The 106,545-nt window shown below is 38.3% G+C and overlaps 5 protein-coding genes across 5 annotated transcripts; 4 read left to right on the top strand and 1 right to left on the bottom strand.

Moving 5' to 3' along the window:
• The first annotated feature begins 1,076 nt into the window (after positions 1-1,076).
• Positions 1,077-20,932, top strand: LOC129100346 (ankyrin repeat domain-containing protein SOWAHB). Its single transcript, XM_054609952.1, has 12 exons — positions 1,077-1,369; positions 4,714-4,775; positions 5,424-5,630; positions 6,355-6,477; positions 10,579-10,635; positions 11,052-11,153; positions 12,648-12,659; positions 13,993-13,995; positions 16,180-16,272; positions 17,884-17,956; positions 18,341-18,436; positions 18,972-20,932. The coding sequence occupies exons 1-12, from the start codon at positions 1,237-1,239 to the stop codon at positions 19,142-19,144; spliced, it is 1,134 nt and encodes a 377-aa protein (XP_054465927.1). The 5' UTR covers positions 1,077-1,236; the 3' UTR covers positions 19,145-20,932.
• A 6,279-nt stretch (positions 20,933-27,211) lies between these two features.
• On the top strand, positions 27,212-28,842 carry irx7 (iroquois homeobox 7). The gene is given in 3 exon segments (XM_054608727.1): positions 27,212-27,457; positions 27,897-27,958; positions 27,960-28,842. Coding segments are annotated over 3 exon segments (1,017 nt in total). The 3' UTR covers positions 28,669-28,842.
• Positions 28,843-30,765: 1,923 nt separating this feature from the next.
• Positions 30,766-37,260, bottom strand: cd40 (CD40 molecule, TNF receptor superfamily member 5). Its single transcript, XM_054609166.1, has 9 exons — positions 37,112-37,260; positions 36,482-36,563; positions 34,270-34,395; positions 34,022-34,168; positions 33,838-33,931; positions 32,860-32,918; positions 32,316-32,414; positions 32,196-32,224; positions 30,766-31,406 (listed from the first exon to the last, which is right to left on the bottom strand). The coding sequence occupies exons 1-9, from the start codon at positions 37,181-37,183 to the stop codon at positions 31,089-31,091; spliced, it is 1,026 nt and encodes a 341-aa protein (XP_054465141.1). The 5' UTR covers positions 37,184-37,260; the 3' UTR covers positions 30,766-31,088.
• A 2,875-nt stretch (positions 37,261-40,135) lies between these two features.
• On the top strand, positions 40,136-66,656 carry LOC129099788 (uncharacterized). The gene is made up of 17 exons (XM_054609165.1): positions 40,136-40,231; positions 40,889-41,017; positions 41,637-41,711; positions 42,218-42,391; positions 42,778-42,923; positions 43,749-43,937; positions 44,415-45,069; positions 45,394-45,556; positions 49,680-49,791; positions 51,643-51,733; positions 54,027-54,113; positions 58,047-58,199; positions 60,009-60,138; positions 60,274-60,306; positions 60,620-60,711; positions 61,470-61,553; positions 65,292-66,656. The coding sequence occupies exons 1-17, from the start codon at positions 40,157-40,159 to the stop codon at positions 65,391-65,393; spliced, it is 2,490 nt and encodes an 829-aa protein (XP_054465140.1). The 5' UTR covers positions 40,136-40,156; the 3' UTR covers positions 65,394-66,656.
• Positions 66,657-78,354: 11,698 nt separating this feature from the next.
• cbln4 (cerebellin 4 precursor) lies at positions 78,355-81,456 on the top strand. The gene is made up of 3 exons (XM_054609828.1): positions 78,355-78,621; positions 79,918-80,034; positions 81,259-81,456. The coding sequence occupies exons 1-3, from the start codon at positions 78,355-78,357 to the stop codon at positions 81,454-81,456; spliced, it is 582 nt and encodes a 193-aa protein (XP_054465803.1).
• The last annotated feature ends 25,089 nt before the right edge of the window (positions 81,457-106,545 follow it).

The following is a 106,545-nucleotide window of genomic DNA, read 5'->3' on the forward strand; positions in this document are numbered from 1 at the left end:
AAGACACTTAAGAGGATGGAACTGTTAGTGTTTGCCATTTTTGCTTCAAATGATTTGAATGGTTAATCAGATAGGAAAACTGTTGCTTTGTGTTACAAGGTATTCTCCCAAGAAGGTGTAAATGGACGGCAATTTTCAGATGACGCCACGTTAAAACTATTCAAAAGCAACATTGATCTGTAATGTCAAATTTTTTTACACAGTCGTAAATTCTTGGTCTTACAAATATTTTTCTCCACATATAAAACCTGTGACATCTAGAAAGTATAAGCACTGGAGGGAACTATACACACACATCGATACAAAGAAATGGTGTAAATGTCATATCACAAACTACATTTAGTCAACGGCTGTGCTTAGTTAAATACAGTACAAGTACATTCAATTTGTACTTGAGCATTTCCATGTAATGCCCCTTTATACTTTTTACTGCATTACACTTATTTGATTACCTTTAACATCATCTTATCTTTTATTTATGATGACAGTATATAAAGTAAATAAACAAACTCTGACCTAACCAGCTGCAACAATACAGTAAAATACACATTAATGCATCATTAATTATACCCAAGTTATAAATTGGGCCTACACATTATTCAGATATGGGCCATTCTGCATAATGAGTACTTTCACTTTAAGTATATTTTGATGTTAATGCTTATGTAACTTCACCCTCAACATACACCTTTTTGAATGCAATACTTTTACTTGTAAAAGAGTATTTCTACACCGTGTTAATAGTATTTTACTTTGGTATTAGTACTTTTACTTAGTGAAAGTAAAATATTTGAGCACTTGCTCCCCCAATGAATACATTTTGAGTAGAAAACTATATAAATAGGTATTTTCTACCATGAAATTGCTCTTTTTAAGAACTACAAGAAAATGAGACGTTCACGATCACTTTCAATAATGAGTACAACGCGCACACGCTCTTAGATATACATTCTTTATCATAGCAGCTCGACGTTACATCCTAACACTGACGTTTAAGTGTAAAAAATAAGATGCTGGGGTCTTTAAAGGGTTAACAGAAGGAGGCGCAGCAGCGGGCAGTTCGTCTGGGTGGAGTGAAGTTTAGATATGGAAGGTTACTACAACAAATTAGCCAAGAGGACTGCAACATGGGCTGTGTTACAAAGTAGCCTTTCAAGAGAATAAAAAAAAAACAAGCCTTTCATCAGAAACGCAACCAGGGTCGCTGCAGAGACGCTTTATGAACACTGAGCAGAGATGGGTGATGTGAGTGAAGAGTCGCTGCTGGATTATTTCTACTCCACCGGAGGCAGCTCAGGCAGAGTCAAAAATGCAGATATACTGAAGAAATTTAAGCCCTTTATTGGCCACAGTGACTTGCAATTGCGTGGTAAGTAGCGAGTCGTTGCCTCGTGGATTCAGGTAGATGGAAATATTAACCATAAATAAAAACTGGGGGGGGGGGGGGGGGAAATGTGGTTTCAGTCGAGCGGCATCAGTAACTACTCGGTACTGTAACATGGCACGAATATGAATTCACCCTCCCTCTCTTATTTGGACTAGTAGGATACATGTACTTAAACGCAACGTTCAGTCTGCGTTCACATACGGTTTTTTTTTTTGTATATGTCCTTTCATTGTTCCTCTGTTGTAAAGCAGACATCTGGTTTGCATTAAAAGCCCCTGCAAACATCTACAGTTTCAGCAGGAATTGTGTCATTTCCTCCCCCTGGCCAGTTTTAGCTGCCTGGTAAACTGAACACAGGACCTGATCCTGATCCGACCCATCACCAAAGGCCACCATGCAGAGTGTCACATGAAGGCCCAGTGGCTCTTTCTGACACAGCTGTGGTCCCTCAGCAAAATGAGGCATACATTCACTTTTTTTTTTTACATGACTGTAGAGATTAGCTCAGTTATTCTACATTTGCTGTGTGGTTCCCCTCCACCCACATACTGTACAGATGCTTATGCAACAGTTCTGAATCATTGCTAAACACCAAAATTCCTCTTAATACTTGTGTTTTTTTAACATTGCGTGTTTACACCTGGCTCTAATACAGCCCTGTAATAAATCCTGGCTGCCCCACGTCATTGCTTCACTATTTGACTTTTTAGTAATAACACAATGTTCCTTCTTGCAAATTCAGAGTTGAATTAAAAAAGCAATACAATGCTGCATTGCTCAGCTAATGGACTCAGGAGTTTTGCAGTTACAGACTTAACTTTGCATTTGTTGTCCTTGTCGTTGCTCTAATTTGACTTAAACAGAAACAAATTCCTTTTATGTGTGCACATATTTAGCAAATAAAGCTGATATGTCCAATCACTTCACTAAGAGCTGCAATGAATAGTCAATTAATCAATAAGTAAATGGACAGACCATCAATTGGCAGCTGTTTTGTTAGTTGATTTACTGTTTACTTTTTAAGACAAACAGTGCCTGATTTTATTGGTTACAGGTTCTCAAATACAATAATTTGATGCTTTTTTATGTTTTAACAGTACAGTTGATTTGGGGGGTTTGGACTGTGGATCAAACAGAGAGAATAATCAGTTGAAACAATAATTATCTTAATTTGCAATGCTAATGTTATAAAACTTTAGATACATATTGCTGTGTAATTGAGCCAGTTTGCTAACATAACTCCACTTGTGTTCCTGTCCGAGTACATTTTGAAATGTCACAGATAACCATTTAAGGATTTATCATAAAAGTAAAACATAAAGTAAACACATTGTACTAAGGATGCACCGAAACTGATATTTGATAGCGGGCAGGTACCGACTTAAATAGCTGGATCGTGTATCGTGACAACGGATCTATTCAATTTAATTCTATGTATACATACTATATACATTTTCTACTGAAGTTTTATTTCCTGTTTGGGCTTTGGCCAATTGGTAGCTGCATCGAAAGGTCTACAATTATATAGTAATTCTAGTTAACTTTGAAGATCTTTTACCAAGTTGCTGATGCACTATTTACTCTTTTAATTATATTTACAATTAGTCAATTTATATCAATCTACTTATTCGTATAATTGTGTTTTCTTAAATTAGGAAAGCAATAGTCAAGCCTGATGTTGCCTTATACATAAAATAATGATCCCAGTTACTTCAACACAGTGAGGCAAACAGATTTTTAATTACTTGACTGAAAAAGTATCTAAAGTGTGTAAATATTAGCTTACGTTAGCCACCAGAAGCTGTTGGTCACGCTAGACTAAGCCAGGCTGTATTGTATTTTACTGCTTATGAATTCAACTTTATTTGTGTCATTTATTCAAACTGCAGGACTGTTGTTTAAGCTTGCATTAGATAAGCTTTTTTAAACTAAAATAGACACATGTTCTATTGCAACCGTTAAAAGACAAAGCACACATCACTGACAGATGTCAAATAGCTTTGGCCCAGAAGACAAATAATGAGCTTGTGATGATTCTCAACTGTACTTTTACCTTTGGCACTGCCTGACATACAAACATATTTCAACCTCCCTAAATGATTATCCAAAGTGACCTTGCATTGCTGTTGCGACTACTGTCCAGATGCTATTTCAGCACTGCAGTTGTTGACAGAGGTTTAGAGAGCTGCCTTGATACTCTGCCATCTGACATGTCTGTCCAATTACAAAAGTGCTTCCCAGACATTTGAATTTCTCTGTCGTAGCATGCTGGTTGCAGATGTCGATGTCGTAATTGTGAAAATAGTGCTTTAATCATAATTAAGTCCACATGCATGACTGGATGTAGACCTCTAATGGGGTTTGCTTTTTCATCAGATCGGAAAAACTGGGGCATGGTGGGAATGTAGCAGTGTTGGGAGGGGGTGCGTTCACACACGTGTGTGTGTGTGTGTGTGTGTGTGTGTGTGTGTGTGTGTGTGTGTGTGTGTGTGTGTGTGTGTGTGTGTGAGGTGCTTGTTTGTGCAGACCTTTGGCTAATAAATAACTGGCATGTACTATGTTACTCACTTTGGTGAGCAAGGAATTCTTTTGTTGAGACAGATGTAAGTGGCTGCTTCCTTTGGATTTCCTGTTGTTGTTGAGTGGAGCTGTGCATCTATCTCACACCAAAAGTGCTTTCCGTCCACATCAGGAAAAGGAAACATTTCAATTGTCCCTCAGCTGCATGCCCATGTACACCTATGCATGAATGGAATACCTACGCCTGAAAAATTCCTCGATTGTGTAGCCGACATGGCTGCTTGATAATCAGCACAGTCAGCTCTTTGTCACAGTCTGCTCACTGTTGTAAACAAAGAAAGATGATGTCTATCAGCTTGTCAGCTCTAATTTGTTTATTTCCCACAGGAAATATTTACCTGAAGTCTAAAGTGACTCTGTTTTTTTGCCTTTGGGGATGCACTGTGTTGTGTTTGGAGGAGACCTCTTTCCTCTCTAGCTCGGCTTGCAGTGTTTCATTGAAGCAACTGTTTCTTTGTAATGTGAGCTGCATCTAGCTTGGTCAGCCAGACGTATAGTGGAGCAAACCTTCTTTTTCATTACTTTTACACCAATCAGCAACTCATCCTGCAGACTTTAGTTCACCGACCACACGTCTTTTGTAAACAGACACCATTACATTCTAGCTGTTTCTAAAAATACTTAGTTTTATAGTAAATCAAAATATATTTAATTGGTTTTTTTTATTCCTGTCTATTTTTGTCCGAGCTGAGCTGAGTTTGTGTAATTTCTCAGTTTCCTCTCACAACAAATATTTTCCCCTGCAGCTAAATACAGAGAGGAATTCAAGCTGATCATTGACCGAATCGCTGTGGTGAAGTCAGAGAATGTGAGTAAACTATAAAAATATTTTTACCTTATGTGGAAAAAACGTTGCTACCATTGAAATGTGTATTGATATGTCAACACTGTGGCATTTACAGGCAAGTGGATCACTGCTATTCAAAGTTCCATCTTAACTATTAATACTTAACGAGGAGTTGTCCAATCTCTGTTTGGTTTTTACAGAACTGTTTGTACCCACTAGTTTCCCCCAAGGGACTGCAGCTGCAGTTTTCATTTTCCTCGAAACTATTTTTATGACGCATTTTCACATATTGACGAAATCAGTTAACAGTTTGTTCCACTGACGACCAGAACTAGTAAATAACCTGACTTTTGATCTGGTCCCTGATTAAATTGATTTACAAGGGCATTAGAGATAAGACATACAGCAGTCTCTTTATTTATAAAAAAAATATGTTGTGTTTGATATGTCTTTCCACCAAAAGAGTTCAATTACCTACAATTTTTTTTTTAAATCCCATCTGTACCTTCACTTTCATTATAAATAACAGAATCTACCAATATCCAAACATTGCTCCACAGAATCTACCTACAAGAAACACATCAAAAACACACCATTACCAACATCGCTTTTTTTTTTTTTTTCTTCTTTTCAAAGGCATATTGTGCTAACTGACTCTGTTTGTCACAGGGTGAGAAGTATCTGGTCCTAAAGAAGAAATATAGGCAAATGCTGCATGAACGAGATAGCAAACATCAGTGGACGGACGGGGACGGACAGAGACATTCGAACCCAGGCAGAGCTCCGGCCACTGTACAATGGGACGCGACGGAGGCCTCGACTTCTTCTCAACAGGATGAGCCGATGTCATGCGGAGAGCCTGACAGTGCTGCAGAGGTGAATTTAAATTCTGCTTGCTTTTCTATTCTTTTGTATTCTATTCGTAGAAACTAAAACTGTGGGACAAGCTGGTATGATTATGCAACAACTCTGGCTGCTAAAATACAAATTGCTGAGTCTGCTATCACCCCAGCACACAGTGTTTACTCTGTATGTGAATGACACATTTATTTCTCAACAGGGCCATCTTTGTTAGTGTCCTCTCCCTTTTCTCTATACTATGTGTTGGTATTTAATGACGGTTTACACAGAGAAGTACTGTGGAACAGAAAAATGCTCTGTTACTGAGGAAAATCTAAGTTAGCCACTATAAGAACAAAGGGAAGGTCAAAAGGCTTATGTCTTTACATAAAAGGCAGAGCTGTTTGAAACTAATGCATGGAAGCACTTTACTGTTAAAATAAAATAAAAAAAATAAACACTATGTGCCAGTTTAATGCACAATAATCCTCTGAAAGTACTTTTACATATTGTTCCTGCAGTAAACTTGAGCATTTAATCATAGATTTGAAAGATTAAATGTAGTTTATGCTGCTGGTTTAATGTTCCCTGCACATTATTTGCTCAAACAGGCACTCAAATAAACATTATTTATCCACACCCAGATGTTGCAAGGAGGAATAGGAGCAAACAAAGTGCTAACGCTGTATGGTAACCTCAGCCAGCACTTGCCACAACTAAATGTTTGAGTTTATAGCACATAATGTCGATACTTCTGCAGGACCAGCAGAGAGGAACGGCCCTCACGCAGCACGCTCTGATGCAACTTCCTGCAATCCCAACCCAGGAACCTCCGGCACAAAGCAACAGGGACGATGAGCTGGACAAAGATTCGGGGTCAAAGGTGACAATATGGCTGATTTAGAGGCAGTTCTACTTGTCGGCACTTGCTTGAACATCTGCACACTTAATTCTGAGTACTACCACTTATAGTGCTTGTGATTGTAGGTTGGCATGCTAGTTTTCATTTCTCAAGCTACATCACATATTTTCTGACCAAACAAGGCTGCATAGTAGGCAGAAATATGATGCTACGCTGAGACGATAAATCAATCCCGAGAACTTAATCATAATTTTGCCTTTGTCTCAAAAGTCACTTTGGTTATAGTAATCCTAGCCGTCGTAGAACAGTACAGATCTGAAGACAGCAGGTCTTTGGTTATTTGGTGAAAGAAATCTATCCACACACAAACAGGATTGCAAACTACTGTGAGGCTGAAGTATACGTATTCATTAAAACAATAACCAATAAACTATCTGCAAAGATAGGACGACTAACCAGGACATACCTCCCCGAATAACATATGCTACAATTGAGAAAATGAAGAGAGCAGAGAAGTCAACATAGACAATTAAAATTAATGGATATATGGTTTAAATTTCCAGCATCTGCCACTCCAAGTGATAGTCATTTTAACACAAATGTGACCAAACCTTTTGAAAAAAGAGAGACAAATCTCGGATGTCTTGAATAAAAAAATATTGTAACAAAGTCCAGTTTTATAAAGTAAATAGTGTTAAGTAACATCCACTTCAAAATCCATTCAGAAGAACACATTTGGAACATGACGAGTGTTGTTTGAAGGAGTACTTGAGGGTATCTGACTGGGATTAAAAGGGGTACAAACGACCTTATTTGGTAATCACTGCTGCACTGTTTTTGTTGGGAGTTTTATTCCAGACAGCATCTACAAAGCTGGGAAACAGTATTTATAACATCAGTTAGGATATATGTTGGACATACTGATGCCTCTTAACTAATATTGAAATTAACATTTACATAAATGATGATACAATACAACGTTGGAAGTGGATTAACAAATAACATATGGAAAAATAATCACAAATCTCAGTCAAAACAGAGACTAGGTGGTGAAAAGGCCTGACACAGTATGTTATCAGTGCTTGCTTTTGAAATGTAGGCCTCAGATCTTTCGGCCTAAATTGCTTTATGTAGCTTTGTTTGTAATGTTACTGAAACCATTTACTTAACCATTAACACAATTATCATTTCTTCTTTTAATTCAAACCTTTATAGGTCTGGAAATAATAATTTTGTAGTATACGCTTATTAGTTTGCACCTTTTTGATTTAAAGTCTTAATTATTAATATTCTCATTCTCAAAAACAATTCGATTAAAATATGTAAATCTTGTTTTATTACATTTTACTGTACATGTTCAGAGGAAAGGCACAACTTGCAAAATTCAGTACAGAATATAATTCCATAGGGTCACTGAGGGCAACACTGACTTCTAGGTCACTGTAGTGGTTCCTCTGTTACCCACCAGGAGGTGCTAAGTAAATTACCTGGATTTGAAACCTCCTGCAGTATGTGTTGAATTTGAGTGGGAGGAGGACCCAACAGGGGACAATCTGCATTTAAATTAAGCTCTCTGTTATTATGTTAAGCAGCAACATGTTGAAACTCATTAGAAAGATAATAATCATTTGTATCCATTAAAGAGATTGAGATTCATCCCAGAGACAGATATGTGGCTCTCCTTGATGGCCTGCACAATCGACAGATGAAATATGTTGAAGTGTGTTAATATAGCACCAGCAATCAGATTAAGTGAGTTTGCTTAAGGCATTAGTCACACCATTGAACTTTGTATTTAGGACACCCAGTGTGGTGACAGTTGGTCCACATTGAGAAGATACCTGGCTGGTTGCACACTATTCTTAAATCACACCACCTGAGGCTGCAGGCTTTGCTCTTATTTATAATATCAATGCATGATGACTCATTGCGGCAGATAAACTCTGGTACCTTTAAAGTTTAGTTTAAAAAAGGAGGAGACCAATCGCTCCTATCCTTGTATTACTTCTTAATATGGTTGTTCAAGAGCAGCTGTGGTCAGTTTGAATTACAGTGGATTAAAATAAGAGCCCCAACATATCTGTATAGGGACATATGTACAAATAAATTGCAGTGCATACATTTTAAAGATATTTAAGGTCGTTTTTAAATGGTTGTTTCAATTTCATAATGTAATTCGTCCTCCAGATAGAGAACAGAGGTAGATTTTTTGGACTGAAACATGTCTGAAACACTTTAGTGGTCCTTATCAAATGTTTAATTTTGGATTCATGTAGAAGAAAAAAAGATGTTGAAGCTGTTCGATTTCAAAACACAGTGTGAAAAAAAGACAGACAGAAAGGTACACATGGTAGATCAAGTTGCTGCTGAACCTGTTACCATGGGGATCCAATGTAACTGACATGAATTCAAGATACAGCTAGAGTTCCCTGCTAAGGAAGGACAAAACTTTCCTTTCAGCCTGTGGGAGATTAGCATTTCAGATTAATTCATTTGGTTATTGTCACTTTGACTACAGTAATGTAGTCAAAGTAGACGGTTGGTGGTCCGCCACTTAGGCCAAGACTGATCCCCAGAGAAAGAATCCGACCTGACTGTGGGGACTCCCTGACTTTTCCTCTAGTGCCACAAGCAGGTTCACATTCATGGTTTTGAGTGAAATGTCTTGACAACATTTTTCAATGGATTACCGTGAGGTTTCATACACACATTCCTAAACCTTTAAATACCATCAGGTCAATTTTATATACTAATTGCTCCAAGATTCTGACCAAATTCTTGTAAAACTGACTACATTTACATCGGAAGCGCAAATATTAAAAAGCTTACACACTAAAACTAAGATGGTGAACATCACCTGCTAAACATTTGTATTTTAACATCGTTAGCATGCGGATGTTTAGCTCGGTATATTCTCACAAAACTGCTAGAGAGGCTGCAGACCTTTTTTTTACCATACAACATTAATTTGACCTAATTATATGTGTTGTGTTGTGAATCCCCTGTAGGAAATTTCATTAGTGACCTTCTAGTGGTCAGTTGACGACCCCCTGCACTTTGAAAACCCTCTTCAAATTAGTTTTGGTTGTTTTAGTACAACTATACTACAATCAATACTACTCCACAGGCTTCACAATGTCCAAGAGAAAACAACCAGGGCTGTAGCGATTAGTCAACTAAGAATAATTATTAATGGTTTAATTTATATGTCAAGAAAAAGTGCCAAACATTTGTTGATTCTAGTTTCTCTGTTGTATGTTATTGTAAATTCAATATCTATGAGTTTTGGACTGTTGGTCTAACAAAAACCTTGTAGAGATCCCTATGAGCTATGGAAAATTGTGATGTGCATTTTCTGATAATTCAAAGACCTGACGAATAATTGAAAAAAATCAACAGATGCATCAATGCGAAAACTACAATTTATGAAAAAAAAGAGAATTTTATCTTTAGTAATCTCTCAGTCTTTCCCTTCAGTTGTTAATGGTCTCCACCAAGAGGGAAAAAAGAGGACATGCCAGAGTGGAAAAGGCTGGAAAAATACAATCCCTCCACTTTTCATGTTCACTACACTGACATGTGGCAGTTTGTTCTAGAGACTTGAAAGGGCCGAGTGTTTTAACATCATGTCTCTGTATGATCTGAGAACAATTTACCATCAAGTCGAGGAAAAAGAAAAAAAACTCTCCCCTCTCACATAAATCAGCCAAAGTGACACTTTTATACACTGCTCGATGGTTGTGTTCATTTTTTTTGTTTTTTCCACTGAGACAAAAATGGCGTCAAAAACACATGGCCTGATCGTAGGTGTGTTGTTTTTTGGTTAATTGTTAATTGGATTGTTATTCATTACCCCTTATGTGTGAAACCGGCACCTTTGTCTCGCTGCCTCATTACCTCTCTGTCTGTCTGACACCCTTCGGTCACGTCTCGTCAGCTGGGAAACATCACAGCAGTGTGACCGGTGCGTGAAAATGGATGTATGTGTGTGTTTGTGTGTGTGATTGTGTCTGTGTGTACCCTGTGATGCTGGATCTTGCTGTGTGACTATTATGACTGATACAGCACAGTTACGTTTTTGTCACAGCTTAGTAATAGTCGTGTGTTTTTCGTGTCTTTCAGTCTGAGTCCGAGCAAGACGAGGAGTCTACGGGCAGTATGGGCTCCGCTGCTGTCGCTGTGAGTCATTTTCCTTCCTCTTTCTAGGTTTTTTTTATTATTATTATTATTAGGATAAGGGTTTGGTCTTGAAAAGGTCTACTGGTTTCCCTTTAAACCAATAACAGAAGTAAAAGCATAAACTGCTGAATCATGTGCAGTGTGATCATGGGTGTCTCCCACTATGTGTCAGTTGGCTGTGACTCAGTCATTTGTAGGAAATGGATTAGAGGTTTGTAGCTTCAGCACTATCAAAAGAGCACACAACAGGATGTGGACAGTAGGGTGTGTGTGTCTGTGTCTGTGTGTGTGTGTGTGTGTGTGTGTGTGTGTGTGTGTGTGTGTGTGTGTGTGTGTGTGTGTGTGTGTGTGTGTGTGTGTGTGTGTGTGTGTGTGGTGTGTGCACATCTGAGCTCTCCCTCCCCTCCCTGTGATAGCTGGATCCTATAGAGAAGGAGTGGATCTACTCCGCTGCAGGTGCTCGAGTCCCTAACCTCTCTCATCTGCTCAGACAGGACCCCTCGCTGGCAAACAAGAAGGTAACGGCACCCTAAATGAACGAGGGATTTTTTTTTTCTGTACGTGGCAAAATCGCTACCACAAAGTCTGACGTGGCAAGAAACACGGCAATCAAATGGTCAGGCAGCTTTAAACCTAAGACTAAGGCTAGCCAAACTTAATTAGAACAAAACAACGAGGACAAACATAAAAATGATGTTCGTCTCTTATATGTCAACTGTTCTTGAATGTTCTTAAGCGAGCTACGGAGAGCGAGCTGGTCTAATAAATGCATCATTCCTTGCTTTTTCATCCCTATTCAGTTCTCACAAAGATTTTGATTATTTTGTTGTGATAAAGCATAGAGTTGTTCCCTCTTCAAACAGCACAAAAAATATTTTTTTTGTAATTAATTCCTACTGAAATCCATATATCCAATGCAACATTGTAAAACACACAGCCTGTCCATGATGTGGCCCTTGCCTCTGTTTCTGGTGCAACAAGTGATTTATCCTGACATGTCAGGTGTGTTCACTTTCAAACCTCCAAAGTGATCCAGATAATCCAGCAAAGCTGTTGGCTTGTGAACAAACAAAGGCCATTTCTGGAGAAGGACCAAAGGACAACTAACTTTTTGAGAAATCAGGAACTTAACCTGCATTTCAAAGCAGAGGAATCAGGGACTAAATTTAGTTCCCATACTTCCTCTTCAAGTACCCAAAAAATCCCAACACTAGGGGAGAATGCTTTCTAATGATCCAATAACTATTGGGGAGCTGAGCACTGCTTATTTGTCAACTTTTACAACTTGAGTACATCTTCATTCACAAAATATAGAAATACTAGGTCCCTCTTGTAACACTATGACATGTCGCATGATGTTTATTGACATAAAAAAACTAAAGTTTATGTTATTGGCTTCACAATTAGTTGAAAAGAAAAAGAGCAAGACAGATCCAGATAATGTGAATGGGAAAGCTATCCAATGAATGAGAGAGGGAGCAGCAACGAGAGGACAAAGGGGTAAATGAGAGAAATAAGAACATTGTTTGCGAATTGTTTCAGGACTATCACAGTCTAAAGTAGAAATATATAACTGTCAAACACTCAGATCATTGCTACTGTGGGGGGAGGAGCTTTTTGTCTCCTTTTATCCATTTAAAAATCAGTGTCATGCAACAGTACATTGTTAATGTTTCTTAATTTGTGAAAATGTGTTTTGTGTGCACTTGTTTTTTATTTGTCTGCAGTTTATTTTCCTAATCTTAAATCAAAAAGGAATTTGCAACAGGGACTTTTAAGTAATTTAGTTGCTTTGGTTCAATAGTTTCTTGCCTGTTGGACTTTGTTATCGCGTTGTCAGTCTGTTCCCAGATCTCATCAGTCCCTTTGGTGGCTGCAATGTTATCAAAACTGATATAATTAATTGGCAAAGCTATTTTCAATAAAAACTCAAACTGTTGTATTTTGTTGGATACATCGTTTCACTAATTTCTGCTTTTTCCGTCTTTTTTGTTCGGGGGCTCTCAAACCAGGACTTTACCTCAGTGAGTATTTGATATTATACTTTGATAAAAACTGCTACAGACTGAATATAACATGTTGCATGTTGTGGTGTAGATGTAGTTATTAAACTACTCTACTATTACATGATTTCTGTCTGACAAAAAGCTTTTTTTTTTCACTTTGACCCACTTTGGCTCTCGACACTGTGACGACAACCATCCTTCTCAGGGGGTAAGTTTTAATTATAGAGTAATAACTCTGAACACCTAATATAGCCTGTTGGAATGGACGTTCATTTGCAACTTGCATTCAAACTGACCGTATTATTATCTCTGCGTTTCTTGATCTTTCATCTGTGAGTGCGTAGTTCAGAATGCACAACGACACTCACTGTCGGACTTGCTGTGTTTTGCTTGCGTAACTTTCACAAGCTCACTCTGCCGAGACTTTTCCCCCTTAATAGTATTCTGAGAACCCTGTGTTAAAACATCCAGATCATGCATTTCAAAGGTCCACTATCAAAAGGATTATGAAAGATAGCTTTTTAGCTCCTGTGCCCCCCTGACAACCCAAATCCTTTTATTTGTCTCCCTGTGCGCTTAAGAGATTTGAGCTCATGTTTGTTGTCCCTCCCTGTGTCACAGTTCTCACACTGTCCTGTGACCATGGCAGACCACCTTCTAAGAGTAGCCCTAAGCCGCTGCCATCCACACCCGGACAAGATAGCACTGCAGCCATTGAAGTGTAGGGAGATGTGTGTGTGTGTGTGGGGGGGGATTAAGGAGAGTCTTAATGCCCCACAAAGACTTCACCCACTTAAAGATAATCTGAAAGTAATAGAGCAGGCTGGGATTAATTGTAGAACAATGCTGGTTGTGTCCCTGGGAAGGTGCTAAATCCCCCTCAGGCCTCTTTGATGTTCCCTTTAGCCCTCAGCCTTTCCCTGTTCTGCGGAGGTGGATGCCTTTACGAAGATAACGCACAGAGATACCCAGAATCACAATACTCATAAGAACCTTCTTTAAAACCAGGAGCTACTATATTTGATCTGAATTTTGTCATGTCCTCACTTTGCTCAACAGAAGTTGTGGTAAGTGTTACCAAATACCAGGCTTTAATTATTTATCACATGTTTGACCAGGACTGAAGAGATTACTCTTCATCCTGGGAGGACTTAAGTGTTTCCTGTTCTGACCAAATGTTTGTTGGGATCAGATGATCTCGTAGAAAACCTGAAGTTGCAGGTCGGAACACCTTAGATTTCAGCGAAGCCAAACACGTGTCACTCCTAAGTCTAACGCTCTTTTTCTCTTCCTGCTCTCCTCGTGACGTTGACCTCCGTTCCTGCTGTGACGGACTTCCTCTGCCACACAGTTTGTAAGTACATCATTAGCCCATCACTCCTCTCTGCCTTCCTCCACATCAAGTGTCAGGCACCCTGGCCATTGTGTCGCCTGTTGATGGGAGTCCCTTTTTGGCCACCACTTCCCTCACTGGGGAGCGCGTGGCGGGGACGGGGATGTCCCTGAGTGATTGGACAGGTTGGGGGGTGGGGGTGGAGGGGTGGAGGGTTGGCCACCCCAGTGGGTAGGAACCGAATTGAGAGGCGCAGGAAAGGAAGATGCTGCATCCTGTTTGGCCTCGTCCATCACTCCTGCCCACTGGGAGACCCGCCGAGCCGCCTGTCAAACAGCCCTTTGGCCAATCTGTCTTTAGATATGACAGGGGACAGACAAAAGAGATGGAGATACTCGGGCCAGACAGCATCTATCACAATCTGTCTCCCAGACGCCCCACACTCAGAGATGCAGCTACCTATCGCTCCCTCAGTGGCCACAAGCAGACATTTTTCTCTTTCCTGCTGTTGGACAGGCTTGTTGTGCTACGATTAGCACAATTAGCAGCATCGCTTCAAGCAGACTGCTCGCCACAGTTTGTGCCTCTCGTGTATTATTATCACATTAAAAATCACAGAGCTAAAGATCTGTTTCTCTGCTAAATACATGCCTGACGAAGTCGTTTAACACTTACAGCTGTTCTGAAGGGATTTCCAGAATCCTCAAAGACCTTTCTCACCCTGGGATGAAAAAGATATTCTGTCCGAAAAAAAAAAACAAATTTACCCAGTTTCTTAGCCTGCAACTATATTTCTGAATCCAAGTAGCCGGAAATTACTTTTTTTACAATTTATGAAAAATATAAGCCCATTATTTTGTTAGAAAATACAACGATAAAGACAAAATGTAACTCCAGTAAAAACTTTGCATTTTGGTATATTGAATAAATTAAATCAAGGACATATGTCATTTCCAGATGTTACCTTTGTTTGAATTAGGTGGAAGAGACACAACGGGTTAAAATCATAATTTTAGTGTTTGAAGACTGAGGATTCTTGAAACGGCTTGAGAAAATCTGTCAGTTTTGTTTAAAGAGTTTGTGTTTATCAAAGTTTTTTGTTTAACGGATCCTTAGCTCTGCGACTCAGATAATGATAATGCATGAGAGGCAAAGACCAAGGCTAACCATGAATTATGTGTGTCCAAATACACTCAAGAGGTATTGTTTCAGCACGCTGTGGAATCAAACAGCTTTGCTAATAAAGTTATGATTGTTAGTAGTGCTTACCAGCACATTTCATATTGTAGAAGTGGCAGCGCTGAAGTCTATTTTTCATTCAGGACATTATTTGAACAAGGTGTGATTTTGTTAACAAATGTAAAAAAAAAAAGAAAAAAATGTTATGTATATTTACTTGTTGATATTAAGTTGTTCCAACTGTTTGTCAGTAATTTCAGTAGCTAACAAAAGTAGTTTTCATCTCGTCCAATTGACAGAAGTAAAGACATCGTTTAAAAAAGTTTGAGGTTATAAGGTTTTCATCTATCCACAGTTAATGTGTAATTGTGATGGTTACTGTTTGATTCACTGTGTTAAGGGTCAGACTCAGAAGGGGTAGATGTGGCTACTTAGCCAACATCTGCACCTACGCTCCGCTTTCACCTGTTGATAGCCCATAATTACGCAGCTTAAAGAGTGTAGGAAAAACTGTGGAGATCACAGTTCTGGTCCGACAGGTGGATGTGGTTTGCACATGTGTTTTCGGTGTGTGTTGTACATACATATGTCTATTATTTTCACATCTTTGAATGTGGACATGTGGGTGTCGTGTCGTGGGGGCCCATGTTTTCCTCCTTGACGTGTGCTGACAGTAGTGCGCTGATGTCTGGGTGGGTCTCCACTCTGCAGGTCACACTAACATCATCAATCTTCCCCCCAGTGACAGGCGGCTGGGCCCCCCCCCAACTGTGGGCACAGTGCTGTGTTGTTTTGTAATTAGGCTCTGTTAGATGGCAGGAAACCATCTCTCCATCCCTCCTCACCATCCCTCCATCCGTCCACTCCCCTCTGTGCGCAGCTGGCTTTCTGCCCTCACACGGCCAATAAGAAGCTGCCCCGCTCAGCTTAGACAACTTGTGATAATGCTTCAGCATTTACCATGTCTGACAATAGTACAGAAGAAGTCTATTTTATGAATGACTCTTCTTTCCTTATTACACACAGACAGCTCTGCACTGGGCTGCCAAACATGGCAACCAGGACATGGCCGCTCTGGTGGCTAATGCGGGTGCTGATGTCAACACCAAATCAGTGAGTGCATTTTTATTATTTCATTTTTATTATACAATGATTATATTTTTTACTATCGGACATTGGTGAAATATTTGAATTGTATTGCAACCAGAAGTCCTTTTATTACCTGTGACCAAAATGTACACTTTAATAAAGTTGGCAAACAAGGTCAAATGTTCTGTCTTTAAAAGGCAAATACACTTTTTTGGTTTTGCAGAGTTAGATGAAAGGAAGTGTTTCATTTATAGACAGTAAATGGAACACTATGACTATTTAGAACACATAAATAAATTAGTAAGACGGAGAAAAACTGTCAAAATCCTTCTAACAAAATGCAAGATATCCTTACTCTTAGTTCTTAACATAGGTCAAGCTCCAAAACGCTGTCTCCTACATTTCCCATGATGCAACTCAACAGCATCTTTCATACAGTCCGGGTCTTGATTCAATCTCTCACTGGGATTATCTTTCATATGTCTTTCCGAAATGAAATTTAGAGTGTTTCTGATGTGAACTTTCCACATTCTAAGAGAAGTCGGCTCCGGCAGCACCACACCTACACACACAGAGTGGTGTTTCCATCACTTTGGAGGACTTTACATTGACTTATATTTACTTCCTGGCGACTTAACCTAACCTAAATTTACCCTTACCTTAAACCAAGTCTTCACCCTAAAATGTAATAATTTACGTTATGGGGAAAGGAAAGAAAAGAAAGTTGAGTCCCTACAATATATCTAAGTAATAGGGCTGGGCGATATGGAGAAAATCAAACATCATATTATTTCAACCAAACACCTCGATATCGATATTGCGACGATCTTGTATGGTTTACCATTGGTGCTTTAATAAAATATTTACACAATGTTAAATCATAAACTAGATGTCATATTAGTTGAGTACCATTTTAATAAATGCCACAATGCAGTTTGCTTTTCCGTGCAACATGACTGATTTATTCATGGTATTCTTTTTTTCTTGCAGCATGTGAGTATCCAGGTTTTTATCAGGAAGTGATGGGTATGTACAGTATGTTGTTTGATTTGAACTTGAAACAAAAGAACACCGACATGGCTGCTGGTTTCTTCTTCTGTGCCCCTCTGTGATGTAATGCTGCTAAATGATCCAGCTGTGCAAATGTATCACAGCAGCTCGTGTTGTCGGGCTGCGGGAGTACTCCGCTAATAAATCATGTCATGTCATGTTAATTGTTTCCCAAAACAGTGGGTCTGTATGCCAGCATGCACAACGCTAGAACTATGCAATTTTCAGCAAATTACCAAGCAATTATGTTTTTATCATTATCTTATGTTTCCATAACCTTTGCTAATTTGTATATTTTTTTCCACATTGTTTTCATTGGCTGTGTTTGGGCCTGGGAAACTCTAGGGGGTAGGTACTTAACCCTTCCAACACTTTGCCACACTCATACTCCTGAAGTCAACATAAAGTAAAAATGTCAATTAATTTAAGCTGCCTTCTTTAATGTGTCAATGAAGAGACTTTAGAGGGTGTGTTTGCATGCAACGTGGCATCACCACTGTCCCTAAAATAAGAATAATTATGAAGTTCATCATTTAAGTTTTTTAAATTGTCTTGATGCATGTTTTAATTTGTTCTACTCTTGTTTTGCAGGGATACACACCTTTACACATCGCAGCGTTACATGGTCATCGGCATATTCTAGACCTGCTCATTGTGACATATGGTAAAAACTGCTTTCATTTCACGTATACAGTACTGCCATTAATGCACAATAACTGTAACTGGCCCATCAGTACTTTAGTAATACAGATCCAATACATAATTGAAGAATTTCAGTTATGTATTAAAAATTCCCTATTTTGTGTATCTCAACTGACCAAAATATAAGAATTTTAACTAGTAAATAAAGTTACTAATGTAAATTACATGATTTTACAAAACAATGCAATCAATCAGTTTAAGAGTGACATTAGGTAGTTTTGTTTAACTTTAGATCATGAATTGTCTCTTAAAGCTTTCGGTGTAAGGTGTCAGTGAAGTAGCTACCTGCTGCCTTCCAAGACTATAGTCTCAGCTTTCAGAGATTTACATTTTTTTTTCTCATCAGGGGCCAAAGAAAACTTAAGGGACTACAGCGGCCACTTTGCCTGCCATTATCTGAACATCAAAGAACCAGAGGGTCCAGAGGAAGACTGCGACCTGCGTGAGTGACTCCTACTTTTGCTGTTGAATTACAATTTATTTTTAAAGTGTTAAGTTTCTATAAATATGTTCTTATGTATTATGTTGTTATTTTTACATGTTGCTATATTGCTCTATGTTTGGGCATTCCCTGAAGCACCTTGTAAAGGTGACAGATATAAAGTTTACTACAAGTATTGTAAAAAGGACAGTACTGCAGCATTTTGTTTAGACAATTAGTCATTGGATCACATTTCACATGACAAGTTAGGCACTGTATGAAATGTTAAGAGTTAAATAAAGTCTTTGAACTGTTTTGTCTTTCTTCAGACTGAAGTACTAAATTTAAATTTGAAAGCATTTGTAAAACAAAGAAAAAGTTGATCAGTTTGGAAAATGTGCTTACCCCCTTTCTCTGCAAAAGTTAGACGAGAAGATCAGTACAACTTTAAAGTTTGTCTTTCTGTCCTGTTTGAAAGTTATATCTCTTAAGTTTAGTTTATGGTAATCACAAGCTTTCCCTAATCATTTTTTTCTTTTGTTTCTCGGAATCTCAGAGTTTCAAGTCACTCAGGCCAGAGAACGGAACAGGAACAGAAAGTTGGCATCGTTGTTTCACTCCAAGAAAAAGTGGGGCTCGGCAGAGGAGCTGGCTCCGATAGAGGAGGAGAGGACGGCGTCACATCAGCTCGCCGTTCCTCCATTCAGACCCAGAAAATTCTCCCGCTGAGTAAAAAAACGACAGCGGGGACGATTTCTGTCTCTGCTAGGTTTCCTACACTCACACATCCACTTAAACCTTACATGCATGTATAATTACACATGATGATAACCTACGTGTATATACAATGGAAGTGTTATATGTGTGTATTTGTTATGTACACATATAACACTTACACTTAAACTGTTTATATTGAAACTTAAAAGACACGATTACATGTGAACAGCTCATCCCAGCTTACTGAACTCCGATGCTTTAACATTGAAAAGAAGGTGTTGCAGATGATGCTTTGCTTATACTCGTGCTAGCAATATTTATGCTTACCATAAAAGTATTTCTTGAAGGGTTTACATTTTAATGAATGTTACTTATGCCTTACTTTTTCTAATGAGCTCAGGCCACATAGATTCTTTAAGCTTGTCATCTTCTTTTGTTTGCGTTAAAGACAACAAGTAGACAATTGGACTGCAAAGATTTCGCAGACCAAATGATTAAAATAAGCTTGTCTTGGCCTATTACAAATAATTTGTACTTGCAGAACATTTTCCTTTACATACCACAAGTTGTTTGACAGATTTCTTTTTTACTCAGTTGTTAATTTAGATTCATGTCAATATGGCATCTGACTCAATTTGCAGAGACAATATATAGTGAAAATGTTACATTTGTATTGAATTAATAATTATAAATTCACAATTACTCTGTAAACAAAGGGATTTTACCAGCACAAATCTCAAAATTTTATTTGGATTTACTGAAAATAAAACCTCTTAAGAACTAAATTTACCATTAATAAATAACAAAGACAAAGCATAAAGAATTTAAGATAGTGTACCCTTACCACTTAATGGAATCATTTTCATTATTTTTGCATTTAATCGTTTTTGCCGAAAAAATACAATTATCTGAAAGGGAAAGTAAAAAAATTAAATATAAATCTGTGGTGAGGAAAAGATCCTCCCGTGTGCTCCCCCCCAAAAAGTCAGAATGGCCTCCCTCAAGCAATAAGAAGAAAAAAAACAACCCTCCCCCTTTTCTGACCCACCTCCCTAATCATTTTTGTAAAGTCCCTTATGACAATGAAATCTTGTTGATTGTTCAACTCCAACAGCTGAATTTGTGATGCATTTGAACACTTTTTTTATTTGTTTTCACCAGGTTTGTGTTTTTGTGCTTATTGTTTTTTTTGTTCCTAGTAGTTTGTGAATGCAGCACTGCATGGCAGCAAAGTTGTATTTCTCCATGAATGAATGCACTAGCAATAAACCCTGCTCAAATATTTATGAGACAATAACATTAAGGAAACAGAAAAATGGATAAATCTACATATAGGCATGCCCATTAATAAAATGTTACATGTTTGTTGCAATTAATTAGCTATTTCAAGCTAGATTTAGTTACAAGGTAAATTTTACACAGACTGTAATCGGGACAGTGGCTTCTTGGAAGGAAGCAAATTAGTGTTTAAAGTAACACTACGCTTTGCAAAATGTAAAGACAGTAAAGTGTTTGCAGTTTGTAATTAATGGGCTACATACAAATCCATAAGTGTTAATCTGACCCAAGAGACATTTCAGAGTAACATAAGGACATTTTTTCTTTTTTCACTATTGATACAGTTCAGTGTTTTGACTAAGTTAGAGTTTTGTCTGCCACAGTCGGTATAGACTCTAAAAGTCTGTTATGTCCCAGCTGGTTTGTATCAGGCTATAACAGTCATGTTGCAGATCATCTGTTCTTCCCATTTTTTGTCATGATTCAAGATGTTTAAAACTGACTGGAGTTTTAATTTCTTAATTTCTTTAATTTCTTAAAAAAAGTGCTATCTTAACTTTTTCAAAAGAAATTTGCACTATTAAAGTTGAAAAGGGCTTTTGCATCGCTTCAGAAATCATTTCCATCTGTTGTAAAAGAGTTCATTGTAACTATGTTTTTTTATAATTCAGTGCCGTTTGTAAAAGTGAGTCATGTGCTTTCAAGATAATTGTATTATCTAAACTACAAGAAAATTGCCTCCATTACATCTTTTGCACAGTATTTATATAATGAAGGTATTTTGGTATTAAACTGTATTTTATATCAAACTGCATAACTGTGCTTTATTCCTCATTCACACTGTTTTATCTGCTGCATTATTCACTTTGAACACAGTTGAAAGTCATTGTGTCTCTACTACATCAAACTCCTATCTCCGGACTGGCTGCTCACACACAGTTTCTCCTTATACGAAGCAGAGAAGAAGAACAACTTGTGATAATGCTTCCCCCCCCCCTCTTTCTTTTAATACAATAACCCTAGTTTTTTAAGCCGCCTTTGATCTTACTTTAACCACCTGACTTTGTGGGCTACAGATGGAGTAAATATGGGGCCTGCTAACTCTCCATACGGCTTTAGACCTTAATTCCTGATTAGCTGAAAAGGGCAGCACTTGCTTCTGGGTCTTGGATATCAGACGACACAGAGGGGAACAGAGGCAAGTGTTTTTGTGCTTCTTTTTCGAAGCGAGGATGTTTGGGGGATAAGAGGGAGTTTCTGTAATAGATACTTATCTTACTGCCCTCAAGCCCCTCAAACAAAGTCCCCCTCTGAAGAGATTATAACCCAGGGAGGGCACATTAACTCTAATCCGATGCTTTGAGGCCTTGCACCCCCATACCACCCTCTGCCCCACTTATTCCAACCCTTCTGTTGTTGGGGGGGCTACCTTGTATCTAGTGCATGTATGAGTAGGGCCTGTGGCTACACACGAGGGTTGTGTGTGTGTGTGTGTGTGTGTGTGCGCATGTATGTGTGTGTTTGTGTGCGAGTAAGAGGGGGTGGAATGACTGTTTCAATAGCACGCTGACTCTAATGAAAAGCATTGAGGGGTGCATACTGCTGTGTAACTGATTCCTCTCTCTGAAGAGATTAGGCGCTACATTGTTGGTTCAGTTGCTCATTTCCATGAGAGCACAGCCTCCCACCAGCGGCTGCTTGGCTTTGTTATTTTGAGTTGGAAAACACAGAGCCCAATGTCCCGGGCTTCCTTGTTACCATTGTTTCACAAATAGGCCAAAATGTAGATGTCACGTCACAAATGCCCAATAACCTCATTAGCTGCTCTCTGTGAGGCTAAAGAGAGAAAATAACAGCTGCATGAACTTCAGTTTGTTCATCTGCAGGGAGACTCTGTATAAAATTGAGATAATACTACTAAACATTTGTTTCACTGGAGATACAACAACGTTAAGAGATATAATGTACCTCCCCTAGAGATAAAAGGTAGATATCAGGGCAGTGGACACTTATAACTGAGGTGGAGGAATTGCCTCTATTAAGTTTATAGGGTTACTTTAAGTATCCATTGGCATCCACGAGCAGCATTATAAATGGTTTATGACATAATGTAGTTGTAAACTGTTATAATCGTTTATTATTGTATGAGTAAACAGCTATAACTCATCCCTCCCATAAGTGGAGGCTATAAAGATAATGAATGGCAGTATTTTGAAGCACAGTTGTAATATCGTTAAATATATCTACATAGGAGAAGTTAGAAATGTTGATCTGATCTGCACACAACTACAATATAGTGTGTTATCAACTGTGAATTCATTGTTTGTATACTGCTTTTAACTGCTAAACAGGAATGCAGTATTATTGCTGAAGAATTCAATTGTATTAAATAAATGCATTTTTTATTTTATTTCACTTTGTTATACTCTGTAATACGGATTTGACCAAGGCAGGAAAAAAAGGGCATCCCTGCCATTATTAAATTCTACATAGAGCATGCCACTGAGGTGGAGAAAGGGGATGCGGAGAAATAACAATGTAAGCACTGTAAAAAAAACAATACAGCCCCTCATTTCCACAGTAACACTGAGAAATAACCGGTATGGCTACGCCCTCTACATATGTCCAGTGAAACTTGCAGCTGATGTGTTGAAACAGGGTGCAGCGAGCTAACAAGCTGATCTGGACCAACGAGCACACCGGGGCGCCTCCTCCGACTGGGCTCCATGCGGCAACCTGGGCCGGGGTTCTAGCTGTGGGCCCCTGGGTCGCCCAGCACCCACCCACCGGGGCCCACGACACAGGGACACCACCAGCAGCAGCACCAGCTGTCAGGCAGGCCATCACGGCCTAACCAACGCCGCCTGTCACTCACCCAGCAGAGGGCCGTCAATCAGGCAGCACCCAGGAGGGAGCTGGGAGGCGGGCCACTGCCGGGCCCCGAACAAAGACATACTTACATTTGCAAGCGGTTTCAGCGCCACTACTATTTTGAAAGAATGATAGAGTGGTCCTGATAAGAGTGATGACAAAGGACAAAGAGTGGAGGGGGGTCTGGGGAAGAGGGGGTCAGATAGTAAAGAGGTGGGAGCGCTTGATAACATTCACACTTTGCTTACATCTCTCCATTTGTGTTGGTGCCCCAGGAAAATCTCATTAGGGAGTTCTGGTTGGAGACCATTATGCATTTGTTGTCAATTGATTATCTATGCTTCTCACTGTGTAAAAGCTCTTTTGAGAATTTTAGCTTTAAGTCTTCATTGGGATTTTTCTGTGGCTCTATTTAAATCTCCTGTGAAAATATCTCAAAACTAATTTTGAATACACATTTTTTTTCCTGTATTAGTTTAGCTTTTTTTTTTTAATATATATATATCTAAGCATTTTTCACAATATACTTAAAATTTAAAATGATTTCCTCTCCTTTGGCTCAGTTTCTCTGAGTCTGTCTGTTGTCTGTCAACTTTCTCCCCTTTCAGTATCTGATGCAGTAAAAATAAACTAACAAGCAATAGGTGTGGAAGTCTCTGCGGATTCTCTTTAGGCTTTTGTTGTCTTGTTCACACCTACCTATGAGTTATTCTAATTGCATGTTTCGTCCCTTTGTCGGCTTGCAGGTAGGGGACCGCATGTAATTGAGGTCACACCTAAACCTTTTGTCCTGACCTGGTCATTAGCTCCTTTGCACCGTCGTTCTGCACTTTCATCCAAACCCGGGGCCTTTCTGTGCACTTAGTTATGTGAAATATGCACAGGATTTGGAACGAAAGGAAGGCTCACGGCACTATTTGAATACAGAGGAATGACTCTCTTATCACAGAGAGAGATAATTTCATCCTCTTTGCTATCTTGTACTGTATCTCTTTGGGTACTGAGAACAATCGTCTTCCATTTGGTCACTTCTCTCTCCTGCAAACGACTGACATCCTAACGGCAAACAGCACAAATTCAACCTGTCAGAGCAAGACCAACACCTGCATTGTGGCGGAGCTGCCAAAAGAGGAAGAGAATGAAAAGAAGTTCTACAAGAGGGACAAAGGCCACTGCCCTGAGCTGTTTGTGTTGTGAGATGTAGACTACTGATGCCATAGGCCTCCTTCTCTTTGCACTCTAGCTGGACCATTGTTGTTTTTGTTCAAATTTGCTTTAGGTTCTGTGGACCCCACCCAAATAAATTCCTCCTTTCCCTCAACCTTTACCAAGTTTTAGTTTCTCATATTTGGGCCAATGAATATACACTAGTCTAACCTAATCATGCAACATAATATTACAAACACCTCTTATGACAACTAGGGGGCTATGGAGGGAGAAATAAAAAAGGTCGGCAATACAAACATTATTTCCATTATCAATTACTCTGCAGACTACTTTTTGGATTAATCAATAAAACGTTTGGTCCACAAATGTCAAAAAATCGTTTAGAAAATGCCCAAAATGACGTCTTTATAATGTCTTGTTTTGTCTGACCAAAAGTCCCAAACCCAAAGATATTCAGTTTATTATTATAAATATTACTGTATACAGCAAATCCTGCCATGATTGATTCTCTTAATATTTACAATCTGTGACATTTTGCATTCATTTTGCATTAACATAAGCGTGTGTTTTCATAAAGGTAGCACTCTGCATCACAACATTTTTTAGCAACATTATAACTTTCATGACAGTAGAGTTTTTTGTAGGACATTTGTATTAGACTGCATTATTTTCAGCATGCTGTACCTAATAAACTGACAACTGAGTGTAAATTCTTAGTAGGCGTAAATTTGCTGCAACAAGGAAATCAATACACTACATTACATAGCAAAACTTTTCCCCTATTACATTTGATAGGTAATCCTTTTATCTGTTTAAAATAATGATGAATAAAGAATACCAACTGCTGGTGTAACTTTTATAAAATCAGACTTATGCACATGCTCAGATTTGTTAAATATGTGTATGTGCACACTAAATAGGCTAATGTGTGGCTTTGATATTAGAAATAATTTTGAATTCATAAGTCTGCAACATACTTGTACATGCAGTTGTTATCATTAACACTGAGGGCCAATACATTTCTTTAAAATAATTAACAAGGTATGCGAGACATGATGACGAAGAAAGGGAAAGCATGTCTCATAACACGCCATCAGCTTTAGAAATGGCCAGATTTTAAAGGAGTTTAATGGAAAGCAAACTTTCCAAAGCAACTTATTGAGGCTAAGTAAAAAAAGATATAGAGGAAATAAAAATGTGGGCCAACTCATGAGCCTAATGGAAGATTACAACTCACAGAATTTCTAATATGAAATTGGACATTTACATTTTGGGTTTGGAGTAAAAATGCAACAAAAGCAGGAATAAAAATCTAAACCTAAAAAAAAAAACCATGAATTTAAAATGAAAAGATGTAAAATAAAGATATGTAAAGTGGCTTTAGGTATCATCCCTGCACGTTTTGTCACTTGAATACTTTTATCAGTATCGCCACCAGCACTACCCCTCTTAATACTGTTAATATAATAATACAAATTATGCAAGATAAGAGAGGTGAAGCTCCCTTGAACCCAAACACAGAGCTTAACTCTGGCTCTTTTGAAGAGCATGAGGGGGGGAAAGACAGTGGAATAAGAAGTGTAATCTTCTCCTCTTATCTCCAACAACCCCCTCCACACACACATACATTAGCATCTGTTATCTCACAATTATCATATACATTAGTCAACACCTGTTTCACTTAACCTCGTTTAATTAGACCCATTGAAACGTTGCGCTTCACTCAAAACAATGCCATCCGACATGTAAAAGGGCAGTTTGTTATGGTTCAGTCAATATATTAACAAATAAAAAGATATCGCTCTGAGGCTTGTTAGGCTAAATGATAACATGGTTGTATTCAGTGACATTATTTAATGAAATAACTGCAAGGTTTGGTTTGGGGGAATGAAACACATCCGTCTAGTGGCACTTTTACGCATGCGTAAAGGGTACTCCATTTGTATATTCGCGTAATTTAATGTCATTGAGATGGTTAATTCAATTCACAAACTACAGATCTGTAGGGAATGAAGTGTTAAAAGCGACAGTGGAGACTGGCGGGATGTTGTTAACTGAATTCTGGTCATTTTCTAAGCTCTCCGGCGATTAGTGCGAGACATGCGAAGTGTTAAATTCGTCATTAAAAATAGATCAAAAACTGGTGTAGATTCCTATGTCGAGGTAATATACAATCACACTCAAAACCATCAAAACGTAGGAATAGAAAACATAATGTCGTCAAGAAATGAGCTGATATTATTATTTATTTTTTTTACTTTTAGTCTTCTGATTATAAGCTATGAAATGTAAAAAAATAAAATAAAAATAAAAAAGTTTTATTTTGGGCTGTTATCAAAATTAGATTAATGATACAAATTTAAAGACTGCATTGCTATGGCAAAAATGATGAGCTGATGGTTAATCTGAGTCTTTATTCACATCTCCAAAGCAAAAATGTTGCATTTGTATTGAAACTTCAGTTCTCTACAAAAAAAAAAAAAAAAAAAAAAAAAAAAAAAAAAAAAAAAACTCTTGTGATGCGATAAGCAGCACATATTTAGCCTCTCCACGAAAAACGCTAAAAGGAACAGCGGAGGGCGTCTTTGATGGGATTTGTTGCCAGTGAAAGCTGTGGGTCTTTTGAACGTAGCTGTCAGTCACCATAATGGGACCTCCCCCCCTTCCCCCCCCTCAAACACACGCTGGCAGCTGGCTGTGTATAAATAGATCCAGGAGGTTGGATTGCCACTCAAACCCGAATAGCTTTTTACGGCAGGAAACATGCCCGCATCGCAAACTGGAATTGGCAGCTTTTTCTTGGAGCGGAACCTCAGCATGCCTACTGGATACCAGGTCCCTCTGCTGGGATGTCCGCCGAGTGTGCAGCAGCAGCAGCAGCAGCAGCAGCAGCAACAGCAACAGGCTCAGCATCTGGCAGCAATGGCAGCTGGAATCCCAATAACGTACTCTGGACTACAGGGATACAACTTCCTCCACTATCCACACCACAGGCACATCACACACACGGTGAGTTGATCATTTGCAAAGTGACTAGTAGTTCTCTTGAATACCTATGTTGAATACACTTCCTGTAAGTCGCTTTGGATAAAAGCGTCTGCTAAATGACTGTAATGTAATGTAATGTAATGTAATGCAATTCAGTTGTTACATTAAAAGCTCAAGTGGAATCATTACCACCTACTTTGATTTTTGGAGAAGCTTAGCTTAACTCATTTTCAGAAAAAGGCATTGAGATTGTGTTCTTACGCACTGGATTGTACTTGAGTTAAGTTGAGTCAAAACTTTTCCAGAATCCATTGGTTTCAGGAAGTTTTCCCACTTTGTCTACTGCACTCATTGGATTGTGCGCTCTGGGTCAAAGGTCGCCAAAATTCCGCGCGTAATTGCGCACAATCCAGATTTAATTCCCGCGCTCTTAACGTTTCTTCTCTCTGTTTTTTCCCAGAACAACGGTTTCGACTTGAAGGTATCTTCTCCCTACCATCACGCGCTACTGGCTCGTGGGGGCTTTCTACCCGCCGTACCGCCCCGGAGCAGCCGAAGACCCCAGCAGCAGGGTCGCCAAAGTGGCCACCCGAGAGAGCACCGGCGCGCTGAAGGCCTGGCTCAACGAGCACCTGAAGAACCCGTATCCGACCAAGGGCGAGAAGATCATGCTCGCCATCATCACTAAAATGAGCCTCACGCAGGTCTCCACCTGGTTCGCCAACGCCAGGCGACGCCTTAAGAAGGAGAACAGGGTCAGCTGGGCGTGCAAGGGGAAATCAGACGAGGAGGATGACGAGCAGGAGGGAGAGAGCGACGATGCCGACAGCACCGTGCAGAACTGTCACCTCCTGGACGAGGACGAGCCTCCAGGTGACCCGGCACACACGGACGAGCACGAAGACAGCAGCGCTTTGGACAGCTCGGATTGCGTGGACGCGCGGTTGGAGATGCCCAAGCAGCCGAGCAGCGAGCAGGAAGAGAACAAACTTGCACTTGTTAAGAAAGTTGAGAAGAGTGACTCCGATCACACGCTTTCTGCTTTGGAGAGTAAAGAGAACATAGTCAGTCAGAAACCCAAAATCTGGTCTTTGGCCGAGACCGCTACGTCAGAGACTGTTAAGAAACCTCTGGAGAATATTTACCACCCGGCAGGGAGACTGTGGGCCGAGTGGGCTTCAAGGAACGGCCTGTTCGTCCCGTCGTGTTACACCACTCATGAGATTGTATAAGTGGGTATTTTGGACACGCAGTAAGAGACACTTTTCCACATCGATGCACTTTAAAAACTTTCAAACCTCAGGGATTTTGCTCGAATATTCCTGAAGTTTGCAGTGAAATGAAAACCTTGTTTTGAGACCAAAGACTAAAACATGTTGTTGTAAATAAATGTAGATGTATTTTTCCATCGCCAACATGTCAATTATGTTTCCTGTGTCTATTCATGAAGAAATATTTTTGCTTAAATAAAGTTCACCTTCTAAATAAATGCTGAAGTGTTTTACTGGTCTGTATTATATATATATATATATATGTATGTATAAGGGATTTTGGGCCCCATGAAAAGAATCTTTACAGGGCCCCCAACACAGCGGCAAAATTTTTTGATGCTATTTTACATACAATTATGCATTTTAATGGTATTTTTGACTATCATTACCATATTTGTGAAAGAAGAACAGCATGACAGTTGACATGTACAGTAGGGGAAGAACTGAGCACTCTGAATACAATGGAATTCATTTTGAGTCATTTATTTGCTGCACCACTGATTCTTAAATTGGAAATAATTATATATATATATATATATATTTATAGAACATTTACTTTGGATAAATGAAAAGCCATATAGTTTTCATTCGTTAGTATGAAAAACCTAAAACATTTTTTAAAAACTCCACCATATAACATAGTTTGTGTGAATGAGGTTTCTGCACAACAGGTAGCATTTTCTTTAACATCAATTTAAATTCTCATGTAAGACTAAAGAAAGAGAAGTTGGCTTATTCATGAACATTGGATTGGAGTACAAAGAAAGTATTGGTCTTACTTTGCACATCAAACACAAGACCAACGTCGATTTAATCTTCACAAACAGGTTTTGGTTAGATTGTTGATGGGTAATCCCTGCCATTACACTTAGAAAAATTCCAGACCTGAATTTTCTTAAATTCCCGTGTGACTGCATGTTGATTGGTCTATATTTTTAGCCAAATTCTCCACAGGTAAACTACAATATAACATTTACTTTAGATTAGGCAGCAGCAGCAGCAGGCTCACCTCTGTTCAAGTTTTAGTTGCGTTTAAAATCTAGATTAGAAGAAGGATTCTTTACCATCAATCACACAACTACCCATGTAAATTCAAAGGGCTTTACCTTCATTCATCCGGGGATAATGAGAAAGCCCCTGGGTGCGTTGCTGCCTTGTCTTGTGGCCTCACCTTTCCATGCAAATCCCTACAAACAGGAACACACGGAGGGCAGATTAGCTTTTATCTGAGCCCATTCTCTCACAACAAACAGATGAATAGAATAGAATATCACACAAAAATGTTAAGAGCTACTTATAAATCTATCTCCTATAGATTTGGACTTTTACAGCGGTAGCATATAATTAATTACACTTTTCTACTCCTTATATTTTCAGTATCAGAGAAGATAATCCAGCAGTGGGGCACTGGAGAGACTCTATTGGATGAGCTGCGTTTTTAACAGTTAACCGTGAACCTAGCGCCCCCCTGAGGAAACCAAGTGGAACTACAACACCATTTATTCCATTCAATCTTTGCTGGGAGGTAAAAGCAACAGGTGTTATGACTCAGTAAATGGGACACACACACACACACACACACACACACACACACACACACACACACACACACACACACACACACACTTTTTTTTTTTCCAGATTGAACGTTACTTAAACTTTGCAAGGATATCATCATCTCCAATGTTCTTCCCTAATAAACACTCAATTCAAACTCCAGAACCTGACTGGGAATCTTCATATTTATACGTTTAGGTCAGTATTAAAGTTATCCAGTAATAGTTGTCCTTACATCCGTGGGTCCACTGTGAAGATGAACTGCTTGTAGCTGATTCGGCTCCCTTTTAACGCGGCCATTCTCCCGGAATGGAAACAAACATGACAATAATGACGAAGTTGTGGCCCGCATCATTTCCAACACAAGAGGACATTATACTTCCTCATAATATCCCCCAGGGCATTATGGGAACTGACACCATGTGGCTGACAGCGTGGAAAATCCCTTTGCATTTGATAAACTCACTAACAAATTGCAGGACAAATAAACACCCCGATGGATTAACATTCAATTGGTAGGCATTTTAATACAAGTTCAAATGTTTTTACATCAGTTTCCCATGCACAATTATCACCATGACACAACTTCATACCTTGTGCAAATATGACACGTTTAACATTTTGCTAGGTTGAAATACAAATGATGACGACATGACTTGAAAAACAACTTAGAAAAATGGTAACGACTTTTAAACTACACCATATGCCACTGCAGCAGTATGTACATGCTAGATAGAGTCACAACGCTTAAAGTTACTATCTACATTTTAAGGGGGGGATTATATACAACAGAAACATAGGGCAACATTACACAACATTCATTTTTACATATTATGATCGTAGTGACAGCTGCTGCTCTCAGTCAATGTCTGCGTTTGTGATTCCTGTCGGGAGAGGACTGTCGATTTCCCGTTCTCCTGAGTGACATAGTTTCCATTTTCAGTGAGAGCTAAATCTACTAACACTTCCTGGCTATGCTCATCCTCGTTTTCCTCCGGTGTCCTCGCACCAGCCTCCTCTTGAGACGACTGCAGCTCCGGCATGATGGACTCCTCCTCAATAGGATTAGTTGGGGGGTTTATCAGCACGTTGGCTTCTCTCAGTGGCTCTTTTTTGTCTCCCCAACATGATTCAACACAGGCCTACAAGAGATTAAAGTAGAGTTAAAATATAGATATATAAGAAACATGGAATATTACATTTTCAGTGGAGGGCATAGAAAAAAAGTCAACTCTGAATTTAGGAGATTATGCCACTTCCACATAAACAGAAAACCTGGTTTCCTTTATCAGGTTAAGGGATTAAGAATAACACTGTGTCACCCTGTAGACCTAATATTAAATGCAATTTTAAATAATACTTTGACATTTTGGGAATTAACTTTAGTTAAATTAGAAGATTCCTACGACTCTCATGTCTGTAGGCTTAATATGAAGCCAATACCAGCAGTCAGTTAATTTAGCATAAAGACTGTAAAACAGCTAGTATGGCTCTAATTAAAGGTACACAAAACACAACTTGTTGTTTTCAAACTTCAGTTTTTGTTTGTTTTAAATAAATCACACACAACTAGTATAATAGTGAGGCTAGCAATTCCCCCTGTTTCCAATCTTTATGAGAAGCTAAGATCACCACCTGCTGGCTACAGCTTCATGTATAACGATCAGATATAAAAGAGGTATCTATCTTTTAATTTGACTCTATGAAAGAAGGCAAATACATCTCAAAATGTCAAACTATTCCTTTAAGTGTGCATAATAGAGAGACACTCGAGAGGTAAAGTACATTTCTTTTAGAATCGATTATTTCCAACATAATCATTCACAGTAAATTGTCTTTTTGAGAGTGCAATGATTTGGATTGTTTTCAGATTACTGGTTACATCAGTCAGTTCACTGCGGTCAACAACGTAGGATAAAAATCACATTTACCTTCAGATTTCCTTGTGTGTCTCGTTTACCTAACAGAAAAAAACAGAGAACATGAGTACAGTAAGAGGATTACTGAAACTGGAACTCGTCATTAAAGAGGGCATTTAAAGGACAACTTACCTTTGCATAGACAAAACCAGATAGCAGCTAAAACCACGGCAAATACAACCACAGTGGACAGAGATGCGATCAAACCTACATGGGACCGAATGGATGGCACTGCAACACAAGAAAAAGAAAGAAAACCATTAATTAAATATTGATTCTTCAAGCAGTGTCACTTTCACAATTTTTCACATCCATTAATACAGGATAATTAGATCATTTGAGTAGAAAACTTATTATAATAACAGGGAATTGGTTGGAAACACTTTCATATTTGCCAGATGTTCACATTGTAGCAGAGGAATCACAAATAGGAAAGTGTGAAGAAAAGAGCATTGTCATATCCATGCTTACTATTGAATTTGTTAATGACAAAGTAATGTGAACAACGTGTCGGTGAAAGCCGTTACTTCCACCCTCAAAACCACAGACCAACATAGATTTATGAGATCTATCATCACATCGCCTACATAGTTCCGTTCTAAGAAGACACCTCAAACCACACAGCAGTGCTAAAAGTGAGAAACGTTTACAATTGATCAGCCTACTCAGAACTTACCACAGATTTGGTCAGATACGTCTGTTCCGCCTTGTTGAACATGGACTCCATCCATACATCTGCAAAGGATTTCACAGTGTTAAAGGGGATTCCTGTAAATCCGGGTGATTACATGTCCTGAAGGGTCCTATTCGACTGCCATTCAAGCATACCGATACTTTTGCTGAATTGGGTTCTCTGCTTAAGTGACAATGATTGGTGAGAACAGCTCTCAAAAAAACCGCAATACTCTTTAATGGAGAATAAGCAATCATACCAAGGCACTACTTCTACTAAATCTATAAATAAATATATAAATATATATATATATATATATATATCAATCAAGAAAATACAAAATCACATCAAATTCCTCTCTTAAACCACGGTATCTTGAAGAGAAAGTCCAAACACGGGTATACAACCTCAAATAAGTTTAAGGCCCTTCTTGTAAGACATTACAGGAAATGTGCATTCCTACAGAGAGTGTGATGGGAAGATCAATGCCACTCTCCAACTTGACCAGCAAATATACAGCTAGATTGCTTAGCATAAAACATTAGAAATAGGGGGAAACAGCTAGCCTGGCAGCATCTAAAGGTAACACAAACACACCAACTAGTACTTCCAAAGCTCACTGATAATACCTCATATCTTATTTGTTAAAAAAAAAAAGACACTGGATTTATGCAGGGTTAAGAGCTGGACTATTTCTAGGCTTGCTGCTGGCTACAGATTATTATTAAACATACATATATGAGTGGTATTGATTGTTTTATGAACTCTTTGTAAAAGTGCAAATAAGCGAGATCTTCTGAATTGTTTCCTTTATGAGTGATTTAATAAGCTGGAGAGAGCCCATTCCAATACAAAAACCAACATTAGGAGAAATAACTTCCATGTTAATGGTTATCTTTAAAAAACAGCCTGGATTAAAAAAAAAGGTGTTGATCTAATGAAGGTTTGTTTGTTGAAATACACACACCGAGAACAACTTACTCTGTCCATTTCGTACAGACACCGCTGCTTGAGTCGACATCGGAAAATGTGCCTCCTGTGCATTTCTCACACACTGTGTCATGCGCATGGTTGCCTGAAAGCAGAGCGGGAAAGATTCAGCCCATTGCCAAAACAAAGCTGGTAATTATTTTTATTCAAAGTGAATCAAAGCGATGTATCATACCTATGGATTTAACTCCAAATCCTGGTTCACAGGTTTTGTGTGGCACACAGGTTATACATTCTCCACTTGAGCAGTGGAATCCATCTTTACACATGCAGGCGCTTAGTTTCTTCTTGTTCTTATCGAGGACAGCCTTAAAGTTTTTATCTGAAAAGTAGAAAGGACACAAGGTAAGTAATGTAAGTTGCGCTACATCAAACTACAATCCATCAGTGTATATTTAGCAAACAGTTTTGTTTAGTTCTTACGTGGGTCACAGTATGGTTGACGATGACACGTGGATTCAGCAGTGTATTTATCCTGATACTCATTGTCTTCACAATCTATGCACTGAGGATCCGGTGCACAGATACTCTGGGATAACATTCTGGTCCCTGGAAAACATAGTGTTGTTAATATTAAAAAATTAACACCTGTGCAGTAATATAGTATTTGTCTCAAGTATATGCACTAAATGGGGATAAAAGGGGTAGTTAGATATTTTAGGAAATAAGCTTTCTTGCTGAGAGTGAGATTGAAAGATTGATACCATTCTCATGTATGTCTGTTAACTACAAAGCTACAGCCAGGGGACAGTTAGCTTAGCATTAAGAAACAGGCTAGCCGACTCTGCCTAAAGGTATCACGGATGTGGTGTGGACCCAAAAGCAGTACGACCAGGAGACAGATAAAGTTCTGGAGCTTTATTTAAAGCTGAGCACACAGCAGACAGACAGGCAGGCAGGGTCAGACTCACATTGGGAAACAGGCAGGGGATCAGGCAGACGGAAACCAGAGGAAGCGGAGGCTAAACTCGTGGTCGGGGACAGAAGGCTAAGGTGGCTAATCGAGGCAAAGGCAAGGTAGGGCAGTGGTTCTCAAATGGGGGTACGTGTACCCCTGGGGGTACGTGAAGGCACTCCAGGGGGTACTTGAGATTTTTAAAGAATATATTAAAAATTAGCATCCATTCAAAAATCCTTTCAAAATAGTTATTTAATAAATATTCAATAAAATATAAGTGTAAGTTCATGAACTGAATTCAATGCCACAATGCAATCTTCAGTGTTGACAGTTTAATAAATCAGACACTGATGGCACAGCGCTGTGTATTACATCTTTATTTCAACCAAAAATTCTTTGCGCTGGTTAGGGGGTACTTGGCTAAAAAAAATATTTCACAGGGGGTACATCACTGAAAAAAGGTTGAGAACCACTGAGGTAGGGGAATCCGGTGGTAGGGGACAGAAGGCTGACTGGGGCACAGGCAAGGCAGGGAAGTCCAGACAGGCAGGCAGGGTCGGCAACGGGAAATCAGTCCACGGGAAATTGCTGGAAGGCCTGACATAAATGCAACGAACGATCTGGCAGCGAGTGTGTGACTGACTGGGGTTTAAATACTGCAGGGTGTAGGTGCAGCAGAGTGAGCAGGTGAGAGGGATTGTGTTAACGAGGTGGGTGTGGCAGACAGGTGAGTGAGGGAGAGTGTGGTGAGAGAGAGAGGGGGCTGGGCTGAGAGCTGGAAGTGGAACTGAGTGAACTGAGAGAGAGTGACAGGCAGGTGAACAGAGTGAGCCAATTAGGTGAGTGAGACAGAGTGACAGGGAGTATGGAGCTACTGACAGTATGGAGGAAGAACTGTGACAAAAGGTAACAAAAAAACAACTCCTCCACCAGCACCTCTAAGTCTAACTAATTAACATGTTTCTGTTTAGTTTACAAGAGAAAAGTGTTAAAACACTATTTCTTGTGGAGGTATGTGCTCTCCAAATCTGCTAGATATTTATTTTTGGTATAGATTAGTTTTGGTCTTTAACACGTTATATTCTAATGAAAATAATCCCATTACAAATTACCATATTCTAAGGTGACATCTGGAAATGTTCCACCAAAAGTCAAAAACCAAAAGATATTAAATTCACAATGTTATAAAAAGTGAATCGTCTCATTTGAGAAGCTGGAGCCAGTGAATGTTTTTTTCACTTTGTTTGCATTTTTGAGAAATTACCTGACTAATCAACTATTCGTCTCAGCTCGTCTGTTAATATCTAACAGACGGTTGCTTATGAGCGAGGTATCGATCTTCTCGTCTGGAAATCAAATAATATGGATTTCCCAAAATGTTGAACTATTTCTGTTCCTGTGCTGTAGACATTAGGATGGGAAAAGTGAAAGAGAAGCCAACGAAGGAAAGAGCAAAGTGAAATTAAAAGTAAATGTTTTTAGCACCAGTGATGATGCTCCTTGAGGAATCTGCTTAATTCTTCCATATTTGTCTTCTATATAGTGCACCTTTAATGTTAATTTAACTCATGTAGCTATTGGGGGGCATCCATTACATTTACACCTTCATATAGACTACGTGGATCCCAATTGTTAAAGTTTCGTCTTTTAGGACATTTTGTCATTTTGTTATTCATTTTGTTGATAGTCAGAGAATGAGCCAGTTATAGAAGTAACATTTTTTTAGTTAGTACGTACCTGGTCCACACATCTTGCAACACACGTCATCCTTCACATACTGAGTTATTGGGTCACAGGCGGGTGGAGCAGCAGTCATCAACTGTATAACAACACATGTGATACATAAATATAAGCAGAATGCTCTGTGTTGATGGTGAGGTGTCTCTGTCATGTCTGTTGGTCCACTTCCTCTCAGAGCAGACTGTACGGGGCGTGACGGAAAGTCCCCAACATTCAAGAAACTGTCAAATCTGAAACTGAATGCGTGCTGCTTCTCGTTCTCTACTTTGTATTTTTCCATTACATTATATTTGCTTAAATATATCGGGTTTTTTTTTTTCTTATGGGGGTGAAGAAAAGAAGTCATGCGTTTTGTCACTGCTGCAAGGAAAACGAAAGTGAAAGTAACATTTTAACATAACTGCGTCAAAGGGTGTAACCTTAAAAAAAAATATGCACAATTTCGAACAGAATATCACATTTGGCTGTACATCTGAGTAAAAATGTCAATAGAGTGATTTAAAACAAACACAACTTATAGCCAACAATCTAAATACAGATACAGACTGTTGTCGCTAAACGATAAAGTGGAAACGCTGCAACTTGTCATATAATTTTACAACGCAATACATTGATAAGATTACTCACCGATAAATCCAACATCGTCATCGTTATGATCAGCACCAATAGATGCATTTTGGAGAATAGTGTCCCCGGCATGTTGCTCTCCGCTTCAGCAGATACAGACTGTTGTCGCTGTGAAGTCTGTCTTCTTCTATCGCTTTCATAGAAGGGAGGGGCTGTGCGAGGGTATTTCCTGTGTGAATTTTACTTGACCGTTTCCTGTAAATTAATCTTATCGTGTGCAGGCAGTTCGGATCCTAAAATGTCCACAAGAGACTGTCAATGCATTCATTGTTTAAGGGGAAATTTCACATTCGTAAAGCCAGCTTATTGAGCTCTCGCCTATCGTTTGAGTTTAGTACATAGTGTCTATCCAAATTCTAAACAATGATGTGCTCATATCATTACTTTGCTACCGAAATCATGCATTTGATTGTATTGCCTCTTAAGATATAACTTGTTTTATTTTATTTTTTTCAGTTTTCATTTTATTTTATGTAGTTTCTTAGTATAGTATGTGTATTTATTGTCTGTGTCTGTGTAGTTGTATAGTATGTGTATTTATTGTCTGTGTAGTTGTATAGTATGTGTATTTATTGTCTGTGTCTGTGTAGTTGTATAGTATGTGTATTTATTGTCTGTGTAGTTGTATAGTATGTGTATTTATTGTCTGTGTAGTTGTATAGTATGTGTATTTATTGTCTGTGTAGTTGTATAGTATGTGTATTTATGTGTATGTGTAGTTGTATAGTATGTGTATTTATTGTCTGTGTCTGTGTAGTTGTATAGTATGTGTATTTATTGTCTGTGTAGTTGTATAGTATGTGTATTTATTGTCTGTGTCTGTGTAGTTGTATAGTATGTGTATTTATTGTCTGTGTCTGTGTAGTTGTATAGTATGTGTATTTATTGTCTGTGTAGTTGTATAGTATGTGTATTTATTGTCTGTGTAGTTGTATAGTATGTGTATTTATTGTCTGTGTAGTTGTATAGTATGTGTATTTATTGTCTGTGTAGTTGTATAGTATGTGTATTTATTGTCTGTGTAGTTGTATAGTATGTGTATTTATTGTCTGTGTCTGTGTAGTTGAGCTGCTGCAACACTTGAATTTCCCCCATGGGGATCAATAAAGGAATATAATAATAATTATGTCCTGGTTCAATGTATCAGCCTAGTGAGAATTGTGCAGTGTTTATGATATTCCTAGTTTGTGATATTGTCACACATAAATGATGATTACAACAATAAAGAAACAAATTGTAGTAAGTCATGTTATTATATTATTCAATACCACGTTGCATTTGACGTTGTATTGTTGTCATTGTTCTCGGTCACACATGTTGGCGCCTACTGTGGAAGCTGAAACTGAGATCGAGGGATTCCCCAAGAACTTTTCACGAGTGGGGGTTTCCCACAGGATCAGAGTGTAACTGTTCGTGTAGGTGCTTCTGTTGTGTTCAGACATGCGCATTGACCATTTGAAGAGTCTAAAAAGCAATCAAGTGAGCCCTATGCCTATTTTGTTTACTGGAACCGAATCCAGTCAGCTGTCGTTCAGATTTTGTTGCGTGTGTATTCATGCAATTACGGCACATGTGTCGGGGACAGATAAAGAGGGACACGCTCACTTCAATTCTCACACCCCTTTCTTGCTGGAAATTCCAGTGGGTTCCTAATAAGTGTTCTTTTCCTGTGCACACATTGAAAATGATTCAATGTAAGTGGAACATTTATATTATGAAACCTATATTATGTACAATAATGTTGTACATTTACCTCATATCAGACCTTAGGTTTTGTAAAATATTGCTTCAGTACAAATCACTTACTTTACCTTCATACTACTCCTGGTTGTGGGATCTCTTTTTCATTCCTGAAACAGGATACCTGTGAAACAAGTCATTTTGAATAAGTGTGTATTAAGTGTTTTTCTTCTTCTTTTACACTGAAATTTGTCTGCCTACATGCACTTTTTGCTGTGGCTTTTTTTTTTATTTATTAGCCTTGCTAAACATTGTAGACCAGGACTGCAGAGGAAGGGAGGATGGAAGTGTGGGTAAACAATACAATTTTTCATTTCATTAATTTTTCATCACTTTAAACTAGACACTTTCCATTTCTCTTGAACAAAAAATAGAAATGTTACATCTAATGTATTCCTAATCATGTGCTTCACTGTTCCTATATAGGAAAACAACTTTTCCATTTTTTAGAATGAGATAATAGCCTAAAATCAAATTTCAGACATATCACTAAAAGTTCTGAACAGTTTTGCTGAGAATTCTGTTGGATATTCACCATTAATTAAGTGCCAGACTACACTGTTGTTGTTGAATCCACCTTTTACGGGTGAAATCCTTCAGTGTGTCTGTGTTTAAAGTGATGATATTTCCACTTACCATTTAAAACAGTTGATATATAACTGCGCACATGACTTGGATAAATACACATGGCAATTCTATCCATGTTACAAATAGAAACTTCAAAACACAAGAAGACTTAAGATACATTAGCATTTAAACAAAGCTATCACAGGAACACTTTTGTAGAAAAATATGATGAAAAGTTAACATGTGTTGCTTTTTAAGTTTGCGGTTGACTTTACCTGAATTTACCTTAACAACTCTACATTACAATTTAGTCATATTTGCATATGGGTATAGGCAATTGCATTCTTATTAGAATACATGGGAGGTATAAATTGCATTATTGTATTTCATTGTATTGTTGTGGTAATGGAAGAGCTGGAGGTTTCTCAGCGCTCTCTCCTGGTTTAAACAGCACACACATTGTCCTGCAAGTGCAGACATGTAAACTGTTGAAATGCTTGCTGCTCTGCAGTGGGTGTGGCCAAACTGCCTCTACCTGCCTTACTACTTAGAAAAGGGCGGCCGTACACAGAGCGACACCAATCACAGCACTATTGTTTTCCCCTGGTAAGCAGATTTCAACTTTATGTCTCACATGAGGAAAAAAGCCCAAATAATCTTTCATATCTCTGCTTTAAAAGAGGACCGGTTTGATGGACTGAGCGGCTGTGTGGATTTTCCTGTGAGATCAAAACAGTTATGATGCCAACTTTAGGATCAAAGAAGAAGGACAATCAATCCAGATCGGACAGATACTCCGATGACTTGCCACAGGTAAGATTTCAGGTCACATACTTAGACAAGGAAGCAAGCATCAAGCAGTAAGTCATTTTAGCAGCAAGTATATGGTCCTAAATGACTATGAAAGTTTCAAATCAGTGCTTCTGAAAATCAGCCCTTTGCTTCCATTAATGTCACCTTTGTGCAGGAAGAGGGAACACAGTTTGGTTTATGGGAGTCTCTCAAGCATATCTTACTTCCTCAATTTAACCTGACTCCCCTGCTGTTTGAAGTTTCCCGCAATGAACCTGACCTTTTTTTCTCAGAAATGAGGCAGACAAAGACTTATTTAAGGAAGTACATTCCTGTAATCTATCTTACCGATGCAGATGCTGACTTTGCTTTGAAACACAATTGTTCTTCTTTACAATTCCAGAGAACTGGGCCTGACTTATCTGTCTCTCTTATCAACCTCGTTAATAATTAACAGAAGATTTTGTAAAATATTACTGATGCAAAATAATGCAAGCCCTAAAATGAGGTTTGAAAATGGCTTTGTAGTAATACTCTAGGATTTGTTTGTTTTTTGTCACACCACCATGCATATTTTGGGAAATACTAATCAGACTTGTTAACGGTATACGGTATGCTTAGTTCACAATGGAGATAACTTATTAAAAATAAAGAACACTTACTTTGTCATGCTTTCAGTTGAGCAATGACATGCAGCTGAGCATCATGAACAAGGTGAAGAGCGGAGAATTGTCCATCGAGGATGCTCTGAACCAGGCCAGGAAGGACGTGACGCAGCTGCACCAACAGAAGACAGTGGCTGAAAAGGTATGAGCATTTTAAACATAGTACCTCATTAGTTCAATGGTTGTGATTCTGAAGTTCTCATGTCGACCTGATTTTGAGTATGGCGTAATTTTAAACTCTATTTTGATAAAAAAAATGGGGGTCTATCACATAGCGGGTCTTTAAAGCTATTTCACTGAAAAAAACTGTTGAAAACAACATGAAAGCAGTGAAAATGAACCAAATCAATTAATTTAAACAATGATTTCATGTTTACAACCTTCCCCATCTCCACAACACATATACATGAGAGAGGCATCAATCGTTTGATCTAGCACCCTGTCGCATTGATGTGTAATCAGTTCAAAAATATAATCAGCACCTTACATTGCTTTGTGAATGATCTACTTGGGATCTCTTGATAATATTGTTGTTGACCTGCTCAGCCTGCTGGATCAGTTTTAAAATAAATCTGTCTGTAACCAGTTTGATTAGCCCAGTTGTGATTTTATGCAGGAATGCGGCAGACATTTGATTAGCCTTAGCAGGAAACAGATAGAGGACAAAAGACAGTGTCTTTGTGATGCTACTTGTTGTTCACTAAGAGTTCTTACCATTACGTATTCATGTCTGACATTTGGGTTTTTTGTCTGTTGTGCAGGAACCCCAACCCTCACAGTACAACTTCAGTGTTCACAAACACAGCCACTACAGATGGCAGAAGAGGGTTCTTCAGGTGAGTTAAAAACAACAACAACAACAACAACAACAACAACAACAACAGAAAGATGATTAAAGTCAATATTAGTTTGGGGTATTAGCATGCTTACATTTGCTACGTTGCATTACAATGTACTAAAGTACAACTGAGGCTGATTGGAATGTCATTTGCTTTGCAGATAAATGGTAATAAACCAAAGTATTGGACTTTGATAAGGTGTGGTATGTGAAAAACTAATTGATGGGAAAAGCGATTAGAATGCATCCCGAGGGGGACATTAACATGTGAACCCACCCCAGGACAAGTCAGGGGACCAACAAAGTCAGTAGGATTCTTCCTCTGGGGACCACAAATGTCTGTAAAAAATAGAATCCATCCAATAGTTTTTGAGATATTTTAGGGGGGACCAGCATGCTAGCATAGCTACAAAACTCAGAGGATCAAATATGATCATTTTTTCTGTGTTACAGTAGATGTGCGCTAATACACTAATTCAAAACCTCTCTTTGTGACAAACCCAGATCGATTTCAAGACCAAGAGGCTGTGCAGTATTGAGAAAGGCATCATCAAACGAGAACTTCCCTTCCCCAATGTCAAAAGTTGTGATGATGGAGTGGGTTCTAGGTTCACCATTTCCTTTAAAGAACATCATGATTATGAATTGGAGGCCACTTCACTGGAGGACAAACACAAGGTAAATTCATACTTAGTGTGTACACCTGCATCTGTCATTTACAATGAATTAATTTGCTAAGGCTGGGAGATATGGAGAAAATCAAAAATCACAATCTTTTTTGAGTTTTGATAAATAATCATCACTAATGTGGATATAATGACTGAGCGGGAAAAGGCAAACAAAAGCACAGCCAGAACAGTCTTCAGAAAATAACAACATTTTACTGTAATGCATCCTTTTAATCCAGGAAAACACAACACTTATGACATACTAAGATATCCACATATCGATATAACATTGATATATTGCCCTGCCCTTATATGTGTCATGAGGAGGAAAGGCTTGTTCCCTTTTTCAGTTCTGTTATTGATGTTTACATTGGGACTTTTTTTCCTGATTCTCAGATGATGCAGCTCGTGAATCAGATCATTTATGGGAACATCTACAGTGACAACACAGAAACACGTCAGCAGCCTCAAGCATCACAGAGCCTTCAGGAAGGCGTCTTGTTGCTGCACCGGGGCGGCCTGGCATCATTCAGATGGGTGAAGTACGGACGTGTCCTTATGATTGTAAAACAAATACACAACAAATGTACAGCAAAGTTAACGATCAGAAATTATTTGTAGCCACATGGTATCACCCACATTCTCAGTAGATATTTTTAATCACGGCTGTGAAGTTTTGTTCTTCTCACACTATAGAAGTGACAAAGCTAAAGACATGTTCTAAGATTGGTAAAATACCCTAATTTGAGAAATACTTTTTCTGTTATAAAATTCTTCCACAGAAAAGTTAAATTAACTTATTTAAATGTCTTAAAATGTACATCTACTCATCACAAACACACTTTAAGTGGAGCAGAACTTTGAGTGTATATACTCAAAAAGTCAGTATGTATACTATAAGATTGCTTAACTGTATGTGCTCTTTTCAGCTGTGAATTAGCTGTAAAACATTAAATAGAAATATTTTGAAATATACTCATTTGCTTTCTTGCTTAAAGTTGGGAAGATTTGTACTACCCTAATTTCTGTACACTATGAAGCTTGACCCAGCAGGCTTTAAGCTTAGCTTAGTGTACAAACTGGAAACAGGCAGAAACAGCATGGTTGTTAAGGTAACATAATACATCCACAATAATTAACTAAGTAATAATTACAGAAATGCCAAACAGGTTTGATGTTATTTAAAAACAGTGTCACCATTACATTGCTATTCCACAAGTTATTGGATATTTGTATCCCCAATATTTCTATGAGCATCGGCCTCAGAAATCCAGTATTGGTGACTATAGTACAGAACGGTAGAATACATGGATTTTTACTAAGGTCCTGTTGTTGTGTCTTACATTACCTTCTCCCTTTTGTTCCAGATATGAGGTCCAGCTGCACCCAGGTCAGCTAACACTGGTCCCCTTTAGGTGGCGAGGCCCCGCTGACACTGAGGTGACATCCTCAGTGCCCTCGTCCATCGTGATTCATCTGTCAGATGGCGACACCAGTGTACAGAAACCCAACAGCTCCGACGCATTCACTCTGATCACCCACAAAAACGAGTACCAGTGAGTGAAGATTATTAAGATGTGGAAACAAAGAGCAAACAGTTAATCACATCAGCTATTTCTTTAAATGGTAAAAGTGTGTAATTTTGTGTAATTTCAGTCAGCAGTCTATTCTGCAATGCATTCTGGTAAGGATGTTATGATTTTAGTTGTTTGTAAGCATTGTTTGGGGAAGACTGCTGGCCCTATTTTCAGGAAACTTTGTGGAAGGGTTTTGCATTTGCGAAGAAAGAAATCATTAGATTCTGGAGTAGCTCGGAATCACGCTGTGGATACAGAAATTATTTTTCACTTTGGTTGACATTACGAGATATAGCACATGACCTTGCCGGAGGTCTGCGCTCTCTGAGAGCCCTTCTACTTTAAATTGTTTCACTTATGATGCAGCTTTGTTTGAGTGAGGAAATATAGGTCTCGAGTCGTGACTTATCTCAGCTAATGAGGGAAGTCGAGTTAAGTTCTCTTTATTTATTGCAGGTTCCGGGTCCCTGTACCAGATCAAACAACTGCCCCTGGATCCGTCCAGATGGAGCGAGATGCTTGGGTCAAGGCCATTGACAAACTGTGTTCAGACTGGAAGAGGAGGTCCATGGGTGAATACACGTGCATGGAAAGAAAGGATCTACGACATCTCAGCATAGCCGAAACCGCAGAGGACACCAATGCAGATCTTGAGCCAAGTGGTGAATTGGGTGGTAGAAATACGACTTATCCTCCAGTTGATTCTGAAAATGCAGATCCCACTTCTGGCGGTGGAGATCACTTATCAGCCGATGACACGAGTCAAAGATATCCCTCAGCCGATAGAGCAAAGCCTGTTCCTAAACCTCGCAGCAAGAGTGACACGGATGTTATCAGGCCTAATATTTTGTCTCTTGTCCCATCACCAACCTCCCCTGATGTCTTTGCCTTATCTACGTCCACTTTCCCTCCACCCACACCCTCCAATACTATCCTCACACCCACTTCCCCAGTACCAAAGCCTCTTAACCAGGAATCAGGTGCGTCTGTTGCGAAAGTGCCTTCACCCCCGAGAATCCCAGCCCCTCCACCTTTACCCTTCAAATCTGCGATGAACACAAGAAAACCACGTACCAAGGCTTTCCACTGGGACGTAGTTGGCAAAGAGAAGGTAACTGTCACAGTTAAACTTCATTCATCAGAGGAAACTAAATTACTAGTTTTTTCTATATTTACGTATACAGTTTACAAAGTGTCTAATTAGTGGAACTTATTCACATTTAAATGCAGTGTTTTATTATCGTGGCAAACACTGAAAGGTCAGTTTCTACTTGGTTTCACTTAATTGTTCCTCATATTGCATCATTGCTGTGAATTATTCTCTGTTTTGTCTGTCAAGCTATTGCTTCCCTAGTGTTGCTCTTTTGTAATGTTCACATTGATTTCCTCATATAATGGAGTTGTCTCAGTCCTGAATTAATTTGTTTCTTGGCAGATTGCAAAATCATTTTGGACACAGGAATGCAACGGGAGGATTGAAATCGACACATCTCGCTTATTCGAGCAATTTGCCGTTAAAGATCTGGGGACGTTAAGTGCGGCTGAGCCGAGCAACACCCAGCATATTATGCTCAACCAGAAGATTGCACACAACTTCAGTGAGTAGCTCACCAATTAATGTGTGTCTGAGTGTTGAGGTAAGGTTGCATATGAATATTGTCCGCTGCAATAGATTAGAATTTCCCAGCATATATCAACCAAAATAGGCCTTATTAGGATAATTTCATATTGTAATGAAAAGGCATTCTACTGGAGTATATGTTAAAAAAAAGGAGCTTATTCTTTCAGTATATTAGAAGTTGTGGTGTGAAATAAAACCCAGCAGAGTGGAGCACCACATAGAAAGAGTAACCAGGATCTCTGCAGAAGCAGTGTTAATGTTAATTAGACTTTAATTGCCCAGTAAATAGCAAGCTGACCTGAGAACTATTTTAGGGTGTGGCCTATAAATGCTGCCATTCAGCTTTTTTAAAACAATGGTTGAGACTGTACTAATGCTACAATAGCAGATGGAAATTCCTACTATGTGTCTGCAGGGGGCAGTGTGTCACCAATCCTGCTATGCCACAACTTCCCTTGCAACCTGCAGAGCCATTGTGAAGTGGAACACATTCTCCATCTCCTCTAATGGCTTTTCGCTTTTGATTAACTGAGTGTACGTGGCTTGTATATTCCAAGACCAAAGCCAGGGGAGAACAACCTCAGAAACTTCCCTTCACATCGTCTCCAACAGGCAAAGACACTGTGCAGTGATACAGATGTGGTGGTGGTGGGCTGCTAAATGGAATCAGTGTGAGTGTGCAGACTGGCGACATAATTAGAGTTCACATGTTCATGAAATATGGATAGGGTATCTGAGCGACAGCCGCAGCGATTTGCTGTCTCGATAGAGAATATCCCAGCATTCAGAGTTTGTGCTCCTCCCTGACCTGGAAACTTTGGTTGTGTCAGGAGCAGGAGCTGATTGATGACAGCCTGCAGGCAACTCAAGGCCATGCATCTTTCTGCTGCAAGCTTTAGAAAAATGTAGGCATTTGAAGAACAAGGGAAACTCTGTATCTCCCTGTCTCTCTTCCTTTGGTCCTATTAACACTTTGTAGAAAGTGATATTTATGCAGTGTCAGAGGAAGTACTTTACGCAAGTAAAAGTAGTATGACTGCATTGTAAAAATACTCCATTACAAGTAAAAATCATGCATTGAAAATGTCATCTAAGTATTATCACCAAACTGTTCTTAAACTATTAAAAGTAAATGTTTTCATAATCCAGAAAAATGGCACATTTGAATGTGACACTTTTATATATTAAATTATTTGAATATTATTACATTGTCTGGCTGTAGCTTGTCAAGCTTAAGCTTATTTTAATTATGTTAAAAACTACGAGGTAGTTTAGCCTTTACATGTAACACTGCATTATATTTATAAACTCACATGTTTTGTGTGTAAAATCTCATTTACTAGTAACATCAGTGAAATCAGGGAAGTGAAAGTACAACATTGCCCTCTGAATTGTAGTGAAGTAGAAGTATAAACAGCACACAATTCTAACACTCAAATAAAGTACAAGTACCGATTGTACAGCACTTGAGTAAGTATAACATTACGCCCCTGCAATTGAAGCTATTGACCTACTACAACTATACTTTAAACAATTTAAAAGATAATCAATAAGAGTTTTTTCTTAAATAATACAACCAGAATCTGACCAAAGGGGGCTATTTTCTCACAAGAACCCCCCGAGAATTCAGATCTCATTGAAGCCACATATGAGGGAAAAAAAGGTTAAAAGGACCTCTTTCTGTCTTTCTCTCTCTCTCTCTATCTCTTGGCATCTCCCACACAGACTCACTCACACACACCCGCCCTTCGCTTGTTTGCATGTTTATCACCACAAACCTGCCTAAACTTGTGCTGTATATAAAGCTCATATCCAGTTCTTTGCCACGCTATTTATTCATCTGATCCCATTACACTGGGAGCCAGTATGCATGCAAAATCTTTTTATATTTTGTCAGACTACACCTCTATGAGATGATATCGCAAGGTGATCAATAATTAACGAACAAACTCGGAACTGTTAATTAGCATCAGACATAAAGCTGGTACTCTTATTGTGTCCACAGCTACTTTAACAACATTGTGATGTTTGCTTTCACACATGGAGGCAGATGGAGTTAGACAGCTTGAGCAGGTGGTTGTATTACTATTGTACTGCGGTTTTGAGTGGTTTTCTCTGGTAATCATCTTGATCTTTGTGGGCAAGCAAGACCATCAGCTATGCAGAGAATCCACAGAACAATGCTGCAATGATCCATGTACTAATGTAGAGTATTCTAAGTGCGCTAAAGAAATCCAAAATACTTTTGACAACAAGTTTGTAGCTCGTATTGATTATTATGATTGCGTTCTTAATAAAAAAATACCTACAGAGCAGATGATGGACAGAGATACAAAGTTTTTGTGTGGACATCTGTGTGGTGGGATTCTCTAGCACTACTGGCCACCACAATGATCAAATCAGTCACCAGTCATCTATAATGTACAGAAGTAGTTGAAATATGATAACTTCTGTTCATTAGTTGCAAAAAGCCAAAATGGCGACGGCCCTAACCCACAATGGTGTTTACCAAAACGCCAAACTTGAGGATTCAAAACACAGACCAATGTGTGATGTCACGATGACTATGTCCACTTCTTAAATACAGTCAATGTGCACTACCATGTTCCTATGGTAGCCCAAAACGGACAGACCAAACCCTGCTAAAAGCCACCAAATCCTACACACTGTCCCTTTAATGCATGCTGTTGTGAAAAATATAGGATAATTCGACCTCTTTGGGTTTCAAACAGTTATTTAAATAAAACCATCTGAGATGTTTAGAGGGTAAATGTGGCGAAACTGCTAACAAATGTGACAAGAGACCTCAACTACACTACTTTCTTAAGGGGTCACACATCAAAACCAAGCCAATAAAGTATTTTCTTTTTAGAAAAGCAAAATTGTTTTAATGTAAAATCTTAATCTGAAAAGTAAATTTTGAATATAGTTGTCACATATTTACAGTGATTTAAGAAATACATATATGCTCCCTATCAAAGCAGAGCAGAAGGAAGAAAGAAGTCCAAAAACAAAAGTGTACTTTAACTAAGAGGAACTGTCATTTTGTGTTGATTTTGGCAGTCCTTGTGGACAAAAACGGCAGTGTTCCTGAGCACCAGAGTCCCTTAAAAGAATGTTTCCTTTTACTGCAGCAGGAAGCCCTGCTGGAGTCTGAGCTGAAGGAGTATCTGGTGAACCTGCGTGCTATAAATCTTTACATCAGATTTCATTGGAAATTGTACCCAATGACAGGCATTCAGAATAACTATGTATAAATATCCAATATTCTCGCTGATGTTCTTGTTTACTAATGGAGGTCATATAGAGGCGTCAGTATTAAATTAAATTTCAGTCGTCAGTATTAAATTAAATTTCAGTCAAAAGTTTCTAATAGCAACTTTATGTTAATTACTTGAGTGAATCTCTCCACTTCAGTGTGAGACCCATTGTGATTTTGTATGATCATGCAGTTCAGATCAGTGCATTTCTGTTAGGATTGCGTCTCCAACTACCTTGGTGATTTATCTTGAGAGCCCCTATGCATGCAGCCTATTTAATGACTGGAAATGAGGCACTCCTAATTAAAAGTACACCTGTGGCTCCCTGCGCCCAGTGGGATACGCTCTCCATGTCCGTACTCTAATTTGCCAGGGCAATGCCCAGTTTGTCTGAGTGCCAATCAACAAAGGGCTTGATTTGCACCAGGCAAATGGGCCAGGCGGCTTACACTCACTCTTGAGAACACTAGTAGTGCTCAATATTATTGGTGATATTTGATGTTAAAAATGTGACACGTTGTAAAACTGACCATGTATTTTACATACATGTCTTGAGATTTCTGAAGCTGGCTCCTAATGAATGCTTCTCCCAGCTCCTGAATTATGCATAGGCATTTTCTGTATAACAAAAAAAAAAAATCACATCAGCTTGGACTTGATAGAATGCAAATTTGTGCATTTCCCTTAGGCATTTTGGGGAAAGTAATTAAGCAAAGGACCCTTTGTTTTCAGAATGCTTTTTGAGTCATTTCATTGCAGGATAAGAAGACTATCTGTCAAGAGAAAAGCTTTCATGTTCCATTGCGTTTGTTGACATTTTTCAATGTATTGTTCTTCTAGACATTTTCCTCAAAAGTTTTCCAGTGCAAGCGGGAGAGCTGAAGGACAAACTGTTCATTGTTAACGAGGAAGATGGAGGCCTGTCTGATGAGCACATCACCTCTCTGAGGAGGTATGACTTTGCGCCAAAAAAACTCCACTGATTTGTATTCATTCCTGATAGTGTCACAACTGAAGCCGAGAGGTGAATTATTTTTTTTCGCCCCAAGTTCATGAGCGGTTGATGTGTGTTTTCATTGGCAGACACAAAACCTCTGAAAAACTAGCAGCTTAGCAAATCATCAACAAGAGATGTGAGTGCATAATACAGTCAGGCCAATGTGAAAGGTTTGCACAGCCGTCTTTACACTGTTCTAATACTAAAGAGCAGATGCCAGAACCTTTTACCAGAGCAGCTTACTAATAAAACTTTTATCTCTGGTTATTTGCGGAGATGGAAACTATTGACATGCCCCTGGGAATTTTACACTGGAAATGGGTAAAATGTTTCCCGACTCTTACTTGCAGTTTAGTCAGTGGCTTTAAACGCTAACCTCCTGGAAGGGGAGTGATCTAATGTACTGTGTGGAATATTTTATTTATTCTATGAAAATATAATATATATTTTAATGCGCTTCGGTGTAGGCCTGAGGAATACAATTTTGAAAGAACCACTCCCAACAGGTGCTGCAATATTAATGGCCTGTGTTACTCCAGTGGCACATAGCCTGGCTCATGAAAAAGTGAATGCCTGTGGTTTGAGGTCAAAACCCACAGAAATGACAGGAGGAGGAAGTCCAATTTAAGATGGGCAGGGTTCAAATTCAGTACAAGCGACTAAATGGCTTCTCCCATCAGCGTTTTGCCGTTTGTTAAATAGAAGTTGACCATCAGTGCTACTTGGCTTTTAATCACATGCATTTCTCCGGGCCACTGGAAATCAATGTAAAGGCATCAGTCCAAGATTGTGAGCTAAATAGCATGTGATGACATAAAGAGGCAGAATTGTTAAGTTTGTCAGATAAAAAAAGAAAAAAAACAACTGGGGTGGGGGGTTCTATTGAAAGTATAGAGTGCATCAGGGATGTTTGCATCACACTGGTTCTCTTGACCAAAAAGCCATGGGGATTTCTCCTTTTTCCATGAGACTGGTGTTCAGCGTGATGATGTTTAGTAGTCTCAATTAGCCACTTTACTTGATTTTTTTCATAGAAAAAACCATCAAAATCCCTTGAGCTTGATTTAACCACAGACCTTATTTCAGGCATCTAACCAAAATACCATCCAAACATCCCAATGTCTTCAACATGAAGGAACCAGAAGTGCAGAAATGCTGACATGTCCGTGTTTTGGGACTCATTCCTGAAGCACTCTAAAATTATCGATTTTTAGAACATGGACTCTTTTATGTGTATCAGCCTATATATATTTATAGTTTTCAACATATTGAGGGGGCCCTAGGTGTTAATTAGTGTGAGACCTCTCATAATTTCGCTAGTTGTAGTAATATCACTAAAATAAAAGCCTAGAGGTACCTCAAATAAAATAAAGATTCTAATAAATTGTACAGCCAATTAAGTATATTCCATCAGTAGCAATAACAATCCATAACCCAATATAAAGTAGACCAGAACACATTTTCAACATGCACTCTTTCCTCAAAGCAATACATTGTCACCATGGAAGCTACAGGCATCACTCTGGAAAGACAGTTTCTACATTTGTGATTGTTGCCAAGCTTCTTTCTATTGAGTTATAAGTTTTCCTTTTTATGTTTATTCTTAACCCTGTGATAACAGTGTTCTTCCTGTTTCCTGTCTGATGTGGACCCTTAAAGGGCTTTAATCAGTATTTTGATGATAACAGCGTATCAAGTGACTACGTGTAAGAAAATATGTTATGTGTAGGTCCTTTAAGTGTTTTAAAAACTAGTTATGCATCTAACAAAAGTAGTGACACTGTTATGTTTGCTTTTATGTTTAAGGTACATCCCCACGTTGAGTGATGTGGAGATGTACAAATCACACAAGGGACCTGTGTCAGAGCTGCATATTGTGGACCAGTACATGATGGAGGTACAGTTTTTCGTTCCCCATACCAACTAGAACTATGAGTACCAGAATTAAGATTGTAATTTCCTTTGGATTTGATTTGTGACACCATGAACCACGCAGAATCTAGCCTTTTCTTTAGGATGGGCTTGTTGGGTGGACATTCACCTGCCTCCTCTTTCACACACTGTGGGTGTCATGACAAGCTCTTATGAATTAATCTGATTATCATCTTCCAGCATGCCTGGCAGCCATCTGACTCATATGTAGTTGGCTAAAGGCTGCAGGAGGGGTAACAGATGAACAGCAGGATCAGCCCACAGTGCCTTTCAGGAATATTTGACACCATTCATAAGAGATTTCATACGTTAGAGAGAGGGCAGCTTCACATATGGAAGCTTCACGTTCTTCTGGAGGCACAAGCCTTCTCTGCTAGACTGCAGTCTGAATACTACTTAAAAAAACATAATACTCAGTATTGTTTACTGCTGTCGACTAAAGCAGGCATTCAAATATTGCACTTAATAGCAACTGAGATCTTTTGAAACTTCTAAGATTAGAGGTGATTGTTCACTCCTTTGAGATATTTTTCTAACTCTAATATTCAGTAATTCCAGCTATTTCCCCCCTAAAACCCATTAAATTATAAATTTATAAATCTTCACAGTTTGACCATTTTTAGCATTATTATTACTTGGAGAGAAATGTGTCCTCCACATGATACACAGGATAGTCAACCTCAGCTGCACCGCACATTGTTTACTTCAATACACCAGCATGTGTCTGCTGGTGATTTGCAATTGTGCTTTTTAGCCACGCTAGCGGTGTGGCTCCACTAATGCCAACTTACACTGACTGAAGTGATCCCTGACAGATTTTAGTGAAATTACTTTACAACTACTCAATGGCTTGCCATGAAGTTTGGTAAACAAATTCAGGTTCCTTTCAGGATAAAATGTAATACCTTTGGCGTTCCTGACTTTTCATGTTGAGTCATCATCAAGTCAAACGTTTAATTTGTCCAATAGTTTGGTTCATGAGCAAATGTTGGCAAAACCAGTAGCATTCCCACCAGCCTCAGCTTTAGTTTATGTTGAATACTGATTAGCAAATGCTAGGATGCTAACACGCTAAACTAAGATGATGAACGTGGTAAACATAACTGCCAAACATCAGCATGTTAGCATTGTCATTGTGAGCATGCTACCATTAAAATTGACCGCAAAGAACCTCTGTGCCAATGCATAGGCTCACCGAGATGCTAGCATGGCTGTGGACTACCTATTCTTGTTATGTTTTAGACGGTACAAAATGTCTAACAGTTCTGAATAACCACTTTCCTCTCAGGATGTGTGCAGAGAATACAAGAGTGGTATCTGGGAACAAATGTTCTACCATTAAAGAAAACTAAAAGCATTTTAGTGTGGAAGCACTGACCGTTTCCCTTAGTTAAATCAAACCCAAATAATCCTTTGCAGAGAGAGAGTGTGTTGCGCTATACTGTATGTGAGGTCTTTGTATGTTCTTAAATCATGCCCGTCATGATTTCTCTGGGAACTTAAATCCTGTGCTGTGCCAAAACAGAGAGAAGAGTATTTATTTTTATATCTAAAATGCGGTTAACATAACCGTTCCTGTTTGAGGATCGGAGTTACAGCCAGCAAAGTACCTGATAATGTGAGTACTTTAAACTCGGAATGTGTGAACACAGTTTTTGCACAGGAGGAGTTAAGATGTAAATTAATACCTTGGCATGGAATCAGCGTGATCTGTTAACCTTGCATTAAACATTTTGAATGTGTCAGTAAATGTGCCAAGACGAGAAAAACGCTGCTCGAGTATGATGGGGATAACATATATTTTTAGAAATAGCCAAACAATTACATGGGACTTGATTCCTTACACTAATCCTAATACCTATCCTTAACCATCCGTCAGACCAGGTGCCCTTTGGCTTTTGGGAGATGGTACATGAGCATGAACGAGACTGTCTGACAATGTGGAATGATTTATTAGAGGTTAGCACAGACTCAAAGGTCGACTAGGCAGCTCAGCCAATCGTTTCAAGGTGTCAAACCTTCAGTTTCTCTGTTAAATCAGCCTGTCGACAGGCCTTCAGCACTCCACTTTTGCCTGAGGTAATATCGCCAAAGAACTTGAGTTTTGAGAACAAGCTGCAACAACTTTATCTCCCTGCAGCCCTGCTTTTAAGATAATTCTGAATAATCACATGGAAATAGGTTGTGTGATGATGCGATAATTGCACGTCTTCTGTATACACACAGCTCATTACACTCACATCTAATCTCTGCTACAGATGTGCAACATCCCCTGTCTGAGCACACAACTCGACCTGCTGCTGACTCTGAGAGAGCTTCCGATCAGCATGAACGACCTGCAGCCGGTGAGTTTACACAATCATTTAAGAAGTCAAATCAAAGGTTGAATCAGAAGTTGAGCTTGATTTGTAGTCTGTTCCATTCCCACAAGCTGAAAAAGGCTAAAACCAAATGTATTCCTTAATGCAGATGGTAATGCTCAGCTACACCGTGGCTTTAGACATAAATGAAAAGAACATCTGGGGAAAAACTGACTTTAATACATAAAAGCTTTATTTTCCTTCAGTGTGAATTTTATGTTTGAAGTGGTCGGTGAAGTAGTTTCTGTTCTATTGGCTGGATAGTTAAGAGTCTTGAAAACAGAAAGGCATGAGAGCCACTTTAAGACACCTCTCTTCATTTGAAGGAGAAGAAAAGATGGATCTTAATCAAATCAAGTCCCATTTTTCTGTAGGTTGTGCACAAAATACAAAGTTTCTATCTTTATCAGAAATCCAATAAAAACCCACTTTGGGGTTATCACTGGGGAAAGCTGTGGAAAAATTCATGTATATAACTTAATTCAACAAACTTCTGAACTGTCTTCAAAGACAAGTAGTCTTAAATTAATACAGATAAAACGTAATAAAGAAAATTTAATTATATATTTGTATTTGTCGTGCAAGGAACATTTCAGGCTCAGACTAATTGTTAACACTCTTACAGTGGATTGTTTATTTTGGACTGCAGGGTGTGAAGATATTGCAGTCAGACAAGTACACCTCCCAGCTCCTTGACTTTTTTTATGCGATTCTCTCAAGCCTCTGTTCCTTTCTACATCAGTGCTCCAGTCCTAATCTGCTGTCTGCTGACTGTTTGAGAACGAAGAGAAACAATGGATAAGAATGATGGCACTGTAACCCATCGACTCTTACAGTAATTTATCTTATTCTAAAACAAAGATAGAAACATATTGAGTGCTGGCACGATGTCTTGACAAGAAAGATTAGCAATGTCATTAAGTTTCAATTTGCTCTTGGCTTTTTCCTTCTGATATTGTTTCTCTTTCTGCTGCATTGAAGCTGAGATTAATTTACAAAAAGGTAGTTTTTGATCAAACCTTAGTATTTGCTTGCAGGTACTCTATTGCTACAAAATATGATGCTCTCTAAGATACAATCCACAGCGTATGTTCCAAGCATAAAGAGGTTAGGGCCCTCTCTGTGGCAGACTACTCTAAATCCGTCAATTTTCCAACATGACAGACTTCTTAAGGCAGAAACATTAAGGAGGATTTACTCGCCACTTTACGTACACAGAGGCTTTAGAAAGAGGAGATGGAGAAGTCGCCACCTGGGGGGATGTTTCTCACCTATGATGTGCTTGTTGCTTCGTCTCACTGCCAGGATGTCAGGTTTAATTCTGCATTGTGGCCCTGTCTTCTTCTTTAAGCTGTTTGCTGTGCTAGGTGTGCAGCCATTTCAAAATATAAATAGGAAGAGGCAAAAACACAGAACCAAAGCCAGTGATGCAGTAGACAGGGAGACAACCCCTGAAACTGTGATGTACAGTACTGACTGGTGAAACCAAAAGTAGAGTTTTCAACAGTTTTGTCAATCGCTCCTCCTTGTTCCAACTGAAGTCAAATTGAGAAACAAAAATAAGAGATTCTTTAGCTTCTTGTGATGAATTTCAGAGATAAATGGAAATGTGGCCAGCGTAAAGTCATGATAGGGATTTATATCAAATCCTTCAGATCTGATTGGATAACAAAAAAAAAGAAGCTAATACGGAGCGACATGGAGCTGTAGTGAGGAACTAGGCTGTTGACCTGCCTCCACCTAACCCCATTAATGTGCCAGAGTGTCCCATAGGAAAGAGGGGATGTGCTGGTATTTAGCAGATGTGGGGAAGATGACAAGCATTTGCAAAACCAATCAGTTGTTTTTCATCCTTTATGTCATTTCTCTGGTTAAACAGAAAAATACTTTTTGAAAACAAATCTAACCTTTGTGTCATGTGTTTTCGAGCGTGAAATTAGCTCACAAAAAAACCAAAACAAAGGTAGCAGTTTGCAAAGAAGGCACGGCACTAGAAAACTTACTTGAACAAGACAACGCTGATGGTTGCAGTTTGCTTAATCTGAGTTTTCAAACATCCATCCATTTTCCTGCAACCTGCTTATCCAGTTAAGGGTCGCAGGGGTGCTGGAGCCGATCTCAGCTGTCAATGGGCGAAGGCAGGGTTCACCCTGGACAGGTCGCCAGTCTGTCGCAGGGTTGACATATAGAGACAAACAACCATTCACACTCACATTCACACCTACGGGCAATTTAGAGTCTTCAATGCACCTAAGCTGCATGTCTTTGGACTGTGGGAGGAAGCCGGAGAACCCGGAGAGAACCCACGCTGACACAGGGAGCAAATGCAAACTCCACACAGAAGGTTGTCCAGCCCGGGTATTGAACCCTGGCCTCTCTTGCTGTGAGGCGACAGTGCTAACCACTACAATACCGTGCAGGTTTTCAAACATAACTTTTTTTTTTTTTTTTTTTTTTTACAAGGAAAAAAAGACTTCAAGGATGCATAGGTTTACTGTTTAGTCTGGAAAAAGCATGTTGGGTAAACTTTCCCCATCTCTGATCAGTGCACAGCTGCTTCCCTGAGCTTTTCTATAGAAACCATTTAGAACTGTCTCCCATTCTGGGGATGAGACAGTCCTGAATGGGGCTTGGATAGGGGTATTTAGATCAGGAGGTGGAGGACAAGGGAGCGCTGAATAAATTAGAGCACAGCCATGCTCCTTAATACATGTACCCAGAGCTTTTTCCAAATGAAAACACACACACACACACACACACACACACACACACACACACACACACACACACACACACACACACACACACACACACACACACACACACACACACACACACACACACATAAACACACCCTCATCCAATGATACTGCTCTGCTAGCTAAGACCATGCACGGCCATGACCCACAAGCTTTACACGATCAAATGATCAAAGGGGTTAGCTAGTTGCCCTAAACCACATTTGATTGGACAAATGTATGTACAGGCATTTAAGTTTAAGAAGAATTATCCAAAATATTCAAACTTTTTCACAGAGAACAAATAGAAATTTGACGTAAAACACTGTAATACAATTTGTTTGACATATATTTGTCAAATACCAAGAGATAACTGAACAATTAACACAAGGACACGTGATTAGAACTTGTGTTAATTCTGTTTTTAATTTTTGTGTTTTTAAAGAAACCGCCTGCTTACAACATTATGTTTATAATTTGTTCAGATTTAACTTAAATACCAAATCAGAATGCACGCTAAAAGCAGGTAACATGACGTTGGGCTGAGCTGTTCCATTTATGTTTTATAAAAACTACAATAGTTTGCTTTGATGGTACAGATGGTTCTCTGCAAAGCCAGAAGATATAATGTAGCTGGATTATCTGCTTTCTTTTCTGTGTAATTGAGGCTGTCCCACTTGCAGGTTTTGGGAAGTTATTCTTAAAACAGGAGCATATGGTGGGAGTGTTGTTGCTTTTAGACAAGCTGACTCATAGTAGCATAGTACTTTGTCAAGGACTATGATTCCCATAGCATCAACTTATTTTTCTTCCAACACACCATTGGCAAAACCTAAAATCCCACTTCCATTTCTTTTTTGGTATAATTTGTATCCATATTCAACAGGAGCTGTTTAGAACTGGTTGAGCATGGACATTTTGCGATATTCTAGAGGGATATTTGTACTTGACACAATTGCATACCAAATAATGATCTTGCCAAACAACAAGGCTCTGATTATTCATTTTATGAGGTCAAATGAGGTGCTGAGATTGCTGTTTATCTTGATAATGTGAAATACTGAAGCCTTGAGTTATTTTTTTCTAGCACTCACAGGCTCAATGAATAAAAACACCTGCATGTGGTTGGATTACAGAACAAAATGATTTTGCTCTATGCCTCTGTGTGTTTTCCTTTCAGCTGATTAACCAGAAGATCAGAATGTGCACGCAGCTGAACAACTGCAGGTCATTTGTTTCGGTGCTGGAGTACCTCCTCGCCATTGGCAATTACCTCAACGAGAACACCAGGAAGGAAAAGGCCAAGGGATTCCGCCTCTCCTCCTTATCTAAAGTATGACTCCTCCACTGTTGCTTGACCTTTGATAGAGTTGCAGCACAAGGCTAATAAGACTACTCATTGATATACACAGCAGGATTTCTCTGCATCTTCCTCCAACTTTCTTTTTTGCTCAGGTTCTCTCAGGTCTCTGACACAGTCCTTCTGACAATTGTGTCACTACCTGGCGTCACAAGAGAAATTAAACTTTGCACAAAGTGTGGCCAGAACATCTTAGAAGTGAACCATCATTAACTATAGTCAGTCAGAGGATATTTTTACAACACAAATGTCTAAGACAGTTTTCTGTTTTATTTAAAAAGGTACAATTTTACCTTTTTTGGAGATATGAGTATTCACTGTGTTGCCGAGAGTTAAGCCCCTACTCCACTGGGCAATGTCCTCCGCTCACTTTAATGAAGCCAAGGCCTCGTGTTCCCTCAGAGGTGTTTCCAGGTCTAATTGAGAATAGTAAACTGTTGCTGCTGGAGACAGGCTCACATCAAATTAATGGCCGCCTGCTCCCAAGAAAAATGCATCGAGGTTATCTCAGATCTTGGTTTGGTTCTTGTTTTTTTATTTGTGAGCGTCAATACTTGGTGCTTGTCTTGTATATGTAGTCCTCGGAGACTAGCTAGGGCCTTAAATTGGTAAACAACATAACCTAGAAAAAGATTATGAGGGTAAGCAAAGTCCACCAAAGGGACTCGTGAATGTTTCCCTTTTTTAAATTATTATTTACAAAACTTTTCACTCTAAACGAATGAGAATCTGTAAAAGATAACAAATATATATGTGTGAATGTAAATGTGGGCCCATCCAATTAAATATCTATTTTGCAAATATATATTATCACCAACATTTCACATTTAAGAGTCCTCCATAAGTGCCACAAATGGCGAACTACTCAAGTCCAGTCGGTTACTTTATATAGGCCCATTCATTTTTGTTCTTATAAAAGCACACATCTGTTTATGGGCTTAATGAATTAACAAATTTTCTTTATTTACATTGTGCTTTTCTTTTGACTAATAAATTGTAGAGGTCGATTGTTCCCTGCCTATAGGTGTGAAGTGTATCAATAGAGAAGAAAAGGGAGTGAAAGTGTTGAAATATAAATAAGAAAATAATAAATTAGGTTGAATGATGGTTAATTAGTTACAAGTTATGATCAGTCAGAAAGAGACATGGTTCTAAATATAAATAGCTATTTACAGACTGAGTGGGCTTAAATGCACAATAGCGCTAATTGTGGTTTACAAAAAGTCACTACATGTTTACAATTGTGTAGGAAAACTCAGTGAAATATGCAATAATTAAGATCACTGCATATGATGGAATAGTGCCATTACAATTTTTCCCAATGGCTGGCTCCTCCATTTCCTTGTAGAAAGCACTGTTCCTGCAGCTTTGCATGCTGCATGGGTGCCAAAATGATTTGATTAAGCTAAGCAAAATGGAGAAGGGCCTCACATTGGTCTTTGCCTGGGGCCTCCAAATCATTAAAAGTCCCTGCTCACAGCAAGGTATAAGCATAGTTATTTAAAATTAAAAATCCAAGGTAAACCTTTATTGAAGATACTAAAACACAACGCAATGGACATGTGGGATAGAAAAAAATGTCTCTTGATTAATGTCAACAAAATTCTTTCCCTGCCCTTCAGTTAGAAAAGATATTTGTAAAAGCAAACAAAAGGGTAGATTTCTCAGTTCACGTTTGTCTTGCTTCCTTTATGCTGTATGTCCTTGTGCTGTGTGAAAGGTAACTAAAGGTTTGTACAAGCCATGCCCTTTATTTAAACTCTGTGTTTTTTCCCTCTCCAGCTCACCCAGCTCCGTGGGAAAGAGAGCAATTTCACCTTGCTCCATGCCCTTGTGGAACAGATCATGTTGCATGAACCAAGCCTGCCCACTTTTACCCAGGAGTTGACAGAATTTGAAACTGTCCCAGGAGGTATTTGCTAATCACAATTTGATCAAAGCTGTAAAAAAAAAAAAAAAATCTGTGCGGTACTTTTCAATTGAGGTCTATTTAGTGAAATGTGTATTTTCTGACTGTGCTACTTTTTTTCTTCTCTTTGTTGGACAGCTTCCATCAAAGGCCTGACCGCAGAAGTAGATGGTGAGTAGATCACATTTTACTACTGTGCCCAAAGACTGTTGTTCTCGTATTTGCTGAGATCACTGTAATACTGACCCTAACTTTGTGTAATTGTACTTTCCCTATACTTTGTTGAAACACCATGATCTCATTCTCAGGGAAATATAGATAATAATAAATAAAGATGATGACTTACAAACTGTTGCTACAAGCACCAATATGGCACTACACAGGATCACACAGGAGACAGCATCTGATTTAAAACAGCTATTTGCTTCAGTGGTTGAATATGATCGATGGTAACCAAGGTATGTGTGTTTGTGTATTTCTTCAGTCCTGAAGAATGAACTGCAGAAAGTCATTCAGTATAAAAAAACATATAAGAAGAAAGGAGTTCATCACCCAAACTTCTCCAAAGACCTGAAGGTGAAGTAATAAATCCTGTAATAACTATGTTGTCTTGCATTCATTTAAAAAAATGCAATGTGTCTTCTTGAAAACAAACACAGTATTGATTGCATTTCTTCTTGTAAAAATTAATTGTTTAAAATCTGCTTTGTCTAGCTAATAGTGGTCGTCTTCTCTTCTCTATTGGTACATTGACTGCTACACAGATCCTTTACGGGATGCTACAACAAGCTAACTGTTGCGTTGGCTAACTCAAGGAACTTGCTACTGCTTGATCAAAAGGGAAACATATATATGAATACATTTTAACTATGTTTTAAAGATGTGTTCACAACATGCATGGTTTAATTTATTTTCTAATATGCCACTCACTATAAGTTATCACCCCAAGGGAGGTAGTGCTCCCTTGAAGCAATATTTTGTTTTGCCCAATCACACATTGGCATGAACAAAACAAATTGATTTTATTAAATGAATATAAGAGGTCCTGCCCTAAGGAAGGACAGCATGAGCCCGTCCTCCTCTGTCCTCCACCACCACTTCATTGTGCAGGTGTTGAAGCATTTTAAATCAGATTGTTTTTCCAAAGAAGTCAGAAAAATATTTTATGAATGACACCAAGAATTACATTTATATATATATAAATATTTACACACACATTCAATGTAGGCTATGCAGGGTTTGACCCATAACAGATTGCAATAAAGTTTGAGCAATGATTGTCTGAACAAATGAAAACTCACCAGGACTCCATTGTGCTTTTCTTTATACCCTAGGCTGCAATTGAAAAATATAACACGGATCTCTCTGTACTGACGAAGACATGTGAGGAGATGAAGAAACTCTACTCTGTCATACTGGTAATCCATGAGTTATTATTTCAATATCTCTTTTGTACAGCCTCACAGATGGATAGTTCTCTGTTCCAGTAGTGTCTAGATGGCCCTCTTCAGTTATTTGTCATCTAACAGTATCTCCCCTCCCACACACTGGGAGAGTACATCATTTTACAAGGAAGAAGTCTCTGGGGATACTTTACTCTCCAATAGGTGTCCTTCAGGGCTTACAGCGGGATATAATGTATTTGACATAGTGATTAACTGTGGCCTACACATTATTTAACAGCAAATGTAACCGATTTGTGGCCTTGAACTACTCTTTATTTACTCCTTTGGATCATTTCTTCATCCTGACCCTTAAATGTGCGATGTCACATCAATGAATGGTCTACAAAAATATGAGAAAGCTGTGAGAGCATCACAGATGGGTTTCTTTCTCTTTTTTTTTTTTCGTTTAAAAAGTATTAGCACATACCACAACGTTCTTCGGTTTATTGCGTTTGTGGAAAAGTAGTTCATATTTGGAATAATCATTTTGTCATTATTGGTATCTCATTTTAAATATATTTGTAACATGTTACAATGAATTCATTCATACTTGCACTATTATTTGAGTGCTCTCTGGTTTTGACTGGACTCTATGAGACCAAAAATGAGATTTTTTTATGAGAAGTTTACTTGCCTTTAAGCATTGTGTTGAGATTAGATCACTCATAAAGAAAATTCCTCTGTCACACATATCAGATTTAGTGGAGGTTCTGATCCCTTTGTATTCTTTTATTGCATCGTCACACAGCCCAGGACATTTCTTTTGCTCACCAACTTGGTTAGATGAGGTTTATAGAGCTCAAGCCTACTTTTGACATCTTAACAGGTGCTATGTCTTTTTTACCCACCAAAAACAATCAATACAAAAGTAATGCCCATCTTCACTCTTTCCCCATATCGCTATGTACAATCCATCATCAAAGAGAGTCCAATTACCCTTCCCGCTGTGTTTGAGCACTGAGATATTATATTGAGAGTTGTGAGCTTTAGGACTGACAGGGAATTGGGTTGTATTAAGCCCACAATTAGATCCCTGTGTACTGCAAACTTTTCCAACAATTCCCACACTAGTAAGCAAAGGGGGAGGTGAACACAGTCAGTGCTATATAGTAAGTGCTCATAATACTAGGGATATCCTTCCGATACTCAATTTTGCAGCTTTGTTTTCACTACCAACATTGTCTCAACCCTTCTGAATCCTTTTCTAACTCCTATAGCTCACCTTTGTGACTGGTGGATATTTTATAAGAAAAATCAATAAAGTAGGCTGTAAGGGTTTTCACATGCATCGACATGGCTTTCAAAGGAAGAGTTGGATATTTCTGTAAAAATGCATATCGGCTTTCTTGCAGAGAGTGAGATGTACAGTAAATATGAAGCTACAACCAGTAGCTGGTTAGCTTAGCTTATCATAAAGACTGGAAACAGGGGGAAACAGCTAGCCTAGATGACTTCCTGGTTAAAATGACTTCCCTTGGCAAAGATAATAGTTTTGTATATAATTCCCCTACATCCACAGTTTGTTCATTTGTGAGCTGTAGAAGTTTCTGCAAGTTTTCAGTCTTTATGAAAATATGAATGGTTTCTGCTCTCAGCAAGAAAGCCAAGAGTAAATGTCAACCTACAATCCGGTGGCATACATATTTTTTGTGTAGCTTCCATTAAGACATTACCACCCAAACTGGGTTGGTTGTACATTGACACCACATGAAAACACCTTGCAGAGTATGTACTAGACAATCCTCTTAGGAAGGCATCTTCTCCCAAGTAAGCACATTTCCCAAAATGTCAAACTATTCCTTTTAGTGAAAGATCCTTCCGAGATAAATCCTTAATATTTCAGTATTGTCCTTATTATTCTTCACATAAATCACTCCTCCATGTATTATTGAAAATGGTCCAGTGGTTTAGTGGCTGTGGCCTTTTAAAATGTAACAATTTGACCTTTAACTGTAGTGTCCCCTTCAGGCCATGAGTTGTTTTTAATCATTAGGCAGCAGTGCCAAAATGTACCATCATTCCTGCATGTTTAAACGAAAGTTGGACCAGTGGAAATATTTAACATACTGTATATTTTCGATGATTTTTCTTACAGTGAACAATTACGTTTGAAATGTTATTTTTTATTTTATTTTAGCATATCCCAGTCCATTCTGTCGTCTGTAAATACCAGAGCAGCATGCCATCAAGCATCACTCTTCCAAGTTTAGACTAAATCAGACCAGTGGCATTTAAAGATGGACACAGCCTCATTCTTAGTCCACAGCCCCACCTGCGTCCCTCCTCCTCTCCTCCCCTGATTTCACTGTTTGGGGACACTGTTCTAATATTCTGTGTGTGAAACCTCCTGCATTTACAACAAACCCCTTCAGGAGCATTGGAGAAAATGATTGAGACTGACTGGGCTGTAGTGTCATGCAAGAGAGCAGAAGGTTGGGGGAGAAGGTGACATATTTAGTCACTTGTCATGGGGAGAATTCATAATGATGCCCTTGAATAGCAAACATGCATTTTTTTAAACATTGAAGAAGCTCATGGAAATTTGTAGTGCGTTTTTAGGCCCTCTTTTGTATGTTATTTTGGAGGCATGATTTTAAAAAGTATAATGATAACTAGTTACGTTCTAGGCATAAATCAAAAAGGCTGATACAAACTAAATATATGTATCACTACAGAAAATCTTAAATACAAACTTGTGTTATCTATCAATCAATCAATTTATTTTTCACATGAAATCGTATAAGGTACAATTCCAGTTATTCTCCGAAAGTCCTTCAACTTGTGGAATGGGGATAAAAAAAACATTATCTTGCAGCTCATCTATACTTTCAAAATGTTATCCAACACAATTGATCAAATTCTGATAGCGAAACAAATCATTTTGGGGCGATTGTGACGCTCAAAACAATTATCCACTGTTTATCGGCTGCAACTGTCCATGTTTGCCAAATGGCTAGTACACCACTGCTTGTTAGTAAACTGTCGGCTGTGGTAAGTAAGTGTAACTCGCAACTGACTAGCAGAGCCACTGATACTATGTGCTCTATTTTCTATATGGTGTTAGGGGAAGATTTATGCAAAGAATGGCTCTATTGCGCCATGATTTCAGTACTGCCCAATAAAAAAAAAAAAAATGAAATCCCCCCAAAAATGTGACATGGTCTCAGTACTCTATATTTTACAGTCTTTCCCATGTTTTTTAACAAATATTTTCTCACATGTATGTGTTTAGAAGCAAATCACAGATTGTACTTTACCTTGACTTTTAACATATTAAGAAGTAAAGAATAGCTTGAGCCTTAACTTCAACCTGCAAAGTCAACAGCATGCAATGAGCCAATTAGTACACTTAGCCACTGTGACCCTTTCTGATAAAATTTGACTTGAGAATCACAAACACATTTTTTGCCTGCGACCCTAAACCCCCTAAGGGTTAGTATTAATTCAGCATAGCATGTGGACCTGGTTATATAAGTGCACTCAAGGAATGGATTTCATGCTGAGGCAGTATATGAGCTAATTATATCAAAAGACCATTGTTAAGAAGAATTTGCATGACCCAGGCACCAGTTAACTACTGAAACAGAATGCGGGTGCTAATTATAAAATATTTTTCATAAAGATCAAAAGGTCTCAGAATGTGTAATTCCTGTTGGACAAAAGTTTTTTTAAATTTCCAAGCAACTAATCATGTTTTTTCCTCCTGTCAAGGTTAAATTCGGTGAACCGGCGGATCAAGACTCTCAAGAGCTCTTTGGGTTGATCTGTCATTTTATCCACGAATTCAAGGGGGCCCATGCGAATGTTCTATGAGTTACATGAGTACTTATGAGAAACCACTGAGACAGCAGCGATGCCTTTTAAACAAACCAATCAGGTCTTATTGTCTTAGTCTCAGGTCAGAAACAGTAAGACACCCACACAAAAAAATGTTTATATAACTTTTAATGCAGTATTTAACATTAAAGTTATGGTATAATGATTTTGGTAGCTGTTTGCATTTTTTTCTGTGTACAGATATCTTATTTTACAAAGAGCTGTGGATGTGTTTCATTGTATAGACATGCATTATGAAGTTTATAGTGATGCCCATGCACCTGGTCAATGGGATGTCAATGGAAATCAGTTTTGTGAATATTAAATTGAAGTTGCAGTATTTCATGTCAGAAGTTGGTTTGATTTGTATTAACTTCATTATTACTGACTTTAATTTTGAGAGGAATCAGTAATGCAGGATTTGCAACTCCTGGATGCTAATGTGTGTCGCTGCTACTCACAGCTGTCTGCTGGCGGAGAAACAAAACAAACATCACTTTGGAGCCCTTCTGTACTTTGTGTGTATGATTATTTTGAAAATGCAATCGTGCTGTGGTCAGGGACGTTTTCCTATCCCAGCGCTCCTGAGGAGCTTCAAGGCTGCCACTTATTAAGGAACACATACCACTGTGGCATGAAGAGAAACACAACATTCCTCTTAAGATAGAAATATATTTTCAGGCAGAAAACTCCAGTTCTGACGAGTGAAGCCAATGCAGTAGTGTCTTAAAACTTGCATTCTCTCTAATGGCCAGCAGGTTGTAAAAAGAAGTCTAATTGTATGATAGTCTATTAGAAAATGACCCTACTTTTCATTTGATTTATTACCACAGGTAACAGTGTAAACATGAGTTAATTGTCCCAATCACCAGTTTCAAGTCTTCTTCAATACATCATGATGTCCTTTTAGTAAATGATGGTACCTTTTAGAGTAAAATAGACCATAAAGCCGAGTATGCTTTAGGGCGGCTGTGACTGACAGGTCGCTGCAGCTACCAGAGCAGTATGCAGTGTCTCTATGTCGCTCCTCCGCATTCAAAATATGGTAACTTCCGTTCACTGGTTGCAAATGCCAAGATGGCGACGGTGATGGCCAAATCATTGTTAAAAAAAAAGCACTATTTACATTTCTAGGTTGGTCTTAAAAATCTTAATTTGAGTATATACTTTGCCAGCCACATCAATTTTTTTTACAGGATATTCAACCTTTGTTTCCTTAAAATGCATGTAATACTTGACTTCTTTCTTAACAGGGCTTGTACAAATGCAATAAAGTTGTCCATGAATATGAGATATGAGTTTAAAGATAATTATATTCCCTCCTCAGCAGTGTGAATGTTAGTTTATGGCTTTTGTCAGTTACACCTACAGTCTAACGCGTTGTCTTTTTGATTCTTCACAGTACTTTTGTACTTCACAGTACCATCTGCTTTTTCAGAGAGTATAAACGCCTCCGTACATACGCAGAGTTCAGGCGGCGTCTGCGGAGGCTCACCCCTCAGAGCCAAGCGCGAGTATAAACAAAGATTCAGTCTTTGGTTAGAACTGATTTATGTGTTATACAGATAAATCAGTGACATTTAATCACTTAAGACATTTAAGTTGACAGCTGAGTCACTATTTGTAGTTGTACCTGTGCACTGTGAGGGTGTAAAGAATCAGACCCCTTAGAGGGCAGGATATGTTTCTTGTAAAAGGAAAATCCACTTAATATTATTAAAACGTTGCATCAGCAGAAAACTGATTCATGAGCAAGAAACATATTTCCATTAAAACAGAAGATTTTATCACATTACTTTTCCAATTTGTCAAAATTGTAGCTGGATGGATCACTCAGGCAATTTTTTGTACTGCTTTTTGAAATTAAAAAGAAATAAGTGACCTCACTTTAAACATGCACTCAAAATCAACTCTAAAAGTCACTTCAAATTATACGGGCATCCATTTTCTCTCTTACTTTGGAATTAGTTTAACTTTTAAAGACACATACATATAACCGTTATGCATTTTGTTCCCTTGTCACAATCTGTACTGCTACATTTTTCTTTTATCTTAAAATACTTTATTAGGATTAAATACTAAATAAGGATTAATCCTCAGTTTGTTTGGGCTCTGCTGTACTCAAAAGTCATCATTGAATTTTTCTAATTATTTGTAAAAAAGTAATACCTTTGATTTTACTGTTTCCTCTGTAACAAGTTTGTCTGAATGTCAGTATTGTTTTATTCTTAAAGCAATGGATCTTTTCAAATTCAGTTTTTGACTAACATTTCGATATGTTATGTACAACACAAAGATTCAACCAGTCTTTACTTAATTTCTCATATAGACTATCTTACATTCAGAAAATCCATTGTCATCCCCATTCATTGATACAACCAATGTGTTAATGATTGAATTGTTTACTAGAGTACAGAATTCTTTACAAGAGCACAAAGTTCTTTATAGCTTTAACAAAAACAAACAAAAAAACTGTCTGGAGAGGTTCACTGACAGATTATTTCACACATTAACTTTCAGAGGGTAGCATTCGGTTGCCCTTTCAAATCTGAAAGAATTTGGATGTATTTGTGATTTAAATTCCTGCTCTTTGAGCAAGGCACTTCTCACTTACGTGCTTCAAGCTGGATAAAGTTCACTAGCCAACAGACACAAGAATATAGAGTAACTAGCTAGTGGGAAAAAGTAGCCAGGTGGGAGGGCCATGCCTAATGTTTCTTCCTGGCATACAGGCTACATTTGTATAAGGACTACAGAGAAAGAGAGAGAGGAGGAGGAAGAGGTAGAGGGAGAGAGAAAGAGAAAGAGAAAGAGAAAAAACATGGATAAGACCTGAGACAAAAAAAAAACTTTGCCAATGAAGCCTAATGTTACTGTCCAATTACCAGGTTATTTAGTGAAGCAACTATACTGCAGACTGAAGTCTCTCTACGTATCAGCAGGTTGGCGTTAAATACGTCCTGAGAATGAAATCGCTGCATCGTTACTGCGCTTCATAAACTTCCATTTTCCAACACTCAGATTTTGAGTTCAATCCAGTAACTACACCTTTTTCATTGCTGTTGTCGCTCAAATTAAGTTCAGGGATATTTTGTGTGGCGGCACTAATCATTTAGCTTCGCTGCATTGCCAGTGAATGCTTTTAGGGGAAACACTTCCTGATCAAGACTATTTCATTAGAATCAAGAATGAATATAGTAAAGTAGCTGGCTGCACATGAATGTGTAGTCGGCTTATGGAAAGCTCTGAACAGCTTGAGCAGTAAGCTGCTAGTGTGAAGGTGTAATTATCGGTATTATTATCCCTAATTGGAGAACAAACTTTGCCAACATGTTTGCAGCAGAAAAACATAGCTTCATATTTGTAGCCTCTGTAGTATGAACTGGAGGGATTCCTTATAACCTCGCCTTTACAGGTGTGAAATACCTCGCCTGCTCTGTGTTTTCTGTGCGGGGAAGCTCTTATAGCTCCCTCTCCCCCTTTGTTTATACCTTCATGCCATCATCACATGCCAACTTCAACTCCAGCCTGCATCCTGGTTTCATTGAGTGGACAAACATGAGAGTTTTATTCAGAGGGTACCTCTAACTTCTGTGAATGCAGAGCAACATTGTACAAATTTTAAGAAAAGGCACATAAACATACACAAATTTGCATGTGGTTCCTTGTGGGATTGCATTTCTATTTTGGGAAAGTTTGTTCAGAGTGTACTGCCTGTTTAATTGGCAGCTAAGGGAATAAAACAAATTCATATAGACACAAATTCATATAGACACACATTCATATAGACACAAATGTTTATATGAACAATGGATCCAGTGACTACTGTAGTACTGTCTCCTGAAACTGTATTTCAACGAAGCTCTACAGAGGGTTTTAGCATATTTCAGCTCAATGTTTTGTTTTAACTGTCCACAGCTTTACTATTTTCCTTGTCACCTCCTTGTCACACGCAAAAGAAAAAGCTCTGATAACTGTGCACCATCTGCTCCGCATCAAACAACCGACCAAGTAAGCAACTAGCTGGTGAACATTGTGGTGCATTTAGCAGCTAAAAGCTAGATATGCACTGATCGAAAACTGGACAATTTTCAGCCGATCGGCCATGTCCAATGATGAGCCAATCAGTCTTATATTTCAGATTTTTTGTCGGTCACATTATACACACATGATAGTTTTACGTAGGCACAAAGCAGCACAGACAGTAATGTCACAGCCACACACACACACACACACACACACACACACACACACACACACACACACACACACACACACACACACACACACACACACACACACACACACACACACACCTTGTCATCAGTGAGTTAGTTCTTCAGCGTGAGTGAAGAAGTCATAAAGCTTGCAATATGTCATAACTTCAAGTCCAAAATCAGCTATAAAGAAAAAAACTTAATTTTGAACAACTAACTATCTACTAGGTTGTAATTAATTCACAGATAATTATCTTTCGGGCGGTTGTGAAAAAAGTCTTGTCAATTATTGTTATTTGAAACAAAATAGGAATCTACAAAAATCAAAATCTGCAGTTAAGACTTAAAAACTAATCAGAATCAGCAAATGAAACTAAAATGTCAAAAATATTTTTTCAGGAATTAGTGGAGAGTGAATACTGGACCTATATTTATCGGTCCGCCAGAAACACCTCCCCAAATGAATGTTGCTAAATATTTGCAGGTTATTTAAATAAGCAACAGTTTTCTAACATTTCAACTTTAAGCAGTGATAATATGTCAATGTTGTATTTAAAGCTTGTGGTGCTGCCCCGAAGAGGCCAACAAATCAAGCCAAATAAATTCCTAAACTGTTGATTTTCAAAAAATCTTTCCTCAAACCAAATGTTAAAGTATCACTGTGAAGAAAAGTGGCTGCGTCTCTCTGATTGTTTTTGGCCTAGTGCCCATTTTATTGTTTTGAAAAGTGGCATATGCAAAACTTTGGATTTATGTTCAATTAGTGTAAAACTATATACAAGACATTTCGTAAAAATGAGACTGCGCCTTTTTTTAGGATGACCAAAGCAGCTCATTATGTGCATCAGGTCTGTCCAATAAGGTCAGCGTGTTATATGCAGAGTACACACTCCTGTTTTGGCCACTAATTAAATTCCAGAGAGACTTCACCTAGAGTCTGGGTTTTGCAGGACCATAGATTGCTGTACACACACACACACACACACACACACACACACACACACACACACACACACACACACACACACACACACACACACACACACACACACACACACACACACACACACACACACACACACACACAAACTGATAAAGGGATTTTTGCTTCAACCGGTTCTCTATTCATAGAACTACAACTCACTCTGACACTCTGCCAAATGATTGTTTGAGATAATCTTTTGTTTGGTTCACGGTGAAGCAGTTTTCACCACGAGAAGCCCAAAGACCACGGCCGCCACCATCACTAAAGACAACAAGGTCATGTCCAACAAATTTCTACAACTGACAAAGTTCATTTTTTCAGACCTTTTTTAACATAAAAAAATAAAAGACTGCTGTGATATTAGAAGCTTTTGAACATCATTTCAACCCTAAAATAATACTAACTTCATCGGGCCAGTTTAAATTTTCACAGTATGCTTAAAGATAAACCATATTCAAACACAATATTCCAGTATTTCACACATACTGTATACACCATTTGAAAAATGGCAAAACTTTTGAAGAAAGTGCTCCTTTATTGTGACGATCGATGGGTACCTAAACCCGGCTTAACACGGGCCCCACAGCTAAATAATGGAAGATCAGAGTATTGATAAGCGTAAACGTTATTGTTTTTTATAGTGGTACCTTTACAACGTGTCCATGTTATTAATTATCACACTGCAGCATCTCACCTGCTCTCTGTGTCGGGACTGTGCATCTCCACATACATACACACACAGTGAGTGTATGTATGAAAAGTCAGAAAAGAGAGGCTGAGGTTGAGACACTGAAGTGATCTTATTACTCAAGTTGACGGCAACTACGCTTGTTACCGTAAGTGTAATAAAACCTTCATCAGTAAAAAGAAAATACTTTATCAAAACACCTGTTCAATAAGCAGAACCATGTTACCATGTAGAAGAGAGATTGTCCAGTCTCTCATCCACCGTCGCTCTGTTTGGACATGCATTTTGTGCCAAATTGTTACAAACAAAAGTCGTCCGTATGTAGTCCAACTGTGTAGCTTAGTTTACGGCGAATCTTAAAATTCAACAAATGAATCTTTACATATCTTCTGGCTGATACAAATCAGCCCCTCCTCCCTCTACCGGCAATACCGACAGTCATGTGATTCCCATGAGTAGAGGGAGGAGGACAGAGGACAGGGGAATGAATGATACTGACTGATATCTGTGTTCTTTATAAACTTATAAACAGGCAGGAATAGACTGTTATTTATTTAATTGACATTTTAGGATTTGTTTCCAGTGAGATATTACTGAGTATAGTGTCTTTGTTGTTGTAAACATTTATTTTGTGTCATTAGAAAAAACATTAAACACAAGTTAAATTTAGAATAAAAATAAATTCTATTCCTGTTCTGAATGTATATATTTTTTTATATCCATATATTTTAAAATCTAAATTATTTAGTTCAGCTGAAAAACCCTGGACAACTGTCGCAGGGCTGATATAGAGACAAACAACCATCGCACTCACATCCACACCTACGGGCAAAATTTAGAAGTTACCTAAGATGCATGTCTTTGGACTGTGGGAGGAAGCCAGAGAACCTAAGAACCACATGACACAGGGAGAACATGCAAATTGTCCAAAAAGTTGTCCAGAATTGAACCCGGCCCCTCTTGCTTTGAGTGCTAACCACTTCACCAGTCTTTTTTATAATATATTAAAATTGTTAGTTATGGTCAGTAAAGTATCGATTAAAAAAACAATAAGGAGCAGTAGTATCAACAAAATCCTAATGATACCCATCCCTAATTGTGAAAAAGTTCAGTTTCTCCTTTGATATATTCAAGTCTTCTCAGTTGTTAGTTTGGTCAGTAAATTTCAGGTTTGAGTCAATTCAGATCCATCCTTAGCTGAGGGATCAGTAATTGTTGATGTGATGAGTGCATCCAATAATAAAAGAAATGGTGTCATCACAATGAGGGAGCGAATGAGCGATGAATGAGCGATGAGGAGGTTCAACGGTGGCTCGCCATCTCTTTTGTCAGAAACCAAGTTCCAAGGCTCTTCAGGGGTTTGCAAAAAGGTAGCCTGAATAACAAAAGGGTTATTACATTCAGTCCCAAAGTTTAATTTATCTATGGCCATAGTGATTAAACACATCATCAAGATACACAATAAGGCTACTTTCATATAATAGCAATAACATTTGCTTTTAAACAGTACAGCATGTTCTTCAAGCAGCAATCATGAATTATACTTTTGACAATTAACATAAAATGTTCATTTATTCATAATAAACTTAACATTTAGGTGCATAGATGATTATCTCCGTATGCACAAGTAACACTGTTTTAACAATGGTGGGAACATGATAAGTACATTCAGGCTGCAATGCATAACTTAAACACCATTTTGCAATAGTGCAAAAATAATGGTACTCAAGTACAAAATATAAAGGAATGAGCCAAATTTACATTCAGCGTAAATAATGCTGACATTTTCTTTTATCTTTAGATTTAACACTCTTTATTACGTTCATCATATGGCCTAACACAGTTATAGTTAGTTATGGTGATAATAAAATCTGTCCTTAATCTCCAGATCAATTTCCTTAAAAATCCTGCTTCAGTTAATAAGTATACTGTAGGCCTACACCATTTATGTATCATAAATACTACAATCAGTAACAAACAGACCCGCAAACTACAATGACAACTTAACCTTATTCACTTAAAAATAATGCATATATTATATATTTGAACTTTAGCTTTAACAGCTTCTTACCAAAGTAGGATTTAACAGAGCAGATCCCCCATTTAAGCCTGGACAAATACACATGTTGGCTATGCTAGATAGCTACACCCACTTTGCTTAGCTGATACTTGACAGACCATGGGGTTGCAAAAATGTCCATTTAAATCCAGTGAAAATTGTTGCTAAGCAATAAAGGAAATATTTTATTACAGATAAAAGATAATTATTTGAACTTTCGAGGCCCCTCTTTTAAATTAAAAACAGACCAGTAGTGTAACTTCAGATTGCATTATAATTGGATTTCATATAATGTGCAAAATGATGTTGTTCTTGACTTCTTTGACCTAAATTTGGACATCTTGTTGCTTAACTGTTGCCTATCTTCGTGCTTTTTGGGCTATCCGAGCACCCATTCCGTAAAACCCGTCACTATTTTTGTCTGTTGCCCTCAATACTAAGTTTCACAAACACTTTCAACAACAATTTCAGACTTCACTCTTCCTGTCTGCTCCGGGTTAGCTCATGTTTATCTATATCTCTGTCTCAACATAACATAAGCTTCAAATAATACACACACCCCGGATCACCTGTGTGTCTGTGTTGAACATGCTCCTGAGAAGGGGCGGGACTTAACAAACTTCCACCAACAGGTAACTGTCACTCCGCCTTCTAACCAATAAGAAGTGCATTTACTCAAGTGGGTTACAGTAGTACAAATTCGAGGTACTTGTATTTTACTTGAGTATTTCCTTTTTATGCAACATCTCAGAGGCAAATATTGTACTTTTTTACTTCACTGGGCTACATATCTGAAAGCTTTAGTTACTACTTCCTGTACATTTTCCTGTCTAGTGAAAACCATTTATTTCCATAATCGATGATTCAGAATTATTTTTTTTCTGATCATTTGAAGGATAAAGTCTTAATTTATGGGCGGAGAAAAGTATCTTACTTCTTAGCTAAATCAATCAATTGAAATCCACATGGATCAGCTGGTAAATGCATTGTCACAAAGCTAAAAACATGTTTTTTTTTACTTTTAAGGGGAACATGGTTCTTACTAGACAGCGATGCTACACAATTATGATTTTACAGTATATGATACATTGCTGTAAAGTTAAAATTGGTACCGCCTTAAATATAAAATGCAACATGCACTTTAATGCAGCAGCAATGTTAATCCAGAAACATAACAAGCACTTAAGTAGAGGGTTTGAATATTCTTCCTCGTGCCATTAATGTAAAACAAAAATGAAATAAAAATAAAAATAAACTAAATAAGTCTGACAGCCCAATGAGTAAAGTTTAACTGGTCCTTTTTTCCCCTTCTTAACAGTAAATCTTACTTAAAATAAAATAATTTTCTCAACTGGGTTAAACTTGAAGTTGGTACACAGGATTTGTATTTCCAGGATATTTTTGTGTGTCTGCAAAGCTGATGCAACCTGAAGCTCCTAGGATTGTTTTGATAATGAAATAACCTCAGGTATTAATGTCTGAAGTTTTCTCAGGGGCTCGGGTTTGTTAACAGGAAGCTCTCTAAAAATCAAAGTTAGTTCTTGGCACATTAAGCTATCACCTCTCGGCTCTGAAAACTCTCTATTGCCATGGAAACATATTGACATGTACAACATTAGACCCTGAACCATTTGTCCGAGCTGGGTGATGACATAAATCTCCCCAAAATGGCAGGTATTTAGGTTAACGGTGATATCCTCAGAACGTTATCCATTTACAGATGGATAGATGCTAAAAACTCCATTGTGTCTGATGATTGAAATTGGATTTGTACAGTTGTATTAAGTATCTAAAAACACAATCCAATTAGAAAATATCTATCTTTAGATTTTAAAAGGATGTATAAAGCTTGATTTAATCTAATTCTTTATTCCAAATTGTTGTAACTCTGAATAAAACCGATTTTTATTGATATCCAATTATTTTTCATGCAAACCACCACCTGACATCGGTTGATGACAAGTCAACTGTACCCTCTGAACATGTTCAAATTATAAGTGAAACACTTTTCATCTAATTGCTCCTTGTGTGCTGGCACAGGCTGGTTTTTTTGGTCTGGGTTCAGATCCCTTTTGGTGGAGGGCTGTTTAAAATTCAACCATTGTATCACTTTCAACAGTCTAACCTAATGATTTGTTGTTCAGCCACAAAGATCAAAAAGCTGCATTTATAAGCATGGATTTAATGAGAAAGCAAATGAATCCCACACACCAAATGTGCTTTCCAGGATTCAGGCTTATTCCAGTGAAATAGCACAAAGCACACTTTACAAAGCCTCTAATTAAAACAATGTTTCTGAAAAATGTCTATCTATTCCTTCAGCAGTGCCTTAAGAGCACGCCACACTACCTCTCACTGCACATGTTTATGTGACAAATACACCTTTGGATGGTTTGACTGCTTTAATAAATTGCCTATAACACACTATAGTTGTAAGCAGCTACAAGGACATTATTATGTGTTCATTCATGTATTTGTCAACAAGTCTAGCCTTGTATGATTCCGAAATATTTATTCATCTAATAATTCTCTCAACAATAGCTGAGGAAATTCCATCTGCCAATGAAGGCCACATGATGCAGCTGAGAAACTATCAGAAGAAGAGGACCTTGAGCTGAGATTTGTATTTTTTTTTTTTTTTTTTTTTTTTTTTTTTACAAGGTCCTGAATCAGCCATCAAGCTCCACATGTCTTTGTGAATTTAGAAACTGACCGGTGAATGGTGTGTAAATGTGTATTGACAGTTCATAAATGTTTGTAATTATATAAAATGTGATTAAAGATATGTTATATTCTGTTATCAGGCCTTCATACAGCAGATATGGATGCTTTAGTAGTAGTTTTTATTTATTTTTATTACATTTCATTTAGTAATTTTTTTCCCAAATTTGGTACGAATTATAGGGAAGATAGTTAGTTGTGTTGAGCTTAAAAGCTGTCTCTGATCTCCAGAGTAATTCCCTCGAAAGAGCTGCTAAACTTAATATACATGCATCATTCATTTATTGTTAGAAGCTTTGATCTTCACATATGTTGAATTGTACACTTTAGACTTTTTACATGTTTGCATGTTTAGCTGCTCTGTCTAAAAATCTTCAACACAGCAATTCATTCAAATTATTTCGAAGACTCCTGATTGTCGCAGATGCTATTAATATCAGGTATCAGAAGCAAACAATACTATTTACACCCATGCAGAATAGCCAATGTGGCTATTTATGTATGGTGCATATACCATGGGACAGACAAGCATTCGGGTGCCAATAGCCAAAAATTGTTTTTGCACCTGACCCACCAATATTAGATACTGTATGTGTATCTAACCTACTAAAGGCCATGTAGTATATTTTTTCTAAACCTAATCAATTGCATAGTCAACTTGGCCAGGTGTAAATAGCTGAATAGCTGCATTGTAAATAGACACTTCAACTAATTAAACACCTGCACATCTGCTGAACCATCTACAATTAGTCCTCAATTACATAGTTCTGTCTAGGAATAGGACAAAATGATGTACATACCCAATAAATACTCATTTTCAAATTCCCTTATATCACATTACAACTATTACATTTTACTTTTTAGTTAAATTTCTATCAAAGAAAGATTTTTAAGCGGCTGTTGGTTCTAAATGATGTAGCTCTTTACAAGTCAGCTGAAGGTCGTTGAAATTGATCTTTTGTGATATGGGGAGCAGTGACACAAGGACAGAGGTGATGTCACATATTAAATATTTTGTGGTGTATATATTATATTCTCTCAGGACATTGGAGGACTTGTTGTTCTAATGCAGCATGATGCGGAGTGATAAAAACAACCAAGAGCCAATTACCTATGATATTCACTGACTTCTGTGGGAAAACCACAGGATTGTGGGAGCTTTACATTTTTCCTGAAAGATTTTCAGCCCACCTGTGAAATGAGATTATGTTTCACTGCATTACAGTGAAACCTACAGCCAGAGTGGACTGGGAAGTCTGGTAACTAGAGAAACTAAAAAAAAAAAAAACGTATGCTCAAGAGCATTTTCATCTCGATACTTCTAGATTACGGTCTGGGAATTCATGACATTTTATGGATTCCTTCCTGGATCAGAGAAAGTTAAAACTGTACTTATGTTTCTTCCAGGGGCGCCGAAAAGGGGGGGTAAAGGAGACGGATTCTAGGGGCCCATGATGGAGGGGGCCCAGAGAGGCCCCTAATGATGATGAAATTATAATACAGAAAAAATTCAGAGTGAGTTAGTATTCAGAGTGCTCAGTTCTTCCCCTACTGTACATGTCAACTGTCATGCTGTTCTTCTTTCACAAATATGGTAATGATAGTCAAAAATACCATTAAAATGCATAATTGTATGTAAAATAGCATCAAAAATTTTTGCCGCTGTGTTGGGGGCCCTGTAAAGATTCTTTTCATGGGGCCCAAAATCCCTAGCGGCGCCCCTGGTTTCTTCTCGGCATTATTAACACAAACCAATTATTTTGATGTATAGCTACATAAGTTGAAAGCAATTTTATGGAAAATTAGACTAAATATAAGCTTTTTGGCAAATTACGCAGGGACAGTTAATGACAACTTCTACCACATGTGCGTGCGTAAAGTGGATGGCCTGGCGCGCGCACACACGCAGCACACCACTGCGGGGAATCGCTGCTGTCGGACGCGTTGCTCGGAGTGGCAGTGAGGGCTATGGACCATACATCCAAGGATTCGCCTCTCAGACTGGAGCAGCCCTCTCTTACACATATACTTTTTTTGTCTCATCCACTCAGGTCTACCCGAAAATGAGAGGAATCAAAACAATCGGTGATCTTGTGAGCTAAAAATAAGATCTAGAGTTTAATTCGGACTGTTTTTTTTTTTTTTAATTTGTTGTTAACGTCTCACTTGGATATGGCACACATCTGGATCCAATAAGAGAATTTCACAGCGTCAGACCAGCGGAGGGACTCGGGAAACTTGTGTGGTGCAGGAGACTGTCTCAGTGAGGAAGAGGAGTGAGAGAAACCATGGTGAACTCCCTCATACTGGTGCTCAGCTGGACTGCGATCTGCGGGGTGGCGAGAGCTCAGAATGACACGGAGCCTATTGTCCTGGAGGGGAAATGTCTGGTGGTCTGCGACTCGAACCCGGCCACGGACTGGAAGGCTTCGTCCTCTCCGCTGGGCATCTCGGTGCGGGCCGCCAACTCCAAGGTGGCTTTCTCTGCAGTCCGGAGCAACAACCACGAACCGTCGGAGATGAGCAACAAAACGAGGATAATCTACTTCGACCAGGTTAAAACCATTATTATTATTATTTATTTTTTATATGAACATAACATAACAATGAACAAAAAAAATAAAAAAGTGCTTCACTTAGAAAATTCATCTTTCTCATTATTTTCCAACCTGTCAAAACCTGCCAGCCTTTTTTTTTTTTTTTTTTTTTTATTATTATTGTCTAATTTGCTCATTTATTCGTTTGTGATCAACCTTCACCCTTTATCTCACTGATGACAGAACATGACATTGTCATTGCAGTTAAGTGTGTAGCTCCAGCCCCAGAGGTTAGTTTGAGGCTAGTTGCAGTTGGCATGTGGATTCGGTACAAGTGCACATATCACACGCAGGCAGGGGTGTTTTTTTTTTTTAATAAAAAAAGTGACTGGATGATGTTGGAGAGCAGGCATCCCGCAGAGCCTGCTCACGCATTCATCAGTTCGCCTCAAGCTACCCCCGATAATGAAGCAACAAGATTAGTCATACAGCGGTGGGCAGAGTAACAACATCAATACCACTGATCCTGTGCCCTCTCGTTTGAATTACATAACATGATCTTCTGCTGTCAACACACTGCAAGGGATCTAATTGGTGTGGATCATGCGAGTGCTGTTGCTATGAAAGCAACACCTGTCAAAGGTCGTGTCTGAGGCTGCAGTGGTGTCTTTCACAGGTGAGCTCCAAGTGTTTGAGACTCTGCAGGTACTGACAGGGAGCTCTTGCTGCCTCCATCAATCCTGAGATTGAGAAGTTCATTTTTTTCTGTTTTGCTGTTATAATACTGCAGGTTTAATAGGACTGTAGGGTGCTTAAAGCCTTTTAGAGACACTCATGAGACAGCATTACATGTAATGCTAACTGACATATTCAGGGTGGATCTTTTCAGAAAGAAAAACTCCAATATTCATTCGGTTACTCTGTATGTGTCTCGTGAAAAGGCAGTATTGAGGGAGTGTTTGATCCTTTTCAGACAGTGTCTTCTTATCTGTAAAGAGTGAAAGAAAAATCCTGATTTTGCTCAGAACTGGAATTTGTCTATAAAACATGTCGTCAAGCATCATTTTTGGTTTTATGTGTAAGTAGCAAAGTTGGATGCTGGGTAGATCCAGGAAGGTTGAATTTAATTCCTTTTGAGGTGTGTTGCTTTCAGTTTGTGTGTCTGAGCAGAGGAGAGCCTATGAGCCAGAACAGTGAATCCTGTGGTGCATTGACATATTTAATCCTAAAGCCTCATTGTAGTAAAAGCCTTTGTTAAAGTGCTGGCTATATAAACACCTTTCTCATAACGTGTTTTTTCTTCCTCTCTCATAGGTTCTTGTGAATATAGGGAACTACTTTACATTTGAATCAGTGTTTTTGTCCCCGAGGAAAGGAATCTACAGTTTTAACTTCCATGTCATTAAAGTGTACCAGAGCCAAACCATTCAGGTATTATTTTTGTTTACTTCACAGAGCTGTGCAAATGATTTTGTTGTTAACACGTTTTAGTATTGGAGTGGGACAATATGTCTTCTTTAGGGACAGCATGGAAATGATTGGTGTGGGAAGGGGAGTGGAGGTTTCAGTATATGTTTAAAAAAATATATATATAGAAAAGTTAGAAAGACCCTCCACAGAGTTATTACTATTTCATTTTAAACCTCCCCATAGAAAACAACTCTTCCACAATATCTCAAAGTAATATAACAGTATTGATTTGATTCCAATTTAAAACTACAAGAGGTAAAGCATAAACAATCTAACCTCAACAGCAACTTTTAATATAAATGTTTGTTATGGAATAATGATTTTCATTGTTTTTGTATTTGTTTCTTGTTTATAATTAATCTGCAAGGGGAAATTGAAATAGTGAAAAAAAAAAAAAGAAAACACATCACAGACGGACAATTTATAACCAGAGGTGCTAAGGTTGGAGGTGCAATTGCTATTACTAAAAGCCATAATAAATAATCAAAAAAATAAGTAAATGAATAAGTAGTCTACATAGCAGATAGGCACTAGCAAATTGCATGTGCCAAGGTCCAAATAGAGCACAGAGTTGGCCTTCAGTTCCTTGTTCACCAGACGGATAGCTTCGGGGTATAAACGAGAACTACAGTGGCCTATGCGAAAATGTGAAAACACAAATAGCCCTACGTAGAAACAGTGTTTGGTTGTCCGTTCTGGGCTACTGTAGAAACATGGCATTTGGCTATGTGTAAGCAGACCTGCTCTGTATGTAGATATAAACGGCTCATAAGGTAACGAAATCTCAACGATTCTTATTTTCAGGTAATTATACACTAAAGAAAACATACTAATATTATATCCATTTCTAAAGATCCCCACAAAATGCCACACACTGTTGTCTTCAATATGAATGGATTGGCTTATTGATGGAAACAATAGCTATTTGATTGTCTTGACTACATTTCCTCTGCACATGAGAATATATTCTTTAACCAAAGACATAAATCACCCTCAACCCCCTTTCTCTTGTATCTGATATAGAGTGCGTTGTCATTAGTAGTTGCATAGCGAGTTTAACACGTCTTTATTGCCACAAGAGGTCAAATTAAGATGTTACGTATAAGACGTTAACTATGCAAAAACATTATCTTCAAAACTATTCCTTTTCCTTTCCCATTGCTAATTGTTGTTTCTGTTGTCCAGGTGAACTTGATGTTAAATGGGAAACCAGTCATCTCTGCCTTTGCGGGTGACAAAGATGTAACTCGTGAGGCGGCCACCAATGGAGTTCTGCTCTATCTAGAAAAAGAGGACAAAGTCTACTTAAAGCTGGAGAAGGGGAACCTAGTTGGTGGATGGCAATACTCAACATTTTCTGGCTTTCTTGTGTTCCCTCTGTAAAAAGAAAAGAAAATAATGTGTCACCACTATATAATCAAAACATTGCTGCTGCGTCCCGTCGGATCTTTCCAAATTGTTGAAAAAGTCATGAAAATGGATCCGAACAGAGAGAGGAAATATGACTTTGGAAATCGTTCACATTCACTGGATGTTCTGTGTCCCCGTCAAGATGAAAGAGACTTGAAATGTTCCCTATTGCTACTGTATGTTCCTGTCACTCAAGCAGCCTCAGAGAGAAACACTGCAACATCCCAAAAGTACTTTTTAAACTTTGACTTGTCTGAATATATTTAGCATACTGATTTTTATCATGGCAACTGTTGCATTCAAGTATATCTGCCTTCTGGTTGTAAACTGTAAATGCTTGTGTGACTTGTGTGACTTGTCATCACCAAAGTATTGACATTGTAAGTGTTGGGGGTATCTTCTCTGGAGCTAATTGTTCCAGGTAAAGATATGGTCGAATGACGGAGATGTCACCATGATGAAACAAATTAACTTGAAATAAAGGAGGTCAATGCTTACTGAAAAGGGCAATTAGTGATCAGAGGCATGGGTGGAATATTGAATAAGGCTGCCGGCCATAGTGGCCCCCTGACACCTTGGGCCCCTGGGCTTCATCTGCAATGTCACTGAAAGGCTCCAAACTACTTTAAAGCTGCCAAATGACTGTAGAGAGGTGAGAAATGAATCACAAAATGACCACAAATACATACAAAACAACTACAAATAGATACAAAACAACTACAAATAGATGCAAAACAACCACAAAGAAACACAACGAATACACAGACAAGCAAAACGACCACAGAGAAGTAACAAAACACCACAAATGAATGCAAAGCAAATGCAAAGAGACTCAAAACAGCTACTACAAACAACTGACCGCTGTGGTCTACTCTTTCAGTCTGGGGGTCTTACTCATACGTAGAAGGGATCAGGAACCTTATACATGTTGTTGCCCAGGGGCCCATTGTGTCATAATCCATCAATGATCATAGTTCAGATGTGATCATATTTCTTATAATTTAGGCTGCTGATATTCATCCATTGCTTTGGACGGATTATTGTCGTCAGTCAACACTGTCTTGTAGAAATAACGTTGATAAACTTCCAGTTTGTTTTGCCAAATACATTTTGGGTGAAAAGTAATTCTTGCCTGAATAATGAAATGTGGCAATGTTTCATTCAATAACTTTTTTTGTAGTGGACTGTGACTCTGAAGACTGGGGTTAGCATCCAGAGTCTCACATGTGGCTAGGTTCAGGCAACAGAAGAACTTGGTTAAAGTGGTTGTAATCAATATTTTCATATTAACAATTGCTCACTTGTTTGTGAACTGTGTTGCTTTGGGTGATATACCATAACCCGACTTTGCAGTTCCCTTTAGATTTATGGAGCGTTATAGTTTTCTTCAGCTCATTTGCCCAACACCTTTTAAGGTTAACACTTGTTCTTCGCCTGCAGCTGGCAGCTGTTTTCAGGATAAAAGCTGAGATAAACTCACTGTATGCTATTTTCCCATCTAGCGAACTGCAGACAAAAAATGTTGAACATTGTGGAGCTTTTAGAGGCTATAAAGGCATTTATTTCCAGGTGTACAGAATTAAAAGGAAGGTAACAGAAAACAAAATATTTACTTTGAATCTGCTTGATATGTAAATTGGGAAACTGCTTCCTAACAAAGTAACAATATCAACTGAAAAATGTAATAATACGGCATCGTTTAAAGTTTGTTTCTGCTGCACCCAAGTGTCCACAAAATCCTGTTATTTCAGGTTTAAGGTTAGTTTCGACATTATACCACAATCTTACCCTCACATTAACCAAGTTCTGTGAGTGCCTAATCGGAAATATAAAAGGTGTTGATAATGCTTTAGTTGCTGCAGTACAAGGGGATATTGTCACATATAAAATACATGGATGAACATGTTGTGACCTGTCAGATACATTAATCAAAAAATCTCATTATGTTGATAAAAAACACAATTCAGGCCGCATTACGTTTCTCTCAAATTGTATTGCTGTTGAAAATGAGTAGTTTATAAATGTAATTTCTACCTGTATATTTACAATGGACCTTGAACGAGTCAGCTTGTGGTTTATGGACCTCAATAAAGTTTAATGGAAATCTGATAACCTTAACTAGTTAACGTGCAGATTATAAACTAATTACTGCCACTGTTGGTGAGCATAAACAGCTTCCACTGGGCAGCCGGGGATAACTGATGAAATAATAAACTTAATTATTGCTCTTGAGCTCAATATGCGTTTACAATATGTGATGGCTCTCACCTTAATGTCTACAGCAGTTACTGTCTGCCTTACTGCAATGTTTGCTGATGGTGCAGTGTGCAGCTGCATTGTTAAAACTAACCTAAGAGCTTGCTGAAGCTTTTCAAGGAGGGCTGTTGAAATCGTTATTTTACCCTGAAACATTCATCTGCACACTCATCTGGCTGATCCTCACTGGCTTTCACATTCGCTGATCTAATTTATGTTGCTACGTCTTGTTTGCTAAAATATTTTTTGTCAGTGACTGAAAAGTTGCCTCTGGGGCATTTTTTCTTGCGTAACCGGGAAACTTTTTGATGGAAGTGATATTTTAGTTTTTTGGTGTGAATAAAGAGGCAGAGGTAGGAGTGACAGCTGTGTGCGGTTCAGTTGTGTCACACTTCATACCAATCATTGTTCAAGGAGAACAGGGCTGAAAAAGTACCAACTGATAGTGCAAACATATTCACTGTCAGTTTTTTGAGAGTACAAGAAAGGTATTAATTGAATCAACTTGCTATTAATCATGACACTATATTTATTTTGCTAAACTGAAACTATTTATATTTTCTGGATCATCACTTTACGAGTCAAATTGTTTGGCTCATAATGACTATGGAAGCTGGATTGTGCCTCTGAAGTGAAAATAGTGTCAGTAGGTAATACCATTATTACTTAACTTTGTAATTAAATGATGCATATGTAAATATAAGGGTCAAAAGGTTGTAACATGATCATTAAATGTTTCAAATAATGTATTAAAGACTTCTGGTGATAAATTATGAATAAAAATTATGATTTCTATAAAGTGATTTTTTTTCAGTTTTCATGGCCTGTCATCCTAAAAGCTTTGCTAAGTTTACTAAGCAGAGCTCCTGTTGCTGTCATTTGTTATTGACCACCATTCATCATATTGAGGGTAGCACCAAGTAGCTGAATTTCGTTTATTTAAAGAGACAAAACAAATGAATAGGACAAGAACACACATTAGTAAGTAACACAACAAAAACTAAACATTTTGTGAATTATTTTTAGATAAATAAACATATTCATCTTTTAGAAACTTAAACCTAGTTATTTAATTGTGTAATTTAAATTCAAATTAATAGGCAATATTGCACAATCCAGCCTCCGTACAGGAGATGCCAGTATGTGATTTTTAAACATGATACTAACATACATTTTAAGGCTGCAAGTGCACACCAATTCTCTGTGATTTATTTTACATCCTAACATTTAATGATCTACAATATGTTGAATGTATATACACTATTTAATTAGTCAGCAAACGATAAGGACTTCTACAATTTTAATAAGTGTCTGTGATTGAGAACTCTTTTTTTCTAGCAGCATCAAGTAGTTGAACAAAGACAGTATTATCACTTCATGTTTGCCGCTATAATGGAAAATGTTGTTTGTTTGTTCTCCTTTCTTCTTCTTCTTTGTTTTAAGTTTGTATAATGTTTCAGAGTTGAAATGAAAAATCCATTTCATGCACATTTTGGGGAAGGTAAGAGAAATTGTTAAAAAAAAAAATTGAGCTAGTTGAGGATTCAGAGGCTGCAGCTGTATCTCCATTTTAACAAACAATCTTCCTGGTGCAGTTTCATTTACAACAGAATAATTCAGAAAATATTCAGAAAGTATCACATTCTTAAAAGAAGCTGGAAACATTTGCATGCACCTGTCAGACATTTCTATACCATGTCTTGCTTCATTGTGTTAAAAACGAGGAGGTCCTACTTTTTATCATCTGTGCATTCATACACAAATATTACTTAATATTGTCAGTTTTTGTGTCTTCATTTTTTATGTCTGCAACAAGGTAATCAAAATTTTAGTTTATTCCTGTGTCCTTCCAAATCAACTAGTGATAAGTAGAGGTGGGGCTCTGAGAAACGTCCTAACTTATTGCATTTAATTGTATTTACTGTGTGAGTACTCAAGCTCAGCCTTTATGGAAATGGAAACACACAGTGCACTTATTTCCACACACCAGAGATATCTGATCTCGTCATAGTACAAAGGCCTTAAATATTAGCCTCAAGTTTGTGAGTAGATTTTTCCTCTTTGTCTTGAGAGAGGAACGTCATGTGTTTCAAATTCACAGAATGTTGTAAATATAAAGTGACCATTAAATGTTCACAGTTGTATGTTGTGATTCCCAAATGATGTGAACATTTCCTTATTGAAAGTATGATGATCATTTTCAATGAAAATAACCAAAATGGCACAAAAAGTAGCTCAAAACCATTCAAATACCACTGAAGTTAGATGGGAAGTTCAGAGCAAACAGCTGAACAGATAATGTATAACACAGATAACTGATGGTTATCCATGAAATTGTATCACCACTATAAAGACTAAGCTTTTGATCTTTAAAATTGTTCAGAAAAACATACAAAAAACAACCAGTCATGTGGGTGCAGGAAAAATTGTGTTACTACACTTCCATGAATACAAACGTGTCAAACATTTTGAATGAAAAAGTCATGGAATCCGTGTCATTAGTAATTGTTATATGGTGCCAGTAATGGATGGAAAATAATATTCTAACGTTCTTTTATCTTAAATGTTGTATGTCTTTAGAATTAAAGTGGTGGTAAATCCTGTTCTATGATGTTTGTGTTGTATCCCGAAAAAGTAATAACACCCTCTGTTAATGAATCTGATCCCAAAATCATTTGCAGGGAGATTACCTGCCACTGCAGCTTGATTTGTTCCCGGGTGTGTTCATGCTGACAGATTGACTGTTTACGAGATAAGAAAGATCCAGCGAGAAAGTCATTTTAAGTAAACTGGATATCTCTCAAATTTACATGAATTTCTATTAGAAAGCAAACAGAAGGTCATCCTGAGAACTTTACACTCTGTGATTTTATGGTCGTGTAGCTGTGGGGAAAAAAAACACCACGCTGCTGCATAAGAGAGGATTCTAGGGACATAAGTTCCTGTCCTCAAAGTTATAAGGTGGCAGGTGTGCTGTGTTGAATTTCAAACATAAATTTGACCTTTCTAGTGACATTTCAGAGGACAATATTGAGGCGTGATTGAGTATATTGTCTTTAAACAGTGTAGCACTTTACCCAGATTGTTTTCAGCACTTGGTTTGAGATATGCAGAGCGCCGTTCACTTTGATTGCATCCGGTGGGACACATAACCCCTGAACTAAATTATGACTCAGCATTAATCCAAGTAAAGCGAAACATGAGCTTTCTCTTAACAGAAAAATACATTCATTTCAGGTGTGGTAAAAGGTGTCAACATTAGGGAAGAAAAAAAAGGGCTGTATAAATTAGTGGATTTGCACAGTGGGTACTGCATGCTGTATTAGTACTGTTCAGCTCTACTCACACAGCTTTAGAAAACATCGACAAAGTCATGCATAGCTAAACCTTCATGTAGCTGCAAGAAAATCGTATTTTATTGCTTTCTGTGCTTTAGATTGAAACAGATGTTTTCCAAAACCAAGAACACCAGAACATGAAGAAGTGTAAGAAATAGATTGAGCAGTGTTTATATAACCTAAGCTTCAAACATTAGATTTGCCAGCTAACTACTGTAGCATACATTGGGCTAGAAAAAAAATGACTTTGCAATATTTTTTTTCCGGGATATATTTAGAAATAAATACAGGAATATTCAATCATAAATTTTGTAGGCTGTCTTTTAAAGTTAAATGCATCAATCTGCTTCACAAAAAGCCAAATGGGATTTTTCCCAAACTACACATGGTCACATGCTTACTGCCGTGACCAGAGCCGATTATGGCGTTTCTACGTCACTCCTCCGCAGTCCAAATATGGTAAATTCCGTTCATCGGCTACAAAAAAGCCAAGATGTTTGCCAAATGTTTGCCAGATGTTTGGCCAAAATTGCCAAACTCGACGCTTCAAAACAGCAGTCCACAAACCAATGGGTTTGACGTCACAATCACTTTGTCCACTTTTTATATACAGTCCATGCTCACAAATGTCCCCAGCCCGCTTTAACCATACAATTGCTACAACCATTTTAAAGTCATTTTGAATGCAATAAGAAAGCCTTTCTTGCTGTTTGCGTGTTGTTTTTACGCCATGCAGTCTGTACTGACTGTAATGTAAAATGCATTTGTGTGAATATGCTTCGCTCCAAACAAGTGATATAGTAAAAAATGCGAGAGAGACTAATTAGCCTTCACTATAGTTTTGCTGCCAAACATAACTGTGACTGTTTCATAGTAACGACGTGGCATTAAATGACACGTGAAAAGTGACATAAAATGACACAAATGTTTTGTAAAAAAAGCATGTGAAAAGCCTTGAATGCATAATAATGGACGGGAAAAGCCTTAAAAGCATGATCATTACGTGGAAATAACATGTTATTTATACGCCTTCTCATACGTATGGATTGCTGTCCCTCATCCCTGTTACATTTTGATAAGACCTTGCTGTGTGACTTTACACAGCGGCAGTTGCTTTCTTACATCTTTAAGCATCCAACACGCACAATGCAGACTGTTTTTTAAAAAGTGTTAATTCCTCATTATCATCTCCTCTGTGTGCCTGCAAGCGTCAGTCAGTACCTGAATAAGTAAACAACTTATCATAGCTGATGAGACAGCTTTGTGCTTCAGGTAGCAAAAGATGAAGATGAGATTTACATGACTCATGAGTAAGATTCGAAACTTTCCATTCACTCTGAATCTTTTTTTCTTAGCCCCATGGAGGTAGAAGGAAACAATAGCAACATTTTTTATGATATGGGACAATAGTGAGAATACTTGTACTGTTTAAACAACAGCTTTTCAATAAACATTACATATGAAGCTTATAATGCTCTGTTTTCGTTGACACTGTGTTAAAAACAAATGTTGATTCTGTTAGCAATATTCGAGGCTGTTTGTGATGGTGTTCCTGTTCTTTTGTCTCGCCGCTGGTATATATCTAGAGAAAACATTTTCATTATAACAGACAAGAATTGACCTGTTTTTAAACAAATGAGCATCGCAATTTTTCTCTCTGATAAACATTCAGCTGGTGGCGGCTATTCTCCCAGTGTTCATTGTTAGAGAAGGTGCCAAGCCAAATGTGAGATTTGAAGCCTTTGATTTCCTATTTATTGGAGTCAGGACGCACCGCCATGCAGCTGCTGTTATGGCATCAACTTGTAGGATACCTGCCTGGAGTAAAGATGCTTCATTATACGACAAGAGACAAAGACAACACAACAGAATGGAACAATAGTGGAAAATAGCTGTTATGACCTCATTACCTCCTGTCCTGACCTTTAATGCAACAATGTGTTGGGAAGATTTAATTTTTTTTGCTGATTAATTTCAACTGTATAGAGATAATAATGCACTTAAAGGACATATAAAATAAAACATGACATATGATTTTTAAATGAATAGCTTGTCCCCTTAATTAATAGTAGATAAATAGATTGAGATGATGATATATAAATAAGAATTTTTATGAAAAATACGTTAATTCAGTATATAAATGTATACACATTATCTCATGTCCTGTGGGACTGAACTTTTTCACCTACTTTTCCAGGAAAATCTAAAAAAAAAAAAAGGGTTACTAATTACACATGAATTGTGAAAATGTTCATATCTGAGAAAAATTCAGGAATAAATGGGTTAATACAAATGCATTATACATTAGCCAGATCAAAGCACTGGTCATTAAATAATAACATGTTTTGCTTCACATGACTCCAGAAAAGTTATGCATCAAAACATGAATCCCACGTCAGTTTAAACTGAGTTCCAAACAACTCCATGAGCATCAAACAGGGCTGGTGTGAAAACCTGTACTTTCATGCCGTGCACATGGGCAGAATATGTGAGTGCTGTATGCAAATAAGCTTGCGACAGATTTGCTGATTTGTTGGGCTTAAGGATTGCAAAACCATGTTTGCATGCAGTGCAATTCTTCAGAGCACCTCCGTGCTTGCAACGCGCCTCATTCTGATTTCTGACTGGTAAATGAAAAGCTCATTTGGCGAGGCTCAGAGGCCAGGGTTAGGGTCAGACGGGCTGCTCAAAGTCGCTCTATATGATGAGATTTCAGTTGGTTCATTACTCACATTGCTACCTCTGTTATTCAGGCAGCTGTCAGTATCCAGAGGGACTGAGTGCTAAGGGAAACTAGATATTTTTGGCAAACCCTTTCTCAGGAAGAGGAAAGCAAGAATAGGAGCTAAATCACAATATTCCCATCAATTCCAGGTGGAGTTTATAGAAAGGCGGATATTTGTGTCTGGAGAGGTACAGTCTGTATGATTATAGTGTAATTTACCTAGTCAGTGAATGCAATACATGCAGAACAAGCATCCTCCTAACATCTATTGATCAAATATCCAATCTTTTAAATAAACCAGGTTGTGTATAGTGCTGGTGCACTGCGAGGCACCTGAAATAGAGTGGGAGTGAAGCAGCCACAGAAGGCGTTCCCCGTAGAATAAATCAATATTCTGTGTTGTATTATTACATTTTACACCTGAGAAATAATCTAGCCTACTGTATATATCTTACTGCTTCATTCAGGTTACATTGAAATTAAATTTTAAATATATTTTAGTAACATGATTTAGTAGATATAGCAGGTCATTTCATAATAAACACACACGGCGGATTTCATCCAATCAACTCTTCCTCAACTGCTTGATGACATTAACCACAAATGACATGACCAGCTCTCAGGATATTGTACTTTTTCTTTGAATGCATTTGTGAGTAAGACAAGCTGCATTATGTAAGGAAAAGAACTGCACGTTAATGGTAATGCCGATGGCATGATGAAGATGTATTGCAGTTGTCTCGTCATCTGTCTCCTGTGAAACCCTGAAGCAAGGAAAGAGGGAGTGGGGGGGCTGCTTAACTGACATGGCAGCTCAAGAATGACTCAAATCAAAAGTGCATTAGTGGATTTGATGGACAATAAGCATGGAATATTTAAAGCATCTCCCATTCTGAAAAGACCAACTAAAATACAGACAGGCAGACTAAGGATATGTGATCAAATAATATCGACCAATAAGCAAATTACCTTTTAGACTTTCCTGAAGCTAAACTGGATGCAGCCGAGTATAGCGTGACGTGTGTTCTTAAACAGTTTTTAATAACTTTCTAAACCCAGGTGGAGGTTTAACTACTGATTCCTGCTGCTCTTCCTCTATATACAGTGCCATACATCATCCATAAATACCAATTCTGACTTGGAGAGATTAGACATACTCTTTGAAAATTAAATTTGCATTTTGAAGAGATTTTATTCTAAAAAGTGAAGGAAGCTCCAACAGAAAAAAAAAATGTCGCGATGTAAGTGTGTTTCTGAGTGGTGTCTCTGACTTAATTGCAGTATGTTGACTTGAAGTTCTTGACCTTATGAGCTCTGAGTGTGGGGACACATTCAGCACGTCCACAACACTTCAAATCAACTTCAGCTGATTGTAGTGAGTAACTGTATAATTTCATACAAATCAATTGATTCATTTTAAGTTTCTTAGCAAGGACAAACGCAGATAAAATAACTACAGTATGCTTATGTGTAACTGTTTGATGTTCAACTGTAATGGCCTTTAGATTTTTAAGGACAAGGACTTTTAAACTTATTAGAGCTATAGGTTTTTTTCTTTGGTGTGGTGTTACAGTACATGTTTTTACATCTTGCGACTCTGGTATCCAATGAAACTCGTTCATACTCATTTTAACTTTATTTCTACATTTAAAATTTCAACTTATTTCTGAACATAATTCTATATGTAATGTATATCCAGTTCCAAAACAGGAAACAAACAGCGACCTCTTGTGTTAAAGTCTGATGTTTTGTTGACCCGCCCATCCACACCGACGCTTGAGAATCACTGGTCGGTAAAATCTCACCTCGCTGGATGTGCTATATATCAGTGGGCGGCTGTGGCGTAGTGGAGAGCAAGGTAGTTCTCCAATCAGAGGGTCGGTGGTTTGATACCCGGTCGATGTCGGTGTCCTTGGGCAAGACACTTAACCCCAAGTTGCTCCTGAAGGCTTGCCATCGGTGTGGACTGGATGTTGCATGAATGTTAGTTAGAGTCTGATGGTGGCACCTTGCATGGTAGCCTGTCATCAGTGTGTGAATGGGTGAATGATATGTAATATAGTATAAGTCGCTTTGGACAAAAGCGTCTGCTAAATGACTGTAATGTAATTTGTGATATTTACGCCTGTTTAGGATGATTCTACTTTCTTTTCAAATCATGAACGCGGTTATGATTTTCTAAAAAATCCCTCCGAAACTGTTCAAACCATGTATTCATATTTATCTATCCAAGAACCAAAACACCTAGCTCCTCTAGCTGTGACTCATTTAATTAGGAGATGCTACTATTGAAGTAGAAGGACATCAAAGTCATCCGAGCAAAATTCACAGACTCCTTTATCGGATGAATAAACATATTTTCCTTGATGATGAGGGATCACTCAAAACCCAGAGCTCTTTCAGTCTGCATATGCTGTATTTGCATGTAACTGCAGCTAAATGTGTCTCGCTTGTATTACTCAGAGCACAGCACCTATGTGAGAGTCAGATGGGTTAGCATGGTTTGTGACTTTTAAGAGTACGACTTGAATCCGTACAACTAAATACCTGAAACCTTCATGTGCAAAATATTGTTTTATATAATGGAAAGTATTCTTTGGATTTGAATAACAGATTACTCATTCTTACGTGCTTTGCAATTACCCGCACTTGTATTTGAGAGCTCAAAGTGCTTCTTAACCACTCCGGAAATCAATGGGAAAAAAGCTCAAAAGCCGTCATACCTGGATGGCTGTAAAATTTTTGAAGTCCAGCTATTAATCATTTTTTCCCCAAAGAAGAATTCAATCAAGGAAAAGAACTTAAGTACTAGATCTCAGGTTGTTTGATGTGTTTGATACTTTATCACAAGAACGGTGTTTTTCTTTGACAAAACTTCAGATTCACTCATCAGGCACGTCCATATCTGCTCCAAATGGAGAAGAAGAGAAACTATCTTCTTTTGTACAGAGTTTAGTTGTTGATTTTGACTTATTTATCTCTCAATCTCAATGCCTCATTCGGGAAAATCATGTTCTTTGTGAAAGACACTTAGATAGTGTCCCATCTAAACAGTTCTGCTTCACAATGCTTTATCTGAACCGTCCAGCGTTCACATAGATATTCCCCTCCCTTGTCAGGGTCTATCTTGCTGATTCCATTTTTACATCTAGTTACTATTAATAAATCAAAACAGAAATTGGTATTACTCTCTAGTATTGTGTGAAGAAATGTGTAGATATTGCACATATTTTTCCATTTTTCAAATGGGGATAAATTTATTTTTGAACATATATGTGGAATTATGACTGAATGAAGTGTGCTGAAATCGTAAATTTCTTAAAGAGGATTTCTATGACAGATGCATAACCTCTGAAACACGGATCTGACCATGGAACATGCTCACCCCTGATCTGTAATTCAAAGGTGAGTTTCACTTCATCACATCTCATCCCACAAAGAGAGACCCCCCTGAAAGCCACAATGTAATTCAAAGTCTGCCTAAAACTGAAACTTACACAAAGTAGCCTCTAGGTGTGCTTATTACGGTTGCCTCCACAGAGTCCATTAGTTCCTGATAATGGAGACCTCATAAGGCAATATCCCGCTGATACAATGGTCACTTGCCAAAGAAAAGCCATTCCCTCAATTTCCCAAACCCTGAGAGTTTGCTATTAGGTTAAGCTATTATGGGTTGAAGAACAGTAATTATAATTTCCAGTCATCTTATCGTTCCCAAATCAAAGTTGATATTTTCACAAACAAATGTAAGCCACAGACTGAAGTTTTGAGTTAAATAGTGAATGGGATGTGAGAGATGATCGCTTATGTGTCAGTAAGTTCAGAGGGGCAGTGTTTCTGGTGTTACAGTCACCACACTGTGGTGTTCAGAGAATGAGGCACTGAAGGACAACTCTCATTATTGTAAATAAGATATTCAATGTTGTTTATTTTTTTCATTTAATGCAGCCGGCGCAATTATTTAGAACAGTGAACTGACAGTTTAACCAGAACTACTTGGTAGGTGTCAATTATAAGGAATTGATTGACACTAAGCAGCCAATCAGAAACACGTTTTCACCTTTGGTATAAATTAATATAGTAATCAGATTTATTAATTGTAAAAAATGGTCTCCTCTGCTATTGGAGTTTATATCTTTGATCTTTGGTTCATATCTTTATGCTGGCGGCATTAATCTTGACCGTAAGTAAAGGAAACCTTCAACACAGGCGATCACTTACAGCAAACATTTTCTACATTGGCGTTCATTCACAATTAACCAATAACATCTGCTTCCCAAAGTTTTTATCACTTCCTGTGTTGTTATCGTCTTATGTTTTCTAATGGGGGCTAAAAGTCTGGCTTTCACACAGTAACACTCAGTCCAATTATGCTGCACCTTCTGTTGAGTATAATATGGACGTTTTGTCAAACTCGCAGGTGCCTCAATAGACACCTCTAAGGTGGTGTCTGTATAATAATCAGTTTAGTAGAAGGCCACATAGGGTGACATCCCCAGTGTTACAGTACCATGGCAATATATGCCAAGATCAGTTTTCTCAGGTAGATTTACATTTATTTAAATTTTCTCCCCTGTGTATAATAATAATAATTGAAAAGCAATTTGTGTATATACATTTATTGTTTGCGTATGATGATGCAATCTGGAAAAGGGGCAGAAATATTTATCATACAATTTAGCAAACTGAGGAAGCCCAATAGGTGAGGGAGGAGAGGTCAGGATTAATGTATGTATGGACCTAAAATCAAGGACAGACAAAATCTTGGGGGTGCACTTTGATGAAAGTAACATAGATAGAGTTGAGACTAGGCAAGTATACAAAATGTATGATTCACAGAGCAATGATAAGTCAAGATTAGACCCTGGTTGTTTATTTTTTTGGAAATTGCCTGTTATCAGACAGAACTGTCACCTTGTTACACTCTGTTTCCATCTTCAGTCTGACAATGCCTCCACTCTAATACATTTTCCATGGGGGGGGTTGAGGTTTCAATTTTCGCAAGCCAATCACTAGAGACCAACGTATCCGCCTGAATCTAATGTCATTTTAAGTCGACAGGTGATGATGTATTGCCAATGACAACATTCTCTGTGCCTGTGTTTTAAGAGGGGAGCGAAGTGAAGTAAAATAAAGATAGTTAAAAAGATAGTACTAGTTGACAATGTCCGGCAATAGTGAGTATATATGGCGTGCATATTCAATTAATTTGGGGCGTCATGTCAAATTCAAACTATTATTAAGCAGCCCAAACGCAAAAGAGAGGCCATTGAATGAACGGTTCAGAGAGTCTATTTTGGGAGGATTTATGTAATTTTTTTAGATTACTTGTAGGGTTGATGATTCACAAGTTATTGTAAAGAGATGCAGACGCAGCTTAACGTTTTTGTGACGGACACAAATGAGGAAGGCTCGAGTAGAGTAGAGAAGGGGGGGCCGAATTACAACAACAAAGACATTTTAGAAAAATAAACTACGAGTATCAACCCGGCATCTCGTATGATGCGATTGAGGTAAATAAAACATTTTCCAACACATCAGAGCAGTGGGATATTTAGGTTTTTAAAGGTAATCAATACTTTTTATCGATTTAGAACAGCCTGGATAGCAGCGTCAATATCGACCTCCATTCTTGTTATTATTACTCCTCGGTTCCGGTGCACAGTTTACAATGCTGGACAGTGGCTTGACAACAACTTGAGAACAGTTATAGCCCCGCCCCTGGCGCTGATTGGCTAATCGTTAGTCCCCCCACTGAGTTTATTGGTCAATTAGTTTTTAATTTAGAAACCACCGTTTCATGTCACAATGCCAGAAAAATCTATGTTTTTTGTTTGACAAAAAGCGAAATGAGAATTTGAGTAATTATCTGGACCATCATCTTTTTTTTCTTAGCTGTTTATGCAAACTCTTATTGACATGTTCGGCAGGCATGTCTCAACAACCACATATCTGAACTGGGCGGGTTTATTCAGCACTCCAACAGCTTTCACAAATGAATACCTCTTTCCATCTAAAACACCCTTGGGACAACTATCTAAGGCATCGCCCGGGTGACTCCTAAAATAGGATCATAAGCACCTGTAATTTGGTAAATAAGGTTGCTGTGTCTTTCCCTCACCTGTTTAAGTTAAGAGCAACTTTGCTGTTGAAGCGCCACAAACTGAATTACAAGTATGAGTTTAATCGGGAAAAACAACGTAATGGGCCACAGCATCTTATCTGAGAGTGCAGGAAACAGCACAAAAACATCCACTATCCTTTATCTGTTTGCCACATCAATATCAGCCGTTTATTTGAGTGTGTAGGGAGCTTTATCGTCTAGAGGATCTGGGTTCAGACTCCAGTATTAGCAATCCGCCGTGCTGAAGTATCCGTCAGCAACACCCTGCATCCTAAACCAGTACTTCCCTGTAGAGTAGGCAAACAGAAAGAAAACCTCCCCACAGGGACCAATAACACAGACTCACATGATATGACTCACATCATTATTACTATAATCGGCAACCCAAGTGGGATTTGACTCGAACAATACAAAGCATAATGTTGGTAACAATTGGATTGCTTTACTATAAAAGGAGAGTGGCTTTCTCTGACAGAGCTGCAGTGTGACGTTGTGACACGAGTGCTGAATGGATAACAGCTTTAAGTGGGTTTGTGTGGGACAATAACCTTACATTCTGTGCAACTTATCATCAGTAATCACGTTAATCATGTTCTTGGTGACATATCTTGGAAACAGTATTATTATAAGAATATAGCATTTTATATATAAGCATATATAAACAGGTTGAAAATTGAAAGTAACACGTCAAGAGCGGAGCAGTATGCATGCAGCTCTGGTATGACACTGAGCGCTGTTATTTACTGTACTGTCGAGAGTTCATTTCCCTGTGTCTCTCAGCAGAGATATTTACGAGGCTAGATAAAAGTGTGTGTCAGTCCCACTCTGTGCCACAATGATTCTTCATATGTTTTCATTGTCATTTCATAACTGAAACACTGATCAAGATCATTTTAAACTGCTGCGATGCTTTCAGTGGCATTGCCTCAGTTCTGTTATCTCAATTGGGTTTGTGATCGTAAATTTGTGTTTACCCAAATATGGATATTTGAGGCATTTTCACAGCAATGTTTTTTAGTGACAGGATTAACCCTTTAGATATATTTGTATTGTTCTTTTTAAGTAATTAAAAGGCTACATTTTTATTAGCTATGTCTATCTGTGAATTGGTCAGTCCACCCTTTTGGTCTAGACTGAAACATATCAACAACTATTAAATGGAATGTCATGAAAGTAGGTACAGATGTCCATGGCATCCAGATGATGAATGACCAGTACAATATTTTGTGCATTTATGACATTTGTGGTTTTGGGTGAAATACCTTGACAAACTATCGTATGGATTGCCCTGACATTTTGTATAGACATTCATGCCTCCTTCTGTAATAACTTCTGTGATCCTGTCTTTTCATTTGTTTAACATTTTGGTTTATGGCTAAACTCCAGCAAAACTAATGACATTCACATAGGCCTCAGATGTACTTTGTGTTGACGGCTTTTGACTTTGCTTATGTTAGCATGATACATGCTAAACTAATATGGTAATAATATATCATGATGTCAACATAGTCTTTGCATGTAAGCATATTAACATTAGCATTTAGCTCAAAGCACCAGTGTGCCTACGGCTTCACTGAGTTGCTAGCTTGATCGTAGACTCTTGTGCTTTTTAATAGTGTGCATCTCAATTTTCTGTTTACCCCAACATGGATATTTAAGGCTTTTTCACAAGAATACTTCAGTGACATGGCAAACATCTTAGGTTATATTTGTTGTGTATTTGTATTATGTTCTTACTAAACCATTATAGGCTTTCATTTCTATCTAATAGTAATATTGTGGTAATTTTTTTTATCTTAGCCTGATCATTTTCTAATATTCAGTAAGATTCTAAAGATCAGCAAGATATGAAAGAGTTCAGCAAGGTACTGCCAGTTAATGAAGTCTATAAATCACAGCCCAGTCTCCAGGAAAAGAATAATGGCATTGTACGTTTCTGCAAACCACGGAAACATTATTGCATTCGGTCAGAGCAAGTGACGTAGAACAACAAGCGGCAAGCATGAACAAGTAATTAAGTTTATCCAGTGACCCTTATTGAGAGTGCAAAGCCCTAGAGCAAGTCCTCTAAAAGCAGGTTGGGGGGGTTGAGAATGGGTCAAACTAACTAACTTTCACTCAGGAGACTGTTTGTGTCCTTTGTGAGACCAAAACAAAACGTTGACTTTACGCTTGTTATTCATTTGGGGTTATCTCATTATGGTGGTTATGTTGTAACAGTATGTTGTAACATCATCATTTTAACACAAACCCCAATGTTGTTAATTTTTTTACCTAAAGCAATTCGTTTTTTGCCTCAAACTTACCATTCATTTCACATTGTTAATGGTATTGTGCGTTTCTGCAAGCGTGATACGAGACTGATATGAAAAGTATTTATGAAACATGTTTTTCGTTCAGAGTCGTCGACACTCAACGTATCCCGTGGTTTGCAGGAACACATTCAATGCCAACATTTTTTTTCTGGTTACTGGGTTGATAAAACGTCATCACATCATCACACAAATGTCATACGTACAGAACATCTCAGCAAATCTAAGATGCAAGCACAATCAAGACATCTTGCCTTGTGTGTTTGACCCTGAGGACGTAATGTGACTGATGATGCCCCTCAGATGGTGTTTTTGTTTGGTCTCATCAGCTTTTTCCATATACATGAATCTGATGATGGGCTGAGAATAACAGCACAGGGGCCCTGCTGTGTCGGGGTTAACAAAAAGCTGCAAGAGAGGGAAACTTTCCGGCAATTTGGCAGGAATCACAAACAATGTCCAGCTACAATTAAGTCTCCTGAGATCGGCCCAAGAGGATGTGCTTATTCAGAGGGTCGCGGATAGGAATCTGCTGCCAAACCTGGAGATGGTACACACCAAGAGATCCAAAGCAGACTGCTCAGTCTCTATGCATCACACAGAATTGGTAATGACCATCTGGCTATCCTCCTCTGTAGCTGGTGTCCAGGCTGCTGCGGTACAGTATGTTGCCTTTGGGTCATAATCATGTCTTTTATCCTCGAGGTGCCAGCAGAAGCAGCCTCGCTGTGTAGCTTGGTCAAAATTAGTGAGTATTGGCATTGTGTTTCAGCTGTACAGAGGGACGCAGACAATGACGTTGCCAGCAAATGAAGGATGAAGGTTTGTCTAGGAGTCTGCTTGTCTGTGTGAGACAGTAGTGACAGTGAGTCTGTGTGTGGGTGGACGGATGGGTGAGCTTTCACCCGGTTGGAGAGGAAGACATATTGTTTTGATTTGAAGACACTGTCTCCATCCGGACTGCTTCACTTGCAGACTCCAGTATTATATTTCTGAAAATCATCATATTTTTCTTGCTCTCGTTCTTGTCAGCATATTTGCCTGTTTATAGCCTAGTTACTACAAATCACAGATTTTAATTAATGGGCAAGTAGGCTATCAATGAGATGTGAATAAATGTGATTCTCATGCTCATGCTATTAAGAATAATGATTAAGACCTTGGTGTGATTGTATCATTTAATTGTCTTACAAGTGTTTTTATTTGCTTATAGCCGTCTGAGTGGGGGTGGTAATCTCTGACGGCTTGGATAGAGAACAATCTCTCCTCATAAGCATATTCAAGTCTCCCAAGATCCATCACTGTCTATTGTTATTATTAGTTTTGGCATGAAAAAACTAATTTGGAAATCAGAGTTGGATAATTAAAAATCCAACTAAATCCATTCCCGCAGGAGAGTGCATTGGATGGTGAGATGTGGGTCTGCAGGCAGGATGCATTTCATTTTCCGTGAAGCTAACCTTGCAAAAGCCTTGATCTCTGTTTAAAGTCTAAGACCACGCTCACTCTCCATCTCTGTCTGTTTTCTATTTAATGTGGCGTCTGTCTGTCTGTCTGTCTGTCTGTCTGTCTGTCTGTCTGTCTGTCTGTCTGTCTGTATAGCTAACTCATCAAGGTTTTTCCTTACACTACTTGTTACATATACTTTCTCGTCAAAGGTGTCATTAAGCAACCCCAAAGCCTTCATACCCACTTGTCACTTATTTTGTATTCATCATGGATCGAAATAGAAAACAAATTTTGTGTTTTAACAAGCAGGCAGCCCTTGGTTTTGGAGTTATTTACTGACTATCAACAGCTAGCTTAATGGTATCCCCAGTGACTGCAAACAGCAGCGCTCCAGAAGTGTCGTCCTCAAGGTTAACTGCCTCCCAACACCAACCCTGTCTCCTAGAAATTAAGTTTATATACTTCTAATTGTTGTGTTACCAATTGTGTTTCATGAGGAAATGTAATTTCTGCCTGGATGATGTGTGTAGTGCAGCTAAATCCATGTACAAGCCACAGGGAGATTGGATCTGTGTAAATTCAAATGTTGAAAACCCTGTTTTATTCTGAGAAGAATGTGACATCACCATTGTCAAACCTGAGCCGAGAATAGAGAATCTCACAAATACAAAAATATCACCTACGTAACAACCAAAACTGTAAAATTGGTTTTTCAGGGTGTTTACAATTAGGGCTTCTGTTAAATGCTAATAAAGCAATCATGTTTGCATATTACTTTTGTCTTTTTCAGTGTTCAACCAAGGCCGTGATCTTTTCCTAATGTTAACTAACTGCTGTGAGCCCCGAAACATAACTATCAGAAAGTTTAACTAAAGACCATTTTAGGAGGGGATCACAACAGCTGAATGCAGAGACCAATTTGATATCAAATATCAGCCAACAAACAAATCCTCAAACTGAAGAAAAGGAGATTCATATTGTTTTTATGTCGTCATCACAAAGTCAACATACTCTATAAAAACATCCTGATAAAACTGCAAGGTAACACTCAGGAATTTTTGAACTAGTTGAAAGAGAGTATCAGTAGAAAACTGCACTTTAAAAGGTAACATTATTATTTTTTATTTTTGGCTTTTGTATGAAGTTCAATGTTCAATTTGTTCAATAAAAGAATGTTGATAATAAATTCCCTTCATTTATTTTATTGAACGAGTAGCTTGTGGTATTTTAGCAATATACTGAAAGCAGCAAAAAGGCAGAACTGAGTACACTCTAATATTTGTTCATGTATCGCAAGTAATATTGTTATCAGGATATTCAACAACATACCATGTCCCATATTTTCCTCACATCCGGCAGCCCTAGATCTATCTATGCATGTATCAATCTATCCATCCATAGATTCTGGCATGATGCATTAACTGCATTTGTCTGTATTATACCGACCCTGTCATCAGCCTATGTGGGCTCAAAGTGTTCAAGAGGTTTTCATCGATTAAGTAACTGTACTGGACTGTAGAGTCAATTTTCTCCAAGCAGGTATGTCTGTGTTTCATTTTGAGAGAAATCCATTTGAGCCCTCTGCTCGAGAAGTAGGAATCCAACCCAAAAAGATCCTCAGAGACACATAAATTGAAGCGACCACAACACGTTTGTTAAAATCAAGTTTTTTCCAGCTTGTTCAAACACAAATACACCTGAGAAATAGTCTCATGAAAAATGTAAGCTGTTTTTCTGTCTAGGCCTATACAATCTCCTATTAAGCCTCCAAAGCAGTCAATACACAGCGTCTGAACCACTTGATTCACTTTGGAGCTCACACCTCAGCTTGCACATTCTCCAGTCACACTGTGTTTTGTCTTGTTGCTCCGTGCAGACAGTGAGACCCGGCTGAGGGTAACACAAAGCTTTCCAAAAGACAGCTTTTTAAGATTTATAAATATCATGCCGTTCTCTTTTCAAACCCATAATTTACAAAATGCCAAACTCCCAGACAATACATGTAAATTGACTCAAATGCGAGAACGAGAGGTTTGGTTTCAGCCTTGAACACACAGACATGTAATACAGAGATAACTGGTGCTATAGTGGCTAATGCAAACAGCATCACAGCTAACAAATACACAGTCTGTCTTGATGTGACAGATGGCCTGTATGGAGTTACACAACGGTCGGCAACAACCGCTCTATAACTGGGAGACGGCCGTGTATCATTGATGTCATTCCCAAGAGGTGAAATCGAGGTCCATAACAGGTCTATTTCTCCGGCTCTGGGCACAAATCTCATCACCCCCAGACTGAGACTTTATCCTTTTCCTCACTTCAATACAACGGCACGTGCCAGATATCCTCACAGCAGCACAACTCTGTCCATGACTCATTGGACGAGCGTGATAAAGAGCTGTCTTCCCACTTCCTCATTGTGTAACGGTCTTTAGTTAATATAGAGATCAATCAAAGCTGGATTTTAATGATTTCTGCCGGCCATTTGTAAGGGGGATTATTTTCTCCACTTCCTTCAATACCTCTGGAAGCTCAGAGATATGACGAAATTATGCTGCATATCGTTAGAAATTAATCATTTCCAAAATATATTGGATCATGACTTATGCTTCTCAAATGTTGTTAGTTAGGGAGTTTATGGAAATCATTAGGGTGTGGGGATTTATATTGTATTCACCATAAAATGGCTTTTGAGTGTGTATGGCCTTATACAGAGGACAAAAATCTTGTTTCTGTATCAGCGCTTTATTTTCTCATTACCATCTACTAGTTGAGCCAACAGGTCTGTTTTGAGAGCCACAAAGAATATCTCACAACAGAGTGCATCATATTTAACGACCCACAATTATTTTCTCCTGAATCATAAAGGCAGTCGAAGTACAGTTCAGTGAAATGTGTCATGTAATGTAAACCCCTGTTACATTTGAAGTTCAGCATCACATGGAGCAAGCTCTTTCTATTAATGGGTGAATTGAACACGGCCACTCCAATAACTTTGATAAACATTGTCCTTAACAATATAAAAACTATCTAATTTATTTTTCTTATGCAAAGAAATTCAAGCCAGTAAAGCACCTTCAAGTGGCGCCATCTTGGCCCCCCTCTCTATCATTCTAAAGCAATATAAACATGAATCTTACAGGTAATTATAAACTCATGAAAATATAATTAGGAACATTATACTTAATTTCTGCCAATAAATCCCCCTTAATCCAACACACTGGTTCTCCAAATGTATTCTATTTAAACCTGCATTTCAGCTGTGCAGTCATACTTATTCTTTAATATGCAACATTCTTACTGCGATTGAGATCGGAGTCTCTTGTTTCATTATCCTAAAATATTGCAGAATCATTTGAAGCGTACCATAAGAGGATTACACTTCCTTCTATATTGGAGTGCAGTTATTGTGGGTAACTCAGCGTCGAGCCCGAAACATGAAAAAATTGATTGTCCCATATTTCTCCTAATTACAACAGCTGTGATCAATTTTGCATATGTTGTTGTGTCCAATTACTTCCTTGACCAAATCCCAGCAGTCCCTTTGCAGTGGAGCTGCAGCTCAGCAAACGAGCTGCTGCCTAATGTTGTCTGGAACATTTATCCACGATGTAGAGGTGCATTGTGGTGTAGATATATTTAATACCAACTCATTAGCAACATCTAATCCCACATTCATCCCTATAATTTGACTTCCAACCTTGAATGATAATGAGACACTAATTGTGGGTGCAAACGTGTTTCACTGTTGTACTGTAAGCTATAATTTAAAGGATCCAGTTAACACACCTCCCCAGTTTTTCATACTTTAAACTTTAGTGTCTCAGAGTGGCTCTGTGGTCCAATACTGCTCTTAAAGAGAAAAAACATATTTATCATTCTTGAACCATGCAGTGAATAATTGACCAATTATTCAGTAAAAGGAAGTGCACATTCTGCATAATGGTAGCTTCCTAAACTCTTCCAGTGGTTTGAAGTTGCAGTATAAGCTATGTGTTTGTGTAGTGTGACTCTGTTTCTTGTGTTTTAATAAAAAAAAAGTAACTGGCCAGGTTTTCTGCAGTGAAGTTCAGCAGCATGGGCAAAAAGCAACTTCCTGTGGTGCAACAAAGAAAACGAAAAGTGATTATGCAAGGCGGAGGTGAATAGCATGTGATGATGTATGATCCAAACAAATCTACCTCTGGCTTTCAGACAACAGCACAAAGGTAACTGGTATCCTGGTGTAATTAATCTCTATAATCTTTGCTTATTCAATAAGAGAGCTAATAAAGAAAAAGAGACAGGTTGTTTACATGCAGGTGTTGTTTGTTGAGTTGATTACTTGCCTTGTTATTACTTTGCAAGTGTCATCAAAGTTTGCTGTAAGATATATGAGCTTTTTCCTGTGATAAACTAGAAGGCTTCGATCTTGATCCGACAGTTTCATAAAATATAGCCTACCTCATGGGGAGAATGCATGAACGCAGGAATGCCCAAGATAATCCCTGCCCACACACAAGCAACACACACACACACACACACACACACACGCACACACACACCTACACACAAACTAGTATTACACACAGAACACACCATCCCATCCTAAAAATAGTGAACGAAGAGAGGCTTTCTAATTGATTTTCTTGAGCTCATCCTTTGATGAGAGTCTGCCCATTTCATTGATCTCACCTTATCTCAAATTGTGAAGACCTATAGTCCAACAATGACAGAATGATGAAAAGTCCCTATAGGTTTTTGTCCTGTACACCTTTCATACAAAAACTGGAGTTACCGCCTTGCGGTTGTATGCCTCCGCTAAAATTGTCAAGTTGCAGTTTACATCCATGTTTGTCCAAAATGTCAATGCATCGTTTAATCCTATTAGACATTTGTGTAAAATTGTCATAACTAGCATATAAATGATTGAGTTAAGGACAAAAATGTGTTTTGTGAGGCAGCAGTGACCTTGACCTTTGACCAATAAAATCGAGTCCAAGTTGGGAAAAAAAATTCCCTCCTGGCGTTCCTGATATTGCTGTTAGAAGAATGGTAAGTACGTACATGGACGGACTGACAACTCAAAAACATAATGCCTTTGGCAAGTATGGCACAAGCAAAAAAAAAAAAAAAGAAAGATGTTTTAAAACAACCCTAATTAAGTTTTTCATTATGCAAATAAATCCAATTATCTCTCAGTTGCTGCATTCATGCATCCATAAAAAAAATGATATTCCACACTAGTTCACCCCACTTGGAAGTTTTCATGCTTTATTGTTTAACAGCATTAAATTAATGTTTATTTTTTTTAACACTTTTTTTTTAACAATGATCAACAGAAAACCACCCTTTAATGTCAAAGTGAAAAAACAAACTCTATAGTGAGGTTGCATTTTCCCCCTTTAATAAGCCCACCTGAAGCATCAATGCTGCAGCCATCTGGCTTTAGGAGTCACATCATTAGTAAAAATCAACTGTGTGCAGTCGAAGGGTTTCAATTGATTGTGATAGAAATACACATGTATCTGGAACATCTTTAAATGCCGACGCTACAGAGGAATGGCTTAAGAACAACCATGTCAATATCCTGGAAGGACTGAATCAGATCGGAGCCAGATCTCAATACAGTTGAGAATTTGTGGCTGGACTTGAAAAAGGCTGTTCACTCATGATCCCCATGCAACCTGACAGAGCTTGGGCAGTTTTGTAGAGAATTGCAGTGTCCAGATGTGCTGTATTTGCTGCCAAAGGTGCATCTGCTAATTACTGACTTGGATGCAGAGAGAACTTTGTTTGACAAAAAGGGTCTTATCCTGTTGATCAGTGCCAAAAATGCCACATTACATCTACTTTGATCTACTGTCTTGAATCAGTATAACATCAAAACCTCTGAGGGGGGTGAATACATTCTATAGACACTGTAGCTGCAGCAATTCAGACTTTTTTAGAGGGTTTGCTAAATGCTTTCCTCCAACATACCCCCATAATGGCAACTGACTCATCCGTGAAGCCTGTGTATGAGAGGAATTACAATCAAGCTGTCATTACCTTGAGGCCACTTGCACTGGTAATTGTGTAAGGATGACAACAGGTTGGCCAGCATTAAGGCCCATCGTCCTCTGGCTAGTTCAACACCTGCCTGCTGGCCACCAGCCTAATTTTTCTTTGACGGCCTCAGCAGGAATGATTGATGCCCGAAGGCCTTTGACGGGGTGTGTGTGTGTGTGTGTGTGTGTGTGTGTGTGTGTGTGTGTGTGTGTGTGTGTGTGTGTGTGTGTGTGTGTGTGTCTCAGTGCCAAACTGCTCTATTCAGACAGTACTCCCTCTTGAAACTCATTTAGACCACACCTGTCATTGCACACACTGGTTGCTTGATGTTTTCCCTTACAGGCTTACCGTGGACACACTCTTTCAAGATAAGCAGGAACTGTGTGCCGCTGATAATATTTTGGAAATCACCTTTTGGGGGATTTCACAGGCAATAATCTATGTTGTTTAGCTGAAGCTGCACAATGCTTGCGGGTGACAAAAGGTTCATTAAGAATATATCCTGCTGGCATGAGGTGGTACAGTTGACAGGAAGCTCCCTGTTTACATTGTTTCAGAAATGGCGGCAAGCTATCAGTTTCTTTGCCATAAAAGTGTAACTCCCACGGCTGTTTCACCCCCATTGTGTCCAGTCTTTCCTCACCCTTATCATAAGACCACCAATATGGACACACTTAAGCTTTTTCTCTATTGTTTGGTGTCGATAATCTTTGCCTTGTGTACGATGACCTGAAAGTACATACTCAACTCTTTATCCTCTTTTTATGCCCCCCAACACACACACACACACACTCACACACACGCACCTCTTTCAGCTCCAAAGAA

The sequence above is a fragment of the Anoplopoma fimbria genome, chromosome 12, assembly GCF_027596085.1.
Source record: "Anoplopoma fimbria isolate UVic2021 breed Golden Eagle Sablefish chromosome 12, Afim_UVic_2022, whole genome shotgun sequence".
In the NCBI taxonomy this organism is placed as follows: Eukaryota; Metazoa; Chordata; class Actinopteri; order Perciformes; family Anoplopomatidae; genus Anoplopoma; species Anoplopoma fimbria.

Coding starts and splice junctions, on each gene's coding strand:
- LOC129100346 (XM_054609952.1), top strand. CDS start 1,237: ATGGGTGATGTGAGTGAAGAGTCGCTGCTGGATTATTTCTACTCCACC. Junction 1,370..4,713: donor CAGTGACTTGCAATTGCGTG/GTAAGTAGCGAG, acceptor TTTCCCCTGCAG/CTAAATACAGAGAGGAATTC. Junction 6,478..10,578: donor ACAAAGATTCGGGGTCAAAG/GTGACAATATGG, acceptor CGTGTCTTTCAG/TCTGAGTCCGAGCAAGACGA.
- cd40 (XM_054609166.1), bottom strand. CDS start 37,183: ATGCCGGGGACACTATTCTCCAAAATGCATCTATTGGTGCTGATCATA. Junction 34,169..34,269: donor TCAACCATACTGTGACCCAC/GTAAGAACTAAA, acceptor TCTACTTTTCAG/ATAAAAACTTTAAGGCTGTC. Junction 32,919..33,837: donor GTCTGTACGAAATGGACAGA/GTAAGTTGTTCT, acceptor AATCCTTTGCAG/ATGTATGGATGGAGTCCATG.
- LOC129099788 (XM_054609165.1), top strand. CDS start 40,157: ATGATGCCAACTTTAGGATCAAAGAAGAAGGACAATCAATCCAGATCG. Junction 51,734..54,026: donor TGGACCAGTACATGATGGAG/GTACAGTTTTTC, acceptor TCTCTGCTACAG/ATGTGCAACATCCCCTGTCT. Junction 60,712..61,469: donor ACTTCTCCAAAGACCTGAAG/GTGAAGTAATAA, acceptor TTTATACCCTAG/GCTGCAATTGAAAAATATAA.
- cbln4 (XM_054609828.1), top strand. CDS start 78,355: ATGGTGAACTCCCTCATACTGGTGCTCAGCTGGACTGCGATCTGCGGG. Junction 78,622..79,917: donor GGATAATCTACTTCGACCAG/GTTAAAACCATT, acceptor CCTCTCTCATAG/GTTCTTGTGAATATAGGGAA. Junction 80,035..81,258: donor ACCAGAGCCAAACCATTCAG/GTATTATTTTTG, acceptor TCTGTTGTCCAG/GTGAACTTGATGTTAAATGG.